Genomic DNA, 144,179 nt, shown 5'->3' with positions numbered 1-144,179 from the left:
GGTCCGAGTTTTTTAATTTATACATTGCAGTTTTCTTCTGCTATTAATACTACCGGCTGATTATTAATTTTAATTTATAAAGCTTCAATCAAGATTAAATATGTTGTTCTCAAGGGCAACTTCACATACGCTTTCATGTGGAACCACCTTGAAGTGAAGGAATAAACGCACAGGGAGTTCGAAAGGGAATGGAATAAGAATAATATATATATATATATATATATATATCTGCGCATCAGAGATCAACCATAGTTTGGTTACTGTTGAATTTCAGTTCTGTTTCTTCCGATCGATGCTTTAAGCTACTCAAGAACAATTCAAACCATACTGTATAGTTGAAGTTCATAAAAGAACAACTTGTTCAAGAAAAAGGAAACAAGAGAGGCGAAGCATAAGTAAGACATCATGTCATTAATGAATTATATTGCTGTGATACAAACTGTAAAGAGTTTTATTAAGTGAAGCCTACTTGCTAATAGGCATCACATAACTAAACCGTAAAACATGTATAATAGGAGGTCATATATACCAGGATTTATATAATTGCTTCATATTATATGTAAGCCACACACAGACATGCATAGGTAAAATCCACAACCCTAACAGGACAATATGTTGTTCTAAATGACTGTGAATCCTAAGACGACATATTAGTACTAATAACTATAGACTCGTTAGATCGCTCCTCCGGCGGAGATAGTGGTGCTGGCGGAGGAGGATTTGGGTGGCGATGCATCTGCGTCGCCGTGTAGGTCTGAATTCCGGAGATAATCAGCCTGTCTCCGATCCCCGGTGTATGCACTAGAGTCAATTTCACCTCCGTTGTGTGTCGTGTCGCCGGCATATCTGAAACGACAATAAACAAAAGAACTACATAATTTTCAATCTTAAAACTTCAAGTAATGGTTATTCTTATGAGTTTTTTTAGCCAAACTTGATTATTAGTATTCCTTTACAAGTTCAAGTATGAATCCATTACTAGCTAGCGGTGTCATTTCCTCTTCGTCTCATGGCGCAGAAAACCTTCAAGTTCAAAGTGAAGACAAATATTGATTTTCAGAAGCAAAACCTACTTTCCTTCGAGGGGGCACCCACCACAGAAGGCCATTATTAGAGTACGAAAACTCACACACTAAAACGCTAAATTACATTACATGTGTTCGACTGAGGTTTTAAGCAGACGATGACAGAAACAAGACGAAAATGAAATGGATCGAAAGAGAGTGAGAAGAGAAAATTTTGTTACTTTGGGTGCTTCAAATCTATCTCCTTCGTCTCTTTTTAATTTGGTCTTTCACTTTGTGTGCGTGTGTCTCGGTCTGGGTGGTTGTCTATTTATAGTGATTTTGGGTTCTTGGAGAAGAAGCTTCCATTGAACTGATGACGAAGGTGGGGTGTCATATAGTCAGTATCACAGTGACGTCAGTTGCGCCTTGTGTTGCAAGTTTTGGGTAACACTTATCCAAAACTAGAGTGCTTAATTAATATGATTACTTGGATTTAATTTGAGTTGTCAATACTATCCAATATTAAAGTGACTTTCTTCTCAAGAAATGTAGTTGTTTCTGCTATATTACATTTCTCCGATTATCGACGGTTTCTTCGTTGGAGAATCGGTTTAAAGGAAAATCTGAGGACGCTGATTTTCTTTGATTCTCCCACGGTCCTCACATTTTCTGGTTTGCTCCTTCGATCAACGACGGCATGGAGTGATCAACCGTTCGTCTTTCTGGTTGGTTTGCTCCTCTTGGGTATCTGCTTTCTGGTGGACTATTCTTGCTCATCCTCACTCTCCGTCGCCGTCGACCTGGTACGGTGGTTCTAGTTCATTTATTCGATGACTCTCCTCCATTCTTGCTCCAGTGAAGAAATGAAGTGCCATCTTCACCATCTTGAACCCTCCTCAATAAGCACTATCCTGACATGCATGTATGCATGTGTCCAACATTAAAGTTTACTTCGAGTCTTTTGTTCAATCCTAACTTTTGAATTGTAATCTGTGTTTTCTCTTTATCAGTGTAATTTGTAGTATTTGCGCAGTGAGCAGAGGTATATATAATCATTCCAAATTTTGTTGCTCTATCTCTGGGTTTAATTTTCTGGATTTAAAAGGGCTGCTAAGTGATATATTGCTGATATGTGTTCGGTGAATTATCAAAACTCAAGTTGTAACCAAAAGAAAAAATAAAAGTCGAGCTTCCCAGATGATTTAAGTCTGTATGTTCAGGGGTTCCGGAGACACTTCAAATTGGAATTAAACCACATGATCTTGACACAAGGCCATAATTAATAATGGAACTTTCCTTTTTAATTAAACAAACAAACATTAACAATCTGATACTACCTCCGGTCCTAATTATATAAGTAACAGGAAATACATAAAATTCTTAGTGTTGCTCGTGCGCGGATAATTCATCAAATCTTAAGTTTACATCACATTGCTACTGTGCTTGTAATTTGACCGCTGGTGCTTTAGTTTACGTTGGCGTTAAGACTTTTCTCTGAATTTACCAAAAGACCCTTCCATTTCCTCGAGGGTTTTGCCCTGTGTTTCTGGGAGCATAGTGTAGAAGAAGATCCATCCAGCGACTGCCATGGCCGCATACAGAAAGAAGGCCCCACCAATAGTCATGGCCTTCGATAAGGATAGGAATGTCATTGAGATGACCCCACACATGATTCTATTCACCACAACTCCCATAGCCGCACCCTGGGCGCGTAGCCTCAACGGAAGGATCTCTGTGCTGTAAACCCACGTGATTGGACCAGCTCCAATCGAGAACGTCGCTACAGAGCTCAGCACCGCGGTGATGCTTAATCCAACGGCCCACATCACTTTGGTATTTGAATGGCCAATGATTGTAAGGCACGTGGCTAGAGTAAGAAGGGAGATTATGATACCTCCGAAACTAGTCAGCAACAACGGGCGTCGCCCGACCCGATCCAAAAAGAAGGTGGCGACCAAGATGAAGATCGTCTTTGTGAATCCGACGGCTATAGTTGCCACAAGCTTTTGGCTATCGGATGTGATGCCGGCCTTTTGGAATATGGTAGGGCTGTACAAAACGACGGAGTCCAAACCAATGGCTTGTTGAAAGAAGTGTATGCCGAGGACAGCGACGACGATGTGACGAACGGCCGGTGAAGGATGAATCAACATCTCCTTCCATACGCCCTTCCCGGTGCTTTGCTTGCTCACTTGAACGACGTCGTTCTCGTCGTCGTAGCTCTCCGGGATCCCCGCCGCTGACTTGATGTCGGCCAGTCTTAGCCTAGCTTCTTCTTCGGAATCAGAAGTTTTGTCAAGGACTCGCCGCGCTTCGCCCAGCCGACCCCTCATCACGAGCCATCGGGGGGACTCCGGCATGACCAACACTCCGAATGAGATCAACAATGAAGGAACGACGCCGACTCCGAGCATGAGCCTCCAGCCAAGCCGGAGGGGTAGCTTCGAAAACGCTAAGTTGGAGATGTATCCAAGCAAAATCCCGGTGTTGATGAAAACCTGAAAGATATAATGCATAACACAACCGGTGTTAACTATTCTATGCTTCATATTCTGTACTTGTTTTTGCTTCTGTGTTTGTGAGGATGAAGGAGATGATCGAGGACAATACCTCAGGGAAGGAAGTGAGCAAGCCACGACAGGATGCGGGGGACACTTCGGCGGTGTAGACGGGGGCGATCATGAGGGCGTAACCGACGCCGATGCCCGCGATGAAACGACCGAACATGAGGAAGGTGTAGTTTACGGAGAAGCCCATGAGAATGGCACCGGCGAAGAAGAAAGCTCCGGCAAGTACGATGGTGTTACGACGGCCGATCCAATCAGAGGTTCTTCCGGCGAGGAAGGAGCCTATGAGAGAGTAGAGGTTGATAATTCCGATCAAGATTTCCACTTGCACGTCCGATATGTGTAGGTCTCTCCTTATGTAGATAACTGCTCCACTCATGACCCCAATATCTGTGATAATTGCCGAAATCATTTTGCAGAAAGAAAATAGTAATAATTTTTTTTCAACTCAAAAAAATAGTAACAATTTTGCGGTGCAGAGAAAGAAGAAACACAGAAATTGAACTGACCATAACCAAGCAAGATGGAAGTCATTGAGGCCAAAATAGAACAAGCCAAAGCATACGTGTTCCTTTTAGGCTTCTCGGGAGGGTCAAAATCTGCTACGGCATTGTTTATCAGGGCTGTTTGCTCAGATGCCATGTCCATCAGTTTAATGAAGGATTAATTCTAACAGAGAAAGTGCATGAGATTGTGATTTTGAGGAGTTTGCTTTTAGAAGAAGTGTTGAAGGAGGAGGTTGAAGAAGATGGAGGGGATTGACTTTTCGTTCCCCCTTTTTTTGGATTAATATTCCTCCGATCCTAAATATAAAACTCATTTTGTAATATAATTTATACTACAAAATGAGTCATATATTTAGGATAGGAGGAGTACAATTTTTTGTTCTTTAAATTTGTCCTCATTTTAATTTTAGTTTTTTAAATTTCAAATCATAAATTTTGACTCATTAAAATTTTTTTCATTTAAAATATTAATCTTTATAATTTAATAAAAACTTGGATCATTTTGCCCCTAAGAAATTAAAACCTATAGTTCAAAATTTAGAGGACTAAGACAAACTTAAGAAATCAAATATTATATTAATCTGATCCTTAATATAAGACCTATTTAACTAATTTGATTAGATTAAGAAAGTTAGGTAAGTTAGTTAATTATAAGAAATATGACATGTCCTTTTCCTTACTATCCTTTTCCCTCTTCTACTTGAGAGAGTATTCATATGGGTAATTTAGGAAAAATTGATAAATATGAGAAATAGATCTTATATTTAAGATCAAAATTAATTTAATAATTAGGTCTTATATTAAGAATCAGAAGAGTATTGTACCCCTTTTTTAAGACAAACCTTTCGCTTTCTCCCATGAAAACAAAACAAAAAACGAAGACTTTTCGACTATATGGATTTTTGCTTCCACGCATGCTTAATGTTCGTCACGAGTGCCGAATTTTAGCGATTTAATTATCACTAAATTCTATAACTTATCCCAGGATCTTATACTTGCTTCATCTTTACGACATTGATAATTATAATCTTTTTTTTTTTTTTGGCCTAGGATCGATAATTATAATCACATTACATATGATAAGTTTCCCACGTTTTTTGGGGGTTCAGTTTCAAGCAACTATATTATATAAATAAAGACTAAAATAAAAGAGATTCGCTATTTTATGAAAGATGATCATTTTTCAATGTAATCGTTTCATGCGTGTTAAATAAAATTGTCTTTCAATTAAAAAAAAGTTAAATAAGTTTTCCACGTTTTCTTACTTGAGTTATATCATATAAATAAAGACTTAAACGAAAGAGATTTTTTTTTCCTTCTAAATAAATATGATAATTTGAATTTTATAGATAAATCCAATATGTAATATACCTAAGGGCAACAGATATTGGATAGATATAAAATAATTAAAGTTGCAAAAAAAAGAGAGAGCTAAGAGAGAAATGTTACACTTCTTTTTTGAATTAAAATTTACAGAATATTAGGGTTTTTTTATGTATAAAAATTTATAATATCCTCATTATCACTAAAAATTTTAATGGGAGACCCCCCCAAAAAAAACTTTTTTATTTTCCCTTGTTTTTAATCATTCCAATTCAATTCAACGTTCCGGAACTGCCCTAAGCCCACGACCGATAATGCTTGTTATTTAATTTGGTCCATAAGTTTGACGTAGGCTTTCCTAAAAGCTATTTGGGCTTGTCTTTGAAAACCCAGGCAAACTGATATCCCAAGCCATTTGTACCACAGTACATCAAACAAGATAATATTTATCTAATGAACTTTTTATAAATTTTGTTCTTCATGCGCAGATAATTCAAATTACATTTTAAAAAAATTATTGACGATGGCAAAGAATATTAAGGCCGTTTGCCATCACGATCAAAATCACTTATAAACACATTTTACATTCGCCGAGACAAAACTCCTTTTATATACTTACCTTGTATTCCGTAAATCACGATTAAAAAACTACTTATAAGCTATTCCAAACAGGTTCTAAGACATCACATATGTAATCTGCTCATCACTTCAAAAAAAAAATATATTAATTTTTTGCTTTATAAAAAATTTGCATTAATTGATTAGGTATTGTTTTGGGCTAAAATTGATTAGGTATTTTGGTGGACATGCTTTCACGTGGTGGGTTCAGCTTTGTGTTGATGGCAAGACACCAAAGTTTACTTTAAAAAAGAGGAAGCAAAAAATAATGGGCGTCCCATTTATTCCAGGGAAAATGGCAGATAAAGAAATTTGAAAATGTGTAATGTTAATTTGAGAAGCTAAGGAAATGTAATTACACATAGGAAAGTCCTTCTCAAATTGAAATTTTGAAATTCAGTTAAATGACAAAAATACCCTTTGTTTTTTTTTTTTTTAAAAAAACCCAGCCACTCACTGATGGCCGGCGACCGCCGCCGGCGACCGCCACCGGCGACTGGCCGCCGACCGCCTCTGGCCACCGGTGTGGTGGCTGTCGGTGAAAGATTTTTGTGACAAGATTTTTTTTTTTTGGAATGGGATAATATTGGTTCAAATTTCAAAGTGACGAGGCTGGGATTTAATCCCACAACCCCTTAGCCACTTGGACCAACAAAAGAGAAGATGACCATTAGGCCATCAAAAATTTCTTAACCTTATAATGCAAACAAAAATATAAGTTAACTCTTTTACTGTGACTCCAACTCATGACAACAATTTATCTGAGGATGACAAATCTTAATTGAGAAATAACAAGTCTAAATTTGATATTAACAAAGCAACTTTTCCTTATACATAACAAATAGCAGCATGTGCATTAATTAAAAATGATCATAATGTATTTAAAAATGACACGTCTTTACTATAAAATGACAAGTCTAAACTTAATATTAACAAGGCAACTTTTCCTTATACATAACAAGAAATAGCATCTACGTTAATTAAAAATGACCATAATTTATTTAAAAATAACACGCCTTTACTGGAAAATGATAAGTCTAAACTTGATATTAACAAGGCAACTTTTCCTTATACATAACAAGAAATACCGAATAAATTGTTGTTATTTTCCAGTAAAGACGTGCCATTTTTAAATAAATTATGATAATTTTTAATTAATGCACATGCTGCTATTTGTTATGTATAAGGAAAAGTTGCTTTGTTAATATTAAATTTAGACTTGTTATTTCTCAATTAAGACTTGTCATCCTCAGATAAATTGTTGTCACGAGCTGGAGTCACAGTAAAAGAGTTAACTTATATTTTTGTTTGCATTATAAAGTTAAGAAATCTTTGATGGCCCAATAGCTATCTTCCTTTTTGTTGGTCCAAGTGGCCAAGGGGTTGTGGGATCAAATCTCACCCCGCCACTTTGAACCAATATTATCCCATTCCAAAAAAAAAAAATCTTGTCACAAAAATCTTCACCGGCAGCCACCACACCGGTGGCGCGGCTGGTGGCCAGAGGCGGTCGGCGGCCGCCGAAGGCCAGTTGCGGCGGGGGTGGTTGCCGGTCGCCGGCCACTGTGAGGAGCTGTTTTTTTTTTTTAAAAAAAAAGGACAAAGGGCATTTTTGTCATTTTATTGAATTTCAAAATTCCAATTTGGGAAAGACTTCTCTATCTGTAATTACATTTCCTTAGCTTCTCAAATTGGCATTTCACATTTTGAAGCTTCTTTATCTGACATTTTCCCTTTATTCTATTTTCAATTATTATTACTGTAGTATATCATGATTTCTCATCTTTTCTGCCACCAAGTATATAATACTACCTCTGGTCCTTAATACAAGAACTAGTTGACCAATTTGATTAGATTAAAAAAACTAATTAAGTTAATTATTTGTAATAAATAGGTATTATCTTTTCTAAAATATCCTTGCTAATCAACTATATTAGTTAGAACTACTATTATTACATGGATTATCTTGAAAAAAATAAATAAATATAAGAGATAAAATGAATTGGAATCTTATATTTATTATCAAACTAAAAGTTAAACAAACTCTTATATTAAGGAACGGAGGTAGTAATTTCTCTAATTGTACATATATAATACCTAAATAACTGAATTATATAAATTAAAAAATTAATTAAAATTAGTTAAAAATGAATGTGTCAAAAATATTTTATTTTCCAAATATATTGAGAGGTTGAATAAGACAGAGAATGAGTAGGAGGAAGATGTCTAAAAAATTAATTAATACTCCTCCGATCCTTAATATAGGACTCAATTCTTAACTTGATTTGGTCCTAAATATAAGACTCATTTCTCATATTTATCAATTTTCTCTAAATTACCCTTATAGATACTCCCTCAACCATAATCAAATAGAAGAGGGGGAGGGGAAGATAATTATGGTGTTTTAGGAAAAATATGTCACTTTTCTTATAATTAACTAACTTACCTAACTTTCTTAATCTAATCAAATTAGTTAAATGGGTCTTATATTAAGGACCGGAGGAGTATAATAATATAATATGAATTAATGGAAGCAAAATAAAAAAAATTCAAAATTTTGGGTCAGTTTGTTTTTTTTTTTTTATTCTCAGAATAATTTTATAAAATTATTTTTTAAAACAAGTTTTGAAAAAAAAAATTGTTTGAATAATTGTTCTAAAAAATTACATTTGAAAATAAACATGCTGGGATTGGAAAGTGAAGTCTCGGTGATAATTTAAGTCCTCAAATGAAAATATAGGACTCGTTTGGTTTGATTGCAACCTCCCTTGGTAGTGCAATGCATTGTAATGTAATTCAATGTGATGTAGTCTTTTTTTTTTTTTTACCAGCGTGATGTAGTCTTTATTACCATGAGCATGTTTGGTATGATATTAAGAAGGTTGGTAATAATGTTATTTCTTTATACTAAACTAAATAAAAATATATATGAAATTACTAAATTGTCCCCATTAAAATGGCTTCTTTTCCTTCCATGCTCCGACACCTTCCTATCATCATCCACCCCAAAAGGAATACTTTCAACGAGAAAGAAAGTACAGTGCATCATTTTCTTCTTCTTCTACCTTAAACTTCGTTGAAGATGCAGACTTTAATGGAGAGGGAGAGGATGTCGCTGATGGGAAGATGAAGAGGAAAGAGGTCACTTATGGTGAAGAAGATGCAGGTAGATCTGTTTTGGTCCCTCCTTGATCTATTATTTAACAAGCATCATCTTCTTCTTCCTTGAACTCAGGAGACATCGCAAACATTAATGGAGAGGGAGAAGAGGTCGATGGTGGTGGGAGAGATGAAAAGGGAAGAGGCGGCCGAGATGAAGATGGAAGAGGCTGCTGGTGGGGTAGATGAAGAGGTCGGCGGTGGCAAAGAAACGTAGATTTGTTATCCTCCACTTTAATCTATTCTTTCAGAACTCTTTCAATATATTGTAAACATCACCATCTTCTTCCTTGAACTTAGATGATGTCATAGACTTTACTGGAGATGGAAGTGGTGGATGACAGTGGGGGAGATGAAGATGAAGAAATCGCAGGTAGTGGAGAAGACAAAGGTATTGACTGCGGTGGCACTGATGGCAAAAAAAGGCAGAGATTATGGTGCTTCATACGAGAGGAGGGAGAGGGTTTTTTTTATGGGCAAAATAGACAATTTAAAACGGATTGCAGCCTTGTAATCAGCATTCATAGGCCCTCGCTTAGGAATAAACATTACCAAAAAAATGTGCAATTCTCATTACCAGTGCAATCTTTATTACCATTAATAAGTCTAACCAAACATTCCTTTTATGGTAATGCAATAATAATTACCATTGTAAGCCTGCAATGCGGTTGAACCAAACGGGCTCATAGTTAGCGGGTGGAGAAGAAAAGGTTTCCCTTTTTTAAAAAAAAAAACAAGAAGCAAGAAAAAAACACAAAAACAAAAACAACAAAAAAATTGTTTAGTTTTTTAGTTTTAAAAAAATCTGTTTTTTTTAACACTTGATTAAAAACAAATTGCCAAATAAGGTTTTTTGTTTTTTCATTTTTAAAAATAAAAAAACTGTTTTAAAAAACAAGAAATCAAATAAGGCCTTTTTTAAGATTTATTATATAAATAAGACCATATCTTGGGTGAAGAAAGTTGGGATGAATCTTGCAAACTTATGCTTTCAGGCTTAAAAAATGCTCATAGAGTATGTTTTCAATCAATTCCTTACCAATTGGATCAACTTTTGTTGATTACATAAGATCATATTTATCCCAAAAGATACCTCTTCTTGTTCAAAATATAAGCATCTCTTGTTTGTTTAATGAGCATCACCCAATATTGGTTGGATCATTCAATGCTTTTTTTTGTTGTAATTTCTACTCATTAGTTTCTTTTATCTCTTTTTTTTTATTCATTCTCTCTCACCCACTCTTTTTATGAATAAAGTATTTTAGAAAAATAAATTACATTTTTTACAAATTTATTATATTTAGCCAATTTTAATTGACCCTTCCACTTGAATTAATTAGTTATTTCATGCTTATATTTTGAATCGAATGAGGTAAATTTTATGTATAAAAATATAAACAATTTATAATTTTATGCATAAAAATATAAATAATTTATTGTTACGAAAAATAAATTCAAGAAAACCCCAACCAACTCTTCTACCTGCTACAGCCAAACCCCAAATAAATGCAAAGAAAAGAGTAATATTGGTGGCTCTTTTTTTTTTTTTGTCCTGCTCAAACGCAGACGCATTTTAATCATTTCGTACACGTGTCATTCTTACAGGCCGTAAGCTGGATGCCACGAGTTGGGTTTCCACGTCGGGAATTTCGGCCTCTCCGCGAGAGCACGTGCTTCCCCACTTTTTTCCAAAGATGTGACGTGAACTAATAACAGCCAATCACAATTTTACTTTTTTATATATTATATTGATAAATATAACTTATGTATATAATCTCTTTTTAATTAAGTTTTCTCACAAATGAAAAAAATTAGTTGAATCATTACATTTATTTTAAATTGATAGAAGTTATTTACCTATTTTATCCTTATTAAAAAATATGATTAGAAAAGTCTCTTCTCTTTCATGCTTTTAAAACTTTTTCTCATTCTATAATAAGGGGTAAAAATAAAAAATTATCTTTAATTACTCCATTAAGTATTAATCTCTCATGTTTTGAACCAAATTTTTTTTCTAGAAGACTAAAATGCGTATATGTGAAAAAAAATAAACACTATCAATCATTTTATAAAATTGTAGACGATAGGGGCGAGGCATTACATTTGGTATTTATTTCTCAAAAATTGACATCTTATATCCCCAACATAAATAACAAGTAATGAGAGCTACATTCAACCATTATTCCTCCTACCTACTTTACTCCCCATAATTTGAAGAAAATGTTTAACGCCCATTAAAATATATATATATATATATATATTACTTTCATTCAGCAGTTGAAAAAAAAGGGGAAAAAAAACTTCTAAGCCAAAATTCACAAGTTTCACAATCTTGTTTGAGAGAATTACAATAAGATCTTAATAATAAGATCTAATTATATTAAAGTCTATCAACAAGTAAAGAGTAAACAATGACAAATTTTAAATAAGAAAATAACAACAAGTTCAAATTGATTACTTGTTATCAAAAATTTTTAGCAATTAAGTTTCTTTTTGAGACTTCTTGCTAATTCTTCTACCTTGTTTAGGACCAAATCATGAGCCTACAGAAAAATTATTTTTTTAAAAAAAAAGTTTTATCATCCTCACAGTGATAGTCCGACTTACTCTCAACCCAAATTTGAAAGATCCTTTTAAAATCAATCAACGATTTTAATGGTAGTGTCTAGTAGACATCAACTAATGCATTTAAAATTCTTACAATATTTTAAAACCAAACCTATTATGATAAAGCTTAATATTTGTGGGCTATTCCTTCTTTGAGTTACAAATATTCCTTAATGAAATTACAATTCAATTTAAAAGAGTCAAATAGGTTTGTTTTTATTATCATAATAATATAATGTCATTAATTACGCCATTTATATTGAAGTAAGTAACAAAAATTAAAAACAACGCAAAAGGGAAAACAAAATCATGATGAGAGGGCCTGTCCTTGTTCTTAAGGGCTAAGCCAACGAGCGATTACGGCATTTTCTTCAAAAATCACTCCAATAATAATTAATAATTAATTAACCTTGAAGCTTTCTGTGATTGTACCTTCTTTTTCCCTATTCTTGAACCATCAAATCCCAGATGCTACATGAGCCATTACAAATCATGTTCCCCAGTTATCACTCTGAATCAGCTTTTTTTTTCCTAAAGAGGAAAATACCTGTATTTTTGGAGAAAAATAAATTTTAAAAAAATTATAATGTTTATTTAAACAATTTCATAAAAAGAGAAAAAAAAAAAGGATTGATTTTTCGGCGAATTGGACTCGAAAATTTATCAACGACCTCTCCTTTAAGCTTCAACCAGAGTCGCAAGGCCCCCCTCTCTTCCCGGCCATACCTTTATCAGCGAAACATCCCTCTTATGTTAACCTTTTTTCATATGATTATAATACCATTATCTTCGCTATTTAATATAAAAACTGCTTAATTATTTTCAACAGATTACATAAGCTAGATAAATTAAATAACAATAGATATGACCTAATTTCTCTAAAATATTATGTGAGAAATAAAATGAATTCATGTCTTATAAATGGCGAAAGCACTGAAAAGACGAAAGTTAGGAAAACGAATGAGATTAGATACCTCAATAGTCCTATTAGGTTCTGTGCATACGGTATGGACCAGTATTGTAGCTAATGCGTAAAGTATTCCATTTACTTCATTTCCTTTTGCATTTATTCAGTCAACTAGGATAAAATTGAAAAAAAATTATTAATTACTCTACAAGTGACTTGTATTTAGGAATAAATCTTTTTCCTACAAGTGATTTATGAATAAGAAGAAAGTGATATACTACCTCCGGTCTTAATTATAAGAGCCAGTTGACTTATTTGAGGAGATTAAGAAAGTAAGTTGAGTTAATTATTTATCCTAAATAGGTGTTGTCTTTCCTAAAATATCCTTACTAATTAAGTGTATTAACTATAACTATAATTATTAGAAAGACTATCTTGAAAAAAATTGAGTAAATATGAGAGATAAAGTGGATTGAGGTTTTATATTTAGAACCAAAATAAAAATCAAACAGGATCTTATATTAAAGACCGGAGGTAGTACCTTAATAAATATTTTCAAAACTAAGCAAAACATTATCTTAGCTTTTTCATTATTGTAGGACTTTGTCTAAACTATTGACTTGTGTAATCTGATAAATGCGTAACACACTAATACATTACTCAAGGCTTTTTGGTCAAACAATGCTAAGACTCCTCTTGAGTTTTCCAAAGCGTGAGCTTGTGAGTTGGATTCCCCACTAATATAATGGGTACATGGGATTCCTTCCATTAAGTGAAGGATGATAAAAACTTATCAACATGACAAATTGTAACTACCAGTAAAATCACTACTATTTCAAATAATTAATCCAAAAAAGAAAATCACTTGTATATATCAAATTTCATTACTATTATAAGCCATTTGCTTTCCAAAAAAATATTACATCATAATATATGCACCAATTGTTTTATAAAAGTTTATTGGTTTTTAACTTTTTATTAAGTCGAACAAATCAGATTAGATCAGATCACACACCTATAAAAAAGTTGTTATAATAATAAAAATATTAATAATAATTCCTTTTACACGCACGATATATTGATAATGCTATATTAAAATTCATACAAAACTGAATGTCTTGGGCATTACTCATTAATACATTCCATAAAATAATAATTTTTTATTCTAGTTAATTTCATATAATATATTAACAATATTAACATCAATTTGTTCACCCTGCTCATTAGCTAGTCATTAACTAATAATTAGCTAGTCAATCAACAATATTAATAAGAATGGAATTGTAGAGGTAGGGTTAATCCAATATCCACGTACACAAGTTGACTAGGCCTACTGAAACAAGCCAAGAATGTTAAGGCCATCGAATTAAACACGTTATGTTACATTAATTACCTGCGCCTACTATACTACGTTAAATCAAATTGTTCAATCATCTAAAGAAACGTAATAGTTATATTAATTGGTCCATCTGACAGTGATGTGTGTGTGTGGGGGGGGGGGCTATGTGCTATCTTCTCTGCTAAGTGGATATTAATTCAAATCTAATAATATTCTTTGCTTATTTTTCCCTCTAATTAAAGATAATATTCATATAAAAAAGTCAAGGACAAATTGAACTCTTTTTAGAATGGATTGGTCCAAGTTTTTTAATCTATATATAGCAGTTTTCGTCTGCCATTAAGACTACCGGCTGATTATTAATTTTAATTTAGAGCTTCAGTCAAGATTAAATATGTTGTTCTCAAGAGCAACTTCACATACGCTTCATTTGGAGCCACCTTGAATTGAAGGAATAAACGAATAGGGAGTTCGAAAGGGAATGGAATAATAGCAGTAGTAGTTGTAATAATAATAATACATGAAAAAAAGAATTTACGGGAAAAAGCCAAAAGCATGAAAAAAAAATTTCCAAAATAAGTCGTGATATTTTTAGTAAAACATAAATAATGTGATTTGTTAAAATTTTGAATTAAAGTGTGGTATATGAAAAAAAATATTGTCAAAAAAGATTTTCAACATAATTCAATATGTTGATCGGTGAAATCTAAAAAGGACTTTTTAAAATCAATTAGCATTACAAAAGAAAAGGGTTACTCCCTCCCATGCTACTCCTTGACACAATATTTTTTTTATATAAAATTGAATAAAATATTTTCAACAACATTTTCATTTTTTTTTCCTTTTTACTGTTTTCATCATCTCCATCCTCCACCTTTCAAATAATTGTATCAACCAATGGATTTTTTTTTATAAATAATTGCACACTGCTTAGGTTATTATTAGAAGTTTTTAATAATTATTTTTCTTATTGAAAAACCAGGAAAAAAATAACTTCACATTTTTTCATCCTTACCACATGAAATACGGAAAAACCGCTTACCCTGCCACTCATAATAAAGACAATTTTTTTAAAATATTAATACAAAAAATGAATTTATTACAAAAAATGAATTTATTATAAGGAGAATTACAATTAAGTCTTAAGAAAGAGAAATAATTACTAAAAAGTCTCAATAACATTCTGAGCAGCCTGTAATGATAAGTTCTAGAGTGGAGAATGACAACCTCTAGAACTTGTTTTGTAATTGTTTTTCTTCCTTAGGACTTCATTATGATTCTCCCTTTATTATATTTGAAAAAAGTATAAATTTAAAACTTTAAATTTAGATTGTCTATGTTAAGGTGTGATCAACACCCAATTACCATTAGTTGTTCTGTTTGGAAAAGATGAGTGTCTTCCTTGGGTTAGGCAATGTCATGCGCGTATCTATCTGACAATTTTCCTTCCTCCTTAGTTTATGAATTTATTTATTGGCCAAAAAAAAAAGTTTATGAATTTATCACCTTATTATGATATGTTTTATTCTCATGATAATTTATACCTTAATCAATATTCTCAAAACTAAGGAACACATCAACTTAACTTGTTCATTATCATAGAAAAGTATCTTAACTACTATCTTCGGTCCTAAATATAAGAACTATTTGATTAATTTGAGTAGATTAAGAAAATAAGTTAAGTTAGTTATTTGTTATAAATAAGCTTTGTATTTCTTAAAATATCCTTGCTAATCAAATGTATTGGTTAGAATTATCACTAGTAGAAGCTCTCTGTAAATATGAGAGACAAAGTGGATTAAGGTCTTAATTTAAGATCAAAATAAAAGTCAAACAAGGTCTTATATTAAGAATGGGAGGTGGTATTAACTTGAATGCATAACTTAGCCTTTTGACCCTAAGGTTATGACTTCGATCCTTTATTAATTTAATAGGTAAATGGGATTCCTTCCATTAGGTGAAGGATGACAAAAACTTATTAACATGACAAATTGAAATTATCAATAACATCACTACTGTTTCAAATAATTAATGCAAACAAGCAAATCACTCGTATATATATCAAATTTCCATTGTTATTATAAGCCATTTGCTTTCCCAAAAAATAGTACATAATTATATATGCACCAATTGTTTTATATTGATTTTCATTCAGTCGAACAAATCGATCAGATTAGATCAAATCACACAACTATGAAAAAAAAAAGTTGTTATAATAATAACAATATTAATAATAATAATTCCTTTCACACACAAGACATATTGCTAATGCCATATTAAAATTCATGCAACTGAATGTCTTGTGCATTACCCATTAATATATTCCATAAGATAATAATTTTTTATTCTAGTTAATTTCATATAACATAATATATTAACAATATTAACAGCAATTTGTTCACCCTCCCTCAATAGCTAATCACCAAATAATAATTAGCTAATATAATCAATCAACAATATGTTGACTAATGAGCATGGAACTGGGGAGGTGGGGTTAATCCAACATCCACGTACAAGAGTTAACGTGGCTTACTAAAATAAGCCAAGCATGTTAATTAAGTCCACCTAATCAAACGCGCTGTGTTACATTAATTACCTGCACCTACAACACTAATTAGTTAAATCATCTAAAGAAAACGTAATAATTATATTAATTGGTCCATCTGACAGTGATATAGATAGATAGATACGTATGTGTGTGCCATACTTGGAGATTCAAATCTAATAATATTCTTTGCTTATTTTTCTCTCTAATTAAAGATAATATTCATATAAAAAAGTCAAGGACAAATTGAACTCTTTTGAATGGATTGGTCCAGGTTTTTTAATTTATATAGAGCAGTTTTCTTCTGCCATTAATACTACCGGCTGATTATTAATTTTAATTTATAAAGCTTCAGCCATGATTAAATATGTTGTTCTCAAAAGAAACTTCACATACGCTTTCATTTGGAACCACCTTGAAGTGAAGGAATAGACGAATAGGGAGTTCGAAAGGGAATGGAATAAGAATAACAACAAGAAGTGAAAAAAAGAATTTACGGGAAAAGGCCAAAAACATGCACAAAAATTTCCAAAATAAGTTGTGATACTCTTAGTAAATTTACATAAATTTTGTGAGTCATTAAAATTTTGAATTAACGTCTGGTATATGAAAAAAAAATTATTGTTAAAAAAGAGCTTCAACATAACTCAATGTGTTGATCAGTGAAATCTAAAAAGGACTTTTTAAAATCAATTAGCATGACAAAAGAAAAATGTTACTCCATCCGACACAATATTTAGTCCTTGGTACAAAAATTATTTTTTGTGAAATTTAATAAAATATTTTCAACAACATTCTTATTTTTTTATATTTTAGATTTTTCCATCATCTCCATCCTCCTCCTTTCAAATAATTATACCAATCAAAGGATTTTTTTTTTTAAAAGTTGCTAAACTTTTAACATTTAACAGCTTTTAATTGATTTTGACCTCATAAAATTTATTAATAGATCCTATTATTCAGTTTTATGTTCATAAGCAAGTTGCAAGGCACAGGATTTGTATGCGTCTGTGACGGTCTGTCTCATTTTCAATTATTATAAAATACTAGTAATAATTTTATGATTATGAAAAAATAAAATCGAAACATTTAATTGCGGAAACTGGACACGTGTCATGAAATGGCAACGGAAATGCCAATGCAAAGAAAGAAATAAAGAATATTATTGGTGGCTCTAAAACACTGATAAATCTCGATCACTTGGGTCCACGTGTACTACTTACTGGCCATAAGCTTGATTCCACTTGTAATAATGTTCGCTTTCCACGCTTGAAAGAAAATAAAAAATTAATGGGATGCTTTTGACGTTGGAGTAGTGTTTGGTGAGAAGCACTTGATATCTTTAATTATTCATTGAAACAATCTCGTACTTTAAATATAAAAATTATTACGATGTCATCCTCCAAGTGTACCAGATAATTACATTTGACCCCAGCTGATACGGCAACATAATTATTTAGTGAGAATACAGCAGTATGTAATGATAATTTTTAATATATGAAATAACAACTACTCATTTGTTATAATGATTTATTGGTAATTACTTCTAATGTTCTTAATATAGAATCTAATTAGAGAATTCGTATTAGTTTTATATGTAAGATTTATTTCAGATGTTTATTATTATTTTTTCAAATTAACCCTATTAATATTTTCCAACAATAATCAAGTAGAAGAATGATAAGGAGAAAAAGAATTAAGAAAGATACTTAAAGTGTTTTAGAAACAATATATTTGTTAATTAATTTAACTAATATTATTAATTTACTCCAATTAATTAATTAGTTCTTATATTAAAAAATGAAAGAGTATTTTATTTTTTGAGGACCTCATTATGATTCTCTTTTTTTTTAAAGTTCAATAATGTGGAATGATTGATACCCTTATTATTTCGGTTTATTAGGGTGTTACATAATGTGCTAACTAGAAATTTTTTAATGAGGAAAAAAAAAGTCTTATCTTGCACTAGCATCATGTTTAGGGTGTCACATGACTTGCCAACTAAATATTTAGTGGAAAAGACTCATCAATGATTACTCTTTTGATTCTATTTATAAAATATTTTTAACATATTTTATATTGATTAAGAAAAATTTAAAATCATATTAACTCTTAAAATATAACAAACCTTTTGAGAAAGTAACTATATCTCTTGTAATAAATAAATAACAAAATAGTATATTTATGTTAAAAATTTAATGAGATAGCTTATAAATATGACTAAGAAAAATCTTCTTCCTATCTTATAAATAAGATCAGAGGAATAATTAGCAATGATGTCATATGCTATACTCCTTTTGGCCGCTTCAAATTCTAGACCATCTGTGGGTTTATAAGTTTTAATTTAAATTTGTCTTAATATTTAGTGTATTTTTGTTCTATTTTGCTTTTAATTATTTATTCTCTCTTATTTACCACATGCTCTCTCATTTTCTCATTTATTATAAGAATATATTTGAAAATATTTATTTTTAATCTATTTATTAGTTTCAACTAATTTAACTAATTTTTTATTATACACAAATTATTTATTTGAAGTTTATACTAAGAACCGAAGATAATGCATGTTTATATTGACTAGCTAACTAAATAATAAATGGTAAAAAAGGAGTCTATTTTAGCCAATAGTGGTGTCTTTTTTCCCCCAAGAAAGTAATAGTGTTATCACATGTTATATATATGTGTGTGTTGGTTATATATAAGATTGATAGGTTTTTTTTTCACTAACGAATTTTTTTGACCGATTTTTCACTGACGAATACTTCTATAACTTGTGGATAATATATAGGGAAAATGACAACAAAATACCACCTGAATTTCAAAAAGACAAATAAGGCACCTGAATAAGCAAAATGACATATAAGGGACTGGGTACTAATCTGGAATTCAGATTTTTGGCCAAAAGACCAAAATGCCCTGTCTGAAAGTGAGAGAAAGGAGAGAGGAAGGAGAGAGGAAGACGTTGATGAAATACGGGAAGGAGAGAGGAGGAAGACGCTGATGAAATCGGGAAGAAGAGAGGAAGGAGAGAGGAAGACACTAATTTTCGATGGGTTCCCACAGTTTAAAATGTTATTGCCTAGCATTTCTCTAAAAAATTTTGGTTCTGTCTCTGTTCTTCGCATAAAACCATTTTCAGAGAATGTGAAGCTGTAGGAAAGATGAAGCGAAAATAAGAAAACAATGGCAAGCAATTACGTAACGTAACTGCTGTCATATGCCTGCCGGTTTTTGGTAAATCTCATTATGTGAGTGGTAAATTTCACTATACATGTAGTTAATTATGAATTTTACAAAATACATATTGTGATTTACAACTTTTGTAGTGAAAATGACTACTTTGTTAATGGGTTTTGCAACCTGTTTTCAGGAGATAAACAACTTGTTTGTAAAAACTAATAAAATTTCACGCTAAATTTGACAAAACGTATAGTGGGATTTACAACTTTCATAGTAAAAATGACCACTTATTCAATGGGTTTTGCAACTTGTTTTCAGGGGATGGGCAGCTTGTTTCTAAAAACTAATAAAATTTCATACTAAATTTGACAAAACACATAGTGAGATTTACAACTTTCGTAGTGAAAATGATCACTTCTTCAATAGGTTTTGTAACATGTTTTCAAAGGATTGGCAACTTGTTTCTAAAAACCAATAAAATTCTTTGCTGAATTTTACAAAACATAGAGTGATATTTACAACTTTTATAGTGAAAATTACCACTTCTTAAATGAATTTTGCAACTTCTTTTCAGGGGATGAATAACTTGTTTCTAAAAATCAATAAAATTTCACGCTGAATTTGACAAAACACATAGTGAGATTTACAACTTTCATAGTGAAAATGATCACTTCTTCAATGGGTTTTGCAACATGTTTTCAAGGGATTGGCAACTTGTTTATAAAAACCAATAAAATTCGATGCTGAATTTTACAAAACATGTAGTGAGATTTACAACTTTTTTAGTGAAAATGATCACTTCTTAAATGGGTTTTGCAACCTCTTTTCAGGGGATGAGCAACTTATTTCTAAAAACCAATAAAATTTCACACTGAATTTTACAAAACACACAGTGAGATTTACGACTTTTATAGTGAAAAGTTGCCAATCCCTTGAAAACATGTTACAAAACCCATTGAAGAAGTGATCATTTTCACTACGAAAGTTGTAAATCTCACTATGTGTTTTGTCAAATTTAGTATGAAATTTTATTAGTTTTTAGAAACAAGCTGCCCATCCCCTGAAAACAAGTTGCAAAACCCATTGAATAAGTGGTCATTTTTACTATGAAAGTTGTAAATCCCACTATACGTTTTGTCAAATTTAACGTGAAATTTTATTAGTTTTTACAAACAAGTTGTTTATCTCCTGAAAACAGGTTGCAAAACCCATTAACAAAGTAGTCACTTTCACTACAAAAGTTGTAAATCACAATATGTATTTTGTAAAATTCATAATTAACTACATGTATAGTGAAATTTACCACTCACATAATGAGATTTACCAAAAACCAGCAGGCATATGACAGCAGTTACGTTACGTAATTGCTTGCCATTGTTTTCTTATTTTCGCTTCATCTTTCCCACAGGTTCATCTTTCCCACAGCTTCACATTCTCTGAAAATGGTTTTATGCGAAGAACAGAGACAGAACCAAAATTTTTTAGAGAAATGCTAGGCAATAATATTTTAAGCTGTGGGAACCCATCGAAAATTAGTGTCTTCCTCTCTCTTTCCTCTCTTCTTCCCGATTTCATCAGCGTCTTCCTCCTCTCTCCTTCCTGTATTTCATCAACGTCTTCCTCTCTCCTTCCTCTCTCCTTTCTCTCACTTTCAGATAGGGCATTTTGGTCTTTTGGCCAAAAATCTGAATTCCAGATTGGTACCCAGTCCCTTATATGTCATTTTGCTTATTTAGGTGCCTTATTTGTCTTTTTGGAATTCAAGTGGTATTTTATTGTCATTTTCCCTAATATATATTACATTCAGTTCTAAATATTAAAATTTTATTTAATAGTACAATCAGTACTGCAATGTGAATAGTATATTGAACTGAATCATGAGTTTGTGTTGATAAACATGATATCAATTGTTTTGCATTGTTGAACTTTATATGATGCCAATTGCTTTTGCATAAATATTCTAAGATAAAAATGCCACAACATATTCATCTCTATAAAGTTAGAAGTCAACGTTAGTATATACTACCTTCAGTCCTTAATATAAGACCCTATTTGATTTTTATTTTGGTCCTAAATATAAAACCCCAATCCACTTTATTTCTCACATTTATACATTTTTTTTCTAAAGTAACCCTTCTAATAATAAGAGTTCTAGTCAATACATTTGATTAGCAAGGATATTTTAGGAAAGACAACACCTATTTAGGACAAATAACTAACTTAACTTATTTTCTTAATTTTCTCAAATTAGTCAACTGGCTCTTATAATTAGGACCGGAAGTAGTACTAGTTTCTGTTATTTAAGGAGTAACATGGTAACAATTGTATATTTGAATGGCAATATTGCTTCATAGTTTAAAATACTTAGCAGCTTCAAGGCAAAAAAAAAAAAAAAACTTAGTAGCTCTTGCGATAGTGGAAGGACAATAATATTCTTTAAAAAAAAATTGTAACATTAAGCCTATGTCACGACAAGGTCAAAAATAAAAAGAAAAAAGAAAGAAGCCTAGGTAACAAGATGCATTTCTTTTTCTGTCTTTCCCTTTTATTTTTTCCCATCCCCGAAACAAAAGGCTCCGTTCCCAATCACAATTTTCAGATGTGGACATGGAATAATAATAGCCGCCAATCACAATTTTGCTTCCTTTGTTTGTTTTTTTTTGTGTGGGGCAAATGTTGATAGATATAGAAACTGTTTGAAATAACTTATAAGTAACTTATAAATTATTTTTTTAACAATGATTTACAAAATATAAGATAAGTATATAAAAAGAATTTTGTCTCGATTTATATAAAACGCGCTTATAAGAAATTTCTACCGTAATCCAAACAGGCACATAATTTATCAGCTATCAATGTCAACCCTATCTTTAGAAGATAAATACCATCTTTGTATGTGTGTGTCTTTATGAAGAAGATAACTATTACTATCAATATAAAATTCCAGAACATTGTTTTGTTTATTTCTCAAAAAATAACATTTCATCCCCAAACATATTAATAACGCATAATGAACGCTGGGTATATTACTTGGAGAAAAAGTTTAATGTACCACTTTCAAAAAAAAATAAGAAAATTTATTTTGCATGTAACTACATTTCTCTTTAATTTTTATTTTGGTGCTCATACATTAACCGTTAGCTCAGATTAATGTTGCTAAAAGAACAAAATTATAGAAGTTAACCATGCTAGTAGAGTAAAGTTAAAATATTTAATTAAAAAACATATAAATGCTGAATTGAAAATTAAGAAAAAAATATAAATACTTATAAAATGATTTTTAGAAAAAAAGAAGAAGATAATTATAAGTCATGAGTGATTTTAATGATAGGCATCTCCTTAACGCATCTACACTTTTTACAATTTTTTTTGAAAATCCAACCTACTTCGGTAAAGACGGATATTAGAAAATTCCTTGACAAAATTACAATTGATGGTGAAAGGAAAATGGAACAAATATAAGTAAATACTGACAAGCAGCGCAAATGTAAACAAAATCAAGATGTGATGGCCAGTCCTTGTTATTAAGGGTTAAGTCAGTAAATAATTATGGTATTTTCGTCAAAATAACTTGATTAATTAATTAACTAATGTCTAAGTTTTCGGTGATTATTGCACCTTTTTCTATCCTTTGAGCCATCATGTCTCACATCATATGCTCCATGTGCCATTACAGTGGGACAATGCACTCCATGTTCCCCCAGCTAGCATTCTGAATCTGAATTTCTCCTAATTGAGATTGAAATTTAAAAAGAAAAATTAACGCTTTGAATTTTTTTGAATTTTCAAAATTTTTAAGGCTGAAAAATATTCAAATGCATTTTCCTTTGATGATTCTTTTTTAAATTAGGTATAATTAGAATGAAAATGAATTTTCAATCTTAAGGTCTAAATTGTTAATTAAGAAAGAAAATTAATATTCAGATTTTTTTAAAACCAGAATTTAATATTTGGATCTGAACCATCTAAATTTCTAGATTTAAATCAGTTAAAAGAATTCAAAATATTTTTTACCTTAATATTTATAGTTTTCACTCTGGAGAAAATTTGAATTATCCTCCTAATTAGTGTCCGTGTTTGTCTTTCTCTTGTATCTAGATTAAAAAATGAAACAAAAATGATAGTAAATAGATTTACTTTGTAAGAGAATGGTTGATGCTCAATATCTACAGAGAAGTGGATTCATATTGTTTTTTGGTGCTCAAAGTAGCTGACTCAAATATATTTTTAGAGATTTGAGTTTGTATTCTTCTTCTTAGAAAATGAGATTACTTGCTATTTGAACTAATATTTTGTTAGTATGGATTCATATCTTTTTATCAATATGAAGATCTTGTTATTCAAAAATCTTTAATTTTAAATTACAATAAAAATAAAACTTATTAATTTTATCTATAAATAATTATTTTAAAAAAAGAAAATAATAATTAAGGAAGCCCCACCTCTGAGCTTGACCCCATAGAGTCCCAAGGTCCCCCTCTGCTCATGACATTTGCCCCACCTTTATCCGCCAACCATCCCTCTCCTGTTAACTTTTCATATAATAATAAATCTCTCTTCTGAGCATTTATTTTTTCGGTCATTAGAGATAACTCTCCTCCATCTTCTTCTGCCTTCCAGAATTTCCTTCTCCTCTCTCCTCTTCATCATCTTCCATCTTCTCTCCCTAACTACCAAATACTTATACATCCCACACAATACAGACATACAAATTCATATTCCAATTGAGAATTCCGACTTTATTCCTACCAAAATTTCATCTTTGTCTTGTTGGGTTACCTCAAATCCCAGAACCCAGAATTCTGAATTCTGAACTTCCCCCTCTCTCTCTGAACTTATATATTCGTCTTGGGCCTTCATAAACGGGAAAGAGATTTTCAAATCCGAATACCCTTTTGGATCAAAGTTGGAAAGATCTGAGCTTTTTTGTTGTTGGAAAGATCCGAGAAAACAGAAACAAAAATGCTCCAGCTGTTCTTCACAGTGGCTTTCTCTGCGGTTCCTCTGACTCTGTATGTTCCTCCAGTGAGGAGCCTAACCACGTTCGTGGAAGTCATGGAAGAGATTCTGAGAGAATCAAGAATTTACTCCAATAGGATGTACCCACGTGTCCGCATAGCTTGGTCAAGACTCATGGATTGTATGCTCTGCACAAACACCAGGTAGATTCATCAACAGGGTTTTGATGCAGAGATCTTGATTCCTGTACATAGTTTTTTTTTTTTTCCCCACGTTAATTCCTGTTGTTAATTCATCGTTTCTGGGATATTCTGGTCTTGTTTCAATTTTTGCTTCCTCCGTCGAGTAATCTTCTATCTTGAGTGTTTCCTCTTCAATGTTCATATGAGCCATTGGACGGAATAATACAATGTTCTGACTATAATCAGAAAGGAATCGTTTTTCTGCTGATGAATGAAATCTGGGTTGGTTGGTTTGTTCCTGAATTTGCAGTTTCATTTGGCTCTCCCTTCTTTTCCTTGTTTGGTCAACTGAGAATTTTTAGTCAACTGAGAATTTTCTTTCATTTGGCGAAAGAGTTTGGGTTTCTAATGAGATAGTTTGGTGAAGTATGTGATAATTAATTAATTATGGAGTAAAAACAACTTTTGAGAAGTGTGAATGAGTTCAAGGTTAAGGATATTGTTGGGTGCGAGCCGCCATAATGGACGGTGTCAAATTGTGTGAACATTTAATTGAATTGAATAGTTCCGTGAATCCTCACGGGACTTGTGGGAGAAGAAGTTCTATTGATAACTATTTACGTTTGCGGAAACAAAAAGTACTACTCCACTACTTAATATACTTAATATAGGACTTAATTCTTAAGTTAGTTTTGATTCTAAATATAAGACTTATTTTTTATATTTATTAATTTTCTCTAAATTACCTCTATGGATACTCCCTCAACCATAATCAAGTAGAAGAGGGAGATAGGGTATTAAGAAAGATGATTATGGTGTTTTAGGAAAAATGTGTCACTTTTATTAAAATTAACTAATTTACCTAACTTTCTTAATCTAATCAAATTAATTAAATGGGTCTTATATTAAGGACAAGAGAAATATAACTATTTGAATAATATATTGCGAGGTAAGTATTGAATGTTATTGAAGGGATTGGAAAAGTCTAGAAGGTTTGAGCCATGACAAATCAAGGTCAAAAGAGGTTTGGAAAAAAAAAATTAGGAGAGTAGAAAAATTACTTCAAACTATTTATATTTATTATTATTTAGATTAATTTGATTCATTTATAAATTTGGAAAAAATTATGTGATATACTATAATTAAGTAATTACCCGCAAAACTGAAGTGGCAACAAGAACAAGTCAAGGAAAAGTTAACCTTGCGAAAGTAATACGTATGTATATGTATATAGATGTCAAAATATAAATTTAAATGAATTTTTATATTTTAAAAATATAATTATTGTCCTTTTTAATGATTTAGTAATGGTGACATTTTGTGATAATTTTGGTTGTTTTAAAAATAAGTTTAGCTTTTTATTATTTTAATTTTAAATTTGAAGTTTGATAAAATTGGAAAACCAAGTTCTCTTCTAATTTACATGATAAAAACATGTTTTTATGTAATTAAAGCTTTAAGTAAAATCAAAACATTTTAATCGATAGTTTTACATATATTCTTTTTTTTTTCTAAGGAAAATTATGAATATATAATTTTTAATAATTTAATAATGTTATGACGATTGTATTTTTATAACTAATTATATGATAAACATAATTGCATATTATGATACTACTATATACCGTTGGGGACAAGCCTCCTTGACAGAATTACTGAGATTTAGTTCCGATCTCATGAGATCTTATCAAATAAAACTATTATCACAATCTCCAACTATAAGAGCCACGTTAGAATCTCAATTTCATGACACCAGAACTAAACTCAAATCATCAGAGTAGAAAAACTACTCTTCGTGAATCATGATCAAATTTGTTTTTGATGCACATGATCCTCTATGAGTGGCAGGTGTAGGGTATAGTTGTTCTGGAGATACAGACAAAATATTATAGAATTAAACTTTTAGGAAGAAAAAAAAAATTTAGAAGGAATTCATAAAGAACAAACGGGTACCATTATGTAGCTTCGAACTTTTAACTTTTTTTTTTTTTTTACCAGCGAATTTTTTAACTTGTTTGGTACGATGATGCAGGCTGAATCAAATTAGGTACAAATAGAAAAAGAAAAATTGTTGATCTGATCTCTTGACTCGGAACAAAATCAAAAGGTCGGTTTTTGGTTGCTTGGAGGACAAGCTCGTCATATATGGCAGTTTCTCTTCTCTTTTAGGGTAGCGTGACTGACGCCTAACCATTTTTTTAAATAATTTTTTCTATTAAATTATTAAAAAAAATCGTAATTTTAAAAGTAATCTTATGATATATATAAAATAAATATGTGAAAAAAAAATTTTATTTCAATTACTGTGAAAATATTTTTTTTAAATACTTTTAGGTTGCCAAACACCCCTTAAAACTGTTTATCAATTTTTGTTTTAAAAATAATATTTATTTTTAAAATTCATTTATTACTATTATCATTGATCAACAATTAAAAATTTATTTCTTTTGGTTCCACAACACTTAAGAAATTAAAACTACAATTTACTTAGTATTTGTTTACGGAGTTATTTTCCTGTGAGAAGATGATATAGACTTTATGTCCATTTTCTTGCAGAGTACTTGCTCTTTTATTTCTTAACATTATTTTGCCTTATTATAAAAAAAGAGACATCATGTCCATTTTCTTTTTTATTTTTTATATAAAATTGAATACAAAAAAATGGTACTCCTCCGGTCCTTAATATAAGACCCATTTAACTAATTTAATTAGATTAAGGAAGTTAGGTAAGTTAGTTAATTATAAGAAATGTGAAACATTTTTCCTAAAACACCATAGGAGGTGTTTGGATAGAAACCAAACAATGGTTTCAGAAGTGCTTTTATGGATTACGAAGTAAATATGTGGAGGAGGTTACCTCATTTTGCGGAAAAGTGCTTCTGAAATCACGGTTTTGATGATGCCAAACACCATTATAGTCATCTTTCTTAATACCCCCTCTCTCTCTTTTACTTGATTATGGTTGAGGGAATATCTATAGGATTAATTTAGAAAAAATTGATAAATATTAGAAATGGGTCTTATATTTAAGACCAAAACCAGCTTAATAATTGAGTCCTATATTAAATACAGGAGGAGTATATTCAAATTCTGCTGCATTACTAGCCAGTGAGAACGCAGTTTTGTGTTCTACGGAAGAACATTACAAAACGACAAGACAGCCCACGGGATTAGTTGGGAAAGTAAGAATGTGGTGTTTCTGTTGTGCGGGCCATTCCTCAATGAGACTTCAAACCTGCAAGCATTGGATGCTTCCATTTACCTCTTTGTTGTCAGTATCCTATTAGCACTTCATTTGAAAACTTGTCTCTTTTTAAGACATAATTACTTATAAATATTTTTACATAAATTAAAATAAAATTATTTTCAAGAAAATGTTAACAGAAAGATAAGGTGGAGTCAACTGTATAAATCATATCTTATTGAGCTTTATAAATAACCAATTTTGAATAAATTGTCAATTAAGAAGTCCGGCTCAATAGTATCATGGATTGTTGGGAGAATTGTAATAAAGTTTCAGGAAAAAAAATAATTATTAAAAAATCTCAACAACTGAATAGATTATAATGATAAGTTTTAGAGTAAGAAATAACAACTTTTTATTTGTTATTGACACTTTTAGTAGTTATTTTTCTTACTTGGGATTTTGAAGTAATTCTCCTTTGATTATTTTCTTTGCTTTATTTTTTAATTCTTTTTTAACGCATCCAATGACCTACGTGTCAAAATCACTTTAAATGATTTTTCACCATATTTTTAATAGAAATTATTCCAATTCTTTTAAATCATCACAAATCAGCTAACGCCATAAAAGATCAAGATCATATTACATTGCTCCATCAAAATGCGTCACAACACTTGAATTTGTTGAGCTTGTGCATATCCCAGATTTACTCACTTGTCACTTACTCTCCTCGGTGTTTATTACTCTTCCGGTCTTAAATATAAATATAAGATTTATTTTATAGTGTGTACTATAAAATAAGTCTTATATTCAGGACAAGAAGGGTATAACTTTCACATAGTTAATTTGTGAATAAAAAAATTAGTTATGACAATAAATAGGAAAAAGATATATTTTTGTTTTTAAATGTCCTTACAATAGATAAGACAAGGATGAAAGAAAATATATGTGAAAATAAAATAAGAGAGAATAAATAATTAAGAAAAAATTAAAAAAATGCATTAAATATTGGACAAACTAAAATTAAAACTTATAAAATAAATCATACTTCTTTCTAAATTGGAAACTTATAAATAGAGTGGGAGACAATATTTCCCTTGCCACGAGAGATCCCGAGAGAGATTGTCTAGGGCATAATCTTTTTCCAAGAATCAATTGTTTTGTTGGAAGGTTAGGTCTAATAACAAAAAATACAAACCATCTTTTTTCAAAAATTAAGATTCAAATCCTCGTTGAGTGAGGTACTCATATTTAGAGTATGGTAGTGTCTTGAATAAGACTGCCTTTAATAAGAAAATACCTATACTTAGGAAAAAAAATTGTTTGGCTGCAAAACATTGAAAACTGAATTAACCAAGAGATCCGCATGATCGAAGATATAAGATGTTTTTAGCAATACACTAAAATCAATATCTTGTTTGTCAACTGATTAATTTATCATTAATTATATACTGACGCTGCGATTGATTATTAAAAAGAGGCCTCTAAGATAACAACGATGTTGGTACCTAGTAACGAGATGCTTTCTCGTGCGTTCAAAAAGTTTAAAAACAAATGTTTCATATTTGCAGCAAAAAGTGCATTTTTACTAATTAATAAATGCATTTCTTGCTAAGCTTATTAGGTAAATCCAATCTCAAAAACCATAACCTCGTAGGGGAAGGGACCACACACTCACTTTCGATTCTTTTACATGCATATATGAGAGAAGGTATGGAGTGTTACTAAACTAAGGTTCTTAGCGTAGTAAATAACTTTGGATTCTTTTACATACATATATAACTATAGCCTCCGTATAAAGTGACGGATGGATTATTTTATTGAGTCCTATTTTTACGATGGAAAATCACAAAAATAAATCTTAAAAATTGAAAAATTATATACAGGGACCTGTTCACAAAAATTGTTATCATTTGTTTATTAGTTATTGTCAAAACCAATATTAATATTATAACAGATTTTTTTGATTTTTAAGGTCTTTTTGTATAATTTTTCTTTAGGAAATTTTCACAAACAAAAACAACTTTGCCTATATGCTCCGAACATTAATGCGAGACCAATCTTATTTCAAAAGGGCATGTCAAAGTCATCTTTTACTCACTATAGTGGTGAGGTCTGTCCAATAATTTTAATTTGGACCATCTTGATTTAGTTGATTAAGATTTGTGATAGGTATTCTGTAATCATTATAAGCCATAAGCATAGAATTCAGATAGTTTATATGCTTTTTCAAGACTTTCAATCACTTTTTTTTAACCAAAAGAATCAATCACTTTGCTACCTGAGAAAGAACAATAACTTGTTGGTAAGAAATTTGCATTTTGCTTTTTATGCCTCTTTTGCACACTTTCAAAGTGAAAGTTAATCAGATCAAAAAAAAAAAAAAAAGTGAAAGTTAACAATGTCATGATCAAGCTTTTGCTTTTTCAGCCATTTAACTCTTGTGCGCTCTTACAGTAAAAGTTAATCTCAAGCTTTCTTTTTGGAATTAGTAGCATGACGTTATAAAAGGAATTGGGCTCATGACTTCTGACTTATTTAATCACCAAGTTCAGGGTGGATTGATGTGGTTCTTCTACGCCTAGAACACGCTAAGCTACATGTTATTGACAACGTCAAGCTTTCTTATCCTAGTATATCATAATAAGAAATATAAATTTGAGTCCTTTCTATCTAGTTAAACTTGGACAATAATGATGTCATAAGTTTATTTCTCGGATTTGAAATGATGTATTTCTTGAAAGAAATGCACAATATATGCATTTTTTCAGAAAGATACTTAGATCAAGCTCATTATATTTATTATGTTAAGTTTTTTAATTACATATGACTATGCATCCTATTTTTTTATGTAAGTTTTAATTAAATAATAATATTTAAAAAATAGTACACATGATAATATCTGGTTGAAACTTGACACAATAAATATAAAAAACTTAACGTAAGTATTATCTTTTTTTTTTAATTATTTTTGGAAAATGATAAAAAGGAATACTCAAGGTCTGTCAACAATAGGGGGAAAAAAATGTACCCCCAATGCATTTCTTTTAAGAAATGAACATACAAGTTTTTTTTTTTTTTTGAGTAGACACTTTTTTGGCCTTTTTTTTTTTTGAGTAGACAGACAAGTTCCTTTCTATTCTCATATTTTCCCTTGTTTTTCTTTCCATGCTTAAATTATACCAGACTCATCAGTTTTGAGATCAAGTCACCATCCATACATAAAATAAAATTTATCTGAGGCTATAGTTTAGGGACGGTAATTTCTTGACTTAGCTAGTACCTCTTACATTTCAACTTTTTTAATGGATAGACATGTTTTGACTGGGTATATCATATAGGGGTTTTTCTGGCAAGTATGATCAATGTAAAATTCATAAACCATAAACAGTTACAAGTTCGCAAAGTTATAAATAATATGGTTCAATTTGGATCTATATAATTGGCAAAACAAAAATTGGATCTATATAGATGTACTGGATTGTCTCTGACCAGAGTTGAAAAACAACTATTTTCTTAACAAATTTTATTGTAATATTTTGTATTTAATTTGCTGTTTTGACGGGCTGCTTAACATCCATCATCATCTTCTACTCATGCTTTTTTATAGCTTCAATCCCAGAAAGCACAATAATTGCCAAGATGGGTAAAAAAGTGGGGGGGAAAGAGAGAAGAAAGGGGCAGATACAACATTTTATTCCCAAGTCTTTGGTTTAATACAAGTATTGATGAATCCTTAAGTTTCAGGTTCCTCTTATCACTTTGTAGAATATGGAAGTAAGAAGATACAATAATAAAAGAATGACTATGAACCTAAATAAACTAGTGTGGTTTTCTGCAGGACTCTGTGTTCTAGAGATATATAAAGAATAAAAGAATCAAGTATAGCAATTTTCCCGGGCTTGTCTCAGTTAGCTAGCTGGATAATGTGCAAGGCTTCAAGAACCAGAACACGTCCAAAGCTCTTGCTTCCTTTCCATCAGCTACTGACATGTCTTGGCTATTGTTCTCAGGAAATTCCTCCTCCTTTTGCACAACCGCTTGAAGAACACCTCTCTCCTGCAAGATTTTAAGTACATCGGTGATAACATTTAGTTATAGAACAGTAAAAATGCAAGTCCAGATCGGCAACTGGGAAAAGAAAGCATGTGGTGCCTGTACACTAGCAGGTAATATATGTGTACGGTAATAAATTGCAGTTAGCTACACACCCTTAATCTGGATTTGGAAGCCTTTGAAGGGGTAGTTTTATTTGGATCACGATCACGAGTGGCAGAGAAGCACTGAGGAGAGGGAGGGTTTGTGCGAATTTGCAGTAAATTCTCATCTTTCTTGCGTCTCACATTCTCCAAGTCCAGCAGAATAGGCATATTTTCAGTCTCATCCGCTCTTCTGCAGAATAGAATAATAAACGAATGATTAACAGAATATAATAACTTGCAATAGTTCACAGTCACAATCTTTTGATTGACGTACAACCATGTTTATATAATATAAGAAGCCTAAACAGTCGGGCATGAAAGTAATTCTATCTGTCTTGCTCGATTGAAGATGAGTACAACCAATCAATGGAGATTTTGTTATTCCTTTCATCAGATCAATATATATGTTTTAAACAGTAGTAACTACTGGAAACTACAGAGAATTTTGCAGTCCAAATACGTACTAAGCTACAAGGCAGGTACAAGCCTCAACGACGTTTTTCAACGAAAGGATATCACTAAATGGAAAGCTCAAAAATTTGAGATTAACAACTTATACTAAAGCTGCTTATCTCTGTTAATGGTCAATGTTTAATGGATACCAAGTAAACCTAAGGATATAGATACAAAGCGAAATGAAACTATAGAGCATTTTGCAGTCACTGCACTAAGCTAAAAGGCATGGACAAATCCGACTAGTGTTTTTCTCTGGAAGTAGATCACTAAAGGGAAGGTAAAAAAGATTAAGATTTACAAGTGATGATTATGCCACGTGTCTTTGTTAGAGTCAATGTATTTTGCAGCCACTGTCCTAACCTAAAAAGCAACCACAAACCTGAATAGTGTTTTTCATGGAAGTTGATTACTACATGGGAAAAAAGAGCTGAAAAAGCTGAGATTTATATGTGATGCAAATGCCAACATGTTTGTGTTAATGTTTCATAGATACTGAGTAAGCACATGCATATGGATACAGAAGGATATTAAGCTTACTTCTTTCTCTGCAGCTTCGGTTTATTGCTGCTTTCCTCAGATTTTTTTGTCACTTCAAGCAGCGGCTTCCTTTCTTTCTCTTCCTTAACTGACTGTTCTAAAGGCTGAACAGGTGGAGGCCCTGTCTTTGTTTTTTGATTCTCCTCGCCCTCTTCACTTTTCACCTCACTCATATTTTCATCATTCTCTCTCTCTGTAGCTCTTGTTGCCAATTTCTTCAGTTCATTACAGAATTCGGTGATTTGGCTCAAGATTGGCCGCCCTGCAAACAAATTCTTCGCTGAGAGTGTGGATCTCAGTGAAGGCACCTTGCTGTTCTGTGATGTGTCATGAATGAGTTTCTTTTTCTCTTCACTTGACTTGATTGATGCCTTCATTGATTTGAATAGATTACTTGGTGGTGTCACCAGGTTTGGGTTTTGGTTCTCACTGTCTTGGTTGAATTTGAGCTTACCATCAGGGGAAGCCGAAGATAGGGGGGGCACCCTTCTCTTTAACTTCTGATCTCTATACCAAGATCCAATATATGAAACTTAGTCACTGAAATTCTATATTCTATAATACACAGAGCTTACAATACCATTAAAAGGGGGCAAAAGGGATCTTGATAAGTACCTCCTGTTTTGGTCACTCAATGGAAGAAGTCCTGGGGAATCAGCCGAGCTCAAAAGCTTCAAGAAATTTTAAAAAAAAAAAAATGAGCAAGAAAAAAGTTAAAAAGAGCATTATATAGGCCAAGGATCAGAACCCACACCTCAGAAATTTGGCAAAAGGCTTTGAAAACATAATTAGCAAGTCATATACTAATATCGTAAGAGTTTATCTGATCTGGCTAGCTCGAGATTGTTAAATCTTAATGTTCTTGAGTTTCTTGATACAAGGGTCTGAAAAACACAAGCAAATAAGAATGGAACCTTTGAAGGAGTCGATCTGAGAAAATCGTCCACCGTCTTGGGATGCTTGCAATCTGAAATGACCATTACCAAGAACCATTAAAGAAGCAAAATTTAAGAAACCCAGGTGAGAAAATAGTGTAAATGAATCATAGAAGAGACGCAAATTCTAACCGGGTCTGCAAAACCAGTCCTCATCGTCCACGGATTTGTCTGGGGCCAAGAAATCGACCCATTTTGGTGCGTTAATGTGCTCGTATTTTTCGTCTTCTACAAAGTGCCATTCCAATCTCTTCCAGTCAATCTTCGCAGGTTCCATTACTCACACAAAGGGGAGGAAGAGAGTGAGAGAAAGAGGGAGGGATATGAAGGAGACCCAGAAAATGGGGAAGCGGGGGGCTGCAGAGAGCGAAGTTCAGAAAATGAGGAGTGGAAGAATGGGAGAGAGAAGGAAGGTGTAGATGTAGCCGTTATGGGATCGAGGAAGGTGGAGAGTGAAGTAGTGAACGTTGGGGAAAATAGGTGTTACTAAATTCTCTGACCGTTAGAGACTCGTCCGTCATTGACTTGCAGCTGAGTTTTCTTCTGGTGCGCTCGGATTTATTTTAGGAATGCTGCACCCGGATCGTGCTCTTATAGTGCATGTGAAATAAAAAAGAAAGTAATGCGCACACACAAGTTTTTATTTTCACATAGGAAGTAGCACAAAAATTATTATATTTTAGAAATACTTTTTTTTTTTGCCACCGTTTAGAAATACTTATGTACACTTGCATAAACTTCATATACGCAACGTTGGCAAAAGAGAAAAAAAAGGTAATTAAAAACTTCGCACAAGTCAAGTCAGTTAAGTAATAAATTTATCCCCATGAGCTTATTCATTATGTTTATTATTTAAATGAAAGGTTTTTATGGTGTTAATATTTTTGGTCTTTTAATGTGAATAGATTTTTATAAACGAAATTGATATTTATTATGTAAAAATATAATTTTATTCTTATACAACAGTTAAAAACTAAACAACTTCAATTTAAAAATTGTGTATTGTGTAAGAAAAATCTCTATTAAAAGACAATTCGGGCATTGTATGTCAAAGGTCAAAAAGTCAAATGGTAAAAAAAATAATTTAACTAAGCTCTTAATATAATTTGCTTACAATTAAAGGAGAAAACGTGGCATTTAGAAAAAAACTTATATACTATATATAATTTTTCAAAATTAAATTACAGTAAGTAAATTTCAGGTTAAAATGTGAATTAGAAGTGTTAATGCCAAGAGCTAATCGCATGGTAAATGATATGTTAAAAAATCTAGATGCCCCAATTTTGGTTTTAAAAAAAAAAAACTAACGTAAGTAAACGCATAATTACCTAAGCTATTTTCATTTACGGTCCATGCCTGGTTTTAGGAAAATGAAATTATGTGAAGATAACAGACTGGAAGCGTAGTCAGCCTTCCTAATAAAATAGTTTGTAGCCAAACGTTGGTGTCTTCCCAAATACCTAGTACAAATGACGCAGAAGATATCGCTTCACGTTTACAGCAACTAAATCCATATACTGCAAATAAATCTTTCAGACCAACTATTATTGAACCATTTGTAATTTGTAATAATCACAGAGTAACTTAAATTCTAAACTTAATTCATGTTTCGTTTCCTGAAACTTGAAACTGGCATCCTCATGTGTAATTTAACTAAATTTCAAAAGAAGTTAAGGAGACTTAGGGGGTGTTTGGCAATATTAAAAAGTGCTTCTCAGAAGCACTTTTCCGCAAAACAAAACAAACTTCTTTACATATTTACTTCATAAACCGTAAAAGCACTTTTGAAACTATAGTTTGGAAACACCCCTTTAGTCTTTTCTCTTTTGGCCATAGTATTAAGCACATGCATATATCCCCAAATATTATATGCACATGGAATCAATGTGAAGAGACCTGGAGCAAGGAGGGAGAATCTGAGGAATAAAAGAACACAAGACACGGTTACATAACTCAAATTTCATTAGCTACCAGAAGATGCGACTGACGACTGTTATGGATGTTTCTAGAGAACACTTATTACATAACATGTAGCCGCTGAGTTCTTTCTAGTGTTCCTAACTACGTGTAATCAGATTGCTACTGCAAAAAAAGGAGCAAAATCAAGGTGGAAGGAAGAAAGGGGGGGGGGGAGGTTAACAGAGTTGATAAAACCTCCGGATTTCTTCTGTTTTCAACATCTTAATGCCGATTCCTTGAATGCTCTCCAAACACCTCAGTGTTGCAAACTGGGCACTTCTGAAAAAGAATGCCACAAAACGAGGTTCAGCTTAACAAAGAACACAAACAAGGTACACTTGTTGAATTTTTTTCCCGTGTAAAATTATAACATTTGGAAGTCAATAGAATAAAATATGTTTTTTTCCCAAAAAAATAATATTCACCAGTTATATTTTGATTTAAAAAATTTACAGTAAAGTCCCCCAGAAGATTCATCCATCCTTCAGAAAAGCGTAACCTTTTGTTTTGGCCATCAGATAAGTGTGCCTTGAAAGAATGCATCAATGACTGACCTTGTTAATGCTAAGCCATTTGGAGATGCATTCACTATGGTAAACGTGCGTGCATGGCAATTTCATTTGTTGGTCACCTCTTTTGTAGGTCATCTGACAAATCACACACCTGTTTTTCATGCACTTGGATCATTACCGAATAGTGAACTTGGGAATGAGAGAATAGACTCAGACACAAATGGGAAGAAAAAGAAAAAAACGTGGGAGGGGGAGTTTGTATATCTTCCCGGAGTCACAAAAGGGGGAAAATCAGTTACAAGTATCTTTCTTCTCTCTTGCTTAGATGTCATTGAAATTGAGAGAAATGAGAAGCTACTCAAACTTCTATATTTTAATCAAAACGTGCAGCCTACAAACATAAGCTCATGTCCAAATAATAGCTTCACTTTCCTTCCAAATTTTAATAGGTAAAATTTGCATGAGATTTGAAGGTTAAATATTCACATTTTATGTTACGCTCATATTCACCCAGCTTCCCAAAGAAGGCGAGATAACTTTCACCACTATATTCCTATTATCCATTCCCCTCATTGTCACATATTCAGAAAAAAGAAAAGAACCAGGAATCTACCTTTTCCCATAATTTTTCCTTTTAAACATGCTTCTAAAATTGTATTTTGAGACTGGAAGCAAATCAATCAGTTCTTTGGAGAGGCCTCTGCTTTGAGTTCCAACTGCCTCGCCCAAGTCCAGTAGTTCCTGCAATATAAATTTAAAAGATTAAAAAATGGCCATCGTCAAATCAACTTCATTTCTCAAAATGTGAACCACCTTCTCAAAGGAAGTCTTCCCTCTAACACAAACTTCCTGCATCTTATTAGAAATAACCTGTTTCTAAACCCATATGCATTTTTATATTGCTTAGAACTATCACATCAAAATAATGGTTAACATCTTCATCCTTCAAAATATTTCATTTGTATGCACGAGAAGTTTCCCAAACAATTTATACTGTAAAATCAATGAAAAGACTCTGTAAACTGCTAAAGATACATGACCCTCCTGAAAAATTGAGAACTTTGGGGCCTGAAATTTCTTATGCTATCTACCTAATGTCCCTCCTGCAAGGATGTGACATGGCATCTAATTGCACCACGAAAAATTGGACATGATAATCAAATCGCTGAAAAGAAAGTCCGTACAATTTTTAGGAAAAAAAAATTTGAAGCCATATAAATGTACAAGCATTTGCATCACACCTCATAAGTCATATTATCGGGATCAATGCCGTCTTGCTGCCATACAACCTGCAGGTAGTGCACAAAAAGGTTAGACAATTGTTTCTAATAGCAAATGTTAGATCCTGTTTTTGTTTATTAGGTTACGAGTTGAAAATTGCAGATACTAGCAAGGGGTGACATCTTGCTGAAATCAAGAACTTGAACTACTGAACTGCAACCCTATCTCCCTTCTCTTATTTCTGATAAACTAAATCTAAGTTTCTGGAGCTTACAGCGATTTATAAAGCATAATGTACTCAATAAAAAATCGGTATAAAGAATTCATCCTGGACATAATATCACTGCCTTTTGTAGCTAAAAAAATTCATCAAGATTAAGGACAGGAATAAGCAAAGACATAGAAGGAGAGGAAAATGATTTGAAAATAAGAATCACAGTGAGAAGTAAAAATTCCATCATGCAGAATCATTTAAAAACGTCATAAATATCTGTTAATAATGAGAGGTCAAAGTAAGGAATAACAATTTAAAGGCCGCCCTCTTTGGTGTCTGCTTTATCAATTATCATGATCTTCCAATTTATTATAACTGTGCTTTACAACTAGCATATATGGATAACGCTTGTAAGCTTTACCAGGCTATCCTAATAAGTCTAGCATATATAGCTCCATATGTACTCTTACTGTCAGTCTAGGCAGTCTTGACTGCATAGTTCTGAGAGGGATGTCAATTTCACAGGTTTGCAAATAAATATTTATTGATAAACAAATACTTTCTTTGAACAAGTGCGAAGGCTGGGTGAATAGAATATGATTGGTGATGGAAGTTTGCAATGCCATCCTCAGCCAACCAGTAATCTGTATTCTGTTTTTCAGTTATAAGGTCCCAGTACCCATACCTTAGAGACTGTAAAATATAAATAAGAAAATACTTAAAGCCCCCAGTCAGCCCCATTGACAAGAAAGATGCCTACCTGAGTACCACGGAAATCTTGATGATTAGGGCTGCCTGCAATAGAAACCCAAAATGAGAGGTGCTATCATACAATTTTCATAATATTCAGTGACTATAATTAAATTGCGAAGATTCAGAAATCCTTCCCCATATGATCATTATTTCATGCATATAATAAAAATGAAATAAGTTTGAACCGACATTCTTCAGGAATAGTCTGCATGCCAGCGACTCCATCTCTTCTGGACAAAGAGTCTGTTGTGGCAGGCTCCTCAACGGTCACCGTTGAAGGGCTTTCCCACTGTCCCCTGTTGACCTCCATCCTTGGTAAGGGAAAGGTATATTCAGGATAACCAAAATAAGATGGACACAAAGGGCCAGACATTTCATATTTATATGGGCTCATATTCATCATCCAGTTGGCACATTCCTGTAAAGACGACATATGATAATTGACAAGATGTCATGATCAAGTTCAGTTGAACAAAACAACTAGAATTATGGAAGTAACAGAGCTAATGCTAGCAAAATGACTTGATAATTTTGGGAGCGTCAGATCAATGCATTGGTGGTTCAGGACACTATAAAAGAGATACCAATTCAAATCTGAAGACGGCATCAATTATAAGGACAGAAATATTACTGTGTTACAGAATAGCTTCTGATACAACATCATCCTATACAATTGCAGTTGAGCTCAAAGAAGCAACCGTTCCTGCTTCTATGTGAAACTTTCGGATGATTACTAAACTGTTAACTAATAGTCAAATACAGATGAAATTTCGCTCTAATCCTAACAATGAGTGCTCCTCACGAGACTAGACTTCAATTTAGGAAGAACAAATTACTGGCTTTTTACAACAAGCCACCGATACAGAACAGGAGGAAAGAAGAAAAAGGAAAAATTTACGGGAGAAAGATAGAACTACCAGAATATTTTATCACTCAAAATAACCCTAAGCCCATAACTCATTCAAGCATTCTAAAATCCCTGAATATTTTGGTATCATGGATCAGTATATTACAGCCATCTAAGAATTATGCATAAAACTGATTAAACAGTAGTTTTCTCATCTCATTCCTCTTCACCCGTATTTGGTATTTATGGTAGTACTACTCATGGATAGTATCAAACTAAACCTTCTTGCCAAAACATTTTACCCCATCACATTCTACCACGGGCATTTATAGAATTTATTGAAAGAGCTCAAGAGGCTTGACGAAATGAAAGGATATAAGTAAAACCTGATCAGGCACGGAGCCGGGGTGGAGACAATTCGATGGCACATACGTGAGGCCTTCAAAGAAGTCCATGAAGCTTTCAGTAACAGTGTAAGGAAAGCCCGTATCTATGTAATGTACCTCCATTGGTCTATTATTGAAACAGTACTTTTCAAAAGAACTGCGGGGAAAAAACAACAAAATAAAAATCAAATCATAATCGAACGTTAAATATTGATTTTAAGAAACGAGGAAGCCAAACCAACAAATATCAATAATCAGTAAGTTTAAAATAAGAAGAGGAAACTTACACAACTCGTCTCCCTTACACGGTCAAGCTCTTTCGAATTCAACAGAATGCAGTGCGAGGTATCTTCATCAATCCTGAAAAGAAAGGTTCGACTGGTTAGAACCAATGGCCATTCTCTGAGTTCCCTGAATCCGGAGACCAAAAACCAATCAACATTACACATCTTGAGGCATCATTACGTACTTCTCTCAAAATATCACCAGTCAGCCGAAAGAAAAAGCGGAAATAATTAATCAGAAAATTTCAGTTAAAACTCCGTCTGATTTACAGCAAAATCAAACCAAAGTAAAGATATCTTAATCCGTGATCTGAACCTCCTCTCATATCTCATTTGACGCACATTGCTCCGTGTCCAGGAGCGTAATCCAGGAGAGAAGCTTACAGGTCACACGAGATTCTCGCCTGCTTCTTTTAAAAAATTTGCCTCGGTTTCATGGCATTTCTACGAAAATTGACAGGCAAAAGGACAAACTCCATAACTACCTCTCATACAATGCATTTTCCTCAGATTCCAGAGTAATCAAACAGAGACTAAAATTTTCACATATGCCTCTTACCTGCTTCACATTCCAAACAAAGCCTCTCGTGAACCGAAGAAGAAAAGGTACAGAGCAAGGAATCAAAGAAGCCCTGGAGTGTGGAAACCCCAAACTATCGAATTACGAGAATCCAAGTCGAGAGAGGGGGGGGGGGGGGGGGGGAGGGAGGACAGAGGAAGAAGAAGGAGAAGAAGAAGAAAGGAAAGAGAGTGTGTGGGGGGTTTTATCGATGAGGGAGGCTCTCACTTGCAGTTTTGTTTGGTTTCGTCGTGCTTTGGTTTCGCTTTGGGCTCCGTTTCTCTGTCATCCGAGTTTCCCTCTCATTGTTTTGGTGGCGCTTTATTTTATGCTGAAATTCAGAGACACGCCAGATCCAGATTAACTAAACGACGACACTTGGACTTCTTCTAAGGCCCCGTTTGGTTCTTTTGTCCGACGAAATCATTTTAATGAAAATAAAAACAAATTAAGTTTAAAAGTATGGTGTTTTTAATCACCTTCACACCTCTAAAATGTTTTATAGTGGATCCGATGTTTCTAAATAATTTTTTCAATTATATTTTGATGTATCTAGTATACTAAAACATTTTTCAGATGCGTCTCTTATGCTAGATTATTTTTTGATACATCTTTCACTCTAAATAGTTTAGTTTGAAGAGAGTGTTTGGTAACCTCTAAAGTATTTAAAAAAATATTTTCACATAAAACAAGATAAAATTTTTTTTACATATTTATTTCGTATATCATAAAATTTTTTTAAAAATTATGTTTTAATTTTTACCCAAACAGCTCCTCAGTATGTTGTTTTCAATTGTATCCAGAATACTAAAATATTTTATAGTGCATCTAATATTTTTAAATATTTTTAAAAATATATTTTAGTATATCTAGTATTTTAAAATATTTTTTTAGGTATATCTATCATTTGAAATTATTTTTTGGTGCATCTATGACTCCAAATTAGTGAGTATAAAATTGTACTAAAATATTTTTGGGTGCTAAATATACCTAAAGAATATTTTAAAATGTTAGATTTATTTTAAAAAATTGTTTTAAAATGCTAGATGTAACATGATTCTTTTTTGTTTTTTTCTTTTTTTTTTGAGCTGCGTAGCGTGACTCAAATATGTCTAGGATGACAAAAAACTCGGATGGAAAAGGAAGCCAAAAATGTAAAATGACTGTGATGTCCCTAAAACAATTTTAAAAATAAAAGGAAAAAAATACTCTTCCATACTTGCTCTTCACATTTCACGCCATCATGATGGCCATTATTACCCCCACAGAGGCTTTACATTCCAACTTATCATGAAATAATCTCATCCTAGAAGTTGAACAATCGAAGAGATACATTTTTTAAAAAAAAAAAAAAGAAAGAAATTAAACAATGGCATTTAAAAAATGAGGAAGGGTGTTTTGGTCATGTAAAATGGCCTCCTGGAAAAATCCAGATTTTATCAGAAAACAAAAATAAACACGTTTCAAATTAACCAAACATAAGAAATTATGGTTTTACCTCGATTTCTTTTTCTTGAGTTTCATTTCCCGTGAACCAAATACGGCCTATATGTATTATTACCTTTTTGTTTTCGTCGCCTTTTACTTTGTTTGTAGTACTAACTTTAAATTAAATATATATTTAATATAGTTGATCAAATGAAAATATTTAATACATAAACCTGACAAACATAGAGTGTAGCAGTGTACTAATAATTAATATTTAACGTTGGATTGGGATGAGATTTTTATGTTATTTGTCGATTAAATAATTAGGTGGACCCATGTATTTCATATTTAATCTTAATTGCTTTAATTTAAATAATTAATTATTATTTAATTGAATGAACAGTGATTTATCAAACTCAAGGCTATTGAATGCACCAATTATATGTAGTATCTGCATGTAATACAATGAGTACTCTTTAGTGAAAGGTATCACATATGCTGGTCAAAAAAAAAGTGAAAGGTATCACATAGTTAGTAATGTCAATATATTAATATATTGATATATGTAATTAATTTTTTAGCAATTTTTAACATTGACAAATAATAATAATAATAATACACAATAAAGCTGATTTTTTTTTTTGAACTTTGAATCTTGAAATTCATAAGAAAACATATTTATTCCATATATCATCGATATCAATTAATATAAAATAAAAATCTTAATGAGCTGTACCATTTAAGTAGTATGATCAGCAAACATAACTATGAAGAAAAGTCTATATAAATAGTCATTTGAAGCCGGTTCATGTATGTAAAAATAAATAAATAAATATCCAAATAAAAATATTTTTCAAATTATAATTTAAGAAAACAATTTAGATTTAAAGAATAAGGAATGTCTATTTCAATTGAGCGTGTCAAATTCAATAATTTAAAATTATTTATTTTACAATTTAAATATATTTTAGCTGAGAGAATTCAATCTCTCACCTACTCGCATTGAGGGGGATTATTAATATTGAATGTGAATTAAAAATAGAAGGGCTTAAAATAATTGGCAGGTAAAGGTAAGTGGGCAATGCATCTGTAAAGCGCAGTCACGTTGACAAGGAGACAAGACAGATTTTCTTTGCATGACTTGCTTAGAATAAATAAGTTGTTAATAAAATTGGTTTAGTAAAATAGGTTATTTCTTCATAATATAGTAAATTAAAGTTTCAATATCTTATTAGAAAGAATACTCGTATTTAATATTCTTCTAATTCTTAATATAAAATATATTTAATTAATTTAATTAGATTAGAAAAATTAGATAAGTTAGTTAATTATAATAAATATGACATGTTTTTCCTAAAATACTATAATAATCTATTTTGATATCCTCCCTCTTTTTTTTACTTGATTATGGTTGAAGAAGTATCTATAGGGGTAATTTAAAAAAATTGATAAACATGAGCAATAGATCCTATATTTAGGATTAAAATCAACTCAATAATTAGATCATATATTAAGGATCGGAGGAATATAAGACTAAGAAAGTCAAGTAAGTGAATTAATTATAAGAAATATGATATTTTTTTAAAACATCATAATCATCTTTTTTAATATCTTCCCTCCCTCACTTATTTGATTATGGCTGAGAGAGTATTTATAAGGATAATTTTAAAAAAATGACAAATATAAAAACATGTTATGACCAAAATTAACTTATCAATTAAGTCCTATATTAAGGATCAGAAGAGTGTTTAACAGTATCTCGATACATGTGTCCAAAAAAAAAAATCAACAAGGTTATCTTTAAAATCATGTCAGAGATTTTGCCATCTGATTGCCAACTAATTTTGTATTTTGTGATTTTTTGTAATTAAATTCTATGAACATATATACTCTTGCTCAATGGTTTTTCAAATGTTGTTTCATACTTATTAAATTTTTTTTGTATAATATAATGATTTACTGCATAAGGATTTATTGGGTAATGATTATCCACGTTTATACTCCTTGTTTGATTTTGCTCCCTTGTATTAAAAAAAAGAAAAAAAAAGTACATATCAAGTTATAATAATTTTTCTAATTCTTAAAATAAGACTCAATTAATTAATTTAAAAAAATTAATAAAACTAATAAATTATTTAATTATAGTAATATTATATTATCTCTCTAAAAGACTTATATATCATGATATTATATATCAGTTTATTAATCAAGCAAACTAGTTTAGAAAAAAAAATTATAAATATAAATACTTTAAAATAATTTATTTAACTTTCTTAATATCTTTAATATATAGAATTTATAAATAATAGGACTTGGCTCTTTTTTATACTTATATCATATTCTATGTAATTTACGACAAACATGTCTAGTTAATATTATTTTATAACAAATAACTTATGTACTTAATCAACAACGGTTTGGTGGATTGAAGTGATTCGATATTTCCTAAGATGAGGTGGAACATTCGAAGACTAGGGATAGTAATAAACTAATAATTAATGATGATAAGGTACACAGCAACTACTATGTGGTTAGTTATCCTTCACTTTTGATAAAAGCAATTTGCTAACTAATTAACCTATTTATCAACCATCATTAGGTGAACCTTTTGTCAATCATTAGCCTTTTTATTTCTTACCTTAAACACTAAATTTATTTCCTTTAATTGCAATTTTTTTCTCTTTAGATTAGAATGTCTCAGTCAATTACTCAACTTTCACGCAGTTTATTGTGGTATTATTTCATCAATTTGTAGCTCACTCATGATTTTAACATTTAAATTAATTCTTTTATTAATATCGAATTCTATAATCATAACAAATAAACCATCCTACTTCAAGGAAAGTTAATAGCAGTACTTATTAATACTTCCCATATTGAAAAGTTATGCGTTTGAGTGTGCAGAAGCAGATCTTTTTAATTGTCTTATCACTATATTAACAGAATTTAATTTTTAAATCTCTAGTATCCAAAAAAAAAGCCTACATGAGTTATTGCTAACTTATTTTTGTAATATAAAAGCTAGTTGGGAGCTAGATTTTGTCTTAAATATCTTTTTTAAAAATATCCCTCTTAATTATAAAGAATGGCCACGAAAAGATAATTCCAATCATCCAATGTATATGATTGGAGAGAATAAGTTAAGGAGATCAATATATATTTATGACAAATAATTAACCTAACTAATTTTTTTAAATATTTCTAAATTAATTATCTAACTCTTATACTACCTCCCATATTTAATATAAGAGCTAGTTGACTAATTTGAATAGATTAAGAAAAATAGTTAAGTTAGTTATTTGTAATTAGTAGATATTTTCTTTCCTAAAATATTCTTACTAATCAAATATATTGGTTAGAACTGCTATTATTACGATAATCATCTTGAAAAAAATGAATAAATATGAAAGATAAAGAGGATCAGAGTCTTATATTGATTATCCAAATAAAAATTAAACAAGCTTGTATATTAAAAACTAGAAGTAGTAGTTTAGAGCAGCCATTATATAAAAAACGCTTACTTATAAAAATATTTATTAATTACTCATCAACTCGTTCTATTAATAGTAAGATTCAAACTCACACTTTAGCAATTGGGCGTAAAAAATGCTGAAAAACTCAAACTTCACCAAAAAAAAAAATCAAACTCGCACTGTTATTGAATATCTGAAGGACTAAATAGTTTTACTACTAACGGTTGTTGAATGTAAAGAATCGACAATTCTTAATCAAAGTCAAGGGAGATTAATTTCATTGAAAGGAGGACATAGAAACACTTTAAGAGAGCTAATTCTTATTTAGGCTCGATAATATCCTAATATTCGGACCAACCCACTAAACTATTTCTTTATATTTCCTTATAGCAAATATGTACTACCTCCGGTCCTAATTATAAGACCCAATTGATTTATTTGAGGAGATTAAAGAAATAAGTTAAGTTAGTTATTTGTAATAAATAAGTGTTGTCATTTCTAAAATATCCTTGCTCATTAAGTGTATTGGCTAGAACTATCATTATTAGAAGGACTATCTTGGAAAAAAATACATAAATATGAGAGACAAAATGGATTGAGATCTTATAATTAGGACCAAACTAAAAATCAAACGGGGTCTTATATTCAGGACCGGAGGTAGTATAATTTTTAATTTTAAGATAAAATGAATGAGGAAGAAATATATGATAAATAGTTGGTGGTTGAATATTGTCAAGGAGGTTGGGGTTTAGGGAGGGGAAATAGAAGATAGGAGCGAGTAGGTGACCAACATATTTCCATCACAACATATCATTTAATGTGTTTCACTTTGAAATCCGCAAAAAGCTGCCCTATGTTTAATTTTAAATCTCACAAGAACGCCATGACTTTGCTCACTTTAATGTTATTTTATGTCAGTCTGGTTTCTTTTTTCCCTTCTTTTTTGAATAATAAGGTATTATTCATAGCCATGCAACATATATTTTTTTTGAGTTAATATAATATTTGATTCTTTAAATCTGTTTTCATTTTTGTTTTGATTTGTTAAGTTTTAAATCATAGGTTTTAATCTCTCAAAAAAACAAAATGATTCAAGTTTTTATTGAATTATGGGGATTAATGTTTTAAATTGAAAAAAACTTGAAGGGCTAAAACTAAAATAAAAATAAACTTAAGATATCAAAAATTATATTATCCTTATTATTTTATATATATACAACCACACACACGTAAACAGAAAATTAACAAAGGAAACGATTGCTGTCCGGGTGAAGTAGTGAACTACTCGCTAGTTCGTTGGCATCAAATGTTGCTGTTACATGATAAAGAGAAAGCAGAGAGAAAGATATAAGGAAAAGAGAAAATAAGTATAAAATTGCAGAAAAATTTTCCCCTGCTGAATTTATTATCTGACAGTACTGGAAATTTGTAGCTTTCAGCAATAAATTTTATTATGATGAAAAAATTTTCAGCAATTTTCCCAAAAATAGAGAAAAAACTTGTGTATGTTTATTATTATTATATTGGGTCACTCCCTTCTTTATTTGTAAACATCTAAAATTCGTGCCTTAGACCAAAAATATGCCCAATTGATATATATATATATATATATGTATATATGAGTGACCAATAAACAAATCAATGTGATAATTTAAGTTTGATATTTAAAAAAGTTGTTTTTGTTCATTGTTTTCTGAGCTATTTTTAATATAATGGTTAAACTACCCACAACTTCAGTGAGCTTCAATTTCAATTCGCCATTTCAAAAATATTAAAAACAGTCTAGATATCATTTCAAGAAGCAAACCTTTAAAATTATATTTAAGGATCAGTAAAATTTGACCAAAAAATTGAAACAAAGACTGGCTATCTCTAGTGAGAAACAATTCAGTAGACAGGAATCCCCCTGTCTGTTATTGTCAATCCAATACACAAACATGGATTAAGGAGGGCCATTTTTGTCCAGTGAAGACAATCTCTAGATTGGTCAGTTTCTCCATGTGGGTAATGTTAGTTAATGGGGAAAAGTGGGATTGGTCACATGGGGACATGAACAAAAGCTTAATCTGATGTGGAAAAGGTGTGATTGAAAGTGGGGAAGAGATTCATGGGACCATACAAAACAAGGTTGGCCTTAATTGCAAGCAAGGAATTGATTTTTCCTTTCCTTAGTCCAAGTGTTTTTGTGTTTTTGGCTCAGAACAAGGAGGATGAAAGAGACACACACAATATGATTCAATAATAAAATATTGAGGGGAAAAAAAGTGGTCAAAAATCAAGCAAAAGTTAAGAGGCAGGGAATAGTTGCATCTAGACGTCAACATGATTAAAGTTATATTCCATTTTTAATGATTCTGACTAAGAGCTTTTTCCATTAAAAAAATGTTAAATTCATGATCTTGTAGTTAAGTTTCTGATTATGATTTGTCCAATAACTTATTTAGATATCCTCAGAAATACCTGATAGGCAAAAATAAAAGACTTTAAAAAAAAACTTGTCACAAAAAAGAGAGTTAAAACAAAACAAAAAAAATCAGTCAAAAGACATTAAGTATAAATATTCTATTACAAACACAAAAGCAATAAGTATGAAACTCAAAAAGAAATTAGATGTCATGTTTAACCTTGAAATAGTTGAATGCATCTTGGTCTTTAAATAGAAAAAGAAATTCTAACCCAATATAACTTTAAAACTAAAAAAAAAATATTCTAATGATATAGATGATAAGATGTGATTTACTTAACTTAAATCAAGTACATTGCAATATAATAACAAATTATTAAATAATATCTTTAAGAATTGAGATCCCTATCGGGCACCCTATATAACTAGAATAATATATCCAGGAAATTTTCCAATATAATGACTATCGGGGACAGAGCCTTTAAGCATTTTAATATTTGGAAGGTCTCCTTTAGTCAAGTAAGTTTTCCATAGTATATCTTGGATTCTATTATTATTAGGGGAATTACAATCAAGTTTCACAGAAGAGAGATAATTACTAAAAAATTTTAATAACAATCTCAACAGCTTATAATGACAAATCCTATAATGAGAATGACAACTTTTAGAACTTATTTTTTAATTGTTTTTTTTACTTACGACCTCATTATAATTCTCCCATTATTATTTACTCAGCCTACAAGCTAGTATTTTCAAGCCCAAAAAAAGAAAACAGGAGGGGAAAAAAGTTAAAAATAAAAATCTCAAGTGAGTTGCATAAGCCCCAACAAATATACTGTTCAAAAAACATTTATGAAATTATTTTCAAATTACACATTAATAAAATTCTCACATTGACAAAATTTTGAATTTTTTTCCTATATGAGATTTCAGTTATGATCTTATCAAGTCGATGAGCATGTATTTTTTTCCCTTGCATTGTAGTTGTTGAAGTCGTTTAAACGTAAGATTTAGAATATCAGATTTTAAAAAGGTTAATACAATTCATTTTGATTTTAATCATTCAAGTTTTAAAGCACAAGTTTTGGTTCTTCAAAAAATAAAATGATCTAATTTTTTATTAGATTATGGAGACTAATATCTTAAATTAAAAAAAACTTAAGATTTCAAAACATATTATTTAGGATTTAAGAAACCAAAACCAGAATAAAAACAAATTTAAAAATAAAAATATATATTAACTCATTTAAAAACAAAAAGACTTTGGCGGGCGATTCATAATGGGTATCTAGAATATCTATGTTCTATTAAATGATTTGGAATCTTAAAATAATAGGAAAGTGTCTTCTCTCATATTTAGTTACTCATTAAATATAAAACATGAAAACGACAACGTATCTTATAATCGGAACTTAACATGCACAAATTAATTGAATGATTCTCCCGCCTCAAAAATTTAGAAGTGAAGGCTTGAAGCGTCTTCATATTTGATCTCAATTACTCACGATAATTTTTGATTGTATGTTCATGAAGTTATTTGCAGCATTTTAAACAGTACCCCTAAAACTCCTTCCCGGAAAAATACCCAATACTCTCATGCTTTCCTTTCATTCAAAGAGATGAGTAATGATCATTTCAAATATGCATGTATTAAAAATAATATTATTTTCTACGATGAAAAATAATATTATTTCAATCACATGATGAATAAAAATTTACCCAAAATAAATATCTTCCCATCATAAATGAAAAGAATACAAACTCAACGAAAGAACAAAAATTAAATCAGCAACGAAACCATACTAACTTCACCACATAAATCAAAAGGCTCAGCAGCATTTTATTCTAGGAATGATAAGCGATTTAATCTTCTAGAACAAGGTGTGTAGAAACATCTAAAGGGAAACTCCGAGTGCCAGTTAACTTTCCTGCCACCCAAATAAATCATCATGTTTATAGGACCAGAAATTTTGATCCAAAATTGTAACTTATGTTCTGGGATTCATCTCCCATTGAATGAAATTATTAACCAAAATTTGCCGCAGCAATTAGTCAACAATTCTCTGAGAGCTCAACCATTTTCATCACCATCTAAAACTAAAAGAAGCATGACTGCATTGAGGAACTTAAGCACCACCAGAACCATACTTCTTTCCGAAAACTATCACCTGCAACTTGTCGTACCCAGCGAGCACACCAGCACCAGCAACGGCACGGAGGATGTTTGCACCAGCTCCCTTGAACAGTGATTTGGCACCCTCGTTCTTGAGGATTTGAGAGAATGCATCCATGGAGCTCTTGTACTTGACAGCTTCTCCGGAGGTCATCATCATTCTTCTTCTAACTGTGTCAATTGGGTATGATGCCAAACCTGCACCATTGGTGATGAGCCATCCGAGGGCAAAGCTAGCAAAGAAGCTATCCTGCAATCATCATCAAAGAAGGAAATCGACCAAAGCTTGTTAGGTATTTATGAGTACAGAAAAGAAAGATCTGGTACGCTTTGAATAGTCATGTAAGCTTGTCAAACTGCCAGGATTAAGGTGATTTTTGACAAACTTGAGCCCAACGTACGAGACTTGAGAAGTGTGGCAAAGTAATGTGATGAAAAAGGATTCAGAAATAACCTGCAATTTTCCAGTGAGGAGAACTGGCTTCAGGGAATCATACATTCCAAAGTAGAGACAATGATTCCAACACATGAGATGTTGAAACCACGGTAAAGCCCAGCAACACCATCAGATGCCAATGTCTTCCTGTAGACATCAACAAGTCCATTGAATTGCCTTTCTCCACCCTTCTTTGCAGCCTTTGCATCATTAGCCAACGGGTACGAGCATAGTCAAGGGAGTAAACGAACAGAAGAGATGAAGCACCAGCAGCACCTCCAGAGCCCAAGTTTCCAGCAAACCATTTCCAGTACCCATCCCTGTCCTTCTTGAAGTTGAAGAGCCTCTTGAAGTAGTCCTTGAAAGCAAAGTTCAAAGCCTGCAATTTTGGTTCAGTTGCAACATTAGTATCGTTCTCATTAAACCAAAATGAACTGGGAGAAACAATCAAGGGCTACTGGCAGACTAACCTGAGTGGGGAAATAACGGATGACATTGGCAGTGTTACCTCTCCATAAGGAAACCAAACCTTCATCCTTCATCGTTCTCTTAAAGCAGTCACCAATACCCTTGTAGGGCTCAGAAAGCCTACCAGATTTGATCATCTCATCCTGGTTCTGGATCAAAAGCTTAACACGCTCAATGGGGGCAGCAGCAGTTTTGGATACAGCTGCTGAAACACCACCCATGAGAAAGTCAATAAGAAAGTTGCCTTTCTCCGCTGGAGCTGCCACAAAGATAGGGGAAGCAGTTGTTGCAACAGAGGAGAGATCAGTAGTAGCTCTGCATGCAGGGATCACGGGATATTGCAATGCAGCATTTGAGTAGTTTCCGAATGAGCGCCTCTGGTAAACAGCAGGCCTATGGAAACTGCCATCATAACTCTGCATATTAGGTGAGAGACCATATCGGAGATGGAGCTGGCTTGCAACCTTCTCAACAACTGTTGGGTGCTGGACCTGCTCAACCATGGTGGCTTCCCTGAAGAATAGAAGAAGCCAATATCAAATGTTATTACAATAGTCTTTGGTTGTAAGAATCAACATGCATAGACTTCCCTAAAGAATACAGACAACCAATAATCTTCTCAACAAATCTTTGAATGGTAGTCCATTCAATTCAAATATTCATAACAACTGAAAAAATGACAAACAATCTGATAAATCCAAAAGTCAGAGTTCTACACGCTAACACAAAGATAGAGGTAAAAGGATGGGAAAAAAACCCAAAATAAACATAGACCTGCACTATTATAACGTCACAACTTCCATGTTAGTTCATGGGAGCTCATGAGGAACAAAACTGCATAGATTCAATCAACCAAGCGGGCAAAATGTATGTTGGAATCAGAAAAAAATATGTGGCATGGGGATATTTAAAACAATTAGCAAATATAATTAAAGAGCATAAACAATAGAAATACTCTCACACTGCATGGATGCTTATTGAGGTCATAGATAATAAAGATGTCAGGTAACAACTCAATAACTCAAACTGGAATACAATACCAGGAGTCTGTAATGAAGGCTATCACATCTACTTATCCCCAAAACAGGGAGGCAGCGACAGGGTCAGATAGAAGAATCATTAAGACAGATAACACGCATGAACTTCTTAAAGCGTTATTATCCATTATCTATTTAGATAATAGACATGAACATGATGGTCGCAAACAAATTATTCAGGAAAAAACGAGGACCAAATAACCAATGCGATGAAAGCATATGGAGGCAGACCGCAAATTAGGGACAAATCAGTTAACTAGAAACAGAAACAGCAGGCAAACTGGAGATAAAAGCAAAATAAGGCTCAAATATCTAAAGGCCACCAATATCTAATAAATCATGCAGATTCTCATTTAAAAATCGGCGATCCAACTTCTTATGATATACTTCATATCAAACAAACGTTTGAAAGGTCCAATAAAAAGTGAAAAGGAACAAACTTTTTCACTATCCCAGAGCTACGGTCAAGATATAGCTTAAGGATCAAGCCGATCCAGATCGGACAGCGAGAAAACAAAGTAACCACAGGCAATGGAAACTAAGAAAGATCCAAAATTCCCGGATTCAAACAAGAAAAGAAAATAATCAGAACATGAAGGCGAGATGAGGGATCTAAAAGATAAAAAGCGAGATAAACCAACAGATGGCATCAAAAAACCAGAACGAGAACAGAAATTGAACCTTAAAACTTGAACCATTACACAACAACAGATCTGGAATAGGCGTGCGAGTTAGATCGCGGATCTGGGGAAAAAAAGGGAGACAAATGAGAGTAATTGAGTTATGTATACCTGCGAGAGAGCACACGAAACGAAGCGAAGAAGATTAGAGGATGAGCGAGATCCTTGGAGAGGCAAGGAGGGAGGCGAAAGGTATGGAGGAGGGGGGCGAGCTTTGAAAGGAGGAAAGTAGGTTTTTATTGGCTCATTGAGGAAGGAGTGGGCGGGCTGGGCTGGCCGGTGCGTGCGGCGTACATCTCACCGCACACTCCCCTGTGGGGCCCACCCATGCTCTGTACCTTTCTATCAATCGTTGGATTCAAAGGTGCGTTCCCCTTTCCGTTATTTCATTTTATTTGTCCGTTCCGTCCTTTGAGATTTTTATTGACCAGCTCTAGAGTTATGCATATTAAAAGAAAAGAAAAGAAAATGGCTAATTGACTTGTCTAAGCCTTGGGTCCAATTTTTTCGAGTTTATTAGTGTTGGATCTAAAAGTCTTTTTGACAAAAGACTCCCAAGTTTTTAAAACTCATTCCTAAAAAATTAGATATTTCCGTGTACAAACTAGTTGATTAATTTTAAAAAAATAAAAAAATTATTTAAATATAGCATATGTTATATTATGTTGGTCCTTAATATAAGAATTAGTTGACTCATTTGAATAGATTAAAAAAATTATTTATGTTAGTTATTTGTAACAAATATATATTATTTTTCCTAATATATTCCTACTAAACCAATATACCGGTTAGAACTATTATTATTATAAGAACTATCTTGAAGAAAAATAGATAGACATGAGAGACAAAATGAATTAGGGTCTTATATTTAGAATCAAAATAAAAGTCAAATAAACTCTTATAGTAAAGTCCAAAGGTAGTATGACTTTTCTAAAGTATTTATAGGTATCACTAGATTATACTACCTCCGGTCCTTAATATAAGACCCCATTTGACTTTTTGTTTGGTCCTAATTATAAGACCCCAATACATTTTGTCTCTCATATTTATGTATTTTTTCCAAAATAGTTCTTCTAATAATGATAGTTTTAGCCAATACACTTAATTAGCAAGGATATTTTAGGAATGACAACACTTATTTATTACAAATAACTAACTTAACTTACTTCCTTAATCTTCTCAAATTAGTTAACTGGGTCTTATAATTAGGACCGGAGGTAGTATATAAGTTTATAAACTGAGATAATTAGTTTAAGAAATGATAAATGTGATAATTTAATGTAGCCTATTTAACCTTCTTATTCTACTCAGATTAATAAATTTTTTCTTATATTAAAAATTGGAAGTAATATTTTATGAGTCATCACATTTTCAGCTAGTCTGGTTTCACTTGTTTTGATATATGATTTAGGGGTGTTTGGTACGCACAAAAAGCACTTGAAAGAGCACTTTTACATGACAAAACTATTTTAAATGCCATTATATTTATATTTAATAATACTTTTTTTATTCTATTTATAAGTCACTTTTAATATATTTCACACATATTAAAAAAACTTTAAATTTTATTAATTCTTATTTAAAATTGAACAACTTTTCAATTTTATCTATATCTAATAGATATTATACTTCATGTAAAAAAAGTCAACACAATAATAAATTAGGGTAAACCTCAGTATCCTGTAAATATGATCAAAAAGTGTCTTCTCTTTTTACCTTATAAATAAGACCAGAGAAGTATTATTTTATATTTCAACAAAAAAAAATTATATTGTTTTGTACAATAGAATCACAATTTTATAATATTATACTAGTACCTCCTAATTTTATAAAACTCGATCAAGTAAAGCCAAGAGCGCATCTCTAACTAAAGAGATGAACATAAATTTTATAAAACCCGATCAAGGAAGGCCAAGAGCGCATCTTTAACAAAAGAGATGAACATACCGGTGCACGTCCGAAGCAAAGTAAATTATGCAATTAAATTATAAATAATTGCTGCCTGGTGCCCTTGGAAAGCTCAACGCAAGTGGATACCAAACGGTTAACGGATGGCGTTTATCATCTGGAAGAAAGATAATTGAAAAAGGAAAAAAAAGATTAAAATAATTAATTTGACTTTATTGTTTTGGGCCAAATTTTATTATTTGTTTTCTCTAGAATTTGATTACTCTTCAACTGAACAGATTCCATTCAGAAAATTTACTCTCTAAAAGAGAAACGTCTGGAGGGCGGAGGCGGGCGGGTTTGGTCAAAAGTGAGCCAAAGGGACTTTTCCAACGTAGTAAATGAAACGTGATTATAGATCAGTCAACAGCACTATGGGTGTGTTTGGATGAAGAGAAGGAAATTTACATTTCAGTTTTACACGTGGTATACATGTGTGAGGAAAGTTTATGGGGAAATTACAACATAGTCCCACCTAAAAAAAAGAAATATAAAAAGATCCTTTCAAATCATCAAATTATTCTGAAATCCTAAGAAACCTTATCACAAAATATAATTCATAAGTTGTCAATACTTGCTGCGATAGCTATTTATCATGACACTTTAAGTTATCAATGACTGCTATTTCAATTATCCATACAAACTTAAAAAAAATAAACAAGGACAATTTGGTAATTAAATAAATAATATTTTTTTGCAATGAGATTCTTTAGAACTTGAGAATAATTTGACAATTTTAATAGACTTTTTTGTGTTTAATGCTGTTAAGTGGAACCTCATTCCAATTTTTCTAAAATTTATTTCAGCTTGTGTTAACGTATTTTTTTAATTGATTCGGGGTATCCAAACTCTCTCATAATTTAAGGGCTTGTTTGGATCAGCATTTCACTCTATTTACATACATTCTGCCAAAATAAAAAATTACTTATAAATCATTTTAAATAAACCCTAAATAAAATCATCCTCACAGCGCTTGTTGGATAAGACAAATATGTTTATTTAAAAGAGTGTTTGATATCCTTTAAAAGTAATTAAAAAAATATTTTTATGCAAGTTGAGACAAAACACATTTCATATCTCATAAAATCATTTTTAAAAAATTAATCTAAACACTCTTTTAAACCAAACGAACATTTTAATTAACTTTTATATTTTTAGAATGGGAGAAAATATAATACTCCTTCGGTCCTTATTATAAGACCCCATTTGACTTTTTATTTGGTCCTATTTATAAGACCCGAATCCATTTTATCTCTTATATTTATGCATTTTTTTCCAAGATAATCCTTCTAATAATGATAGTTTTAGCCAATATACTTAATTAGTAAGGATATTTTAGGAATGACAACACTTATTTATTATAAATAACCAACTTAACTTACTTCCTTAATCTTCTCAAATAAGTCAATTGGGTCTTATAATTAGGACCGGAGGAGTAATATTTTTGTGACATAACATTCGCATAGATATTTGGTGTACCAGCTCTGGGAATCCCACATATATCGGAGTTTAACTATAAAATATTATATATTTAAATTGGTAATCATAAATCATTAATAGTGATGCCCTATACTTTATAATTCTATTATGTTACTGATTAAATTAATGATCTGTATTTTAATAACCAATTGATCTTTGGGTAGCTGATTTGAAGGGCGAGCGACGGGTTATAAATTTAAAATTTTTAATGCCATCGAAATAAAAATCTTTTAATATATAAATTTTAAAAGTCAAATTTTAAATATGAGGTTTTAAATCTAAAATTAAAATTTAAATCCACCCTTAAAAAGTAAAATATCTAGATATTCAAACGTAATGATATCAAACTTTTCATGGGGTATTTTCGTTCATGTCATTTCAACAAAATTCCTCCAAAGCCACCTTTTTGGTATTAACCTATTTTATTGGTAATCTCGAAGGAAATGTCACCTAGACAAATACGGGTTACGATTTGGTAGCCTGCCACATGGCTTTTCATTAATTAATTAATTAAGAAATCTTGTTTATTAAGGCAGTCATTTTAATTGAACCATTTTTTTATTAGAAATAACTTAATCAATATATGTCATATTCTTTGGCATGGTTAAGTGAAGGCCCTGTTTTATAGTTAAGAAAATATATTAACATAATAAATGAAATTTCGAAGGTAAAATCGTAGACGCAATAAGTCTCTTGATATTGTTAGAGGGAAAGACCCAGTTTCAATTATTGTAAAAGGAAAAAAAGTTAAAAAAAAAATGCTTCAAGAAACATCTCTAAAAAATAAGTGTTTTAAATAGAAGTTATTATCCATCCATCTCAGTTTACACATTTCAGTTTAGTTACTTGAAAAACAAAAGACAATTTCCCAAAGAAAAGGTTCTTTTACAGTTATTATCTATCCATCTCATCTCAGTATAACGATATCTAGTTTCCCGGGGGGGGGGGGGGAATAGTTTGCCCATTTCTTTTCCTTTTTGCCAACTTGCGCTTTTGTTGATATATACGCAAAATAAAGAAGAAATGTTTTCCTACGAGTTTAAAGTGAGACAAATTCTTTATAACCTAAAGAATTAAAATTCTAACTTTTTTTGAAAGATATGCTTATAATTAGTGTTTAATAATTTTTCGAATAGAATCATCTCCAATAAATAAAGGCTTGTGTGTAGGGAAAAAAAGTCTAGTTGGCTAAGATTATAGATGGCTCAATTATAAGAAGCAATTAGTGAATTTCCCGTAAAATAATAGAGATCAAACATGCTATTTATCTGTCCCATGTAGCTTTTTCTCACAATCAAGACACGCTTCTCCTGGCTCCAACTATCCATGCTCAAAGCTCAAATTTCGCCACTGATAAAAGCAAAACTGCAATATGTCGTTCATAGATATGTTTGTATGGTCATACTCTTCAATATTTTTAGGGGGTGTTTAGGAAACCCAAAACCATGGTTTCAAAAGCACTTTTCCGCAAAACGAGGTAATCTCCTCCACATATTTACTTCGTAATCCGTAAAAGCACTTCTAAAACCATGGTTTGGTTTCTATCCAAACACCCCCTTAATGGTTTCGTGAACATTGGGAGATCATTCTTTCAAATGTAAATGTTTATAGTACTCCTCCGGTCTTTAATATAAAATCCAATTATTAAGTTGATTTTGGTCATAAATATAAGACTCATTTATCATATTTATCAATTTTCACTAAATTACCCATATGGATACTTTCTCAACCATAATCAAGTAGAAGAGAGAGATGGAATATTAAGAAAAATTATTATGGTATTTTAGGAAAAACATGTCACATTTCTTATAATTAACTAACTTATTTAATTTTCTTAATCTAATCAAATTAGTTAAATAGGTCTTATATTAAAGACCGAAGGAGTATTCTCGTAACTGGATTGTTAATTTTCCGTTCTTCTCTTTGGCAATCGGTTTCTATAAATATTTTGCACGAACGGCTAACTCAATGGAAGGGAATCATGAAGTAGGATATCGTATTTTTTGGGAAATTGCTTTTCAGTTTAGATATTGTAGTTCTCAGTTCTTTGTCTTCTGTTTTTTCCCCCTATTTTTTCTTTTTTTCTTTTTGCCAGCATTGTTGTATATCTAGTACTACATTTTCTTTAGTAATAACATTTGAATTTCTTTTATCATTAAAAAAAAAGAGAAAGGAAAACAGCGAAAGGCCCCATGTTAGTGTGAGGGTTAAGTTTGGAGTCTCGTTCAGGACAATTTGCCATTGACCTTTATGTGTTAAATTTTAAATTTAAACCATCTAATTTAAAATTTGAACGTTCCATATTTCATCATAGCCATGGCTGCTTAACGACCACATAGTATGTAATATGTTAACTAACAGGATTTTTAGCTCATCAGGGAATAAATAAAGGGAAAAACTTGGGCCTAGTTTCTTAGATCTATTATGTCAAGTTTTTTAATAATATATGATCGTATATTATTTTTTGTTTTATTTGATTTATAATTAAGTGTGAATATTTCAAAAATATGACATATAGTTATATGTTATTAGAGAACTTGACACAATAAGCATAATAAATTTGATATAAGTATTATCCATAAACAAATACTTTGTTTTGTTTTGTTTTTTCTTTGAAATGCTAAACCAGCCTAAAGGGCAAAAAAAAAAAGATAATAAAAAACACAAGCAATTAGAGACTATAAATATTTCGTTATCCTCTAACTTGGAAGAGGGAAGCCGTTGGGCCTCCTTGTTTCAACTGAATAGAGTTCTGGGCTATTGAAAGAAGCAGCCCATTGCGTTCTTTCGTCCCCCCCCCCCCCCAAAAAAAATATCGGGAATAAAAAATTAATTAAAAAAAAAAGAAGCACATCACCTGCTGCTTGAGAATAGAATAATAAAAAACAGGGAATAGAATATTTTCTTTGAATATGATGATAGAGCCAAGTTGATGAAATGGAAGGAATTAGAAAGGATATTATATTTGATTTCATGGGAAATAGGAACCGCCGAAATTGGAGAAGGAATACCAGCAAGTTTCACTGCCTCGCTACCATTCATCAATATTTCTTCAAGCTTCACAAGGTTTATTTCATAAACTACTAATTTAGCCCTTATAGAAGAAAATAACTTAAGTTCAAGAAATAAAAAGTTAATTAAATTAGAGGTTTTGTGATCACTCAGAATTTAAAGTCAACTGTACTATTTATAATTTATAAATATTATTCTTTTATAAATTTTATATCATTTATATTGATATTGATATACTAATAATAGTCATGTGTACAAAGAAACATCATCTTTAAGATAAAACAAAAAGAGATTTTATTATTTATTTTAGTGGGTCAATACAAATTTTGTTCTTAAATTTGTTCTTATTTTGGTTTTAGCCTCTTCAAGTTTCAAATTATAGGTTTTAGTCTCTCAAATTTTTTTTATTTAAAATATTGGTCCTTATAATTCAATAAATACCTATACCACTTTGCCTTTTAAGAAACTAAAATCTAAGGTTTGAAATTTAAGGGACTAAAACCAAAGTGAAAACAAATACCATATTAATCAATCATGGATAAATTAGGCAAATATCCTAACAGTTTTATACAAAAATTCCTTACAAATAAAATTAATTAAGTTAGTTATTTATAACAAATGCGTGTTAAGAGATAAATTGGATTGAAATATTATATTCTTTTAAAAAAAACTCTTATCTAGTTTCTATATTTAAAACCAAAGTAGATTGATATAATGCCACTTAGCAATCTATTGGCAATGCGTCCATGCTAAATGATTTTGTGCTTCTTCTTTATATAGGGAAAATTAATATTTTAATTCCTGAAATTTTGACTTAATTACCTAAAACTCAGTTCATTAATTATAATTTGGTGTAATTTAATCCCTACAGTTTAACTCACCGAAAACTCAACTCAGTCCTCAAACTCTTTTATCTTTAATAATTTTACCCTCATCATCTATAACTCATTCTTCATCATTACTGTGTCATCCTACATGACAAAAAAGCATCATTAGAAATTCCTTTATGCCTTCCAAGTCAGAAAATTTGAAAAAAGAAATTATAATACGTCAGATTTACAGAACCAAACTCGCTAAGCATCGTCTTCAACCTCCTGTGCGTTTGATGTGCATGGCGTTTGAGTTGTTCCAACCCAGCATAAGGACATGAAATCAGGCTTTATTTGGGCCTGAGATGGATCCTTTTACTAGGTTTGTTGGGCCAAGATAAAAAATTGTAAATGTAATTGTGTTGGACTTTGTACCAAAAATATTATATTAGGGTTGAATCTAATAAAAGGGGTCAATCCTTCATAATATGATAAACCAATATTGGGATGCTTTTTAGGAGAGGTGCTCATGTTTGATGTGTGACAGTGCCTCAAACATGATTGCTTCTAATAGGAGGATACCTACATCTCACCAAAAAAAAAAAAAGTTTTCAAAACAAAAGTTATTTTGAAAGGCGCTTTGTTAATACAAGCTATCTTTTTATAAAGTAACATATTATGAGACTATGTAATATCTTGATCAAGTGTATAACCTCCTATTAGATGATTTGATATTGGAAAATCTTTATCATGTTGTCTCGTATAGGCAAGGAATTTGTGTAAGTTAAAACTAATCATTCTCATCATCCAAGGGTTAGATGTCATATGAATTTATTTACAATTATATTTGGAAAGCACAGAGTGAAGAGTGGTATGAATCTCAATACAAATTGTGCTACTCACTTGCTTTACTTTTTTTTTTTTTCCCAGGAAAATATATCTTTTTAGTAGAGATAATCTGATTTGAGGTACTGTCAGCCACTAAGTGTGAATATATCTCCAAATAGAAATTTGAACCTTAGTTCATCATATCGTAGGTAATTGGTCCCTTCTATTAGACCAAATCCTTGTTATTATAAATATAATACTTCAATATACTTTTATCTCCTAAGTTTATAATTTTTTTCTCAAATTATTCCTATTGTTTGCACATATTAAAAGAGAGCTTTTATTAATGGGGTACTTCACCTGTAAATGATTAAAAGAGGTGTTCTAAGTAATTCAACACACATTTTTTTATAAATAAATAATTCGACTTTTTTTTAAAATCTTTTCCTATTATGCTCACTTTGTTATTGCAGAAAGAATCTATTTAATTTTGGGGAGTGCCACTTCTTACTTTGCTAGTGGTTACGAAATAATTCTGAAGGATAGTATCATTGGGCACGACTTGTATTAATTATAATTATTTGCATCTGTTGCCACAGGCAAAATCTTCATAGCAATATTAGAGATGAGTTAAAAGATCTATTGAATTTTTAGAAAATTTAGGAGCTATCATCAACAGGTAATCTCTTATTAGAGACAGTTCTATTTGAAGTATTATTGGCTACTAAATGCGAGTACTTTTTTCAATAGAAATTTGAATGGTAGTTTGTTATGTTGTGAGAAACTACTTTTGCTTGACTAAGTCCCAACACATTGGTGGAAGGCACTAATTAATCACTCTCGCACAGACGTACGCCCATATCAAGAGCCATGCATGCATGTATGTATATACTTACTAAGTATTCTCTAGTCAACACCATCATCGTTCATTCACTGAGCTCCAACAAACAATACTGAAAGCTAAGCTTCTCAATGGAATTTTCTTTTAAAGTTCCATGTGTTTTCATGAAACAAAGCAAGCTAATTATGGTAGCTTCATTAGCAATACAATAATTATTGGATAACTTTTTGCGCTCCGCACACGCACACGCACACACAACATATATATGAAATTAAAGATGGATGGACCCTAGCGAAGGAGAAGCTGGGCTATCATTTTCTGTGAGACAATAATAATCTCTCAGAGCTGGCTGGCTGGAAAACACTAAAAGAGAAATCATCAATGGCGTGTAGGGAAAAAGAGTGACGGAAGATGTGTATGTGAACAGTGAGTTCCAATTATGGTTTTGTTTATATAGCAATAGAGAGAGGCCTCTCCCTCTTCTCATGTGTCAACTTCAGTACTCAGTACCCTACATCCCACACATAACACAAGGCCAAGAATTTTCTGCACAAATATTGCTGCATGCACTGATATTTCGCTTTCAAACCGTATTAAGGGGACATATATATATTTATATAGATAGATAAGGTAGAGACAATGTTTTGGGTTAAAGAGATAGAGAGTGACGAGGCTGTGGGTCTCTCCAATTTCAAGTTAATGAAGGTAGCTACCTAATGGGTCGCTGTGACTCTTCACAGAAACTTTTTATGAAGCAGCAGCGGGAATATAGCATCTTGCCACACACACATATTTAACTCCTGTATTTTTCCTCACTGTTAATTATTATACCCTAACATGTATATTAATTAATTAGGTCCCATATGAGCAATTAATCTACGGATTTCCTTTGTGTCGTTTATGTATTGAGAGAAAATTAATTGGTCATAGGACTTCAATGTTTGACATTGTTTCTGAGGATTTCTGTCCTAATTGAGGCATTCTGAAATTGAGTATGCTATATTTGGGAGTAGCACTTCTAATTTTCCTTTTATGTGGCTATTAAATTGTTGAATTACTAACAATGCATTTGAGTTTGGGTGAGCTAAATTTGGAAGTTGTGATTCCAAATTTTCTCTGGATAATATTAAATGCTGAAGAGCATTTTGGTCAACACACATTTATTTTGGAAAATGACCAAGGTCTCCTAAGAATAATTTCAGAAACTAGAGGTGGTCATGAATAATAAATTATTTAAAACCCTATTTTAAATTAATTATATATAATAAAACTGATTTTATTATATTATTTATTATGTGTAGTGTATCACGAACTAAGTAATCGAAACATAGTATATATTTTGGAAACAAAGAATTATATTTTCGTTCTAGGGTTTCTTATTCCTTAAATGGATAGTTGGTGAGTTGATTGTCAATCATCTAATTGGGAGGAATTGACACACAATATTTCTCTTAGTGACAAACAATCCTAATGGAACAATTAAGGGATAAATAGAGAGATAATTTACTATGCTATAAACTAAGAAACATTTCATATTTTATTTGGAGAGATAAATAGGAATTGAAGCAGAAAATAGTCTCAATCTTAAGATAGAGAGATTTCAGACACACTATTTAATAAGTTTCTGGTTTTTTAGGGACAACATCATTGTCAAACAAACTTAATGCCCATTCAACTTACAAGCGTATTTACTTAGCCCTTGTTTGGATTTGCAATTTATAATCACTCATAAGCATTCTCATGTAAGTTGAAATAAAATTTTGTTCATATACTTATCTTCTATTTCATAAATCATAATTAAAAAGTTAGTTTTAATTCATGCTAAACAAGTCCTTTTTGTAGATAACGATAAATTTTGCTGTAACTTATTTTAAAAAGTGCTACTTTTGATACTTAAATTGTGATAGAATTTTTTTTCATATAACACATGACCGATGACTTAAAAACGGGGGAAAAAAATTAAACTTAGGTCAAGTTTTTAAATGTTAATATGTTAACAATAGGACACATGATCATGTTTGTTTGGAGCACTTGACATAAAGGATATAAAAAACTTGATTTAAATATTGTCCTAAAAAAATAAAATTTCAATATAAATAATTTCATAACAATTAGTTGTCATTTTATTTTTGTATAATACATTATTGTTTAACATGATGAGGTTTTAGTTTATCAAACAAAAGATTCAAAATTGTACAAAATTCAAAATTGGATCTATCCATTTGAAATGCCTTTTTTCATTTTATCTCCATTTAAATTTTAGCCATTAGATTAATTTTATTAATAATTCTTTTACTTCTTTTTGGCCAAAAAAAGCTTATCATAATTCTTTTAATCACTAGGACAATACCTATTGGTTAATGATTAGACTAATTTTAAAAGGCCCAAATCAATCCTAAAAATGTGTTGAGCTGTATTTTGGGGGATCGATCTGACCATCAAAATTGATCCATCGGCCAAGAATTGAGTTTTGCGAAGAGAGAATATAGGAATCTTTGTGATTTTATTCTCCCTCTGTTTTTTTGTTTTTGTTTTTTTTTTGGGGTTTCTGGGGCAAGGTTGAGGTTGCGTTTCCTTCCGCATTTATTCGTTTCATGAGCTTTATAAATATATTTTGCATTTAGTTTAATCTGTGACCCAAAAAAACCTATGGGCAATTTACTTTTTGCTTTTTTCAAAATATCAATATTACTCTCTTGTCCTTAATATAAAATATAATTGACGAATTGATGTTAGTATTATATGTGAGACCTATTTTATATTGTTATAATTTTTTTCCACATCAATCCTATTAATATTTTTTCAACAATAATCAAGTAGGAGGGGGCGAGGGAATTAACAAAAATACTTAGAATATTTTAGAAAAATATATCATATTAACTAATTTAACTAACATATTTAATCTACTCAAATTAGTTAATAAGATCTTACATTAAAGACAAAAGGAGTAGTTTATACTTTATTCTTTGAATTCTAGTTTTCATACACACACACAATAACGAACCCTCTAACACTTTTAATTTTGCATTGATAATAATGATTGTCCTTAATTAATTAGGCCATTATTCCACAAATTAAATGTGACATTGTAGAGGATTATCTACGGCTGACTTAATTACAGGTCAATGTTTATATGTACGTATACATGAAGTTTAAGAAGTTACCATCACACTTTGTTAATAAAACCTGAAAAATATCGATAATGAGCATATATCTAAGTTGCTAATTAAGAAGCTATGCTTTGACCCCAAAAAAAAAAAATTTAAGAGGCTATGCTAACTTAATCAGCGTGATTTTCAGTTGGATCCTATTGCGTTACTTTCGGACACTGGGTGGTTTATTCAAAAAAGAAGAAGAAGAAACATTGTTATCTTTTTTTTTTTTTTTCTTTTAAATCACAATATATAAAATTAATAGAGATAAGTATGCTTAAATTAAAGTTTTTTGGTGTATAAAGTTAAAGTTTTGTGAAGAAGATATGTAACAACATGCGGTCCAAGAAGGTATGGATAGAATTTGGGTTGGAGATGATGGGTTCCTGCATGCTGCCTGAAATTGCGGGTTATACCTCATCTATATTTTAATTAAGGATGTGACACTTATATATATATTTCAATTTTTTCAATAAGCGTAATCTCCTTTGTCTTTCATACCGTCAATCATCCAACCATATAGGGCCATTCACTAGGACAAAATGGGTTTATTCTTTTTTTCTTTTCCACCCAATGAAAGCGACTGGATCATGAAATTATTAAAATTTCTTTAGCCTTTTCTTGCTATGATATGATTTAATCGAATTAAAAGTCTATATGGTACTCACATATTCTTTTTGCCAACACATGGTACTCGCCACAGATTCAATCAATGGTTTTGCAGAATCACTTTTTTGGGCATTAAAAACATATCACTTTTACATATGATATGTACAAGATTGTACGTACGTAGATGTTATTAACAAAGCCAATTACCATTGTCTCACTGAATTTAGAATTATTGCATTCGAGTGACACAACTCCTGTTGTTTCACTCATCATATATAACCTCACCAACTCTAGCAAATTTAATTTAAAGAGTATTTCAATATTTACATCTCGCGTGCTAATATCACATAGATATAAGTATGTATACATGTTCTTATCAACATAATAATAATTTAAGGTGAAAGTTTTATTAAGAGATCATTTTCATTTAATTTATTTATCCATTCTTCTAACATTAATTCTATCCAACATGAAATTGATTAAACTTGTTTCCATGCTTTCTCCTAACAAAATAAGCCCAGCATGATCTGTCATTATTGGAGCAAAACGTAGCTTTTGCCCATCGTTGTTTCTGTCTGCTGCTTCACTGTCACCTAGCTACTTGTTTCCTTATCTCTCTCTAACTCTCTCTCTCTCTACACACACACACACACTCATATATATATATATATATATATCTCACTACGCACTGCCTTGTTCCTTTCATTTTCAAGCTCGTATGAAAATGTGTAAATATATGGCTTGGCCTGTACATACACGTCCAACCTGTAAAAATGTCACCAAATTCTGTCTGCTTGATGTGAGCTCCATGTGTTCAAAGGCTTGGCCGTTTCTTATTGGAAATTTCTCTCTTTAATATTTTTTTCTTTGTAATAAAAGCAATTGAATTAAATTCACTAGAGGATATCTGACACTCATACCTGCAAAACTTGAATATGAGAATGAAAACATACAATTCAAACGTCATTTTCTGCCTGCTGCCTTTATTTTTTGTGTGCAACACAACGCACCTCTTTGTTAACTAACAGCACTCTTATACATGTTCCTGAGTCATATATAACTTTTACCCTTCAATATCTATATATCTAATACTTGTCTCTCTGTGTTTGTAGGGGTAGAGATAGAGAGAGTGGAAGAAAACTAGAAGATGGTGATTTAGAAATCATAAAAGGATGGTTAATGATAGCTTGGGAAACTGAAATTTTCAAAGAAAATGGCTCTGTGCTCTGTAAGAGGAACATTCATAATCATGATGATGATAACTTCAAGATCCATTTAATAATAATGGCGGGCTAAGATCAACACAACAGTTAGCTTCTCTTTGATGTATGAGTCCAAATGTAATTGAAATTAATGTGAGAAGCCCTAAACAGCAAACACGCCAATCCAAGCAAATACTGGAAGTTGGTAAAGCCTGAAACAACAACTCGTTTGCTTGGAGCAAGAGAGAAAGAAATTAAGAAAGAAAGAGAACTTAAGAATCACAGCAGAAAGCCCTCTCTCTCTCTATCTCTCTCACTCTCTCACTCTCTCTCTACTTTTCTTTTGTGTGTGTGTGTGTGTGGTGCGACGACGTTCTCTTATCTCAAGGGAAGGGAGACAACCTGCAAGTCCAATTTCTGACTCCACGTTTGCCTTTCTCCTTAAAAAGCCTTTAATTCCTCTTATTGTTTCGCAGGGGGGTAATTTCTTCTCTCCCTTTCACACACTTTTTGCCTTTCTTCTTTTACCTTCCACCAATTTAATATCTTTGGTCAAAATTAGTTCACAACTTCATTTAATATGTTTTCATGCATGTATTTAATTAGTTTTGTTCATTTACTTTTTTGCAAACCAATTGTTATAGAGCCAGACATATAATTTATTATGTCAAAAGAGATGTGATTACTAAGAACAATAACAGCTAACTAAACAAATACGCGTTGATTTGTATGATTTCACTAGCTAGTCTAGGGCTTATGATAAATTTTAATTATTAATACAGATGAATAAAGCATAAAGCCAGTAATGAATAATTTGTGGAACTGCAGACTGCTATACAAGAATGCCAAAAGCAATGTTCAAGCACTTGCCAAAATTCTTCATTCAAAATGTTTACCTAGATTTAGCTCTAGATCACTCACCATCCTTTTTCTAATTATAACTAAGAGACAAAATTCCAGTATTTCATTCTGACTAATTAAGCTATGACATCCTTAGATTTGTAAAACACTCTAATTTTTCTTGTGACATGCGCACTCTTAATATCAACACAAATCCATTAAAGCATCTATCTACAGATCTACCACAGAATAGGAAAACTAAGGCAAGAAATAATTATATCATGCCAATCATTTTAGAATTTAAATTAATCCCAGTGTCATCAGTTCTACAACAGATTAAATGGGGTTATTTATAATTATCTTTTTTCTGCCCCGCCTTTTTACGTTTGACCTAATCTACCTCAACTTTTCCTTACCCTGAAACATGCCTATGGCTCTCCATTTCCCCTCATCACCATATCCTCTCTCTCTCTCTCTCTCTCTACACTGTGTTTAACCTTCTCTCACACACATATAAGCACACAATATTTATACACAGATCGATCTATCATAACTGGCGAAAGAACCAAAGCATCCAAAACAAAATCGCATAGCCAAGCATTAAACGCTAGCCATGCCAGATCCTCAGTCTTGGTTCAACTTCATCCCTCTTCTTCATCCTCCTCATCACTGTTCTTCCTTTACTACTTCTCATCAATTCAACGCCTGTAATTCCTTATACCCTCCTCATGCTCAGTACTCTAATAATCACTGCACATCATCTTCCATTCAATACCAAAGCTCTTCTAGTTTCTCCACTTTAGGCCATCCTCCAAGTTCCCCTCCTCTCAAAGAAGCCCTGCCTCTCATAAACAATTTAAGCCTCACAACAAGCGAACCCTCAAAAGAGCCCTAGAAGAGGAAGAGGGGGAAAGAATGAGAGAATGGAGAAAGAATATGAAGAAGATGACGACGAAGATGGTGATGATAGAGGAACTATGATGGTAGCCCTAGGAATAGGGCTTCCTACTAGCATGAACACTTCTTCTTCTCCACCTCCTCATATGGGTTCAAGAAGCCAGATCTCAAAGTTTATTGAAATGGCTGAAAAAGAGGAACTTAGTTTGGTTTCTGGATGCCCTTTGGAGAGATTAAACAAGGGTCAGTATTGGATTCCAACACCTTCTCAGATTCTCATTGGCCCTACTCAGTTCTCCTGCCCTCTATGCTTAAAGACTTTCAATAGATACAATAATCTTCAGGTACTTGTTTCTTGTTATTTCTTTTCTTGTTAATTAATTCATCTGACTTAAGTAAAAGACCCTAAATTTTTTTTCCATTTAACTAATATGTTCTTCCTCTTTCATGGCTCTCTCTTTTCTTCTTTTTAATTAATATGGCACTCTTATCTAAGATTCACATCTGAACGTGCGTTGTTTGGTCTGTCTCAGACTCGTCATCACCAGTACTTTAACTAATTACTAGTGCTGTTTTCTTAAACAAAGTTAGTAAATCTATTCTCTGAATATGTTCCTTTTACACTTTGACGTCACCTAGAGCGTTGTGCTGCACAAATGAATGAAAAAAAGCAAGACAAATTATTAATACCACCGCCTCTTTCAGGATTCAGATATTTCTTTTATCAAAATTCAGTTGTCTGCAAGACTCTGAGCTCATTCAGTCTCTGAAAGATTTCAGTCTGTAAACAAAGCACCTGAAAAGTAAAAATTTTAAAAGACTCGTCTTTGATGATATAAAAGCATACCTTGGAACCTCATGTGTCTGAAGCTTGAAGATCCATTCTTCCTATACCTTTGATATGCATATTTTAAGAAGAATTAAGAAAAAGAAAGCCTGAGCAATGGATCTGAGCTACAATGAACTTTTTGTACTAATCGTACGAACTTCAAGTTCCTACTCTTGTCTCATCCTTTTCTGGAAACGTGAAATGATTAGCTATGAGAAACTATCTTAAGAACTTCTTTTGTTTTGATGTATTTGTTGACATGAATTAAGCTTTCGAATTCATCTTTCACATATTGGTTATACATAGAGAGAGGAGAGAGATCTCAAATATTTACTTCTCTATGTTGAATTAGAGAACATAACAAAAGCAAACATTAAATGATAAGAGCTCCTTTAATTTTCACAGTTATGTAAAAGAAACTTCACACGTACATACCGTTACACTAGGTTTTTCTTGATGCCTGTCCTGACTTTTCTCTTTCAGTTTTTTATTTTTATCAATAACTAGATGGTTTCTCTAGTTATCTTCCCTTTCTAGCAAGGGCAGTTTGAGAGCATATATAATAATGAATAATCCATGTCATGGCATCATCTTTTAAGAAATAAAGATGTGTTACGTTAAATCAAACTTAAAGATTTCTTTTTTACTGTCTGCCAATTGAAGGACTTTCATAAAATATATTAAAATAATTGTATATGCTTGAAGATATTGGAAGACAATTAATTCATTAGAACCTATAATTTCTTCATCTAAACCACTAATTAATTCGAAGTAAAAAAGATCTTTTATTGTTCTACAAGCACCAGAAAGAGATCAAGACAGAGTCAGGGAGAAAACATACCAGCACAAAGTGCTCTTATGAGATTTTTTTTTTTATACAGTCATCCTCCTCTCTCTCCTTTTGTCATCTTTCTAACTGAAGTATATATATATACAATCACTATCTTTTTTGCCTTTAGAGCATCTGGCTTCAATTTGGATTCACACACCATCACTGCTATACATACAATAATTAACCTATATAATTTTTTTTAGGGATATATGGTAGTTATATCTATCTTTTTTTTTCTTGAACAGTTCGGAAGTTTTCAGTTTGAATGAAAGAGAAGATGAAAAAAAGAGGAATTGACTAATGTGGGTTTGTGCATGTATCTGTACTCCTTTCCTATTCTGCGGTGGTTGATCTTGATCCACTCAAGTCTGCAAATTTGCTGCATTTGAGTCTTATTAGGTCAAGGATGATTCTTGTTTATGAAGAAAACGCTGAAGGAAACATAAATTAACATTACGTATAAAAAAAATTAGTATTTTAGTTATTCGACTAGTTTAAAGCAATTAAATTTAAATAGTGCCTATCATAATAGCACTAGTCGACCACACAGAGTCAGTGTTTTTCATTTACATTATACTATTATATCATATCAAATTAGGAGGAGCATTACTATATTAAAGACAACGATTTAGACAAGTGTACTTTTTTTTCCCCCATTATCTGTAAATTTATGCACACAAAATCTCAGTACTAATAAATCATATTGGGTTTGTGTAAGTGGAAAAGTAGATCAAGTGTAATTTTTTTCATGCATCTAAAAATCTATTTCTTAAAACTTTCAATACATGATATATGTATGTGAGAGACTATTCTAATACCACTTGTAAAGTGTATATTACTGTAATATACTACCTCCCACCCTTAATATAAGACTTTGTTTGACTTTTATTTTGATTCTAAATATAAGACCCCAATTCATTTTGTCTCTCATATTTATATATTTTTTTTCAAAGTAGTCTTTCTAACAATGGTAGTTCTAGCCAATATACTTGATTAGCAAGGATATTTTAGGAAAGACAACACATATTTATTATAAATAAGTAACTTAACTTCTTTTTTTAATCTCCTCAAACTAGTCAACTAGCTCTTATAATTAAGATCGGAGGTACTATATATATTATAGTCTGATAATAACACTTGCGATTGCTGTATCTATTTATGTGGGGCGTGCGTCTGAGTGAGTGAGTGTGTGTGTGAGAGAGAGAGAGAGAGAGAGAGAGAGAGAGAGAGAGAGAGTAGTAATTAATAGCGCTAGGAAAACGAAAGGGATGTATAATTAAAAAGAAAAATCACGAGGAGAAACATTGTGAATGAAGACAAAGATGCAGCAGAAAAGTGAAATTTTTGAGATTTTAAAGAAACATAGCCTTTTGTGAAAATATATAAATCTGTGCGTGTGTGTGTGAATCATCACTATCAAAATCATGGGTTTTTGTGGCAGATGCATATGTGGGGACATGGATCACAATACAGAAGAGGAGCAGATTCTCTAAAAGGGACACAACCAACGGGAATGCTAAGACTCCCATGTTACTGTTGTGCACCAGATTGCAAGCACAACATTGAACATCCACGAGCAAGGCCTTTGAAGGACTTCAGAACCCTGCAGACTCACTACAAGAGAAAGCATGGCATCAAACCCTACATGTGCCGGAAGTGCGGGAAGCCGTTCGCCGTCAAAGGCGACTGGAGGACTCACGAGAAGAACTGCGGCAAGCTCTGGTACTGTCGTTGTGGTTCTGACTTTAAACACAAAAGGTCTCTTAAAGATCACATCAAGGCCTTTGGCCATGGCCATGCAGCTTGCTGCTTGCATGAAGAAGACGAGCCAGCTTCTGAGATTGAACAAGATGGTGAAAACCCCTAGCTAGCTTGGTTTAATTCTATTTTAGTTTCTGATGTGATCAGATCGATGATGATATTCCAGTTTCATTTCACATCATATATATATATATATATGCTAGCTTGTACTAATATATCTAGATGTATTCGTTCTCTCTTATATGTGTTTGACTGCGCGCGTTCGTCTCGTAATGATTTAGGCTGCCTTGTTTTTTTACTTTTGTGTCGGATTTTGTGATCTGTAAATATATCTCTCATTTGAATCTCTGAGAGTCTGAGATGATAGAAGTCATATATTCTGCTCGGTGACTGGCTTGGCTTGATGTTTTATATGGCAATCCATATATAGTGAGCAAAGCAGTGTTGTTAGTGGTACAATTTAAATTACAGTTAAGCTCTACTAAACCCTATACAAACTCTAACCCCGAGGGGTTAGGTCAGCTGGCTGGGGCTGTCCTAGCTTAACCACAGGTCTCGAGTTCGAGCTGTGGGAATGCAGCACCCTGAGGGGCCAGAGGGCGCCGACCGAAAGGTTCCTTGCAAGCCTTCGATCCGAATTAGTCTGGGGACGTTGTCACGGCTGAAAGACGCCTATTTCCCTGGAATACCGGAGGAGAAATCCAAAAAAAAAACCCTATACAAACTCTGAGAATAAAAGCGATTAGCTGAAATCATAACTCTAGACATTTTGTTTAAAAATAAATTACTAAATTAATTTTGCTTGACTATGATCAAATTAAAGTTATAAATTATATTATATGTATATATATCCGTTTGTGGTCTATAAATATACATATATTTATAGATTTAACCTTATAGAAAAGAAAGTAAACAGTACATTTTCGATGACCAAAGTTTATGTTTGTTTTCTCAAATAAAGTCATGATGTTGAGTCCCGTTAAAAAAGTCATTACATGGGAAAAGGTGATGATAAGTTGGATATATCTAAATTGGAGAATAGTCATTTTTAACTAATAAAAGAAAAAAAATAATATTATCCCTTATCATTAGTGTAAGAGCTAGTTGATTAATTTAAGAAGATTAATGAAGTTAGTTAAATTAGTTTTTTGTAATATATAAATAGGCGTTGTCTTTTTTAAAATACTCTTGTTAGTCATGTATATTAGAATTACCCTTATATGAAAACTTTTAACATGTGCAACCACCACAAGGGCTACTTTAAAAAATATAGATAAATATGAAATATAAAATAAATTAACGTTTTATATTTAGAATCAAATTAAATATGAAACTAACTCTTATATTAGGAGACGAGTTAGTACATTAGTCATTATATATGCAAGTTGTTGGACTATAACGATGCCCCTTGTTTTTTATTTTATTTTATTTTGATGAGGTCTGAATTCGCGAGCGTTAAGAGTTAACATGTTTGGGTGTTTAAGCATTTAAATTAATTATAATAAAAATTAATTATGTTCCCTATTTTTTTGGATGAGTTTCCCGATTAAAAATGAATGTTAATATGTCTGTGTGTGCAAGTACTTAAATTGATTGTAATAAAAAAAAAAAAAGTGTGTGTGTATCAAACTACAAGTGGTTTCGTGATTTTACGATGGTTTCTTGTGATCAGATTCAGAGTAGATTGTGTAGAACAACAGAAACAACAAGACAATTCAAATCTGATCCTTTTGTCGTGACGTGGCATTATGGTTTTCTTAGTGCTAGTGGCATTAATCTGAACCTTAAAATGGGCAATTTTTATTTAAAAAATCCAAAGTGTATATATATAGAGGTTTTTTAAAAAAATAAAAAGTCTGTATACAATAATAAAACAATCTAAGACATGAATAGATTGATTTCTCAAAACTCTGTATATGACACAAAAATTTTAAAAATTAAACGGTAAATTATAATTATTTATTTTTCAATAGAACAATAAAAAAAATTATACTTCTAAGTCAAAAAATGATATCAATAATCTTTATTGTACAATACTAGATGTATTAATTTCTAGCGGAAAATGCTTCAGCAAAGAAGTATAAGTTAATTAAAAATAATTGATTTCTTATCAATTAATATGACATATAAAATTACTCCAAAATTATAATTATAATTAGTCAGTCTATAAGCTGACGGCAGGATTCATCTTCTCAGAGTCTCTCAGTGAGTCACCGGACCTTCTGGAGATTCCTCTCTCCGTCCCTCTGCCTCTCTTTGTCTCGCTCTGCTTATCTCCGCCGCGAAAGAAGGAATTCGAATGGCTTTTGCGATCGGTCTCCCTCATAACCTGCTTCTGCCCAGTGCCTCCCGTGGCAAATTGCAGGTGAAATCGTGCTCTCAGATTCAGATTCAGACCAAGAAACGGTGCTTGCGATGCAATACGCTTTACTCTGATCAAGAAAATTCCCCAACTGCTTGTTCTTTCCATGGCCACGCCAACGGTATGCGTATTCTTTCTCATCCACTCACTTCTCTGCCTGATAATCCGATAGCTCTCCCACAGTTTCACTTCTCCTGTTCGTCTCGTTCTCGTCGTTATTCAGCAGCGATTGACTTATAATTTAATCGCTCTGTTTCTGGATTTTTCTTTTCGCGCTTTCCGATCTCTCTTACGAATCAGGGATTTGAAAATGAAAACTGTCTTTAGAAAACCGTCGGCAGAAATATCCATTCTTCAAATTTGTTTCGGCTTCGCATCTGTGTCTTGAAATTTATTTCTGCTTGTTCGTTTGATATCTGAATCATGCCATGGAAATTATGAAAGAATTTTCAACACCACACGAACTTTTATCAATTGCTAAAGATTAAATTAGCGCTCGGGCATTTTAATAGTTAGTCTTAATACCTATTTAACTATAACTATTTTTGATTTAAAAAATTAAATAAATTAGTTAATTATAAAAATATGATATCTTCTTTCTAAAATATTATAATAATTTTTCTTAATATATTTTCTTCCTTATTAAAGAAGTATCAATATGACTGATTTTTTTAAAAATTAATTAATAAAAAATAGAAGTTATATTTATAATCAAGAGTAACTTATGGATTACTTATGCAGTAGCCTGGTTCAAGTTATGCCAATGTATTGTTAAATTTTTGCAATTTGTTTAATTGGAGTCTAGTTTTCTGTTTTGACATTTTTGCGACTTGGCCTTGAAAGTTGGCTTTGGATTAGTAGGAGTTAGTTTGGCCAATTGAAAGAGTTAGAAATATTTGAATTTGAGTTTTTTTTTAAAAATTCCTGCACTGAACTTATGTTATCCCGGCCCAATTTAGTAGGTTCAACTGGACTAGGGGCCTAAAACTGCCGCTGACCACTTGAATTGGGCTTGAGGTTGGGCCAAGGCCCAGGAAAGACAGCCCATGGAGAAAGCTAACGGCGTGGGTGGGTGGTTGGACTTGCAGGGGAGAAGGGGTTGTTCTCGTTGGCGCCACCACACCAAGGGATAGATGGGGAGTGGACGGACGAATCAGGAGTGATTGTGTACAAATGGAATGACAAAGGCAACAGACCCAACACAGGTCGCCCCAACTGGAAGAGACGGTGGAGCTGTTGTGCCGAGTATGATGAGAATACCCCTCCTTGCCGACGAGCCTCCCATGTCTCCTATGATGATGGTTTCACTTTGTACTAACCATATTCCCCCCCCCCCCCCCAAAAAAAAAAAGTTCCCCTTGTATATAATGCTTTCGATGTATATTTAGAGGAAAACATCACTTCAAAGAGCATATTTATCTTTAAGTATTCTACCTCTCATCCTTCATATATACTAGTAGGAGTTATTTCACTAGCCAAGGCTGATTAATGAAGTTAGATAAAGTTGTTAATTATAATATACTATCTCCGGTCCTTAATATAAGACTTTGTTTGACTTTTATTTTGGTCATGAATATAAGACTCCAATCTATTTTGTCTTGCATATTTATACTTTTTTTTTTCCAAAGTATCTCTTCTAACAATGATAGTTCTAGTTAATACATTTAATTAGTAAGGATATTTTAGGAAAGACAATACCTATTTAGGACAAATAACTAACTCAACTTACTTCTTTAATCTCCTCAAATTAGTCAACTGGCTCTTATAATTAGGACAGAAGGTAGTATGTTATATCATCCCTTTAAAATAATTATGTATAACATTATGTTAAATATCAGTCTCTAAGTTAAGTAAATTAGTTTGTGAAAAAAATAATAAATATAAATAATAAAATGGATTGAAGGAGTATTTTGCCAATATCTTTCCCTCAAGTGGGCAGGAGTCATTACCCAAGAAGAGACGTATGGAGGAGATGGTGTAGTCCGTGCGGACTTCGGCATGAAATAGTAGTTTTGAACTCAATTATCACCAGAGAATTTTAAGGTAGTTCTCATGTACTTAGTTGAGTTAACAAACAAAAAAAAAAGGTTAATAACTCATAAATACTACTATTTGTTACAATTTCTATATCATACTACATAAATATTCTTCCGGTCCTTAATATAGGACCTAATTGTTGAGTTGATTTTGGTCCTAAATTAGGACCCATTTTTCATATTTGTCAATTTTCTCTAAATTACCCCTATAGATACTCCCTCATCGGAGGAGTATAAGCATTTTTTTTTTACCTGGATATATAAATATAACAGACTTAGTTCCATGATCAACTTTTCCATCTTGGCTAATTTTTTCTGACTGATTGGGCCAAACACCCGCACTAAAGATTGGTAACTCACATCAGCCAGTAAACGACTCTAAGTAACAGCAGCTCCCGAGGTACATGAACAAACGTTGAATGTTCAGAGGTAAGCAATGATTGATGAGATTGGCCCAAAGAAACAATGATCAATGTGGTTCTTCTTATCTAATCCATGCTTAAGTTTAGTATCAGAGAAGCAACATGCGTGGAAATAAGAGTTAGGTTTCTAATTTGGCCAAGATTATTATAGAGAGAGAGAGAGAGAGAGTAAAATCTGCATTAGTCACTCCAACTAGAGAAATGCAGGATAATTAAAGTGAAAATCTCTCAGGCTATGGTCAGAGCAGTGTTTCATTCTTCCCCAGAAACAGCAAAATGTTTGATGATAGCTCAGACTTCTCTTAAATTACATATGGACACTGTCATAAACAGGGGCCATGCTAATTTCAATTCAATACCAGATTGAAACCAAGACATAGCTGAATTGCAAGCAACAAACATGTTGATCATACAGAAAATCGTGCATTACCAGGGACAGGCTCAATAATCAAGATCAAAAGGACCCAACAGTCTTAAAAGACTCATGAACATGCCTCAGAACCTCCTTATCTCTGTTCCACTCCGGCGTCGGAGCATTCACGAAATGGGCATAAAGCTTGTTCTTCGCACACGTCACAGAAATCAAACTATGGGCTCCAGCCCCATCGATCTCATACACATAATAGATCTGACCATTCTCGTCCTTCTTCTCCTCCGACGTCAAGTTGTCCGCATTCGCAATCAGATCCTGCAATTCCACGTCCGATAACGCCAAATTGTTCAGCACTGTGTCCTTCGGAGCTAATTGGCGAAACCCCGAAAGGAAAGTGAGGTACTCCTTCTCCGTTTTCTTCTTCGGATTGAAAAATTCACTGTCCGTTCCGTTCGTTCCCTTCTCGACCTTCGACACAAGGCGCTCTTTCCAACCCTCTGGGACGTCGTAGACGTACTCGGCGGAGTCTTTCTTGTTGGAATTCCCGCCGTAGCCACCGTAGTTGGCGGCACTGGCGGCAGTGCCGTAGTAGACTTGGTAGTTGGTATTGGAATCTGCCAAGGAAGGAAGAGGAGTAGTTGTGAGTACAGCGGCAATAGCGGCGGCGGTTAAGGAGGCTGTTAGAGGTGGCTTGCAGGATGAAATGGGGAGGAGGGGTTTGGATGAAGGAGAAGGTTTTGATGGGGCGGTGGTCGTTCCGGCGGTGGAGGCGGAGGAGGAGATGGGTGGTGATGAGAAGAGGGTGGCCATGGCGGGTTGAGTTACGTGGGAAGCGTTATCCCTTCGAGAGGTGGAAGTCTATGTAATTCGTTTCATTATCCGAATGATCCGCGGAGAAGAGAAGATAGGCCGGGGAAAGCTTTGGATGCCCACGTGGCTGCTTGCTTGACCAATAACATTATGCCACGAATCGATGCCGCGGTGATGTTGCAAAACAATTAAATATTAAGGAATAATTTTACAATTAAAAATGGATATCTTCAACTCAATTTTTTTTGCAAAGTTTTCATTATTAAAAATATAAAACACTATAATAGTGCTTATCTATTCACTGGACATCATCATTTTGTGATGCCTTGCCCATACAATTTTTTTTTTTGAACTATGTGTGCGTAATATCAACTTAAAGGTTAATAAAAGCATTTTATAGAACTTTTTTTTTTCACACGATTGTCGTGGGATGATATAAAAAGTCTTACCAGTAATATTTTTATAGATAAGTTGTTGACTTTTCTACCTTTGTGCATCTACAACTACAACAATGAGAAATGTCAAGTATTATCCTATCAGTGGAATAATCAAATTTTTAAATAGGTTGTTAACCCTATAATTTTACTTAATAATTTTATTGAGTGTTCTCTTCCTTATTCTTATATTTTTTTTATAGAGAATTTCAAATTGTCTGGTCTATTGTTTTTATCACAATGTCCAATAGTCTTCTCTATACACGTTTATATTATCTCAAATAATTTTTAATAATTTTCTTTTCAATAGACACTACGCCTACTTTTCTTCTAATATTAATATTTTGAATCTTTATTATGTTTTTTTTTGTATGAATCCATCTCAACATCCTTTGATATAAGAAAATATTTTTAATTTGTATAACAGACTTTTATATTGGTGCATTTCGAATCTAAAATAACATGTCTTGCTTTAGATGAGATTGCTAGCTATAGTTGCCTCATCACCACTTCTTCCGTGTCTTGCTACCTCGGAACACTATTTGTTCTGGTCACGCTAAAAAGGAAGTTAAAGAGTGAAGACGTGAAAGGGCAAACGCTAAGCTTCTTATATTTTGATGAATAAGGGATTTTTTACTCATATACGATTAACAGTGAAAAAATTTACTCAGATACGATAAGATCAAAACTATTTATCAAGATACTACACTTAAAATCGTTCAGACCGTGAACAACTTTAAATTTATATAGAACTCGATCTAGATCTGAACAATTTCAGTGGGGCCCACATTAGAAAATAAAAGTTGTTCTTGGTCTGAACAACTTTAGTGGGGCCCACATCACAAAATGCAAGTTGTTCTTGGTCTGAACAACTTCAGTGGGGCCCACATAATGAAATGAAAGTTGTTCTTAATCTGAACAATTTCAGTAGGACCCACAATCCATATTTGTCTTGTGCTCCACGTGAAATTGCTTCCTTCCATGCCTTTTCAATTTTCATTTGACCAGACCACACTTTTGTTTTTTCTTGCCACACGCAAAGTCACTCAAGGAGTAGTGTTCCATTGTTTGAAGCTCAACTCACTCGTAAGGATTCCTTCCCTACATATTCCCATCAGTATAGGACTCAGGGAGTGGTCATTTACTGTCTTTAGCTTTGTTTTGGCATGTGAGTGTATAGTGTAATTTTGGTCTATATAATGGCATTTGACATTCTCATTCCATCTGCCTTCTCATCACTTCTCAAATTGTTCTTAAACTTAGCTAATTCCTCTATTCTTCTTTCTCCTTCCACACTTTCGTGTGAAGTAGTTGGTGTGTGCAATCTTACAATTGTATACATTTTAGAAATTAGAGGCTGAAAGGAATATAATTATTCTTTGACTAGTACATGAAGGTAAATTTACATTGAATAATGATAAGCTTATAATAAATACACTTGTGTAATTTTACATTAAGTACCATTTAAGTGACCCAAAAAAGCATCCTTATGATTGAAAACAAAAATAAATGTTAATAACTATTTCACACTAGTTATTTAAAAATTATAATTACTTAATATGACAAAATAATTAGCCATTACTGATGAGTAATTTTTTAATATTTATATTTTATTATTTGGTCTCCCTAAATAATTATAATTTTTATGATTATTATGATTATCTTTAATAAGTATTACTTTTCCTAAGTCCTCCTCTCTAATTTTTCCCAAAAATTAAATAAAAAAACTCCTCTCTTTTATTATTATTAATCCCACCATCAGTACTCTTTTTATTAGAAAAATTTGGGTACCATTTAGTGCTTGTTTTCACTAGATATAAGACCAGACTAAACTCACAATCAAATATTATCTGACCAAATACATATTTAATTTGACTACATATTTACTCAAACACTATCTACTAAAAAAACAGTTATATATTTAATCAGATTATAAAAAAGTAAACTACAATTTATTTTATATGACAATTAATTATATCTCTACATTTTTTAATTAAAACAAACTCAACATGTTAAAATGACTAAATATAAAATTTTTATTCATCATTTAGCAAAATATATACCAAAATTTTTAAAAAAAGTTAATCTAGAAAATGTACCTTATTCATAAGAAAAATCAAGTTTTACGTTGAGACAAAATATATACAACTAAAAAACCACACACACCACCTACTTCACACGAAAGTGTGGAAGGAGAAAGAAGAATGGGAGGAATCGGCCAAGTTTAAGAACAATTTGAGAAGTGATGAGAAGACAGATGGAGTGGGAATGTCGAATGCCATTGTATAAACCAAAATCACACTATGCACTCACATGCCAAAACAAAGCTGAAGACAATGAATGACCACTCCTTAAGTCCTATACTAATGGGAATATGTAGGGAAAGAATCCTTACGCATGAATTGAGCTTTAAACAATGAAAGACTACTCCTTGAGTAACTTTGCGTGTGGCAAGAAAAAACAACTTTCATTTCGTGATGTGGGCCCCACTGAAGTTGTTCAGACCAATAACAACTTTTATTTTCTGATGTAGGCCCCACTGAAGTTGTTCAAACCAAAAACGAGTTCTATACAAATTTAAAGTCGTTCACGATCTGAACGATTTTAGGTGTAGTATCTTAGTAAATAGTTTTGATTTTATCGTATCTGAGTAAATTTTTTTACTGTTCATTGCATCTGAGTAAAAAAGCCAATGAATAAGCACATTCATGTAAGTTGAAACAAAATTTCACTTGCATACTTATCATATATTTTGTAAATCATAATTAAAAAACTGATTCTAAACTATTCATAAGCCATTCCAAATAAATCTGAAAATAGTAAAAGAGAAAAAATAATGAGGGAGGGAAGGTTAAAACTAAGGAGGTTTTTAAATGAAAACTAAACCATTATTTTAAAAAGGGTTTTACAGTATACGAAATAAATATGTAGAGAAATTTGTTTTAATTTATAAAAAAAATACTTTTAAAAAGTACTTCTGATGAGATCCAAATACCTTCTAAAGTTCAAACAAAGCAAAATCTTTTCACTATCTCCACCTAATGTTATTTTTGCTTATCCGGTAATTTAACAAAAATGATATTTCACACAAACAAAATATTATTTAATATTATTTTAAAAAAATTATAAAGCATTATTAAATTTGATTGGGCCCTAGTCGCCAGGGAGTAGCCCATGGAATAAAGGAAGAAAAGTGAATAAAGCACAGCCGGCTTTCTAAGCGTGCAGATTTCCAATGCATCGGAAAGTCTCTATTATTCATTCTGACCGACAGTTTCTCCACCTCCGCTGTTCCTTCGAGGGAATGTACAGTGCTTGCTTACAGCGATATATGCAGTGCCTCATTCGAATCTCAGAAAGGTTTTATGGGATAACTTGATATCCATGTCGGCCACAACTTCTGAACCGTGGGTAGGGTGTAGTGTGTGGGGACTTCAATGATATAAGATTCCCTTCGGAAAGAATTGGTGGTTCTCAAGCTAATTTGAAATGGATGGACCGGTTTAATAATCAGATTAATGACTGCCACGTTTCAGATTTGGGATTTAAGGGACCCCGTTTCACTTGGAAGGGACCACAAAATTTCAGTGGTGGAGGACTTTTTGAGAGGCTAGACAGAGCTTTGGCAAGCCTAAACTTCCTCAATGCTTTTCCAGATAGTATTGTTAACGTACTTCCGTGCACAAAATTCTCTGATCACAATTCTCTGATTTTGTTACTATCTGAATTGCCCGTGTCTAAAAGTTCTAAACCTTTTAGATTTGAGGCTATGTGGTTAGAACATGAAACTTTTAAGGACTTCTTGATTGATGCTTGGAAACAAAGTGATGACTTGAATAATACTCTAAATGATCTAAAAGATTCAATTATTGTTTGGAATAGAGATGTTTTTGGGTTCATCGAAAAAAGAAAGAGACAGATCTTGGCTAGATTAAATGGTATCCAAAAATCTGATGCCTATCCCTCTCGTTTCGTTTGTAATCTCGAAATTAAGCCGCAAAATGAATTAGAGGAAGTTCTCAAGTTGGAAGAGATGAAGTGATTCCAAAAAGCTAGAATAAACTGGGTTTCTAAAGGTGATCGTAACACTGTCACCTTAAAACTAGGTTTAGAAGGAAGAAGAATAGGATTTTATCTCTGAAAAATGAGGCTGGGGTTTGGACTGACAATGAGAATCAGCTAAAGGATGTGGTGATTGGTTACTTTCATACTCTTTATAAATCAGACATCTCTACTCAACCGACGATCAATACTAATACCCACTCCCCTCTAGTGGATGGTGCCTTGGAAGATCTAGGTGTGGAACCCACTGATGATGAGGTGAAAAGTGCTATCTTTTCTATGGGACCGTACAAAGCCCCAAGGTGTGATGGGTTTTAGCCAATTTTCTTTTAAAGTAACTGGAGTACTGCAGGCCCTTCTGTTTGCAGTTTTGTGAGGAAAGTTTTTAAGGGGGAGGTATCTATGTCAGAAGCTAACAAGACGCTAATTTCCTTAATTCCAAAAAGAGAGAATCTTGAAATAGTGGCTAATTTTAGGCCAATTTCTCTCTGCTTAGTCCATTACAAGTGCATCACTAAAGTAATATCTCAAAGGCTAAAGATTGTGATGAATGATCTTATTTCTCCTTCTCAAGCCAGGTTTATTAAAAGGAGACATATTCAAGATAATATAGTCATTACGCAGGAGATACTCCATACTATGAAGAAAAACAAAAGCAAGAAAGAGTTGGTAGCAATAAAAATTGACTTGGAAAAAGCATACGATAGAATAAGGTGGGATTTCTTACAACAAGTCCTTTATGAGGCAGGGATGGATAGGAATTTTGTCAATTTGATCATGTCCTATGCTACTTCTGTTTCCTACAATGTTTTGTGGAATGGTTCCAAAACCCAATTCTTTAAGCCTGAAGGTCTCAGATAGGGAGATCGTATATCTCCCCTCTTTTTTGTCCTTTGTATAGATAAGCTTTCCCATTTGATTTCGAATATAGTTAATGATGGGAGCCGGAAATCTATTAGAGTAACAAGCCAGGGGCCTTTTATCTCCCATCTACTATTTGCAGATGATCTCCTCTTATTTGGTGTCTCCATGGAGAAGCAAATTGAGTGTATGCTGAATTGTTTGGAGAAGTTTACTCAAGCACCGGGAGGGCTTGTGAACAGAAATAAATCCACCTTGTTCTTCTCTCCAAAAGTGGCTAATAATGTGAAAGGGAGAATCAAAATAATGACTCAAATGAGAATCTCCCACGAAATAGGCAAGTATATAGGATTTCCACTTACTAATGGCAGGAATCCTGTGCAAAACTTTCAATATATCATTGATAGTGTCAGAACTAAAGTTGCGGCTTGGAAAACTGATAGCTTATCTTTGGCAGGACGTATCACATTAGCCAAATCTGTTTTGAGCTCCATCCCCTTGTACTCAATGTAGGTTGCTCTATTACCTAAGAGAATTTGTGATGAAGTAGAGAGATTACAAAGGAATTTTATATGAGGAAATAACCAAAATTCTCATAACTATCACCCTATTGGATGGCAGCGAGTAATTCTACCTAAATCCTTTGGCGGCTTAGGCTTTAAGAAGCTTCCCGCCGTAAATAAGGCTTGTGGAGCCAGATTACTTTGGAAGTTGTTGATTAGAAAAAAAGGATTGTGGGTAGAGATCTTAAATCAGAAATATATCATGAGAGATGCAGAAAATTTGTTCACTGCCTACGCAGGAGATTCCTCTCTGGAAATTTATCTTTCAGCAAAGGCAAATAGTTGATGAAGGTGCTAAATGGCAAATCCGAAATGGACAATCTGTCAATTTTTTTTAAATGATATGTGGCTGTATTCTGACAGAAAAATAAAAGATATGTGCATAAGATCTCTTACTAAGGAGGAGAATGCAAGTGTGGTAGCAGAATGGATTTTGTATGGGGCTTGGAACTTTCAAAAACTTAGTTCCATAGAAGAAGAGGAGGTGCTACAGAGATTAATAGGGGTGTTACCCCCTATGGAAAATGCTGGACACGATGTGATGAGCTGGAAAGCTACTAATAATGGTTTGTTCACTTTGAAAAGTGCTTACTTCCTTATAGAAGAAAATGATCAGACGCTCTACAATCCTACCTATAAAGCAATATGGAAGTGGAAAGGAGTGGAGACAATTCAGGTCTTTCTTTGAAGAGTTTTTCATGACAGGCTCCCAACTAATTATTGGAGGAGTAAATGGTTACAAGCTCCTGCGAATTGTGACTATTGTGAGGTAGAGATTGAGGATACTTTTCACATATTAAGGGATTGCTCTTAAGCAAGGAACTACTGGTTACAAATTCTGAATCCAAAATTTTACCCTGATTTTTTCAATGCTTCTCTGAAAGACTGGGTTTCTGATAATTTGAACCAAAGCAGGGGAAAGAATGATATGGTTCAATAGGGTCTTCTATGGGGAGTCTCAGTCTGGAAGCTCTGGCTCTGGCGCAATAAATCAGTATTTGAAACAGAAGTGGAGAGTAGACCAGCAGATCCGGCTACTTATATTATGAATTGCTGGAAGTACTTTGTCCTTGAGTCATATCAAAAGAGGAGTCTGTCTGATTGCCAGGTTTATCGAAGCATTAAATGGAGACCGCCACCCTGGGGCTGGCTAAACATGAATGTTGATGGTGCATGGAATCAAAGTTCTACAAAATCTGGTTGTGGTGGTGCTGTGAGGGACGCTTCGGGCACTTGGATTGTTGGCTTCTGTTATAACATTGGTATTAGCAGTGCAATGGAGGCAGGAGAATGGGCAGTTTTTAAAGGCTTGTCCTTAGCTTGGGACTTTGGATTTAAAAGAGTTATTCTGGAATCTGACGCAGGGAGTCTAGCTGACGTTCTACTCCAACGGAAGCATAATGAGAATGGCACTTTAATGTTTACCAGAATAGTCGCTATGCTGAGTTATAACTAGGAAGTGGAAATAAGGCATATTCCAAGAGACAGCAACAAAGTGGCGAGTGCACTAGCTAAAATGGGAATTTTTTGATTCTTGTCCAGAACATCTAAGATTGCTGCTGGAAGCGCCCCCCCCCCCCCCCAAAAAAAAAAAGTATCGCTGCGAGAAGTTGATTGTAGTGGACTTCACGCTGAAACTGAATAATCTGGGGTGTTAGCCCTCCCCTAGCGGAAATGAGGTATTTTTTTCCCCGGTTGTCCTTTTTTTTCTCCTCTAACTTTTCTTCATTATTATTGAATGAAAATTATATTAATTCATAAAGTTGTAAATTATTCAGATTAAATTTTAATAATTTCAATTTATTTACATATTTTTTATATAAAAACAAAATAATAATCTTATGAAATGTTAAATATGAAATCATTAAGGGTTTATTTGTGTCCATGGGTGGTAAATACTTATAAGCAATTTCACTTCTCATAGAAATTTTGCTAGTTCTATTTATAAACTTCAAATTTGAAAAGAGGTGTGATCTATTTTATAAGTTTCAATTTGGATTTGTCTTAACATTTAATGTATATTTTCAATGTTACTTTTAATTATTTCTCTTTTGTCGTATTTTCCTATATATTCTTTTTCATCATTTTCTCATTTATCATAAGAATATATTTAAAAATAAAAATATATTTCTAAAATATTTATTATTTTTAAATAATTTTAATTAATTATTTGTTATTCATGAATTTGTTATTTAAAGTTTATAATAAAAACATAAAGGAGTATTTACCTTGGAATTGAGTTACTCCAAACAGTTCTAATATTTGGATTCAGTAATAATAAATGGAACAAAGAAAGGGTTGTTTGGACGACGCAAAAGTGTTTTTAAAAAAATATACAAATTCTTTTATATATTTATTTTAAAATTATTTTTGAAATTATAATTTGTTGTCTATCTAAATAGGAAAAATTGCAATAAAGTTCCCCTAAGAAAATTAAATAAAAAAAATCCATTAAAATTATCAAATTATTCTAAAATCTTAAAGAACCTCATTGTAATAAATTTTATTTGTTTAATTATTAAATCACCCTTCTTCTTTTTTTTTTTTTTAAGTTTGTATTGCAAACTAAAAAAGCAGTGCTTGATAATTTAAGGTGTAACGATTGACAACTATTGCGGCAGATATTGACAACTCATATATTATAATTTGTAATGTGCTGAGAAAATGTATTGTCAATAATTATCGCAATAGTTGTAAATCGTTACACCTTACACCTTAAATTGTCAACGACTATTCTTTCAGTTGTCAATATAAACTTGAAAAAAGTAATTTGATAATTAAATAAATAAAAATTTATTATAATGAGGTCTCTTGATGTTTTAAAATAATTTAATAATTTAAAGATATATTTTTGTATTTTATTTTTTTGGGATAGGACCTTGTTACAATTTCTCTTCTAAATACCCTCCAAAAAGAAAGAAAATGAAGCAGTGAAGGGAAGCACCCATCCTTGGGTTTTCAAGTGTCACATCAAACTCGGCCTTCAAGTTACCCTATGAGAAGTCAATCCACCTTTTTCATGCTTTTAAGAAATCGATCCTTTTTCCCGCTTCATCTTGTTCCCTGCGACCCCTTGTGATACTCCTAGACCCCACATCAGATGGGTGTGCGCAAAGTGACTGTTTAGGTATCACCCATGTTAGGTGATTTTCCCTTCAGTCCTTTGTTTGAAAAAAAAGCCATACAGAGCGAAGCGAACCCAGTAAAAACCGAGTGCGGGAGCACCTGGTGTGTGCTTGGGACGGTCTCTTGTGGGTGCTCTTAAACCCCACATCAGATGGGTGAGTGTGTGCGTTAGTGTGTATAAGTAGGGACTGTTTGGGTACGACCAACGTTGGTTTTGCCTTCAATCCCTTGTCAAAAAAAAAAAAAAAATTCTTGTTCCCTGCGACTGTTTCGTTTCTGCCTGGGTGAAGAAAGGTGGGAAAGGTAGTGGCCTGTTCGACTTTTCCTGGCAGTATTTAACAACAAAAACAAAGAAAATAAAAAAGCTCGAGTGAAGACGCAACAGGGAGAAGACGAAAAGCGTTAGAGGGTGAAAACAGTGAGAAGTTCAGACGAAGCGAGGTAAGAGTAAAATGCATGTAACGGTCTTGGGTTGCCTTCTGGTTTCGATTTCAACATTCAAGGTTTCCCTTGACAATTCATGCGCGTTTTTTGTTTTGTTCATTTCACTCTCTCATTCTCTCTGAGATACAAACATTTCTTTGAGGACTTTGTAATAATTGTTTTTTTTTTTTTTGTCTCCCGTTGCTGCTACGATCAGTTCTATTTTCACTCATAGAAGAAAGGCATTGGCTTTCCAGATTATTAGTTTATTTGGTGAACTAGGGCGCCTGTGGGTTTCAAAACCATTTTTCAGGTTGTGCTTGTTAAGACTTATGATAAAGGATGAACTAAGGACTGATTTTTTCAAATATGGACACAGGATTTAGAGTGATGCTGAAACATCAGCTTGCTTAAAGTGCCTAAAGATGGTTGATGACGAAATTGTCGATGTGCTTGGTCTACTTCTGCTATACGTGGATATAATCTTGAATTGATCTTCTATCTTGTCTGTCTTTGTCAGACATCCTCTTTGTATAGCTAACGGATTTGAAAGCCACAGTAAGGAGACATAATAATCACCATGATTTTCTCCCTTTGCTTTCTCATCCTTGCAGACGAAGCAGCCCAGAAATCACAGTACGAGGCCTTAAACAGTCATGAAATTGGAGCAACAAGACGATACCCTCAGTGTAAGAGAAAGTCCTAATCCCACTGTATTTTTCTCCAAAAGGAAATTTTACTTGTTCAAAAGGAGGGATCAAGAAGACTGGGCTTCTCTGTATAATTGATTTTGTAAATAGTTCTCGTGTTCATTTCCATTGCAGGTTGAACCTTGTGATGAATGTGGTGCTGTTGGTTGCCCAGAATCTACTGCTACGTGCTCCAAATGCAATGTAGCTCGTGAATATATGTATTGATTTCTTACCTTTGCCCCTTTCTATTTTTGAACACCAGTGGTTTATATTTATGTATGGTTTTCATTTCTCTTGTCTTTTTAAATTTATCGACCCAATTTGTTTGGGAAAGAGAAGTATGATTGAGTTAGCTACTTCCTTTTATAAGCCTGATGTGTGCAGTGATCCATCAAATGTTTTTAGTTGGCTTGATGTTCAACTGCTGTTGTGCTGTCAAAAAAAAAACCCTTTTCTCCATGTTATTTGTGCAGTAATTTTTCAGAGTAAGTTAAAGGGCTAGATCTCATATTTGACATGTATAGTCAATTTTCTAGATGTTATTACATAATTGGTCGTCTGATTGTCTTGCGATCATGTCAATGACTTCATGAATTGTGTTTTTTGGGGCTAAATAGATCTCATTCTTAATTAATGGTATTCTCTCTGTTTGCAGTTATTGTATGCGGATTTCTGTCCGAAGAGCTCTTGATGATTGGATTTGTGAAACTTGCCATTATGAGAATTATACAAATTCGTTAAACATGAACATCTCAAGAGACCCTGGATTTGATGCTTCTAATGATATAACTGAACCTGAGTTAACGCCTTCAGCCATTGGAGTTCAAATGACTAAAGAACATGGCTCTCATTCATTGGCAAGAGGTACCTCTTCTCTCTGAACAACGGAAACTTGGGCACGCACATGCAAGACATTTGATGGAAAGATAATTTGATACTATGTGATATTTTAAATTGTTGTATTAATCTATTTATCTTAAACACTGGATTAGTTTGATAGGTCTCTCTCTCTCTCTCTTTTTTTCTTTGAGGTCATGTTTAGCTTAAGCAATCTCATGGAGTGGCATAAGACTTGTTGTCATTTGGCTTAAGCAATGGATCATTTGGACCACATTTTAATGGAGTGGCACACATTTTAAACATGTTTATCATAATTTACTTTGGAATGAGTAATCTTCTATCATTTGAATATTTCAGGAGGTTCAACTTCTAGGGAAAACTCTGCTGAATTCGTTTCAAAACTTGATGGGTAATATTCTTTCATGTTCTTTTTTTTTTTTGGCCAAGAATTTCAATCTACTCACCAATCTCACCTTATTTTCTCAACCGACACATGGAGGGTTCTAGTGGGAATAACATGAATGGCATATCGAGTAGGAAAATGGGTAGAGGCATAATTAAGTTCACAAAACTGGATGCACATCATGGTGCTACGGAGAGGAAGCATGTGGAATTTGATGATGGGAAGAATCCACTTGGTGCAGAGGGGGATAGATTCATTAGCTATATAGGCTTTATAGCTCAAAGTAAAGTTGGCATTTTGTTCCCTAATTGGAAGTTAGTACCAGAAGCTACAAAGGACATGGTTTGGAAAGATATTTTGGTATACCGTTTTCTTCTCCTTTTCTTTTAAATGTCGTTTTAAATATAATTATTATTGGTACTTTTAATTTATTTAAATGCATATTGTACTTTGCAGCAAACTTACGATGTCTCTACCACCCATGAGATGAAGAAGCATTGGTTGCAGCAAGTACGTGAGCGATGGAAAGATTTTAAGACAATGCTCACCAAGGTGTACATTCGAGGTGCTAAGAAGAATGAGGATCCATGTTTAAAATACTCATTTCTTGATCAAGAGACCGAGAGAAAGTTTGTGGAGTCACGTCAAGACCCTGAATTTCAAGTACATTGCTTTAACCATCGTTTTAGTTTACAAAGAATTTATTTTGATTTATTTTATTTCATTGACTTAGTTTGCTTTGTTTTATTTTTACAGAAATTAAGTGCTGTAAATAAAGAGAGGCAGTCTAAAAATTTATATCAGCATTACATGTCTTGTGAGGGTTATAAGAAAGTAGAGCAGAATATCATGCAAGCTAATTTGAAGACAATGCAGGAAGTTGCAAAATCAAATCCGAACATCATTGTTCAGGCCCCAACTCATCCAACTCGTCACCAAAAATGGAAGGAAGGGAGGATAAAGAAAGGCCAAGATATAAATTCAAAGGTTGCTGAGATTGCTGGAAAAATTGTAAGCAATCAAATTAAAATGAATTGAAGTTATGTTCATGTTTGCTTGAGATTATATTTATTGCTTGTATGTTACACGATGCACTTGAGGAGCAAAGTAGTCAAGGTTCCTTCACTCAGAGGGGGAGGATGGACATCTTGGTCACGGCAATTGGGAAGCTGGATCACCCTGGTCATGTTAGTGGGGTAGGAAAAACGATTGGTCTCATTCAATACTTTGGGCCAACTTCACGATTCTCTCCAGCAAATGTATCTAAAGAGGAGATTACGACCATGGTTCAAGAACAGATTCGTAAAGAGCTTGGGCAGGAAATTCGAGAGCAGATTCGTAAAGAGCGTCAGGAAATTCGTCAATCAATTCGAAATGACATTATTGCTGAGCTTCATGATGAGATGAGAACTATGGTCTCTAACCTGCAACATGCTCAGGCTCAACAAGAAAATTGTACATCTCAGGTCAGTCATTAATTTCAGTTAAATTAATATGGAGTTGATGTTTCCTTTATTCAGTTTAATTCTTCCGTTTCTTTCACCTAGGCTTCCCAAAGCATTCAAAGCACCAAAGATAGTTATAATCCAGATCAGGCGTTGGCACCGCATGACCTTAGTCCCAAGACAGAGGATGGAGATATGGATATTCTAGAGCCTCCACATTCATTTGATGATGCTGGACTCGGAGTTCAACCTATTCCTCATGCTGCTACCTGTTCAGATTTTCCTCATTTGGCTGCTTATGATTTCTAAGGGGATATATGATTGAATATTTGCAGATTGGACTTCGGATGTATAATGTATTATGGAGAATGCACTATGACGATGCATGAGGATTGATACTGCTTTGGTGTTATTATTTTGCTAGTGAATCTGATTTGAGTGAATTTGATTCGATAGGTCTAAATTTACACACGTATTTTCAATGATATGAATCTATTACAGGGGATGATTTTGTCATAGAGGTTGATTAGTTCTGAGCCATCCGATGCTGACATTTCATTTTTAACTTGACTATATGTATAACAACTTATTGCTTGTAATCTAAGACGCATTTAGTTTTGAAGAGCTGGATCTATCTGAGATCATACGATTAACAGGTTCTGAATGGTTTAGGGTGGTCTGACATTGAAGATTTTGATGGTCAATACATAGGCATGGGAATATGGGATCTCTGCAGACAAGTTTGCTTGTTTGAGGTTGGTTTGATCCTCATATGACTTCATTGACGTTGGTTGGTTCAAGGTTGTTTTGTACCCAAGATTTATGGGAATCTAACAATGAAGGGTGCAACCTTACGATTCTGCATTCTAATTTTGAACAAGGTTCCATTTCTAATGTGCGTGTCATTCAATTCTTCGTTGAAATAAAGAGAAAAAGAAATGAAATCTACCTTTATTCTTGTGAGTTCAAAATAGGTTGGGTTTATGTCTGTTATTCTTTCTTATTCCGATTCAACGTACCTTTGAATGTAGATTTATCAGAAGATCATCCTCTGCTTAGTTTAGAATTTTCCTTGTGGCATAACAGCACATCTTGGAAAAATTGTGGTAATGAAGTTTCTTGGTCTACTTTATGATAGTTAAGTGTGCGTACACTGTTAGGGTGGAAAATGAGTTGCCGGGTACTCTATATTTTACTAGTAACAGAGTACTCATTAGAGGAATTTGGCAATGCTACTTAGGTTTCAATTTCAAATCCTCAATATGCGCAAATTTTTTGCCTAGTGAGCTACTAAAAATTGAGCCCGCTTATTGAATCGGGTAATCAACCCAATCACAATTAAAATAAGATGATTTGATTAAATTATACAAACATCCATATATAATCGTGAAAACTAAGAGCCTTAAATTAAAAATGCAAGACTAAGATATTGAAAAAGGTCCATTCACTGACAAATGCAAGAGGGTCTTGTACCACACCATCAACTCTAAAGCAAGTAATTAAATTGGCAATTCAATTCAATTTCTGCTCTTACTGTTGTGCGTAGGTAGTTTAGATTTCAATATTTTTGGAATTGGTCTATGCCAATAGGGGAAAAAAAAGATCCTTGCAATTCCACCAATTCTACCAAATCTCAGTGATTCGAACATCTTGGGCACTCAACTATTTTTACAAACTTCCTAAACACGAAACTACACATAAACAAGGGGTAAAAGGAATGGAGCAGCCGCTCACAACTAGAAAACCACAAAATTCAAAAAGCTAATAACATAGGTATATGATCGAGCCAGAAAGATGAAAAGAAAAGGGGCGTTCACCTCTTGATGGATCGGACAAGATTAATGGAAGCAGGGTTTCGCATGTGATCGAGAAAATCAAAGAACGAGAGCTATTGCGAAGATGTTGATGCGTCCATGGAATCAATTGTTGGACCCAGTTGAATTGAAGAACGAGCAGCATATTAGAGTTAGATCAATGTAGAGCACTAGGCAAAGCATTAGAATTAAATTTTAATAGAGTTTGTAACCTATTATTTGTTAATTTTTATAATTTAATAATAATTTTAAAAAGATTTAAATCTGAATTGTTAAAATATTAATCTAATGGCTTTTTTTTTTAAAAAAAAAAAGTAGGGAAGAGGAGAGATTCCAAATCATCACCTTACCACTTGCTCTCTTTCCCATGTCGCCATGTCATCACCATATCATTGCTTCCTCTCTCCCATGATAACCACATCATTGCTTTCTCTCTCCCATGATGACCATATCATCGTTTTTTCCCTCCCATGATGCCATGTCATTACCACATCATTGCTTCCTCTCTCCCATGATGACCATATCATTACTTTCTCACGTCATCTCCTCGTTCATGTCATCGCCATATTACAAATTAAGCTAATTTTTGTGAAACAGTAGTAGTTCAAACTTAGGACCTCCTAGTATATTGAAGCCTTTGCCAAAGGAACACTTACAAAGTTTTATACAAAAATAAATATATATAATATTTCTAATTACAAATACAAACATATATAATAAATATTATATATAATTTAACATATTATATAATTTAATACATTATTATTTATTTTATTTTATTTTTTTATTTTATTAAAAATAATTAATAGTTAATATTTTTATTTAAATATTAAATAAAATAATTATTATATTATATTTATTATTTATTTTTTGTTTATAATATTTGTATTTTTTATCCATATAATATATTTTGTGAGGGGAGTTAGGGATGGATTAGTAATAGAAATTAATGATGAAAAAATTCTGTCACTAATTCTTTTACAATAGAATCAATGACAGATTAATGACAAAATTTAGAGACAAATTAAGTTTTCATCACTAAAAAATTTTATCACTAAATTCTGTCACTGATTTTAGGGATGAAATTTGTCACAGATTAGCGATGGATTAATGAAGGAATAAAATTTTGTCGCTAAATTCTATCACTGATGTCCTATTTTTTTGTAATGCATATCTATGTCCATTTTCATTTCCATCAAAATCAATTCGAGTATACTAAACAACCCATTAGTGCTTGCCCATCATTTTAACATTTTAGGTTAGAGATCAAGTAGAAGTCAAGAGAATGCATTAAAGGAGGCAATCTTGAAGGCTCTATTATGCTCGTTGAGCACAAGTTGCGTTCATTTACGTTTAATTGCTATGGTATTAAAATTGTATTTTATTTTATAAAATATTTCGGCCTGAGTAACTGTTTGAGATTAATCCTTTGAGATAACAATTGTATTAAGAAGGTTTTGTTTGGGCTTTGCATAGCTTTGGGACGGAGTTCTTAAGCCCTTATATGGTGTAATTGATTGGACGCTAAGTATCCAAGTTGCGTTGTTGGGATGTCATACAAAATGTTAGTACCTATAATTTTAGAAGGACATCAAATTGAGTTTAATGGTGTGACCTTCATTAATGTTGTTAAGTACATAGAGACCAAAATTAAAACAGGTTAAAAATATAAGGATCAAAACCAAAACTTGTTAAAAGTATAAGGATCAGAATCAAAAGGTGTTAAAAGTGTTGATAAAAAAAGCAACTTAAATGCATGGTGAGGGGTGTTCACGGGACAGGATGGGACTGACATACCCCCATCTCATGTCCCATCTTGAAAACTCTCATAAAATGAAATTTTTGTCTTGTATCCCATCCCATCTCGAAAGTTTCCTAGTCTCAATTGAGACAGGGACAAGACTAGGACAAACTAGGACGTGTCATAAAAAAAAAAAAAGCCCATTTAAACAACATTTAGGAAAGAAGAAGCAAAGATAGAAATTAATACTTTCAAGTACAAATCATCATATCAGATTGAAGCTTCATTTACACCAACTATAAAAAAACAAATGTAAGGCATAAGAAATTCAAAATCAGACTTCTCTTCAAATCCATCCTTGATCCCTAATCCTCATCTCCCCTTTTCTTCTCTATTATTTTATTCACCCCGATATTTTACCTACCCCCTTCTCCTTTTGAAATCGCCAGGTTGAAAATTGTAGGTTCTTTTTGAGCATTGCATCAATAGTGTTCTCCTTCTAAAATCACCCTTATCCAGATGAGTTTTCAAATTGAGAAGAGAGGGAGGAGAAATGTACCTAACAATGCTAGAAGAGCGAAGGTGATAGGCGATGAGCAAGTGGCCAATCATGATGAGTGATTGATGAGGACGATGAACAGGAGGTGAAACATACATTCTTTCAACCCCTTTAGTGTGTGTCCAAAAGCAAATTTAGCTTTAAAAGAGATAATCAAACACTTCAAAAATTGAGTACAATTATCAAAGTTATTATTGATAAACTATGTTATCAATAAACTTATTGATAAATGACTCTTCTCTTGAAAAACAATGAATTGTCGAAAAGCTTATTGATAATTTTATCGATAAATTTTGATGTAGGAAAAATGAAGGTCAACTTTGAATGATTGTAAATCTTTCAATTCAACTCCAAATGTTACAAAGGACCTGTCACCAGAAAGCTCTTTGAGTCAACTTTCCAACACAACAAGTCCTACTGCAAAATGCATTGTAGTTTCAAAGTTATCTTCATCAAAGTGACTGAAGGTCAGTGACAAGGCATGAAACCTCAGTAGCATATCTCCTTCATATGAAACTCATTGGAGTTGATCTTGGTGTCCATGAACCTTATACTAAGTCTAGTTTTATATGAATCAAGTTTCACCTCAAATGATTAATAGTTTAGGAGATATTGTAGAAAAACCGAACATGTGTCAAAGCTGAATGAAGAACAAAGCATAACATGCTGATTTTTCGAAGAGGTTATAGATAAATATGTTTATCGATAATGAACTCAAAAAACACACTTGAAAATCATCTCTGAAGATTATATTCAAGCTTAGATAAAAGGTGACTCAAGTTATATTGATATAATTTCCAATTGAGCTTCTTTAAATTTCATTCGGGCCACTCCAACTTCTTGTTGAGCATAGTAACCTTCAATATCAAATCTGAGAACTTAAATCTTGGTATTCCCATTTAATCTTGCAAATTCTTATTTCTTCTCTCTCTATTCTTCTTCTTTTGAATCAATCTCATGATAACTCCTTTCTTTTGTTGAACAAATTACATAAGATAACCACATTAAGTATGGTAGTTGGTCAAAGCATGAGATTAGAGAAGAGTAACAGGCTGGTTGGGCTACCTGGCTCCTAATCCATGGCCTGCCCATTTAAGATTATATGGGTATGGGTTGGCCCATACACGTAGATGTCCCGTTAAAGCTCGTTGTTAAACCAGCTATTTTAACTAGGCAGGTTTTTACGGGTTCTAGGAAACTCATTTAAGATACGAAATTCTGAAACCTATTTAAATTTGAAAACATTGAAATATCATCTCATATTTTCATTCCTACTAAACCTTTTCAGCTTAAAGACAAGAAGTAACTCAAGCAAGTAGTAAATAAATAACTAATTAAACCATTAATCAATCATAACATAATATGTTAATAATATTATAACCATTAACCAATCAAATTTCAAGCCAAGGTCTTTCATTCTTCAAATTAAGAGTTCAAACTTCAAAAAATCAAACCATAAAATAGAATAACCATCACTAATCAAAGTCCATACTCTATAGTACACAAAATCACAAACCATCATTCTAATGTTCAAGCTTAAAATAAGACAACCACAAATATAAAAATCTAAAGGATTATTCATTGAATCATCATCATAATCATCTTCTTCTTCAAAGGTGAGACAAGGAGACTAACAGGGAGGACATGAGATGCCAACAAGACTGAGAGTGAGAGGTGATGTGATGAGAGGAGTTATTGTCAGATGTTGCTACTCCCGTACTGGGACTAAGTGATCAATTGAGCGAGCAACGAGACTGTGGATGTGAGACACCGAGCTAGAAGGCAAGAGTGTGGAGAGTTAGAGTTGGGAGGCAGTGCCCAAGGTAAGACATTGAGTGAGGGTGTTAAAGGCTGTGTGTTGAGCGACACTTTCTATCCTAGGTCTCCCATCTTTTTTATTTTTTTAATTTAAATAAAAAGCTAAATAGGTGGGTACAGGTAGCCTGTTCCTATGCCTGTAGCTGGGCCATTTAATATTGAAATTCACCCGTTTATTTCTTTTTCGGACATGCTCAAATTACAGGCCCAATCTTTACTGGTTGCGAGCAAGGCGATCAGGTTGCGAGTTACTTGTCAGCCCTACATGAGATAAACATTTATTGCAAACTTTTTGTTCTGATATTTGACATCATCAAAACTAATAATATCCAACAGCTTTTTTGTTTAAAATTTACAAAATTGGAGACATAGATAACATTGATTATTAGACTATGAGAATAAGCTTATCATTTTAAACATCAACTAGGGTTGGGGTTACAGTGCTAGTTTTAGTGAAAAAAAAATTGACCGCATTAACATAGGGAATAGAGTTTCATTTGAATTAATGTGACTACTAACAAAAAAAAAACATCATTTGAAGAGTTATTCTCAATTTGGCCAATTAAATACTCGTATAAAAAATTAATTATCTATAGCAAGAAAAAAGTTAATCATTTTGAACGTTTTTAACATAAACTTCAATTAAGAAAAATATTTTTAGAATTTTTTACCAAAACATTAGTAAAAATTGCTAAAACATAGATTAAAATTAAGGCTGTGAAAATATTTGAAAGTTTTTTTTGTAATTTTAGCAAAACTAAGGTATATCAAGTGTTATATTGAAAAAATTGATGTTGATAGTCATACACCATTTGATGACAAATACGAAAGAAGATTTACAAAATGTGACCACTTTAAAATGGATAGAAAAGATGAACGATTATCATAGCAGTGATAGAAAAATTTTATATTTTATTTGAAGTAAACATTACAGTGAGAAATCTTTTGCTTTCCTTATGTAGAAAAATTTGTTCATAAATGGGAAAGGAATTTGGCAAGAGAGGAGTGGAGAAGAAAATTCCATGATTCTTGTTCTGTCCGGATTGATTTAGTCCTATCGTACAGTGATTGGAGAAGAAAATTTCCATTTAATTTGCCTGAGAGTCATATAACACATTATATATAAAAATGTTCTTATGATTATATGTAAAAATATTGTTGTTGTTATTTTTTTAAAAATTTTAATCAGTTGAAAATGAAAAGGATTATATATACGTTTTTGTTTTATTTGGGGTGAAAATATTGTGAGATGAGGAAACTGTTATTTTTTTAAATGTCAAAAAATTCTTCTGTTGATTCGAAAAGAACTTTTGAAAATAAGAGAAATGAGTCAAAAACCCTCCACATAAGTTTCGTATAAAACATCATTTGAAGAGTTATTCTCAATTTGACCTATTAAATACTCATAGAAAAAAAATCAATTATCTATAGCAAGAAAAAAGTCAACCATTTTAAACGTTTTTAACATAAAATTTAATTAAGAAAAATATTTTTAGAATTGTTTACCAAAACATTATTAAAAGTTGCTAAAACATAGATTAAAATTAAGGCTGTGAAAATATGTGAAAGTTTTCTTTTTTGTAATTTTAGCAAAAATGAGGTATATCAAGTGTTATACTGAAAAAACTGATGTTGATAGTCATACATCATTTGATGACAAGTACAAAAGAAGAACCACAAAAGGCGACTACTTTAAAACAGATAGAAAGGATGAACAATTGTCACAGCAGTGATAGAAAAATTTTGTATTTTATTTGAAGTAAGCATTACGGTGAGGAATCTTTTGCTTTTCTTATGTGGAAAAATTTGTTCATAAATGGGAAAGGAATTTGGCGAGAGAGGAATGGGAAAGGAATTTGGCAAGAGAGGAGTGGAGAAGAAAATTCCATGATTCTTGTTCTGTCCGGATTGATTTAGTCCTATCGTACAGTGATTGGAGAAGAAAATTTCCATTTAATTTGCCTGAGAGTCATATAACACATTATATATATAAGAATGTTCTTATGATTATATGTAAAAATATTGTTGTTGTTATTTTTTTAAAAATTTTAATCAGTTGAAAATGAAAAGGATTATATATACGTTTTTGTTTTATTTGGGGTGAAAATATTGTGAGATGAGGAAACTTTTGATTTGTTAAATGTCAAAATTTTTTTTGTTGATTCGAAAAGACCTTTTGAAAAGAAGAGAAATGAGTTGAAAACCCTCCACACAAGTTTCGTATGGTTCACTGGTACGTGGAAAAAGTTTGCCGACTATGTCCCTAATTTCCAGAATTTGCAACCATGCTTCTAAAATTGCCGTTTGACTAGGGGGTTGAAATTAAAAGTTCAATCCAATTGGTTTATCTTCAAGTTATTGTCTCCATTTGAAGCTTCTGGATTTTTTATGCTTTTTTTTAGTTTTTTCAACGACTTGGAAAGATTTGTCTACATCAGCGCACTTGATCTAAATCAACATAGTAATATTGATATGTGCAATTTATTTTTGCACATTTAAAAAACATATGATATTTGGCATACTTTGAAAAAAAGTTTATAAGTATTTTTGTAAGTTTTCCCGTTATATTTTTTTAAATAGCATGTGTCCCACTATAAAAAGTAAACAAACTTTATGTTATTTTAGTAGTTGTATCATTTTCACTCTAATTTTGCATTTTTATGTGCATTTTCGGCCTTTGTTGGGCTATGGAGTAGCCTGCCCAACTCAACTTAGATCTTTTTTGAGCATTTATGAAAAGTGACAATATGCAGGTTGATGAAATGCAAGAAGAGGGAGAAAACAAAAGAGATAATAATTAATACAACCTCCAATTCTTAATATAAGATCTAGTTGATTAATTTGAATTAATTAAAAAAGTTTCTTAAGTAAGTTATTTATAATACATATGTGTTGTCTTCCTTAAAATATCAATATTAATCATATGTGTTTGCTAAAACTACCATTCGATTAAATCCTTAACATTTTCAATTACTACAAGGACTACTTTGAAAAAAAAAGATCAAATATGAGAGATAAAATAGATTGGGATCTTATTTTTAAGACCAAATTAAAAGTCAAACTAACTCTTATATAAAAAACTAGAGGTAGTAAGTATAAACAGGAGACAAGAGTTTGATATGCAATAAATATAGTTTTTGATTAGTCTTGGAAGGTATAAACAGAGAAGGAGATAATGCATTTACGGTGGAAGAGGACTTGTTGGAGTCGTTAAATGTGGGTGAAGGAAGAGAGGCAAGGATTATAATGTTGAAACGAGACATTTGGTTAATGTAATTGGTGCAAATAAGTATGTGGGTTTCTTAATGGTTGTGATTGTCAGAGAAGGTGGGTGCAAGTTGCCAGACAATGGGCAGGGTCGATTCATGCATCTCTACTGCTGCTGAAGATGGTTGGTGAGTCAAGCAAGGTAGACTGAAAGATGATCGGTCAAAGTGGTGAGATTTGTGAGGGCGGTACATGGTTAAAGTCAAATGGCTCCTCATACTATTGGACTGCCGACTTAACATGTTTGGCAATTTGTGGGACCCGACACCCTCCATTTCCTAACATTATTGCGTCATCCTTCTTTCATCACCCTTCTTCTGCTGCTGCCTCATACTGTAAAATAAGAATGTTTGCCTCTGCCCGTCACCTTATCACCCTCTGTGTTTTCCTCTTTAAGGACACGGTAGAGAGTAGAGGAAGCTATTGGCTTATCTTCATGTTATTGTCTCCATTTGAAGCTTCTGGATTTTTTGCGATTTTTTTTTTCAGTTTTTCAACGATTTGGAAAGATTTATGTAGATTAGCGCACTTGATCTAAATCAACATACTAATATTGATCAGTACAATTTATTTTTACACATTTGAAAAACATATGATATTTGGCGCACTTTGAGAAAGTTATAAGTATTTTTGTAAATTTACATTTTATATTTTTTAAATAGCATGTGTCCCACTGTAAAAAGTAAACGGATTTTATGTTATTTTAGTAGTTGTATCATTTTCACTCTAATTTTGCATTTTTATATGCATTTTTGAACCTCCAAAAAGCATATGATGCTTGGTGCATTTTATGTGAAAGTTAATGAGTTTTTCTGCACACTTGGCTTTTTCTAAAAAGAAAAAATAATTTGTGCTACCTTTTTTATTACAGGTTCTATCTTCATCAACCATTTTTTCATTGTAGGTCCTGTACCCACATTTTCATTGGGGCTTTACATTTTCCTTTATTCTTTTTTACTACGGCAAAATTGGGAAATGCTATGTAAAATAAAACTAAAGCCAAAAGAAAATAAACATTGGATGGGTGCTCATCTGACCAAAATTATAAAGGAAAGAGAGTTTACTACAATATTTATTTAAATATTATGCTGTTTTCCGTCTAAGATTCATCAAATTGATGACAAAGAAAGCGTTGATTGTTAGATTATGAGAATAAAACACCAACCTGCATTCATCTGAGTGAAAGAGGTTTCGAACGCTTAAATATGAGATGTTGAATTTAATTTGAGTTCATGTGAACAAAAAGAATAACATCTTTGAGAGAGTTATTCTCAATTTGGCCTTTTAGATAGTCATATAAACGTTTTTAACATAAACTTCAATTAAGAAAAATATTTTTAAAATTTGTTACCAAAACATTATTATAAAATGTTAAAAATATATATTAAAATTAAGGTTGCAAAAATATTTGAAAGGTTTTTGTAATTTTAGCAAAACTGAGATAGATCAAGTGTTATACTGAAAAAATTGATGTTGATAGTCACACATCTTTTGATAACAAATACTAAAGAAGACTCACAAAAGGTGACCACTTTAAAACGGACAGAATAGATGAACAATTGTCACAGTAGTGATAGAAAAATTTTTGTATTCTATTTGAAGTAAACGTTAGGGTGAGGAATCTTTTACTTTTCTTATGTGGAAAATTTGTTCATAATTGGAAAAGAAATTTGGCAAGAGAGAAGTGGAGAAGAAAATTCCATGATTCTTCTTCTGTCCTAATCGATTTGTCCCATCGTATAGTGATAGTAGAAGAAAATTTCTATTTAATTTGCCTGACATTCATATAAGACATTATATATATAAATATTCTTATGATTATATTTAAACATAATATTCATTTAAAATTATTTCTGTTGTTGTTTTTAAAATATTTTAATTAGTTGAAAAGGAAAAAGATTATACATGCATTTTTGGTTTGTTCGGGATGAAAATATTGTGAGATGAGGAAACTTTTATTTTTTTTAATGTGAAAAAGTTTTCCGTTAAATTTGAAAAGAGCTTTGAAAAATAAAAGAAATAATAAGTCAAGAACCCTCTACACAAGTTTTGTATGGTTAACTCGTGTGAAAAAAGTTTGCCAACTATGTTTTTACTTTCCAGAATTTGTAACCATGCATCTAACATTATAAATATAAATATTAATTGAGTAAATTTATTCATGATAATCCGACTAATTTGTTTGTAGGAAATTCTATGAAGTCCAACACTTGTATAAGAAACTCTTTGGATCCAACAAACAAGTTAGGTAGGGGAGTCATTTATAATTATCATGGAAGGGACAATAGAAAACTTCATGCATATTCACTCATTTTTCATGAAATTTGAAAAAGAGTTTATTATAAGAAAGAATATATGAACACATTTTTTTTAATTAGAATCAATTATAATATTTATGAAGATTTATCAATTAAAATTTATTTATCAACACTTAATTAAATTGTCAAAGGCAGATTCTTCAAGATTTATCACTCGTACGTATATAAAAAGTTATAAACACCTTACTTATAAAAAAAAGTACATATGTAAGAATATATTGTATACCAAGATTAGTTATACTATTCCTTTAAATTATTTTCATCAATTTATATGTATGTACGTGATTTGCTAATAATAGCAATAACGTTTTATAACTTTTACAGTCATATTTGGAGACGAATATAACAATTAAAATTACTTAAATCCATGATTTTTTTAAGGAATTTATGAGACCTATTAGGCCATAACTTTGCATAAATAATAAAGAATTGTGTATACCGTTTACATACATAATCGTCTCAAGTTTCACATCTCACTATCATCGTGTATTGACCAAGCCGCCTATAAAATGAATGCTTTGCTAGGAAGTCATTCACTGTTATCCAAAAGTTTTGCTTAAACCCCCACTTTCTAACAGACTAAAACTATAAATACCAGTAATTTTGTGTAGAGTTGTAAGCCAGCTCTAGTAAAGAAACTAATCATGGGTCTATGTGAAAATACCATTGTCTTCATTTTGATTTGCTCACTCACCTTATCACTAAATCCCTTATGCAAATGCAAAGCATCTGATCAAGTTCTTTGCATTCCTAGTGAGCGACAAGTCCTGCTTAATTTCAAGCAACATCTTCATGATCCTTCAAACAGGCTTGCCACTTGGTCTGATGATAACACAAATTGCTGCAACTGGACATCAGTTTCTTGCAATCATGAAACAGGTCACATTCTTGAACTTCACCTCTCAACTTCAATTACTTACTCGTATGGGGGTTATGATGTTTCTGAGATATCAAGGTTTGGGGGTGAAATACATCCTTCGATACTTCAGTTGAAAGAACTAGGTTACTTGGATTTGAGCGGCAACCATTTTGGAGGCATGCAGTTTCCAAGTTTCCTTTGTTCAATGAAGAGCTTGACATATTTGAACCTCTCTTATGCGGGATTCAGTGGAAGCATTCCTCACCAAATAGGAAATCTCTCTGGTTTGCTCCATCTTGACCTTGGAGGAGATAATTATTTTACTGGAAAGATTCCCCATCAAATTGGTAATTTATCAAATCTACTCTATCTTGATCTCTCTGGTGATCATCAATATGACGAGGATGGGATATCAATGTATGAAGAAAATCTTCAATGGATATCATCTCTTTCTTTACTCCAATATCTTCAATTGAGTTTTGTTAATATGTCTAATGCCTTTGATTGGTTGCTTGTTTTGCAATCTCTTCCCTTGTTAACAGAGTTACATCTGCAAGAGTGTGCTCTTCGTCACAATTTCCATCCAGCCATTGCCATAAACTTTTCATCTCTAACAATCCTTGACCTTTCCTTTTCTTTTGATTTTGGACCTCCTTCCATTCCAAAGTGGATTTTTCAGCTAAAGAATTTGGTTTCTCTTAAATTAAGCAACAATAATTTGCAAGGATTCATCCCAAATGGTATTCATAACCTCTCTCTCATTGAAGATCTTGATTTGTCTAACAATTTGTTTAATTCTTCTATTCCTGATTGGTTATATAGTTTGAACCATCTCAAGTCTCTTACTCTTTATTGGAACAATTTGCATGGAACAATTTCAAATGCAATTGGAAACTTGACTTCTATGGTTACTCTTGCTTTGTCATTCAATCAGTTGGAAGGGCCATTTCCAAACTCTTTAAGCAATCTTTGTAACTTAAGAAGTGTTTATCTCTCTAACAATAACTTTAATCAACAAGTTTCTAGGTTAATTGAAATAATCTCTAATTGTGCTTCTCACACACTCGAGGTATTGTCAATTGATGGTTCAAAAGTTTACGGTAATTTGACAGCCCAGATTGGGATTTTCAAAAATCTCCATAGACTTTCTATCTTTAACAGTTCTATTCAAGGTGCAATTCCTATATCTTTAGGAAATCTTACCTCTTTGAGATATCTGCGAGTTCAGGGAAATAAATTTGATGGGAATCCTTTTGATGTTTTGCAATCACTTTCTGAATTAGAATATCTTGATATCAGTGATAATCTTTTCTGTGGAATTGTAAATAAAGATCACCTCGCCAATTTTGCTAAATTAAATTGGTTCATCGTATTAGGAAACAAACTTACTTTAAAAGTAGATCCCAATTGGAAGCCATCTTTTCAAAAGTTGATCTTTTTGGACATAGGCTTATGGCATTTAGGTCCTCACTTTCCATCATGGATCCTATCACTGAAAGATCTTAAGGGGTTGTCCATACCTTACACCAACATCTCTGATTGTATCCCCACATGGCTGTGGGGTGCATTCCCCAATGCTTTTTATTTTGATTTCTCTAACAATGATATCCATGGAGAGCTTTCTTATACATTGAAGAATCCCATCAATGTTGAAACCATTGATTTAAGCTCAAATCGCTTAAGTGGTGCTTTACCACACATATCACCAATTGTGGGATACTTAGACCTCTCAAATAATTGGTTTTCTGGATCCATAGCCTCCTTCTCATGTCAGGAAAAGGGAGAGCCAATGATGTTAGAATATCTCGATTTAACATCAAATAATTTGTCAGGTGAAATACCTGATTGTTGGAAGATGTGGTCAAATAATCTAATGATCGTCAAGTTTGATAATAACCATTTCAATGGGAAGTTGCCCACATCCTTGGGATCCTTACCTTGGCTCTACTCATTGCAACTCCGTAACAACTCTCTTTCAGGAAATTTTCCTGTTTGTTTCAAGAATAGTACTAAATTGTTATTTTTGGATCTTAGAGAGAATCAATTTTCAGGAATCATTCTACCATGGGTTGGAGACATTCTCTTAAATTTGAAGATCTTTCTCCTCAGATCAAACCAATTCAATGGTAAGATTCCCAATCAAATATGCTATTTGAATTCGCTACATATCTTGGATCTTGCACAAAATGACTTGACGGGACAAATACCAAAATGCATCAATCAATTGAGTGTTATGCTAGTACAGAATACCACTCTAGAGTCAAACATCTATAGCAATGGAACTTCTCTACATATAACTAATGTGCTTCTAGAGCTGAAAGGAACATATTATGTATATACTTTCTTGGGCCTCGTCACAAGCATAGATCTCTCTGGTAATAAATTATGCGGGGAGATACCAAGTGAAATTACATCTCTTAAGGGGTTGCATTTCTTGAACTTGTCAAACAATCTTTTGAGTGGTAAGATTCCTCAAAATATTGGAAACATGGAATGGTTGGAGTCAATGGATCTCTCAGAAAATCAGCTTTATGGTGAAATCCCATCAAGCATGTCCAATTTGAATTTCTTGAGCAAGTTGAACTTGTCATCCAACAATTTGACAGGAAAAATTCCAACAGGCACTCAATTGCAAACCTTTGAAGCATCAAGTTTTGTGGACAACGATCTATGTGGTCCTCCATTACCAAAGAATTGCGATGATTTGCAAAATATCCCCAACCGCCATGATGACAAAGAAGGTAAGAGAAATGGGGTCAATTGGTTTTATGTGAGCATGTCTCTGGGATATGTTTTAGGATTTTGGTTAGTTGTTGGTCCCTTGCTCTACAGTAGATCCTGGAGGTATAGTTACTTTCGGTTCATAGACTGCATGTGGTACAAACTTCGATATTGTTGGTGGTGAGAAGGGGGAAAAAAGAGTTGTGTGATGGTAGTTATGGCTTATTACAAGCATTTTGTATGTTGTTGCTTCTATTTATTGTTAATCACTTGGGCTTTTGAATAATATAAGCCATGTTAGGAATATGCTTTCTAGCAAGAATGTGTACTATATATATATGTTTGATAATGTATTGCTATATTGAAGAAAGGGTCCCCAATTTGTTCGTTGCTTCTTGGCCAAAGTTATAGTTGACAATAATAGCTTTTGCAAAAAAAAAAAAATAAATAAAGTAAAATAAAAAAATAAGTTAAAAAATCAACATAAGGCATATTAGGACGTTGGGCATAGGTGGTCAATCTACTAACTTTCAGTTTATTTTTTATAATTTGAATGAAAAGGTTATATATATATGTATATTTATATAGAAGCACCTTCGCAAGCAAAAAAATTAAATTTCAATTAGGATTTAAAAAGAAATTCAAAACATATCGAACCTCACTTGGTGGCAAGTGAGGTCTGTATTTTAAATTACATACTTCTATTTATTCATTCGTTTGTTAACTAAGTTGATCTTTTCCATAATTATTTTAACGCTTTTTTTAATATCATTTGGATAAAAAATATTTATTTGAAATTTTAAATTAATTAAAATTATGGTTTTTACATTTAACATGTTATAGTCAACTTCATTATTTTTATTTCTTAATTTTATTGAAAACTTCAATTAATTTCTGAACTGACATTTTATCAAAATAATGCATGAATTTATATTGCATCTCATAAAGTTCTTAATTTTTTTTAATATGTTTAAAGTGTACATATGTTTGCTATCTAATGATGCTACTTGAACGGTAAATTCAAATGGCATATGAATGTACACCACTTATCAGCGGCAACCAAAAAAAAAAAAACACCACAATCGAAACGAAATTTAAGAACTAATATGGCAAACCAAAGTTTAAATCTTTGTTAGGAGAGGTATCTACATTTAGTGTTCTACAATGGCTAAAAAAATTGCTTCTAATAAGAGAATACATGCACCTAAAACAAATATTTTAAAATTGTTATCAAAATATTATTAGAAACGTTAAGAAATTTATTAAAATTAAGGTTCGGCAAATATCTAGAAGGTTTTGTAATTTTAGCAAAATTAAGGTAGATCAAGTCTTATACTAAAAAAAATTAATGTTGGTATAAAAGAAGATTTACAAAGGTGAAGAGTTTAAAAAGGACAGAAGAGACGAGGAATTACCAAAGTAGCGATAGAAAAATTTTATTTTATTCGAAACAACATCACGGTGAGGAATTTTTTACTTTTCTTATGTGGAAACAGTTGCTCGTAAATTGAAAAGGCATTTGGGCTCAGAGGGATGGAGAACAAAATTCATGATTCTTGTTGTGTCAGTTGAATAGTATTTTGCTTTTAGTTATAATAATTATATCTAACACAACTAATGGATTATCAAGCATTTATCAGTAGAAATTATATTTGGCCAAAAAAAGAAGAAGAACAGCAAAGTATATATGTAAAAATATTTTTCTGACTATATTTAGAAATATTATTCTTTTAAAGTTATTGCTGTGAAGTTTTTTAAAGTATTTTAGTTGTAAATAAAAATAAAACTTATATATATTTTTGTTTTATTTCAAGTGAAAATCAAAGTAATGAAAACCGGACTAATTTAGGCAATGGGTCAAGGATCAGTGAGTTAAATCAGGATCAAACTAGTGAGAAATAAAAAATTAAAAAAATAATTTAAGTTTTTATCCTACCATCTAAGAACTAAATATTAGTTCATTGCCTTGAATTACAAACAAAACAATCACATACTTATAATTTTTTTCTGACATTCTTTACAATTCTTTTGACAAATTAACATCATAGTATCATATTAACAAGATCACTATAGATTAATCCTGGCAAAATATCAAAATAGACATATGATAATAAAATATTCCTGCCTACAATCTATTAATTACTAAACTAATGGTTATCAATAGCTTATTGAAAAAAAGTTTTTAGTTCAAAATAGCTTTTTTTAATTTAAAGAAAAGAGAGCAACCAAGTTAACCCACCAAAGTAGGCTGGTTAACTGGGTTGCTCCTGATTTGGTCAGGTTTATACTAGGTCACCCTCTCGGATCAATTTAACTTCAATCTACATGCTCAACAGGACTGATTACTTGGTCGATTTGCTGATTTTTGGTTGCACCGGTTGAATCGGTTTGGGTTTCCTTGCTAACCTATAGTGAAAACATTATGGGATGAGGAAACTTTTGTTTTTCTAATGTGGAAAAGTTTTCCCTTATATTGAAAAGACCTTTGAAAAATAAGAGAGGATGGACCAAGAAGCCTCAACAAGTTTTGTGTAGTTGACTCATTTTTCCATGAAAATATAGTTAATCAATGTGTCTACCATAGGTGGAAAAAGTTAGCCAGTAAGCCAACTACGTTTCCACTTTCTCAAAATTTTAATCATGTGACATTAAATAATAAAAAAATTATTAAATAATTTTATTCGATAAGATTTGAATAATTTGTCAGTGGGAAATCCTATAAAGCCCAAAACGCGTTCGGAGAAATTCTCTGGATCCAACCAAAACGTCAGGTGAAGAGAAATCATTTGTAGTTATGATCAAAGGGGCACCAGAAAATTTTGTACTACTTTATATTCACTCATTTTTCATGAAGTTTGAAAGAGTTTGTTCTAAGAAAGAATGTGCAAACTTTTATTTATTTATTTGAGAATCAATTACACTTCTAATATTTATGAACATTTATTGAGTAAATTTTATTTATTAAAACTTGAATAAATTGCAAAGGTAGAAACTATAAGATTTATCACCCGTGCACAAGAAAATATAAACACCTTAGTTAAAAGGTACATATCAAGAATATATTATACGTGAAGATTAATTTTACAATTCCTTTCAATTATTTTCATTAATTTGAAGTATGAGAAAATTAATATTTTAATTTTTCAACTTTTGACTCACTCTTATTTAAGAGTAATTCAAGGTATTCCCAAGTGATCATTTTGGACTTGTGACTGATTCTTATTGGGTTGGGTGCGTTTTACCTCAATTATAACTCAGTTGGTTGGTGCTACGCAGTGCTTGAATTTTGGACTCATTTTTTACTCAATCCCTTGCATATTAGGACGTTGGGCATAGGTGGTCAATCTACTAACTTTCAGCTTATTTTTTATAATTTGAACGAATAGGTAATATTAATATATATATATATATATATAGAGAGAGAGAGAGAGGCACCTTCAAGTGAATGTACGAAAAGTTAAATTTCAATTTGGATTTAAAAATAAATTCAAAATATATCTAACCTCACTCAGTGGCAAGTGAGGTGTGTATTTTAAATAACATCCCTCTATTTATTCATTCATTCGTTAAGTAAATTGATCTTTTCCATCATTTTTTTGGCGCCATTTTTAATCTCATTTAGATAAAAAATATATATTTGAACGTTTAAATTAATTTATTGACTTAAAATCATTGTTTTTGTATTTAACATATTATAGTCAACTTCATTATTTTTATCTCTTATTAAAAAGTTCAATTAATTTCTGAACTGACATTTTATCAAAATAATGCATGAATTTATATTGCATCTCATAAAGTTCTTAATTTTTTTATATGTTTAAAGTTACATGTGTTTGCTATCTAATGATGCTACTTAACAGTAAATTCAAGTGGCATTTGAATGCACACCATTTATCACCGGGAGGGGGAAAAAAAACCCAGTTAAAACAAAATTTAAGGACCAATACAAACTAAGGTTTAAATCTTTGTTAGGAGAGGTATCCACATTTAGAGATCTTACCAAAATATTATTAGAAATGTTAAGAAATTTATTAAAATTAAGGTTGTGAAAATATTTGGAAGGTTTTTGTAATTTTAGCAAAATTAAGGTAGATCAAGTCTTATACTAAAAAAAATTGATGTTGGCATAAAAGAAGATTGACAAAAAGGTGAAGACTTTAAAAAGGACAGAAAAGATGAGGAATTACCAGAGTAGTGATAGAAAAATTTTATTTCGTTTTAAGTAAACATCACGGGGAGGAAGGCAGTGGCCTGTTGGACTGTTCATGGCAATGTAAAGAAGAAAGCTCCAGTGAAGAAGACGCAGCAGGAAGAAGACGAACAATGTAAGTGAGAAGTTGAAACCAAACGAGGTAAAAGTAGAATAATATTCAATGTTCAAGGTTTCGTTTGACGATTCATGCACATAATAATATTTTTTGTCATTGTTGCAACGATCAGTTCTATTTCTCAGATTCTTAGTTTCTATTTGGTGATCGAACTACTGCACTTTCTGAGTTTCAGAACCCTTTTTTTTTTTTTCCAAAGTTTATCCTCTGTGGTTTATCCAAGGTTGTCCCTGTTAAGGTAAAGGATGGGACTAATTTCAAATATAGCTTCGGAATTTTTAGCGATGCTCGAAAATTTAAAATACCTCAGATGATTGATGACGATATTGCCAATGAGCTTGGTCTGCTTCTGCTATATATACGTAATACAGTTTTGAAATTGATCTTGTATGTTTTAAGCCTTCAAACCACCTCTCTCTTTGAATAACTGGCGAATCTGAAAGTAACATGATCTTCCCCTTTGGCCTTCTCATCCTTGCAGAAGAAGAAGAAGCCCAGAAATCTTAGGAAGAAGCCGTAAACAATCATGAACCTGGGGCAACAAGGCAGCATCCACAGTGTAAGAAAAAACCCCAATCTCACATGCATTTCTGAGACATGCTTGTATGAACTTTCGCTCTTCAACTCTAAGCGTAGTCCATGTACATTTTGGTTGCTCATGCTCAATATACTTATGCCGGATATTACAATACGAGAAGCTTGTCAAGGGAAAGATTTATAGTATTTAAATCCCTTGTTAGTATTATAGTTACGATGTTGCTACTAAGTTTTAACATGTTATTTATGAGCATAATCCTATTACAGTGAGTCTGTAACATTACAGGAAAATTAACTAAATATACTTTTGGTCTCTTAACTTTGCCAAAATTCTCACTTCAATCCCTTAATTTTATTTTCTTCGAATTTGATGCTTCAAATTTATGAAACGTTATATTTTTGTCTGCTAACTCTATTTCTATTCTGCCCCTACCTTTTAACTCATGTTTCACTGTAGTCTTTTAATTTTAATTTTGCTTTTCATTCATTCCCTTAACTTACAAAAATATCACATATTTTTATTTTTTATTCTCTAACACTACCAAGTTGTTTCAAAGAAAATTCTTATGCGTCTTCATAACAATGACTCGTCCCGCCTATGTATATTTGGAAAAAAACTACATTTACTACATATTAATTGTTTTTAACTAATTTTAGTTGTTTTCTTAAACCGCATAATTTAGTTAAAAGAATCTTATAATAAGGGACGGGGTAGTACTCATTTTTAACTTGTATAAAAAGCCTTTTGTATTGGTGCATTTCGAATCTAAAATAACATGTCTTGCTTTAGATGAGATTGCTAGCCATAGTTGCTTCATCACCTTTCTTCTCTTCTTCCATCTCCAAATTGTAAACACTGAAATTTCTCCGGTGTCTTGCTACCTCAGAACACTATTTGTTCTTGTCATAATAAAAATAAAGTTAAAGAGCGAAGACATAAAAGGGCAAATGCTAAGCTTGTTAGATTCATGATCAATAAGTATACTTATATAAGTTGAGACAAAATTTCACTCAGATATTTATCTTGCATTTTGTAAATTATAGTTAAAAAACTACTTGTAAACTATTTATAAATCACTACAAATAAGTCCTAAACAGTAAAAGAGGAAAAATAATGGGGGAGGGAAGGTTAAAATTAAAGTTCAAACAAGGCAAAATCTTTTTACTGGTCTCCTCCTAATGTTATTTTTGCTTATCTGGTAATTTAATAAAAATGATATTTCATTCGAAAAAATACTATATAATATTATTTTAAAAAATTATAAGGCATGGTTAAATATGATTAGGCCGTAGTCGCCAGCTTAGGGAATAAAGCAGGAGAGTGAATGAAGCACCGTGGCTCACTGGCTTTTATTAGTGTGAAAATTTCCGATGCATCGGAAATCAAACCGTGAAGCAAGTTGCGCGTCTCCAAGCGGAAATGAGTTACTCCCAAACAACAACTTTCATCTACTTTTGTTTATAAAGATAAGCAACGTTTATAAGTTGTTTTAAATTTTTATAATGAATTTTCTATTTTATTCTCATTAATTAATTTTTTTAATATTCAATATATTTATTATTTTATTTCCCAAACCATTATCTCTCTACCACACATTCTTTTTCTTTCATAATTCTCTTTGTTATAATAATTTTCTTACTCTCTCTTATACTCTCTTTTTTTCATAAATAAGGGTATTTTAGAAAGAACTTCTAATTTCTACATATTTATTATCTTTAACTAATTTTAATTAACATTTTGATCTATGTGATGAGTTTTAATTTTACTTATAAAAAGGGACGGAGGGATTTTTTTTTCCCGCCTGTCCTCCTCTTTCCCCCCTTAATTTTTCTCCATTATTATTGAATGAAAATTATAATACTTCATAAAGTAGTAAATTATTCAGCTTAAATTTTAATAATTTCAATTTATTTATATTTTTTTATATAAAAACAAAATAATAGTTTTATAAAATGTTAAATATGAATAATTGAGGGCTTGTTTGTATCCATGATTTGTAAATGCTTGTAAGCACTTTCACTTCTAATAGTACTCCCTTTAATTTTGTTTATAACTTTTAAATTTAAAAAGAAGTGTGGTTCATTTTATGAGCTTCAATTGGGTTTTGTCTTAACATTTAATGCCTATTTTTTAATGTCATCTTTAATTATTTTTCTATTGTCACATTTTTTTGGGTGACATTTCTATTGTTATATTTTCCTACACATTCTTTTTCTTATCATTTTTTATTTATTATAAGGGTATATTTAAAAAAATATATTTTTAATCTTTTTATTATTTTAACTAATTTTATTTATTATCCGTGAATTTATTATTTAAATTTTATAATAATTATAGGAATAAATATTGGGAAAATGACAATAAAATACCACCTGAATTTCAAAAAGACAAATAAGACACCTGAATAAGCAAAACGACATATAGGGGATTGGGTACCAATCTGGAATTCAGATTTTTGGCCAAAAGACCGAAATACCTTGTCTGAAAGTAAGAGAAAGGAGAGAGGAAGACGCTGATGAAATACGGGAAAAAGGAAAGAAGAATGTTGGAAATGCTATTATCTTACTCGTTCGCATCACCATTCTGTAGAGATTGTTGATTTGGTGGGTTTTGGTTGTGGGAAAAAGGACTTGTAGTAAGAGAGGGAGTGAGCCTGTGGGAAAGAAGTTGATGGCGGGATTTGGATTATTCATTTTTGTGGCTGCTTCATGGTGAAATAGGAACATGATTATTGCATTTAAGGGTTTATATTTAGTATTCGGTGAATGATGAAGTAGAAATCAGAAAACAAGAGCAAGCAATTACGTAATGTAACTGCTGTCATATGCCTGTTGGTTTTTGGTAAATCCCATTACGTGAATGGTAAATTTTATTATACATGTAGTTAATTATGAAAGTTAATAGTTCAATGTTTATTGTGACGTACTTCAGGTGCACGTTCACTGAATGATTTATTTATGCTTATAAGTTGCCTTTCCGGTGAAAACAGGTTTACAAAACCCATTGAAAAAGTAGTCACTTTCACTAAAAAAGTTGTGAATCACATTATGTGTTTTGTAAAATTCAGTGTGAAATTTTATTGGTGGTGAAAAGTAAGTTACTCATCCTCCAAAAATATGTTGCAAAACCTATTAACAAAGTGGTCACTTTTCCTACAAAAGTTGTAAATCCCAGTATATGTTTTGTAAAATTCAACATGAAATTTTATTAGGTTTTAGAAACAAGTTGCCCATCCCTTGAAAACTGGTTGCAAAAGCCATTTAAGAAGTGGTCATTTTCACTATAAAAGTTGTAAATCTCACGGTGTGTTTTGTAAAATTCAGCGTGAAATTTTATTAATTTTAGAAACAAGTTGCTCATCCCTTGAAAAGAGGTTGCAAAACCCATTTAAGAAGTGGTAATTTTCATTACAAAAGTTATAAATATCACTATATGTTTTGTAAAATTCAGCATGAAATTTTATTGGTTTTTAGAAACAAGTTGCCAATCCCTTGAAAACATGTTATAAAACCCAGTGAAGAAGTGATCATTTTCACTACGAAAGTTGTAAATCTCACTATGTGTTTTGTCAAATTTAGTATGAAATTTTATTAGTTTTTAGAAACAAGTTGCACATCCCCTGAAAACAAGATGCAAAACCCATTGAATAAGTGGTCATTTTTACTACGGAAGTTGTAAATCCCACTATACGTTTTATCAAATTTAGCGTGGAATTTTATTAGTTTTTACAAACAAGTTGTTTATCTCCTGAAAACAGGTTGTAAAACCCATTAACAAAGTAGTCACTTTCACTACAAAAGTTGTAAATCACAATATGTGTTTTGTAAAATTCAGGACAAATGATTTAATAATACTAGAAAACCAGACAGCTTCACATTCTCTGAAAATGGTTTTATGCGAAGAACAGAGACAGAACCAAAAAGAGGAATGCTAAGCAATAACATTTTAAGCTGTGGGAACCCATCGAAAATACTCTATGAAGAACAATATTTAAGCTTCCTACTTGTGTATTACAGTTGATGTTACTTCAGCGACCTCTTCGACGACGACAATCTCAGGGAGTACAAGTTCTTTCAGACAGGGCAATGTATTAACTTTCATAATTAACTACATGTATAATAAAATTTACCATTCACGTAATGAGATTTACCACAAACCAGCAGGCATATGATAGCAGTTACATTACGTAATTGCTTGCCATTGTTTTCTGATTTTTGCTTCATCATTCATCGAATACTAAATATAAACCCTCAAATGTAATAATCCTGTTCCTATTTCACCATGAAGCAGCCACAAAAATGAATAATCCAAATCCCGCCATCAACTTCTTTCCCACAGGTTCACTCCCTCTCTTACTACAAATCTTCTTTCCCACAACCAAAACCCACCAAATCAACAATCTCTACAGAACGGTGATGCGGAGGAGTAAGATAATAGCATTTCTAACATTCTTCTTTCCTTCTTCCCGTATTTCATCAGCGTCTTCCTCTCTCCTTTCTCTCACTTTCAGATAGGGCATTTCGGTCTTTTGGCCAAAAATTTGAATTCCAGATTGGTACCCAGTCCCCTATACGTCATTTTGCTTATTCAGGTGCCTTATTTGTCTTTTGAAATTCAGGTGGTATTTGTTTTCATTTTCCCATAAATATTTACCTTGTAGTTGAGTCACTCCAAACAGGTTCTAAAATTTGGATTCAGTGATAAATAATGGAACGGAAGAAAAAGAAAGAAAATGAGGCAGTGAAGTGAAGCACCCATCCTTGGGTTTTCAAGCGGCGCGTCAAATTCGGCTTTCAAGTTACACTGTGAGAAGTCAATCTGGCTCTTTCATGTTTTTAAGAAATCGATTCTTTTACCCGGTTCATCTTGTTCCCTGCGACTGTTTCGTTTCGGCCTGGGTGAAGAAAGGCGGGAAAGGTAGTGGCCTGTTCGACTTTTCCCTGCAATATTTAAAGGAAAAAAAAAGCAAAGGAAAAAAAAAAATGCTCGAGTGAAGACGCAACAGGGAGAAGACGAAAAGCGTTAGAGGGCGAAAACAGTGAGAAGTTCAGATGAAACGAGGTAAGAGTAAAATGCATGTAACGGTCTTGGGTTGCCTTCTGGTTCCGATTTCAACATTCAAGGTTTCCCTCGACGATTCATGCACGTTTTTGGTTTTTTTCGTTTCACTCTCTCATTCTCTCTGAGATGCAAACATTTGTTTGAGGACTGAATAATAATTGTTTTTTCCCCCCATTGCTGCTACGATCAGTTCTATTTTCACTCATAGAAGAAAGACATTGACTTTCCAGATTCTTAGTTTTTATTTGGTGACCTGGGGCACTTGTGGGTTTCAAAACCATTTTTCAGGTTGTGCTTGTTAAAACTTGAGATAAAGGATGAACTAAGGACTGATTCCAAATACAGCCACAGAATTTAGAGTGATGCTGAAAACATTTACAGTCATTACTTATATATCAGCTAGTTTAAAATGCCTTAAGATGGTGGATGACTATGTTGTGAATGCGCTTGGTCTACTTCTGCTATACGTGGATATAATCTTGAATTGATCTTCTATCTTATCTGTCTTTGTCAAACATCCTCTTTGTATAGCCAACGGATTTGAAAGCCACAGTAAGGAGACATAATAATCACCATGATTTTCTCCCTTTGCTTTCTCATCCTTGCAGACGAAGCAGCCCAGAAATCACAGTAAGAGGCCTTAAACAGTCATGAAATTGGAGCAACAAGACGATACGCTCAGTGTAAGAGAAAGTCCTAATCCCACTGTATTTTTCTCCAGAAGGAAATTTTACTTGTTCAAAAGGAGGGATCAAGAAGACTGGGCTTCTCTGTACAATTGATTTTCAAAAAGTTGTCGTGTTTGTTTCCATTGCAGGTTGAACCGTGTGATGTATGTGGTGCTGTTGGTTGGCCAGAATCTATTGCTACGTGCTACAAATGCAATGTAGCTCGCGAACATATGTATTGATCTCTCACCTTTTCCCCTTTCTATTTTTCAACATCAGTGGTTTTTATGTATGGTTTTCATTTCTAAGAGAAGGATGATTGCGTTAGCCACTTCCTTTTATAAGCCTGACGTGTGCAGTCATCCATCAAATGTTTTTAGTTGCTTGATGTTCAACTGCTGTTGTGCTGTTGAAAAAAAAAAAAAAAATCCTTTTCTCTATTTTACTTGTGCAGTAATTTTGCAGAGCAAGTTAAAGAGCCAGATCTCATATTTGACATTTATAATCAATTGAAGATTTTGATGGTCAATACATAGGCATGGGAATATGGGATCTCTGCAGACAAGTTTGCTGGTTTGAGGTTGGTTTGATCCTCATAATCTCATATGACTTCATTGATGTTGGTTGGTTCAAGGTTGTTTTGTACTGAAGATTTTGGGGAATCTAACAATGAAGGGTGCAACCTTATGATTCTGCATTCTAATTTCGAACGAGGTTCCATTTCCAATGTGCGTGTCATTCAATTCTTCCTTGAAATAAAGAGAAAAAGGAAAGAAATCTACCTTTATTCTTGTGAGTTCAAAATAGGTTAGGTTTATGTCTGTTATTCTTTCTTATTCCGATTCAACGTACCTTCGAATGTAGATTTATCAGAAGATCATCCGCTACTTAGTTTAGAATTTTCCTTGTGGCTTAACAGCACATTTTGGAAAAATTGTAGTAATGAAGTTTCTTGTTCTACTTTATGATAGTTAATTGTACACTGTTGGTGTGGAAAATGAGTTGCCGGGTACTCTCTGTATTTTACTAGTAACAGCGTACTCATTAGAGGAATTTGGCAATGCTACTTAGGTTTCAATTTCAAATCCTAAATATGCGCAAATTTTATGCCCAATGAGCTGCTGAAAATTGAGCCGGCTTATTGAATCGGGTAATCAACCCAATCCCCATTATTGTTATATACTCTTCTGTTTTAAATTTAAGAATTAGACAACTAATTTACAGAAATTAAAAAAATTAATTTGGTTAATTATTTATATAAAATATGTGTTGGTTTTCTTAAAGTACTCTTTAATCATTTGTATTATAAAATAATCCTATTAAATGCATCCCATAAACACGTGCGCCCCTTGGTGACATTCACCCAAAAACAGTTTTCCCTTTGTTATTATTTACAACTCATATTTCCAAAACCATTTCAGATTCAATTCACAAACATTTCACAAATGTAATTCAGGCTTTCAAAGGCAAGTTCACAAATTCTTTCACAAATCAACATTTGAAAATCATCAACAAATGCCACTTGAACGGGCTTTTTGCATATAGCTATTATAAATTATAATGTCATATTTGGTGCTAATGATGAAAAAGATAGATGGTACGTCTATATATGTGTGCCTAATTTATAATTTCTTTTGTTTGTTATTATGTATCTACATGGTAGAATTTTTGGGTTATGAGCATATGGAAATGGAAATGGAACCCAATTCCATGCTTTGAGTATATTTGGTAGCATGGAATTTGAAAAAAAAATCCATTTCCATATCCATCAAAACATATGGAAAGGATTTCCATGTTGGGACCCCAACATTTCTAATTCCATATCAGTATTTTCATTTTTAACCTTTGTCTCTTCCCTTTAGGTTGTCGAGCCACCATCTCCCTTGTCCTCCCACTGCCGGCGCAATTCGCTGACAACTTGTGCTCACAAATGTGACGGCAATGGTGTTGTTGAGCGGCAACCTGCACTACAAAAAAATTGACCTTTTCACTGAAAGTATAAAAGTCGCCGCTGAAAAGTCATTGCCGTAGCAGTCATGGTTGAAAACTTTCAGTGGCGACTAAAAAGGTTGCCGCTGAAAGATACTTTCAACGGCGACTTTTAGAAGTTTCGGTGGCGACATTTGTCGCCGCTGAAAGACACTTTTGGCGGTGACATTCTTGTCACCGCTGAAAGTGTTTTCAACGGCAACTTTTTTGTCGTCGCTGAAAGTAATGCCTAAGAAGAATTGGCTTCACCAATGCCACGTCATCGCTGCCGGCCGCCATGTCATCGCTGTTGGCCACATCATCACCGTCGATCGCCACATCATCACTAGCCACCTCCACGTCATTGCCACATCTCTCTTTCTCGCCACATCATCGTCCAAATATTTTCACCTTAAATGTGTCTTCTTCAAGGTTTGAACTCGTGACTGCCTCCTTTCGTGTCCAATCTTCTTGCCACTGAGCCAGATTGAATTTGTTTATTAATATTGTAAAATAAAATAAATATTATTATATTACACTTTCAGCGGTGACAAAAAAAGTCACTGCTGAAAGTCCACTTTCAGCGGTAACACTTTTGTCGCCATTGAAAGTCTTAGTTTCAGTAGCGAACTTTCAATGGTGACAAAAAAAGTCACCGCTAAAAGTTCACCACTAAAGGTCTACTTTCAGCGGCGACTAGAAAAGTCGCCACTAAAAGTCCACTTTCAGCGGCGACAAAAAAAGTCGCCGCTGAAGGTCCACTATTAGCGGCAAACTTTCAGCGGTGACAAAAAAAAGTCACCGCCGAAGGTCCACTTTCAGTAGCGACACTTTTGTCACCGCTAAAAGTCTTAGTTTTAGTAGCGAACTTTCAGCTGCGACAGAAAAAGTCGCCAATAAAAGTCCACTTTTAGTGGTGACAAAAAAAGTCACCGCTGAAGGTCCACTTTCAACGGCGACTTTTTTTATCACCGCTCAAAGTGGACTTTTAGCGGTGACTTTTTTTGTTGCCACTAAAAGTCTTAGTTTCAGCATCGAACTTTCAGCGGCGACAAAAAAAATCGCCGCTAAAAGTCCACTTTGAGCGGCGACAAAAAAAGTCGCCGTTGAAAGTCCACTTTCAGCTGTGACATTTTCGTCACCGCTGAAAGTCTTAGTTTCAGCGACGACTTTTTGGTGTCGCCGCGGAAAGTGGACTTTGAGGGGTGACTTTTTTTGTCGCTGCTGAAAGTCGTCGCCTAAAGTTTGTTTTTTTGTAGTGCTGGCAGTGGTGTCCAGCTTCATCTTGGCCTCCTCCCCCATTTTTCATGGATCTCTAGCTTCATCTTCTCCTCAACTTCAAATTTTGCCTTCTTCCCTCATTTCTTTTACTTCCTGAACAAGATTGTGCAACGGCTAATAACACCCATGTTTTCTTCTCTTTGTCTTTGTCCCCTTCTTTATATCTGGCAATCGTCACCTTTCTCGATGTCGATGACCCCATCTATAATGACACCTTTTTTTGCCCTACATTTGAACTTCTAAGCTTTCTCTCATGCTTGACAGTATTGGTTGTGAATGATGATTTCATCTATTCATTGCATCTTGTTGGAGTTGCTTTGGGATTTTTAATTTTAAAACCGATTAAGTATATTTGTAGTCAAATTTAATAGTGCGTTAGTATTTGGCAAAAGTTGGCTTGACTTTTTTTTTTTTGCTAAAACATAGATATCTTCTTATTAGAGGCAATGCTATTCAGGGCATATTTGGACACTAAATGTAGATATCTCTCCTAGCCAGCAAAAGTTGGCTTAACTTTGATTAAACAAATAAATGTAGGAAAAATAATACAAGAATCCTATCTTAGAAACATCATTTGAATGCTCATTGGGTGGAAACTTAGAAACAAGAAATTCATATTGTTTCTAAAGGTGACATTGGTTGACAGGTGATATGTAGGATGTCGATTTTGAAAGTTGATAATGTCCCTGGATTGTGTGATTATTTTGGGTTTGATTTATATTGCTGGATTTTCTGGATTTTTCTTAATGATGGTGGTTTGATTTATCTTGTCAGTAAAGAAGAATGGTTTCTTATGAATGTTTCTTGGGCAGGAGTTTTAATTTGTAGGAGGGCATTCTAGTATTTTTATACAAAAATCCCATGTGTATGCAGACACAATTTTAAACTCTATTTTCATCTCCATATCCATTTCTATTTCATCACTACAAAAAAAAAAAGCAAATTAGCGACAAAATTTAGGGATGAAATTTCTGTCGCTAATCAAAATTAGCGACGAAATTAGTGGCAGAGAAAATTCCATTGCTAATTCCACTGTTACTATTTTAGTGACACAAGTCAAAATTCCGTTACTAATTAGCGATGGACTACTGCCAGATTATTGATAAAAATAGTGATGCAAATTAAAAAATAGTGATGTAAAATTTGCATCACTAATATGTCACTAATTAGAGATGGATATCTCACGAAAATTCTGTCACAAAATAATGACCAATTTGTAATGAAAATTCTGTCACAAATTAGTGACGGAAATTTATTTATCTAATCAAAGTTGCTAAATTTATTAGTGACTGAAGTTTATTTGTTTAATGAAAGTTGCTAAATTTATTTGTTATGTAAATTTAAAATACCACATGACAACCATCACGTCAACACTATCCTCCACCTCATCTGGTTGAGAACCTCTCCTCTTCCCTTTCAATCCTCTTCCTTCCTCTTTCTTTTCTAAGTATTAGATTAATATACTTCAACAATTAAGATTTTAATTTTTATAAACCATTTATAAAAACAATTTTAAAAATATTTAATATATTTGCAAACTATTAGCATTAAATTTTAATAGAGTTTGTAATTTATTATTTATTTATTTTTATAATTTAATAATAATTTTAAAAAATTTAAATTTGAATCATTAAAATTAATCTAATGGTTAAAAAAAAACAAGGAAGAGGAGAGATTCCAAATCTTCACCTTACCACCCGCTCTGTCTCCCATGTTGCCATGTCATCATCACATCATTGCTTTCTCTCTCCTATGATGCCATGTCATTACCACATCATTGCTTCCTCTATCCAATGATGACCGCATCATTGTTTTCTCACGTCATCCCCTTGTCCATGTCATCGTCATATCACAAATTAAGCTAATTTTTGTGAAGAAGTGGTGGTTTGAACTTAGGACCTCTTGCGCATATTGAAGCCTTTGCCAGAGAAACACCTACAAAATTTTTATACAAAAATAAATATATATAATATTTCTAATTACAAATACAAACGTATATAGTAAATATTATATAAAATTTAACATATTATATAATTTAATATATTATAATTTATTTTGTTTTAATTTTTTATTTTATTAAAAATAATTAATCGTTAATATTTTTATTCAAATATTAAATAAAATAATAATTATATTATATTTATTATCTATTTTTTGTTTATAATATTTATATTTTTTATCTATATAATATATTTTGTGAGGAGAGTTAAGGATGGATTAGTAACGAAAATTAATAATGAAAAAATTCTGTCACTAATTCTTTTACAATAGAATCAATGACAGATTAGTAATGGAATTTAGAGACAAATTAGATTTTTGTCACTAAAAAATTTCATCACTAAATTCTGTCACTAATTTTAGGGACAGAATTTGTTACAGATTAGCGATGGATTAATGAAGGAATAAAATTTTGTCACTAAATTCCATCACTAATGCCCTTTTTTTTTTAGTGCATATCAATGTCCATTTTCATTTCCATCAAAATCAATTCGAGCATACTAAACGACCCATTAGTGCTTGCCCATCATTTTAACATTTTAGGTTAGAGATCAAGTAGAAGTCAAAAGAATGCATTAAAGGAGGGAATCTTGAAGGCTCTATTATGCTCTTTGTGTTCATTTACATTTAATTGCTATGGTACTAAAATTGTATTTCATTTTATAAAATATTTCGACTTGAGTAACTGTTTGAGATTAATCCTTTGAGACAACAATTGCGTTAGCTAGGAAAGTTTTGTTTGGGCTTTGCATAGCTTTGGGACGAAGTTCTTAAGCCCTTATATGGTGTAATTGATTGGACGCTAAGTATCCAAGTTGCGTGGTTGGGGTGTCATACAAAATGTTAGTACCTATAATTTTAGAAGGCCTTGAAATTGAGTTTAATAGTGTGACCTTCATTAATGTCGTTAAGTATATAGAGACCAAAATTAAAACTCGTTAAAAATATAGGGATCAAAACCAAAACTTGTTAAAAGTATAAGAATAAAAATCAAAATGTGTTAAAAGTATAGATAAAAAAAAGCAACTTAAATGCATGATGAGGGGTGCTCACGAGAGAGGATGGGACTAACATCCCCTCATCCCATGTCCCATCTTGAAAACTCTCATAAAATGGAATTTTCATCTTGTATCTCATTCCATCTCAAAAGTTTCCTAGTTTTAATTGAGATAGGGATAAGACTAGGACAAACTAGGACGTCCTGTAAAAAAAAAAAAAAGCCCATCTAAACAACATTTAGGAAAGAAGAAGCAAAGATAGAAATTAATGCTTTCCAGTACAAATCATTATATTAAATTGAAGCTTCATTTACACCAACTATAAAAAATAAATATAAAGCATAAGAAAATCAAAATCAGACTTACACATTCCTTTTCTCTCACCTCATGGTCATCACTCTTCAAATCCATCCTTGATCCCTAATCCTCATCTACCCTTTTCTTCTTTATTATTTTATTCACCCCGATCTTTTACCTGGCCCCTTCTTCTTTTGAAATCACCCACGTTGAAAATTGCAGGTTCTTTTTGAGCATTGCATCAATAGTGTTCTCCTTCTAAAATCACCCTTATCTAGATGAGTTTTCAAATTGAGAAGAGAGGGAGGAGAAATGTACCTAACAACGCTAGAAGAGCAAAGGCGATAGGGGATGAGCAAGCGGCCAATCATGATGAGTGATTGATGAGGAAGATGCGCAGGAGGCGAAACATACTTCCTTTCAACCCCTTTAGTGCGTGTTCAAAAGCAAATTTAGGTTTAAAAGAGATAATCAAACGCTTTAAAATTTGAGTACAATTATCAAAGTCATTATTGATAAACTATGTTATCAATAAACTTATCGATAAATGGCTCCTCTCTTGAAAAACGATGAATTGTTGAAAAGCTTATTGATAACTTTATAGATAAACTTTGATGCAAAAAAAATGAAGGTCAACTTTGAATGATTGTCAATCTTTCAATTCAACTCCAAATGTTACAAAGGACCTCTCACCAGAAAGCTCTGAGTCAACTTTCCAACACAACAAGTCCTATTGCAAACTGCATTGTAGTTTTAAAGTTATCTTCATCAAAGTGACTGAAGGTCAGTGACAAGGCATGAAACCTCAGTAGCATATCTCCTTCATATGAAACTCATTGGAGTTGATCTTAGTGTCCATGAACCTTATACTAAGTCTAGTTTTATATTAATCAAATTTCACCTCAAATGATTTATAGTTTAGGAGATATTGTAGAAATACCGAACATGTGTCAGAGCTGAATGAAGAACATAGCATAACATATTGATTTTTCGAAGAGGTTATAGATAAATATGTTTATCGATAATGAACTCAAAAAACACACTTGAAAATCATCTCTGAAGATTATATTCAAGCTTAGATAAAAGGTGACTCAAGGTATATTGATATAACTTCCAATTGGGCTTCTTTAACATTCAATTGGGCCACTCCAACTTCTTGTTGAGCATAGTAACCTTCGATATCAAATCTGAGAACTTAAATCTTGGCATTCCCATTTGATCTTGCAAATTCTTATTTCTTCTATCTCTATTCTTCTTCTTTTGAATCAATCTCATGATAACTCCTTTTTGTTGTTGAAGAAATTATATAAGATAATCACATTAAGTATGGTAGTTGGTCAAAGCATGAGATTACGGAAGAGTAACAGGCTGGTTGGGCTACCTGGCCCCTAACCCATGGCCCGCCCATTTAAGATTATATGGGTACGGGTTAGCCCGTACTCGTAGATGCCCTGTTAAAGCCTGTTGTTAAACCAGCTGTTTTAACTAGGAGGATTTTTGTGGGTTCTGGGGAACCCATTTAAGATACGAAATTCTGAAACCTATTTAAATTTGAAGCCATTGAAATATTATCTTATATTCTCATTCTTACTAAACCTTTTCAGCTTAAAGACAAGAAATAACTGAAGCAAAGCAGTAAATAAATAACAAATTAAACCATCAATCAATCATAACATAATATGATAATAATATTATAACCATTAACCAATCAAATTTCAAGCCAAGGTCTTTCATTCTTGAAACTAAAAGTTCAAACTTCAAAAAATCAAACCATAAAATAGAATAACCATCACTAATCAAAGTCCATACTCCATAGTACACAAAATCACAAACCATCATTCTAATGTTCAAGCTTAAAATAGGACAACCACAAATATAGAAATTGAAAGGATTATTCATTGAATCATCATCAGTCATCATCATAATCATCTTCTTCTTTAGAGGTGAGATAGGAAGACTAACAGGGAAGGGAGATTTATAGCTTACTAAAGTGTAGAATGTAGAGACTGAGAGGTGAGAGGGGGAGACTAATAAGTAAGGGAGACATGGTCGTTGACATTGCAACGAGAGAGGATGTGAGATGCCAACAAGATTGAGATTGTGAGAGGTGATGCAGTGGAAGGAGTTATTGTTGGATGTTGCTACTCCAGTACTGGGACTAAGTGATCGATTGAGCGGGTAATAAGACTGTGGGTGGACTGAGAGACTGAGCTAGAAGGCGAGAGCGAGAAGCGAGATAGCGAGAGCGTGGAGAGTCAGAGTCGGGAGGCAGTACCCAAGGTAAGACATTTAGTGAGGGTGTGAAAGGCTGTGTGTTGTGCGACACTTTCTATCCTAGGTCTCCCACCTTTTTTATTTTTTTAACCAAAAAAAGGGTAAATGGGCGAGTACGGGTAGCCTGTTCCTATACCCGTAGCCGGCCCATTTAATATTGAAACCCACCCACTTTTTTTTTTGGACAGGCTCAAAAAGACCTAATCTTTATTGGTTGCGGGTAGGTTGGTTAGGTTGCGGGTTACTTGTTGGCCCTACATGAGATAAACATTTGTTGCAAACTTTTTGTTTTGATATTTGACATGGTCAAAACTAATAATATCTAACAGCTTTTTGTTTAAAATTTATAAAATTGGAGACATAGATAGCAGTGATTATTAGATTATGAGAATAAGCTAATCATTTTAGACATCAACCAGAGCTGGAGTTACCGTGTTGGTTTTAGTGAAAAAAAATTTGACCGCTTAAACATAGGGTATTGAGTTTGATTTGAATTCATGTGACTACAAAAAAAAACATCATTTGAAGAGTTATTCTCAATTTGGCCTATTAAATACTCATATAAAAAAATTAATTATCTATAGCAAGAAAAAAGTTAATCATTTTAAACGTTTTTAACATAAACTTCAATTAAGAAAAATATTTTTAGAATTTTTACCAAAACATTATTAAAAATTGCTAAAACATAGATTAAAATTAAGGTTGTGAAAATATCTGAAAGTTTTCTTTTTTGTAATTTTAGCAAAAATGAGGTATATCAAGTGTTATACTGAAAAAATTGATATTGATAGTCATGCATCATTTGATGACAAATACTAAAGAAGACTCATGAAAGGGGACCACTTTAAAACGGATAGAACAGATGAACAATTGTCACAGCTGTGATAAAAAATTTTGTATTTTATTTGAAGTAAACATTACGGTGAGGAATCTTTTGCTTTTCTTATGTGGAAAAATTTGTTCATAAATGGGAAAGGAATTTGGTAAGAGAGTAGTGGAGAAGAAAATTCCATGATTTTTGTTCTATCCTGATTGATTTGTCCTATCGTATAGTGATTGGAGAACAAAATTTCCATTTAATTTGCGATAGTCATATAACACAGTATATATATAAAAATACTCTTATGATTATATTTAAAAATATTGCTGTTCCTATTTTTTAAAAAATTTTAATCAGTTGAAAAGGAAAAGGATTATATATATGTTTTTGTTTTATTTGGGGTGAAAATATTGTGAGATGAGGAAACTGTTGTTTTTTTAAATGTCAAAAATTTTTCTGTTGATTCGAAAGGACCTTTTGAAAATAAGAGAAATGAGTCGAAAACCCTCCACACAAGTTTTGTATGGTTCACTCGTGTCTGGAAAAATTTTGCCAACTGTGTCTCTAATTTCTAGAATTTGCAACCGTGCTTCAAAAATTGCCGTTCGACTGGGGGGTTGAAATTAAAAGTTCAATCCAATTGGCTTATCTTCAAGTTATTGTCTCTGTAAGACCCTTAACCTCAAAAACATTATAATCTGGTCATAACACCACTACTATGGTAGAAAAGGAATGTTGATAAAATGAACTACCATAGTAGAAAGAAACTTCCATATTTTTTTTTTGAAATTGACTTTCAAACTCGGGTCAAACCCAAACTCCGTGGCATGCAACTAAATCATTCATTCATGTCCACTGGGCCTCCGAGCCTCCGGCCCGGGTAACAACATACATCAAAATCAGCCCATCCAATTAATTTGCAACCATGGAACCAAGTTTCATAAAACAATAGAAATGGCCTCCGGCCAACTAAAACGAGGAGATAACATATTCTCCAATTTACAATAAGATCAACAATCAAAATATCTCAAAAGATCCTAAATGTGGCAATATATTTACTAATCATACATATACAAAGGCTAGAGGCCTAAAGCTAACCAAGCTCAAGCCTCTGCGTCTCTTCCCGAAGGCGCACGCCTAGAACCTTCGCCTGAAAACATCGTAAACCACGGGGTGAGACAAAGTCCCAGTAACCAACCATTCCAATTCAAGGTACTACTAAATAGGTGCTCGTGAGGTGTCAAGTGGGGTATTTCACATGTAATATAATAAATGATAGTCACAACAATTCATGCAAGTGCCATGATGCAATTCCCATCAACCATATCCCTCACTTTGGGGGATTTTCAAGAGCCGAACCCGGCCTATCCCTCACTATGGGGGACGTAAGGAGCCATAAAAGGCCTATCCCTTACTCTGGGGGACGTAGGGAGCCAAAAGGCCTATCCCTCACTATGGGAGACGTAAAGAGCCAACCATCATGCATTAATGGAGGCCTTACCACGTGGTAGTAACTATCAAAAACTCTCACCAATTCCCAATTCATGCATCATGCTCAAACCATAATCAACTAGTAATTGAACATTTCATAAGTAACTTCATTTAGTGGCATATCTTTCACAATTTCAAGATTCATTCATCATCAATCGAAACCCCACAAGACGGTTTTCCTTTTTATACACAACATACACTTTGAACATAATTACCACTTTGGAGCACAAAACATAAATCTACTCACAATACCATAGAAGCAAGTACTAAGGATTGGAAAGTGGTTACCTCTCGCCTGAGCAAGGAACAACAAACCAACAATGTGGCCCCGTGCACCAACAAGACTCACAACCGGTCTACACAAGCACACAAACACACAACCACTATGTATTAGCTTTCAAACTAATAATGTGGCCAAAACAACATTTGGGGACACAAAATTCCTAGCTCCAACCAAAACTCTACCCAACTCAAAGGGTATAACCATCCAAAACAACACTCTAAAGTCACAAAAGTTCATTAAAACCTTAATTCCTCTCCAAATATCAATTTAGGATTCAAACCTCAAGGACCCACTATAATAATTCAACAGCCAAACATCCCATTTGAACAATTGAGGTTCTAACAACAATCTAAACCGATTAAACATCCAATTTAACCCTCCTTAACATAACCCAAATCACAAAACTCAGAATCAACCTGTACATTGTCAACCTCAATCACAAACCTCCCATTTCCATAAACCCTAGCTTCAAAAACTCAAGATTCTTTAAATCCAAGAAAACTACACCGATTAAATACTTAAACTAACCCAAAGCAATCAATTAAACTCAAAACAATCGGTCAAAAACCTCAATTCCATCACAACTTAGAAAATCCTAGGGTTCCACCAAAAATCCTCAGAAATTCCAAGAAAGAAAGTAGATTAGAGGTTAAAATCACTTACTTGAGGTAATGGATCCTTAGAAATGTCTTTCCCAAGCCTCAACACCGAAACCCTAGCAGAGCTCCTCTCTCCTCCTTCAGATTTTCTAATTTTCGCACACTGAACCCCTCCCGCGACTATATAGATTCGGGACCTTTCGCCGCGGCGAACCCATATCTTCACCGCGGCGAACTAGTCCCGAGAGGGATTACTCGCCTGAAAACCCGACTTCGCCGCGGCGAACTCCAATATTCGCCGCGGCAAAAGCTTCCCGAGAGGAAACTCTCGCTTGCCTAGAAAAACTTCGCCGCGGCATGCCCTTACCTTCGTCGCGGTGAAACATTCCCGAAAGGATACTCTCCCCTGGAACTCTCGGTGCGCCACGGCGAACATACCCTGAGAGGGGTACATTCACCTATTCCTCCAACACACCTCAATTCAACCCAAACACCAAGATCAACACTTAAATCACTAATCTATCCTCAAAATCAACCAAAAGAGACTATTAAAACCCGATAAAACTCAGGATGTTACAGTCTCCGTTTGAAGCTTCTGGATTTTTTATGCTTTCTTTTTCAATTTTTTCATTGACTTAGAAAGATTTGTGTAGATCAGCGGCTTGATCTAAATCAGCACAGTAATATTGATTAGTGCAATTTATTTTTGCACATTTGAAAAACATATGTTATTTGATGCACTTTTTATAAGTATTTTTGTCAATTTACTTTTTGTATTTTTTTAAATAGCATGTGTCCCACTATAAAAAGTAAACGGACTTTATGTTATTTTAGTAGTTGTATCATTTTCACTCTAATTTTGCATTTTTATGTGCATTCTTGAATCTCCTAAAAGCATGTGATGTTTGGTGCATTTTATGTAAAAGTTAACGAGTTTTTCTGCACACTTGGCTTTTTAAAAATAATAATAATTTGTGCTATCTTTTTTATTGCGGGTTCTATCTTCATCAACCATTTTTTCATTCTAGGTCCCGTACCCACATTTTCATTGGGGGCTTTACATTCTCCTTTATTCTTTTTTACTATGTCAAAATTGGAAAATGCTATGTAAAATACAACTAAAGCCAAAAAAAAAAAACATTGGATGGGTGCTCATCCGATCAAAATTATAAAGGAAAGAGAGTTTACTAAAATATTTATTTAAATATTATGCTGTTTTCTGTTTAAGATTCATTAAATTGACGACAAAGAAAGCGTTGATTGTTAAATTATGATCTTAGTGAAAGAGGTTTTGAACGCTTAAATATGACATGTTAAGTTTAATTTGAGTTCATGTGAATTAAAAAAAAAACATCTTTTAGAGAGTTATTCTCCATTTGGACTTGTAGATAGCCATATAAACGTTTTTAACATAAACTTCAATTAAGAAAAATATTTTTAGAATTTGTTACCAAAACATTATTAAAAAATGTTGAAAATATATATTAAAATTAAGGTTGTGAAAATATTTGAAAGATTTTTTAATTTTAGCAAAATTGAGGTAAATCAAGTGTTATACTGAAAAGATTGATGTTGATAGTCACACGTTATTTGATGACAAATACTAAAGAAGACTCGTAAAAGGGGACCACTTTAAAACAGATAGAACAGATGAACAATTGTCACAATAATGATAGAAAAATTTTGTATTTTTTTAAAGTAAACATTATGGTGAGGAATCTTTTGCTTTTCTTATGTGGAAAAACTTGTTCATAAATGGGACAGGAATTTGGCAAGAGAGGAGTGGAGAAGAAAATTCCATGATTCTTGTTCTGTCCTGATTGATTTGTCCTATCGTATAGTTATTGGAGAAGAAAATTTCCATTTAATTGGCTTGACAATCATATAACACAATATATATATATATATATAAATATTCTTATGATTATATTTAAAAATATTGCTGTTGTTATTTTTTTAAAAAAATTTATTCAATTGAAAAGGAAAAGGATTATATATACGTTTTTGTTTTATTTGGGGTGAAAATATTGTGAGATGAGGAAACTGTTGTTTTTTTTAAATGTCAAAAAATTTTCTATTGATTCGGAAAGACCTTTTGAAAATAAGAGAAATGAGTCGAAAACCCTCTACAAAGGTTTCGCATAGTTCACTCGTGTGCGGAAAAAGTTTGCCAACTATGTCTCTAATTTCCAGAATTTGCAACCATGCTTCTAAAATTTCCGTTTGACTAGGGGGTTGAAATTAAAAGTTCAATTCAATTGGCTCATCTTCAAGTTATTGTCTCCATTTGAAGCTTACAGATTTTTTACGCTTTTTTTCAGTTTTTTCCATGACTTGAAAAGATTTGTGTAGATCAGTGCACTTGATCTTAATCAATATAGTAATATTGATCAGTGCAATTTATTTTTGCACGTTTGAAAAACATATGATATTTGGCACACTTTGAAAAAAATTTATAAGTATTTTTATAAATTTACTTTTTATATTTTTTAAATAGCATGTGTCTCCTATAAAAAATAAATAGACTTTATGTTATTTTAATAGTTGTATCATTTTCACTCTAATTTTGCATTTTTATGTGTATTTTTGGCCTTTGTTGGGCTATGAAGTAGCCAGACCAACTCAACTTAGATCTTTTTCTGAGCATTTATGAAAAGTGACAACATATAGGTTGATGAAATGCAAGAAAAGGGAGAAAACAAAGCAGATAATAATTAAGACAACCTCCAATCCTTAATATAAAAGCTAGTTGATTAATTTGAATTAATTAAAAAAGTTTCTTAAATTAGTTATTTGTAATAAATAGGTATTGTTTTTCTTAAAATACCTATGTTAATCATATGTGTTTGCTAGAACTACCATTTGATTAAATCCTTCACATTTTCAATTACTACAATGACTACTTTGAAAAAAAAAGCAAATATGAGAGACAAAATGGATTGAGATTTTCTTTTTAGAACCAAATTAAAAGTCAAACCAACTCTTATATAAAGAACCTTACTAGGGCTTGACATGCTGCAAATCCTCTTGAAAGAGAGGAGTGCCTTCGGGGGTGTTCATAGTGACTGAGGGGGTCGAAGACCAAGAAGTGAGTTATTTATTAGCCAAGAATTCTAGACAAGGGTTTGATATGCAATGAATAAATTTTTGGATTAGTCTTGGAAGGTATGAACAGAGAAGGAGACAATGCATTTACAGTGGAAGAGGATTTGTTGGAGTCGTTGAACGTGGGTGAAGGAAGAGAGGTAAGAATTATGATGTTGAAACGAGACATTTAGTTCATGTAATTGGTGCAAAGAAGGATGTGGTTTTCTTAATGGTTGTGATTGCTAGAGAAGGTGGGTGCAAGTTGCCAGATAATGGGCAGAGTTGATTCATGCATCTCTACTGCTACCGAAGATGGTTGGTGAGTCGAGCAAGGCAGACTGAGATGATTGGTCAAAGTGGTGAGATTTGTGAGGACGGTACATGGTTAAAGTCAAATGGCTCCTCATGCCATTGGACTGCCAACTTAACATGTTTGGCAGTTAGTGGGACCCGACACCCTCCATTTTCTAACATTATTGTCATCCTTCTTTCATCACCCTTCTTCTTTTGATGCTGCCTCGTACTGTAATATAAGAATGTTTACCTCTGCCCATCACCTTATCACCCTCTCTGTTTTCCTCTTTAAGGGCATGGTAGAGAGCAAAGGAAGCTATTGGCTCATCTTTCAGTTCTTGTCTCCATTTGAAGCTTCTGGATTTTTTAAGTTTTTTTTTTCTTCAGTTTTTCCAACGACTTGGAAAGATTGTTATAGATTAGTGCACTTGATCTAAATCCACATAGTAATATTAATCAGTGCAATTTATTTTTGCACATTTGAAAAACATATGTTATTCGGCGTAATTTGAAAAAAAAAAAGATTATAAGTATTTTTTGTAAATTTACTTTTCATATTTTTTTTTAAATAGCATGTGTCCCACTATAAAAAGTAAACAGACTTTATGTTATTTTAGTAGTTGTATCATTTTCACTCTAATTTTGCATTTTTATGTGCATTTTTGAATCTCCAAAAAGCATGTGATATTTGGTGCATTTAATTTTATGTAAAAGTTAACGACTTTTTCTGTATACTTGGCTTTTTTAAAAAAATAATAATTTGTGCTACCTTTTTTATCATGGGTTCTATCTTCATCAACCATTTTTTCATTGTAAGTCCCGTACCCACGTTTTCATTGGGGCTTTACGTTCTCCTTTATTCTTTTTTACAACATCAAAATTGGAAAATGCTATGTAAAATAAAACTAAAGCCAAAAGAAAATAAACATTGGATGGGTGCTCATCCGATCAAAATTATAAAGGAAAGAGAGTTTACTAAAATATTTATTTAAATATTATGCTGTTTTTCGTTTAAGATTCATTAAATTGACGACAATGAAAGCATTGATTGTTAAATTATGAGAATAAGGGGGTGTTTGGATGGAATCAAAACCATAATTTTAAAAGTACTTTTACGGTGTACGAAGTAAATATGTAGATGAGTTTGCCTCGTTTTACGAAAAAATATTTCTAAAAAGTACTTTTGGGTGCTTCCAAATACTCCCTAAGTTATTCATTTTAAACACCAACCTGCATTGATCTTAGTGAAAGAGGTTTTGAACGCTTAAATATGAGATGTTGAGTTTAATTTGAGTTCATGTGAATTAAAAAAAAAACATCTTTTAGAGAGTTATTCTCAATTTGGCCTTCTAGATAGTCATATAAACGTTTTTAACATAAACTTCAATTAAGAAAAATATGTTTAGAATTATTTACCAAAACATTATTAAAAAAATGTTGAAAATATATATTAAAATTAAGGTTGTGAAAATATTTGAAAGGTTTTTGTAATTTTAGCAAAATTGAGGTAGATCAAGTGTTATACTAAAAAAATTAATGTTGATAGTCACACATCATTTGATGACAAATACTAAAGAAGACTCACAGAAGGTGACCACTTTAAAATGGACAGAAGAGATGATTAATTCTTACAGTAATGATAGAAAAATTTTTGTATTCTATTTGAAGTAAATGTTAGGGTGAGGAATCTTTTACATTTCTTGTGTGGAAAAATTTGTTCATGATTTGAAAAGGAATTTGGTAAGAGAGGAGTGGAGAAGAAAATTCCATGATTCTTCTTTTGTCTTAATCGATTTGTCCCATCATATAGTGATAGTAGAAGAAAATTTCTATTTAATTTGCCTAATATTCATATAAGACATTATATATATATATATATATATAAATTTCTTATGATTATATTTAAACATAATATTCATTTAAAATTATTTCTGTTGTTGTTTTTAAAATTTTAGGGATAATTAATATATAAGTCCTTATAGTTTTAACTGGTCTTTAATCAGGCCCCTATAATTTTTTTTCTTTTTATCAGATCCTTATACTTTTATATATTTTTAATCAAGTCCTTATAATTTTTTTTCTTTTTATTAGGTCCTTATTGTTTTACTTTGTTTTTAATTAGGTCCTTCTAGTTTTTATTCTTTATTTTACAAATAATAACATTTTAAAAATAATAAATTATTGTAACAATCTTATGTTAATATTCTTTTAAATTTTTAGTTAAACAAATATATTATTTATTTTCAATTCAAATTTTTATAATTATAAAATTCAAATTATAATAATAAATTTATCTAAAATTAAAATATGATTATAAATAATTTATATTTAAGTGTAATTATTATTCTGAATATTTATTAATTACTAAATGATTACATTAATTATTTTTTCCAATTCTATAATTTTTAATTTAAAAATGAAATTAATTTTAAAGAATAAAGTTAATAAATAATTTTTCAAAAATTACAAAACACCTAATTAAAAAATAAGTGAAACTATAAGGACCTGATAAAAAGAAAAAAAAATAGAAGGACCTAATTAAAAACACACGAAAGTAAAAGGATCTGATAAAAAGAAAAAGTTTTATAAGGACCTAATTAAAAATCAGATGAAATTATAAGGACCTGGAGATTAATTATCCCAATATTTTAATTAGTTGAAAAGGAAAAAGATTATACATGCATTTTTGGTTTGTTCGGGATGAAAATATTGTGAGATGAGGAAACTTTTATTTATTTTTTAATGTGTAAAAGTTTTCTGTTAAATTTGAAAAGAGCTTTTGAAAATAAAAGAAATCATGAGTCAAGAACCCTCCACACAAGTTTCGTATGGTTAACTCGTGTGAGAAATGTTTGCCAACTATGTTTTTACTTTCTAGAATTTGTAACCATGCATCTAACATTATAAATATAAATATTAATTGAGTAAATTTATTCATGATAATTCGACTAATTTGTCTGTAGGAAATCCTATGAAGTCCAACACTTGTATAAGAAACTCTTTGGATCCAACAAACAAGTTAGGTAGGGGAGTCATTTGTAATTATCATGGACAGGACAATAGAAAACTTCGTATATATTCACTCATTTTTCATGAAATTTGAAAAAGAGTTTATTATAAGACAGAATAAATGAACATATTTTTTTTTAATTAGAATCAATTATAATATTTATGAAGATTTATCAATTAAATTTTATTTATCAACACTTAATTAAATTGTCAAAGGCAGATTCTTCAAGACTTATCACTCGTACGTATGTAAAAAAGTATAAACACCTTACTTATAAAAAAAAGTATATATGTAAGAATATATTGTATGCCAAGATTAGTTGTACTGTTCCTTTAAATTATTTTCATCAATTTATACGTATGTACGTGACTTGCTAATAATGGCAATAATGTTTTATAACTTTTACGGTCATATTTGGAGACGAATATAACAATTAAAATTACTTAAATCCATGATTTTTTTAAGGAAATGATGAGACCTATTAGGCTATAACTTTGCATAAATGATAAAGAATTATGTATACCTTTTAGATACATAATCGTCTCAAGTTTCAAATCTCACTGTCATCGTGTATTGACCAAGACGCCTATAGAATGAACGCTTTGCGAGGAAGTCATTCACTGTTATGTGAAAGTTTTGCTTAAACCCCCACTTTCTAACACTATAAATACCAGTAATTTTGTGTAGAGTTGTAAGCCAGCTCTAGTAAAGAAACTAATCATGGGTCTGTGTGAAAATAACATTGTGTTCCCTCTTATATGTACATGTTCATGATTTCCATTGTACAGAGAAGTAGTTACTTCTATTTCAGAATTGTTTTACCTAGCCAATACGTGTTCCTTGGTCTTAATTAACCACTTAGTTCTATTATATTGGCCGGTTTCCCTATTTTTGAAGTGTAAAAGAAATTTCAATGATGTATATATATTAACTAGCTAATTGATCTTGTTTTGCGTGATTTGCACTGCCTATATTTATTTGGAACTGTAAACTACAGGGTGGTAAAAATGAAAATCGAGCAGAATTTTTTTAAAAAAAATGTATTTTTAACGGCGGTTATATATATCACCGCTGTTGAAACTATATTCCACAGCGGTTTATAAAAAAACCGCCGTTGAAAGTCAAATTTCAACGGCGGTTTTTTATTTAACCACCGTGGAAAATTGATTTTCCACAGCGGTCAAATGTAAAACCGCCGTGGAAAATTGAGTTTCCACAGCTGTTAAATAGAAAACCGCCGTCGAAAATCAACTTTCCACGGCGGTTTGAAACCGCCGTGTTTTCTTTACCTTTCAACGTCGCCTTTATCAACTTCGCCTTCAAAACCGTCGTGAAAAGCCAAAATTAACCGCCGTGAAAAGCCTTTTTTCTGGTAGTGAAAGCAACTGATCAAGTTCTTTGCATTCCTAGTGAGCGACAAGTCCTGCTTAATTTCAAGCAACATCTTCATGATCCTTCAAACAGGCTTGCCACTTGGTCTGATGATAACACAAATTGCTGCAACTGGACATCAGTTTCTTGCAATCATGAAACAGGTCACATTCTTGAACTTCACCTCTCAACTTCAATTACTTACTTGTATGGGGGTTATGATGTTTCTGAGATATCATGGTTTGGGGGTGAAATACATCCTTCGATACTTCAGTTGAAAGATGTAACATCCTGAGTTTGATCGGGTTTTAATAGCCTCTTTTGGGTTGATTTTTAGGATAGATTAGCAATTTAATCTTGATCTGGGTGTTTGGGTTGAATTTGAGGTTTGTTGGAGGAATAGGTGAACGTACCCCTCACCGAGAGTTTCAGAGGGGAGTGTCTTCTTGGGAAGGTTTGGCCGTGGTGAAGTCTTGGGGACGCCGCGGCGAAGTTGTTCAGGTGAGCGAGGCTTCCCTTTCGGGAAGGTTTCGCCGCGACGAAGGTAAGGGCATGCCGCGGCGAAGTTTTTCTGGGCGAGCGAGAGTTTCCTCTCGGGAAGCTTTCGCCGCGGCGAAGTCGGGTTTTCAGGCGAGTAATCCCTCTCGGGATTAGTTCGCCGTGGCGAAAGGTCTCGAATCTATATAGTCGCTGGAGGGTTCAGTTGTGCGAAAATTAGAAAAATCTGAAGGAGGAGAGAGGAGCTCTGCTAGGGTTTCGGCTTTGAGGCTTGGGAAAGACATTTCTAAGGATCCATTACCTCAAGTAAGTGATTTTAACCTCTAATTTTCTTTCTTTCTTGGAATCTCTTGGAATTTCTGAGGATTTTTGGTGGAACCCTAGGATTTTCTAGGTTGTGATGAAACTGAGGTTTTTGACTGATTGTTTTGAATTTAATTGATTGCTTTGGGTTAGTTTAAGTATTTAATCGGTGTAGTTTCCTTGGATTTAAAGAATCTTGAATTTTTGAAGTTAGGGTTTATGGAGATAGGTGATTTGGGATTGAGGATGATAATGTAGAGATTGATTCTGAGTTTTGTGAATTGGGTTATGTTAAGGAAGGTTAAATTGGATGTTTAATCGGTTTAGATTTGTTGTTGGAACCCTAATTGCTCAAATGAGATGTTTGGGTGTAGAATTCCTATAGTGGGTCCTTGAGGTTATGAATTTTAATTGATGTTTGGAAAGGAATTAAGGTTTTAATGGATTTGGTGTGACTTTGGAGTGTTGCCTTGATAGATTTACCCTTTGAGTTGGGTAGAGTTTTGATGGGAGATAGGAATTTTGTGTCCCCAAGTGTTGTTTTGGCCACATTATTAGTTTGAAAGCTAATATATGATGGTTGTGTGTTTGTGTGCTTGTGTAGACCGGTTGTGAGTCTTGGTGGTGCACGGGGCCACATCGTTGGTTTGTTGTTCCTTGCTCAGGCGAGAGGTAACCACTTTCCAATCCTTAGTACTTGCTTCTGTGGTATTGTGAGTACATTTATGTTTTGTGCTCTAAGTAGTAGTTATGTTCAAACTGTATGTTGTGTATAAAAAGGAAAACCGTCTTGTGGGGTTTCGACTAATGATGAATGAATTTTGGAATTGTGAAAGATATGCCACTGAATGAGGTTAATTGTGAAATGATTATTACTCTTTGATTATGATTTGAGCATGATGCATTAATTGGGAATTGGTGATAGTGTTGTCTGTTACTACCACGTGGTAAGGCCTCCATTAATGCATGATGGTTGGCTTAGTACGTCCCCCATAGTGAGGGATAGGCCTTTTTGGCTCCCTACGTCCCCCAGAGTGAGGGATAGGCCTTTTATGGCTCCTTACGTCCCCCATAGTGAGGGATAGGCCGGGTTCAGCTCTTAAAAATCCCCCAAAGTGAGGGATAGGGTTGATGGGAATTGCATCGTTTCACTCGCATGAATTGTTGTGGCTATCTTGTTATTATATTATTTGTGAACTGCCCCCACTTGACACCTCACGAGCACCTATTTAGTAGTACCTAGTATTGGAAAGGTTGGTTACTGGGACTCCGTCTCACCCCGTGGTTTACAATGTTTTCAGGTGAAGGTTCCGAGCGTGGGCCATTGGGAAGAGACGCAGAGGCTTGAGCTTGGTTAGCTTTAGGCCTCTAGCATTTGTATATGTATGACTAGTATATATTGCCACATTTAGGACTGCTTTTTGATATATTTGATTACCCGGCCTTGTTGTAAATTGGAGAGAATGTATCTCCTTATTTTGGTTGGCCGGAGGCCATTGCTAGTGTTTTATGAACTCTGGATTATTTGGTTGGGAATCGTTTAGATGGGCTGATGTGATGTCTGTTGCTACCCGGGCCGGAGGCTCGGAGGCCCAGTAGATGTAAATGAATGATTTTAGTTGCATGCAACGGTTTAAATGTGAATTCAAAATTATGCAAATTTCCTTCTACTATGGTAGCTCACTTTAACAGCTTTCCTTTTCTACTATAGTAGTGGGTTATGACAGGTTATAATGTTTTGAGGTTAAGGGTTTTACAAAAGAACTAAGTTACTTGGATTTGAGCAGCAACTATTTTGGAGGCATGCAGTTTCCAAGTTTCCTTTATTCAATGAAGAGCTTGACATATTTGAACCTCTCTTATGCGGGATTCAGTGGAAGCATTCCTCACCAAATAGGAAATCTCTTTGGTTTGCTCCACCTAGACCTTGGAGGAGATAATTATTTTACTAGAAAGATTCCCCATCAAATTTGTAATTTATCAAATCTACTCTATCTTGATCTCCCTGGTGGTTATCAATATGACGTGGATCGAATATCAATGTATGAAGAAAATCTGCAGTGGATATCATCTCTTTCTTCACTCCAATATCTTCAATTGAGTTTTTTTAATCTGTCCAATGCCTTTGATTGGTTGCCTGTTTTGCAATCTCTTCCCTTATTGACAGAGCTACACCTACAAGAGTGTGGTCTTCATCACAATTTCCATCCAGCCATTGCCATAAACTTTTCATCTCTAACAATCCTTGACCTTTCCTTCTCTTTTGATTTTGGATCTCGTTCCATTCCAAAGTGGATTTTTAGGCTAAAGAATTTGGTTTTACTTAAATTAAGATATAATTATTGGCAAGGATCCATCCCAAATGGTATTCATAACCTCTCTCTCATTGAAGATCTTGATTTGTCTGGAAATTTGTTTAATTCTTCTATCCCTAATTGCTTATGTACTTTGAACCATCTCAAGTCTCTTGATCTTTCTAGAAACAATTTGCATGGAACAATTTCACGTGCAATTGGAAACTTGACTTCTATGGTTACTCTTGCTTTGTCAGGAAATCAGTTGGAAGGGCCATTTCCAAACTCTTTAAGCAATCTCTGTAACCTAAGAAGTGTTTCTCTCTTTAACAATAACTTCAATCAATAAGTTTTTGGGTTAATAGAAATAATCTCTAATCGTGCTTCTCGCACACTCGAGGTTTTGTTAATTGATGGTTCAAAAGTTTACGGTAATTTGAAAGCCCAAATTGGGATTTTCAAAAATCTCCATGGCCTTTCTATCTTTAACAATTATATTCAAGGTGCAATTCCTATATCTTTAGGAAATCTTACCTCTTTGAAATATCTTCAAGTTTCTAGAAATAAATTCGATGGGAATCCTTTTGATTGTTTTGCAATCACTTTCTGAATTAGAAGATCTTTATATCAGTGATAATCTTTTCTATGGAATTGTAAATGAACATCACCTCGCCAATTTCGCTAAATTAAATTATTTCGCCGCATCAGGAAACAGACTAACTTTAAAAGTAGGTCCCAATTGGAAGCCATCTTTTTAAAAGTTGATCTCCTTGGACATGGCCTTATGGCATTTAGGTCCCCACTTTCCATCATGGATTCGATCATTGAAACATCTAGAGGGGTTGTCCATACCTAACACCAACATCTCTGATTCTATCCCCACATGGCTGTGGGGTGTATTCCCCCTATGCTTCTTATTTTGATTTCTCTAACAATGATATCCATGGAGAGCTTTCTTATACAATAAAGAATCCCATCAATCTCGATGCCATTGATTTAAGCTCAAATCGCTTAAGTGGTCCTTTACCACACACATCACCAATTGTGGAATACTTGACCTCTCAAATAATTGGTTTTCTGGATCCATAGCCTTCTTCTCATGTCAGGAAAAGGAAAAGCCAATGATGTCAGATTATCTCAATTTAACATCAAATAATTTGTCAGGTGAAATACCTGATTGTTGGAAGATGTGGTCAAATAATCTAATGATCGTCAGGTTTGATAGTAACCATTTCAGTGGGAAGTTGCCCACATCCTTGGGATCCTTACCTTGGCTGCACTCATTGCAACTCCGTAACAACTCTCTTTTGGGAAGTTTTATTGTTTGTTTGAAGAATAGTACTAAATTGGTATTTTTGGATCTTAGAGAGAATCAATTTTTAGGAATCATTCCATCATGGGTTGGAGACATTCTCTTAAATTTGAATATCTTTCTCCTCAGATCAAACCAATTTAATGGTGAGATTCCCCATCAAATATGCTCTATGAATTCGCTACATATCTTGGATCTTGCACAGAACAACTTGACGGGAGAAATACCAAAATGCATCATTCACTTGAGTGTTATGCTAGTAAAGAATACTAGTCTAGAATCGTACATCTATGGCGAAGGAAATGGTAGTACAAGACTTGTAACTGATGTGCTTCTAGAGCTGAAAGGAAGAGATGATGTATATACTTTGCTGGGCCTCGTCACAAGCATAGATCTCTCTGGTAATAAATTGTGTGGGGAGATATCAGGTGAAATTACATCTCTCAAGGGGTTGCATTTCCTAAACTTGTCAAACAATCTTTTAAGTAGTAAGATTCCTCAAAATATTGGAAACATGGAATGGTTGGAGTCAGCATATCTCCCAGAAAATCAGCTTTATGGTGAAATCCCATCAAGCATGTCCAATTTGAATTTCTTGAGCAAGTTGAACTTGTCATCCAACAATTTGATGGGGAAAATTCCAACAGGTACTCAATTGCAAAGCTTCAAAGCATGAAGTTTTGTGGGCAACAATCTCTGTGGTCCTCCGCTACCAAAGAATTGTGATGATTTGCAGAATCCCAAACCACCATGATGACAAAGAAGGGAAGAGAAATGGGGTCAATTGGTTTTATGTGAGCATGTCTTTGGGATTTGTTTTAGGATTTTGGATGGTTGTTGGTCCTTTGCTCTACAGTAGATCCTGGAGGTATACTTACTTTCGATTCATAGACTGCATGTGGTACAAACTTCGATATTGTTGGTGGTGAGAAGGGGGGAAAAAAGAGTTGTGTGATTGTAGTTATGGCTTATTACAAGCATTTTGTATGTTGTTGCTTCTGTTTATCATTAATCACTTGGGCTTTTGAATAATATAAGCCTTGTTAGGATTATGCTTTCTAGCAAGAATGTGTAATATATATATATATATATATATATATATGCTTGATAATGTATTGCTATATTGAAGAAAGGGTCTCCAATTTGTTAGTTGCTTCTTGGCCAAAGCTATAGTTGAGAATAATAGCTTCTACCAAAAAAAAAAAGATAAAGCAAAATTTAAAAAAAAAGTTAAAAAATCGAAATAAGGCATATTAGGACGTTGGACATAGGTGGCCAATCTACTAACTTTCAGTTTATTTTCTATAATTTGAACTAGGCAACATTAATATATACGTACATATATATATATATATATATATATTTATAGAAGCACCTTTGCAAGTGAATGTATGAAAAATTAAATTTCAATTTGGATTTAAAAAGAAATTCAAAACATATCTAACCTCACTGGCTAGCAAGTAAGGTGTGTATTTTAAATTACATCCCTCTATTTATTCATTCGTTCGTTAAGTAAGTTGATCTTTTCCATCATTATTTTGACACTTTTTTAATCTGATTTGGATAAAAAAATATTTATTTGAAAGTTTAAATTAATTTATTGACTTAAAATTATGGTTTTTATATTCAACATATTATAGTCAACTCCATTATTTTTATCTCTTAATTTTATTGAAAACTTCAATTAATTTCTGAATTGACATTTTACCGAAATAATCCATGAATTTATATTGCATCTCATAAAGTTCTTAACTTTTTTATATGTTTAAATTACATATGTTTGCTATCTAATGATGCTACTTGAACAGTAAATTCAAATGGCATATGAATGTACACTACTTATCATCGGGGGGAAAAAATGAACACCACAGTCAACACAAAATTTAAGAACTAATATGACAAACCAAGGTTTAAATCTTTATTGGGAGATATATCCACATTCAGTATTCTACAATGGCTCAAAAAAATTGCTTCTAATAAGAGAATATATGTACTTAAAACAAATATTTTTAAAATTGTTATCAAAATATTATTAAAAATGTTAGGAAATTTATTAAAATTAAGGTTCAGAAAATATCTAGACGGTTTGGTAATTTTAGCACAATTAAGGTAGATCAAGTCTTATACTAAAAAATTGATGTTGGTATAAAAGAAGATTTACAAAAAAAAAGTGAAGAGTTTAAAAAGGATAGAAGAGATGAGGAATTACCAAAATAGTGATAGAAAAAATTTATTTTGTTTGAAGTAAACATCACGATGAGGAATCTTTTACTTTTCTTATGTGGAAAAAGTTGCTCATAAATTGAAAAGGCATTTGGCCTGAGAGGGAAGGAGAAGAAAATTCCATGATTCTTGTTGTGTCTGTTGAATACTATTTTTCTTTTAATTATAATAATTATATCTTACATAACAACTAATGGATTATCAAGCATTTATCAGTAGAAATTATATTTGGCCAAAAAAAAGAAGAAGAAGAACAACAGAATATATACGTAAAAATATTTTTCTAACTATATTTAGAAACATTATTCTTTTAAAATTATAGCTGTGAATTTTTTTAAAGTATTTTATTTGTAAAGAAAAATAAAACTTATATATATTTGTTTTATTTCAAATGAAAATCAAAGTAATGAAAACTGGACTAGTTTAGGCAATGGGTCAGGGATCAACGGGTCAAATCGGGATCAAACTAGTGAGAAACAAAAAATCAAAAAATAATTTAAGTTTTCATCCTACCATGTAAGAACTAAATATTAGTTCATTGCCTTGAATTACAAACAAAATAATCACATACTTACAATTTTTTTCCAACATTCTTTGCAATTCTTTTGACAAATTAACATCATAGTATCATATTAAAAAGATCACTATAGATTAATCCTAGCAAAATATCAAAATAGATATTTGATAACAAAATATTCCTACCTACAATCTATTAATCACTAAACTAATAGTTATCAATAGCTTATGCAAAAAAAAAAAAAAATTTTGCTCAAAATAGCTTTTTTGAATTTAAAAAAGGAGAGCAACTAGGTTAACCCACCAAAGCAGGTTGGTTAACTAGGTTGCTCTTGATTTGGTCCGGTTTATACCGGGTCACCATCTCGGATCAATTTAACTTCGATCTACATGCTCAACAAGACTGATTACTTGGCCGATTTGCTGCTTTTCGGTTGAACTGGTCGAACTGGTCTAGGTTTCTATACTAAGTTGTAGTGAAAATATTATAGGATGAGGAAACTTTTGTTTTTCTAATGTGGAAAAGTTTTCCCTTATATTGAAAAGACCCTTGAAAAATAAGAGAGGATGGACCAAGAAACCTTAACAAGTTTTGTGTAGTTGACTCATTTTTCCATGAAAATATAGTTAATC

The 144,179-nt window shown here is 32.5% G+C and overlaps 8 protein-coding genes, 1 long non-coding RNA gene and 2 pseudogenes across 11 annotated transcripts; 5 read left to right on the top strand and 6 right to left on the bottom strand.

The window, feature by feature from the left end:
* Positions 1-2,361: 2,361 nt before the first annotated feature.
* On the bottom strand, positions 2,362-4,216 carry LOC114733652 (polyol transporter 5-like). Its single transcript, XM_028921145.1, has 3 exons — positions 4,084-4,216; positions 3,618-3,964; positions 2,362-3,505 (listed from the first exon to the last, which is right to left on the bottom strand). Exons 1-3 carry the CDS (start codon positions 4,214-4,216, stop codon positions 2,489-2,491), a joined length of 1,497 nt encoding a protein of 498 aa, XP_028776978.1. The 3' UTR covers positions 2,362-2,488.
* A 20,114-nt stretch (positions 4,217-24,330) lies between these two features.
* On the top strand, positions 24,331-25,202 carry LOC114733655 (uncharacterized). Its single transcript, XM_028921147.1, has one exon. The coding sequence runs from the start codon at positions 24,721-24,723 to the stop codon at positions 24,922-24,924; it is 204 nt and encodes a 67-aa protein (XP_028776980.1). The 5' UTR covers positions 24,331-24,720; the 3' UTR covers positions 24,925-25,202.
* A 6,550-nt stretch (positions 25,203-31,752) lies between these two features.
* Positions 31,753-34,633, bottom strand: LOC114733636 (uncharacterized). The gene is made up of 6 exons (XM_028921130.1): positions 34,346-34,633; positions 34,193-34,245; positions 33,894-33,949; positions 33,279-33,785; positions 32,295-32,475; positions 31,753-32,142 (listed from the first exon to the last, which is right to left on the bottom strand). Exons 1-6 carry the CDS (start codon positions 34,488-34,490, stop codon positions 31,999-32,001), a joined length of 1,086 nt encoding a protein of 361 aa, XP_028776963.1. The 5' UTR covers positions 34,491-34,633; the 3' UTR covers positions 31,753-31,998.
* A 1,510-nt stretch (positions 34,634-36,143) lies between these two features.
* LOC114733638 (E3 ubiquitin-protein ligase BIG BROTHER-like) lies at positions 36,144-41,161 on the bottom strand. Of its 2 annotated transcripts, none has more exons than XM_028921132.1 (9): positions 40,949-41,161; positions 40,393-40,465; positions 40,106-40,262; positions 39,062-39,290; positions 38,880-38,914; positions 37,926-37,973; positions 37,298-37,425; positions 36,727-36,835; positions 36,144-36,451 (listed from the first exon to the last, which is right to left on the bottom strand). In XM_028921132.1, exons 3-9 carry the CDS (start codon positions 40,226-40,228, stop codon positions 36,395-36,397), a joined length of 729 nt encoding a protein of 242 aa, XP_028776965.1. In that variant the 5' UTR covers positions 40,229-40,262; positions 40,393-40,465; positions 40,949-41,161; the 3' UTR covers positions 36,144-36,394. The 2 variants fall into 2 exon arrangements, with proteins under 2 accessions (XP_028776965.1, XP_028776966.1); XM_028921133.1 differs by lacking the exon at positions 40,949-41,161 and adding an exon at positions 40,706-40,765.
* An 8,908-nt stretch (positions 41,162-50,069) lies between these two features.
* LOC114733635 (ADP,ATP carrier protein 1, mitochondrial-like) lies at positions 50,070-53,272 on the bottom strand (annotated as a pseudogene).
* Positions 53,273-59,947: 6,675 nt separating this feature from the next.
* LOC114733641 (uncharacterized) lies at positions 59,948-72,794 on the bottom strand. Its single transcript, XR_003739091.1, has 3 exons — positions 72,584-72,794; positions 62,844-62,850; positions 59,948-59,958 (listed from the first exon to the last, which is right to left on the bottom strand). It is a non-coding gene; the product is annotated as an uncharacterized LOC114733641 (long non-coding RNA).
* LOC114733637 (zinc finger protein WIP2-like) lies at positions 68,380-72,465 on the top strand (annotated as a pseudogene).
* A 1,481-nt stretch (positions 72,795-74,275) lies between the features above and the next one.
* On the top strand, positions 74,276-75,898 carry LOC114733640 (uncharacterized). Of its 2 annotated transcripts, none has more exons than XR_003739090.1 (2): positions 74,276-74,568; positions 75,407-75,898. XR_003739090.1 is itself a non-coding variant. In XM_028921135.1 (2 exons), exons 1-2 carry the CDS (start codon positions 74,385-74,387, stop codon positions 75,763-75,765), a joined length of 414 nt encoding a protein of 137 aa, XP_028776968.1. In that variant the 5' UTR covers positions 74,285-74,384; the 3' UTR covers positions 75,766-75,898. The 2 variants fall into 2 exon arrangements, 1 of the variants encoding a protein (XP_028776968.1); XM_028921135.1 differs by having other exon boundaries at positions 74,285-74,568; positions 75,536-75,898.
* A 1,201-nt stretch (positions 75,899-77,099) lies between these two features.
* Positions 77,100-78,092, bottom strand: LOC114733639 (thylakoid lumenal 19 kDa protein, chloroplastic-like). Its single transcript, XM_028921134.1, has one exon. It carries the CDS (start codon positions 78,086-78,088, stop codon positions 77,360-77,362), a length of 729 nt encoding a protein of 242 aa, XP_028776967.1. The 5' UTR covers positions 78,089-78,092; the 3' UTR covers positions 77,100-77,359.
* A 3,923-nt stretch (positions 78,093-82,015) lies between these two features.
* Positions 82,016-82,564, top strand: LOC114733630 (uncharacterized). The gene has a single exon (XM_028921124.1). It carries the CDS (start codon positions 82,016-82,018, stop codon positions 82,562-82,564), a length of 549 nt encoding a protein of 182 aa, XP_028776957.1.
* A 20,534-nt stretch (positions 82,565-103,098) lies between these two features.
* Positions 103,099-116,851, top strand: LOC114733629 (receptor-like protein EIX2). Its single transcript, XM_028921123.1, has 2 exons — positions 103,099-106,157; positions 116,779-116,851. Exons 1-2 carry the CDS (start codon positions 103,099-103,101, stop codon positions 116,849-116,851), a joined length of 3,132 nt encoding a protein of 1,043 aa, XP_028776956.1.
* The last annotated feature ends 27,328 nt before the right edge of the window (positions 116,852-144,179 follow it).

The sequence above is a fragment of the Neltuma alba genome, unplaced genomic scaffold (genome assembly GCF_004799145.2).
Source record: "Neltuma alba isolate B1F8T4 unplaced genomic scaffold, ASM479914v2 tig00013022_pilon, whole genome shotgun sequence".
Taxonomy (NCBI): domain Eukaryota; kingdom Viridiplantae; phylum Streptophyta; class Magnoliopsida; order Fabales; family Fabaceae; genus Neltuma; species Neltuma alba.
Note: the sequence above shows the minus strand (reverse complement) of the source record. Positions and strands in the feature narration are given on the sequence as shown.

What these genes read in the sequence shown, in the direction of transcription:
- LOC114733652 (XM_028921145.1), bottom strand. Translation starts at nt 4,216, where the DNA reads ATGGCATCTGAGCAAACAGCCCTGATAAACAATGCCGTAGCAGATTTT. An exon ending in TTCCATCTTGCTTGGTTATG is followed by an intron (nt 3,965 to 4,083) that starts GTCAGTTCAATT and finishes CAATTATCACAG; the next exon opens with ATATTGGGGTCATGAGTGGA. An exon ending in TGCTCACTTCCTTCCCTGAG is followed by an intron (nt 3,506 to 3,617) that starts GTATTGTCCTCG and finishes TATATCTTTCAG; the next exon opens with GTTTTCATCAACACCGGGAT.
- LOC114733655 (XM_028921147.1), top strand. Translation starts at nt 24,721, where the DNA reads ATGCTCCAGCTGTTCTTCACAGTGGCTTTCTCTGCGGTTCCTCTGACT.
- LOC114733636 (XM_028921130.1), bottom strand. Translation starts at nt 34,490, where the DNA reads ATGGAACCTGCGAAGATTGACTGGAAGAGATTGGAATGGCACTTTGTA. An exon ending in GGACTGGTTTTGCAGACCCG is followed by an intron (nt 34,246 to 34,345) that starts GTTAGAATTTGC and finishes TGGTCATTTCAG; the next exon opens with ATTGCAAGCATCCCAAGACG. An exon ending in TTGAGTGACCAAAACAGGAG is followed by an intron (nt 33,786 to 33,893) that starts GTACTTATCAAG and finishes ATCTTGGTATAG; the next exon opens with AGATCAGAAGTTAAAGAGAA.
- LOC114733638 (XM_028921132.1), bottom strand. Translation starts at nt 40,228, where the DNA reads ATGGAGGTACATTACATAGATACGGGCTTTCCTTACACTGTTACTGAA. An exon ending in AAGATTTCCGTGGTACTCAG is followed by an intron (nt 37,974 to 38,879) that starts GTAGGCATCTTT and finishes CACTACCTGCAG; the next exon opens with GTTGTATGGCAGCAAGACGG. An exon ending in CCGATAATATGACTTATGAG is followed by an intron (nt 37,426 to 37,925) that starts GTGTGATGCAAA and finishes TTTATATTGCAG; the next exon opens with GAACTACTGGACTTGGGCGA.
- LOC114733640 (XM_028921135.1), top strand. Translation starts at nt 74,385, where the DNA reads ATGGCTTTTGCGATCGGTCTCCCTCATAACCTGCTTCTGCCCAGTGCC. An exon ending in TTTCCATGGCCACGCCAACG is followed by an intron (nt 74,569 to 75,535) that starts GTATGCGTATTC and finishes TTGGACTTGCAG; the next exon opens with GGGAGAAGGGGTTGTTCTCG.
- LOC114733639 (XM_028921134.1), bottom strand. Translation starts at nt 78,088, where the DNA reads ATGGCCACCCTCTTCTCATCACCACCCATCTCCTCCTCCGCCTCCACC.
- LOC114733630 (XM_028921124.1), top strand. Translation starts at nt 82,016, where the DNA reads ATGGACCGGTTTAATAATCAGATTAATGACTGCCACGTTTCAGATTTG.
- LOC114733629 (XM_028921123.1), top strand. Translation starts at nt 103,099, where the DNA reads ATGGGTCTATGTGAAAATACCATTGTCTTCATTTTGATTTGCTCACTC. An exon ending in CTCTACAGTAGATCCTGGAG is followed by an intron (nt 106,158 to 116,778) that starts GTATAGTTACTT and finishes TTTCCATTGCAG; the next exon opens with GTTGAACCGTGTGATGTATG.